A 109,219-nucleotide genomic window follows, 5' to 3' on the forward strand; every position below is an offset into this window, starting at 1 on the left:
ACTTGTCTTGTTAGTTTTTAGCTCAAATTTACATTTGGGGAAATTTTATTTTTTTATTTTTAAATATTTTTCATCTAGCTTAAAAATCAGATATTATAATTTCTTCAGAATAATTTGAAAAACTTACAAACTTTAAGTAGAATTTTACTAGTGTTAAAATTCACTAAAATTTTATTTATAAGACTTTTATTAACAAATTTGGTTTTAATTAATTTCACTTAAAAAATTGTAATACTGTTACCATAAAATAATATTTAGTATTTGTTTTTAAAACATGCAATATAAGAAACTTGATTTGTTTAAAGTGTTTTTTAATGCGTATACTTTTCAATGATGGTTTGTTTTCATGTTAACATCTGGGAGACTTACTAAACATTTACGAACATATAACAAAACAATAAAACAATCAATTTCGTTTAAATATAGTTTTTGTTGTGTATATTCTCTGCAAAAGAAGCAAATAATAAATTAAAAAAATAGAACTTCATTAAAATGGTATGAAACTCTTGTCATCATTGTACAATATATAAAATAAAATAGAATAATGGAGTACCCTTCACTTTTATTAAACTTTTCTACAACTACGATCAATCAACATTTGCTGGCGATGTCTCAAAATTTAAGCTTCTCTAATTTGTTCTTTGATTTTGTACCCTAAAAACATCAATAATACTTTTTTTTTATGCTACTCACAACAATGGTATAATTTCTACGCCCACTAACCTAGCTACAAAACCTGGTTTTTACACCACATCACGCTCTCCCCAACTAAAGTATACGACAAAGACATACCCCTACCAATTCTAAACTTGGAATTTGACTATTGTAATGTATGTACATACAGATAGTAATAGTACAATCGATCTTCTGGGTAAGAAAAAAATCGATGTGTCACCATTAAAATCATTTAAACATTTAATTAGTTTAAACAATTCAATAATAAGGTTTAAAAACATTGAATAGCAACGAGAGTGACTCTAATAAAAATTTATAAAAAAAATTATAAATATAAGTTAAAATTATGGTTATTAAGATTTTTATTACAATATTAAATATTCTATTGATTGAATACGAGTCCATTTATTACAATATTAAATATTGTTTTAGGAAAATAAGTTTTTTTAACATGTTTATATATATATATATATATATATATATATATATATATATATATATATATATATTTCAGTTGGTACATTTTAGTAATGTGTACCGAGTTTTAGTAGATAAAAATATCCTTATATAACATGAATTCTAAGTTTTAAGGTTAAGGGTATTTTAATAATTTTTATTCTCAAACCTAAAAGAAATAAGAAACTCCCAAACCTTGTTCACCTCCTCGTTTCTTTCAACCCTTTCTCTTTCATCTCTCTCTGGCTGTTAAAAATCTTACAAAAAATGATTTTATAATGAGTTTTCATTTTATAATTTTTGTATTATCTAATTTTATCCAATTTCACAAGCATAAAGGAATTGGTAGTTGACCTGGAAAAAAAATCAAAAATACTTGCTCTTAAACAATTTTTTACAAAAAAATGATTTTATAATGAGTTTTCATTTTATAATTTTTTTCTTATCTAATTTTATCTAATTTTCACAAGCATAATAACATCAAAAGAAATTAATAATTGGCCTAGAAAAAATCAGAAACACTCGTTGTTAAACAATTTCTTACAAAAAATGATTTTATAATGAATTTTCATTTTATAATTTTCATAAGCATAATTGCATCCGAAAGAATTGATAATTGGCTTGGAGGGTTTTTTTAGAGATGAAACATATGCAGATGATGAAATTAGAGAGGTTAGTGAAGATGGTGAAATTGAAGAGATCTTGAATAAATCTTTGTCTGAAGGTGAATATGTCAATGACTCAACTCTTTACAAAGGCAAATTGTCTAACAGCAAATGTTTCTGCTTTTTCAAGTGGGACTAAGAGAGAGTTGGAGTGTGAGAGATGAAAGAGAAAGGGTTGAGAGGAATGAGAGAGGTGAGCAAAAGTTTTGGGTTTTTTTTAGTTTTGAGAATGAAAATTATTAAAATATCCTTAACCTTAAATCTTAGAATTCATGATATATAAGGGTATTTTTGTATACTAAAATCCGGTACACATTGCTAATATATATATATATATATATATATACACACACTTAATTAGTATTTCTTTTTCTATAAGTATATTTATGATTCGCTTGATCTTTATATTATTTTTCATTCAATTAAATATTAATTATTTAAATAGAATTTTAATTTGATTTTTTGTTAAATTGGTGTTAAAATAGTTTTAAAATGTCAACTTATATTATTTTCTGCCTTCTCCACCTCTTAGCATTCCCCCTCTACCTTCTTTTTTCATTTCCCACCACATTGAAGAATTTACTTCAAAAAAATTGCAAACTTTTTAATGTATGAATGAAGAAAGTGGTGGGAGGAAGGAAGAGGAAATTGAAAAAAAAAGGAAGGAAAAGAAAATTGAAAAAAGGTGGAAGGGAAAAAAAAATTAAAAGCTATAAACTACAAAATGATTAAGATTTATGACACTCCTAATATATTTATATCAATTTAAAGTAAATATCAAATTAATTATATTTAAAGAATGTTGAATCTCAAATATATATATATTTTGCGTGAAGCTTATGAAAGGGTAAAATCCGATGTTAATCAAATAGTTGAAAGCTTATGAACAAATTTAAAAATAAAACTATTTTCTTTTTACTTATTTTAACAGGATCAATTATTGACAATCTTTAAAAGAATGTAATTTATAATAGATAAAAATTAAGAAAAATATTCTATTACTAAATAAATTCACTTAAAATCTAAAGCAATAGTTATACAATAGGAACAATAAACCCAAAGCAGGATATGTAGCTTGAACTTCAAATTGAAGGCTTTCATCTTCGTACTCACTCTTCCAAATGGTTCCATTAGAAACCGTTAGCTGTGCTAGGAATTTCGCAGTCATGGTCAGAGTTCGCGGTCCCGTGAGTTTCTCTTTTCCTATCTTCTCAAACGCGCCGCCCTTTACTCTATTATCACCGCTCACTCAGCTTGCAATTAACTTTTCAGGACCCAAAAGGGTTGAAGATGAGAAAACACGCTTTTCATCAATACCGGTTTCTAACCCCACCCGTGATCTTGTTTTTGTTTTTGTTTATTAGAAGTTTCGTTTTTTTGTGAACTTATGGTGGCGGGTTTTGGTTTTCTCCTTCTGGGTATGCGCAGTTCTGGTGAAACAACTCTTTCAGCTTCGGGGATGCTTGTACCAGATACCCTCTATGATGCTCAAGTAGCTACCCGTCTCTATGGTGGTAACTGCGAGGACAGGGTTTTTGTTGTGACAGTTGCCTCGGTTGTTGAACCTTTTCTGTCCCCTCAACATAGAGAAAATATTCCTCAGGTTGGTGTCCGTAGATATTATAATTAATTAAGATGAAAAGGTTAACGCAACATCAATTTTAGCCGCAACGTCGAAGTGTTTGGGTTGTTAATATGGTCGTCATAGTCTACAATTTCTTGCATTATCTGTGAAAACTGCCACTGCAACATCAAATTAAAATCATTTATTTGTTTTTTTATATTTTCTAAAGTTGCTTTGTGCGTGTGTATTTTAAATTGTGTAAGTTGTGCTTTTCAGGGCAGGCCAGACTTGATTTCTGGTGTTCGGATTGATGTTATGACCGAGAACACAAATGGACATTCCAATCAGGGAACACCTTGCTGGCTTATAGCGCAGCTTTTGTCATTAGTAAGCATTTTGAACAATTTAGTTCCTTATTGTGCTATATTCTAAATAGTCAATGATCTGTTGCCCCGTGTGTTTTTTGAGAAACAACAATGTTAGGATTCATGTGGTGTGACTTCTATACCATCGTTTATTTAAATTTAAATTTAAATTTGTATTATTTGTTTCTCAATAAGCTACGATTTTTTTCTTTTATAATTAACCGCTATTTTCTAGTTCAATGCTCATTAGATTTCTGCACCATGCAGGTTGATATTCCTACTTCATCTGATTGTCTCCAATCACTTATCGAAGCATCTTTGGGTTTACCAGAGTTTGAATGGGAAGTTGGTTGGTCTTTGGCATCTTACAATAATGATTCTCAACGTTCTAGAGATGTTTTTCAAACTCAGGTTAGTTTGTTCTTAAAAAGTTTCCTTTTACCTGTTGTGATGAATTACTTTACCTTAAAAAGTTTGTACTTGTACACGAAGAGATGTCACTGTTGAGTACTGAAACTGGAAGTATCTTACCAATTTGAAATGCCTTAAGTGCATTTCTGCATTCATCAATTACATATGATGTGACTTGTATGTCACAGTTTGTATTATATTTGCTTAAAAAAGGCAGTTAAACTCAGGATTGGATTATTGTAGTGCATGTATGTATGTTGCTTCTGGGAGCAAACAATCAATTTAAAAAACCCTGGAAATTTTTTCTTGCTGGTCTGTATGCCTGAAGGTACTGTAATTTGAATTTTTATTCTAGGCATGAGATCAAAGAATGTAATAATATAGTAATAAAATGAGAGTTGACTGAATTTTATTGAATCCATGCCAAGACTTTGGGTATTTACTGAATTTCATTGACATTTATCTTCTGAGTTTTGTAATGTCATTTAAAGTGTCTAACAAACACTATTTCCCCTTTATCTTTGTATGGTCAAATTTTAGCTTTTTTTCAAAAGATAAAACAGGAAAAGAAGGAGCCCATGTACATTTGAATCCAATCACTACTCAAGCTCTCTAACTTCTATAGTTTTGGCATGCATGCAATTTTTTCCTCTGTTTTCCTCCTTCATATCTCCTTTAAATACCTGCTAGTCTGCTACGTTGTGTGGAACTAAATGTTATGTGGAGAAAGTCACCAAGAGAATTCACTCAATATGACGAAGGAGAATGATGCATTGGGTGAGCGAACATAGTAGCCAAGACAGGATTAGGAATAAACGGATAAATACATTATGGAGAACGTTGGGGTAGCACTTACTGTAAAAAAGATGGTAGAAACTGGTCTTCTCAGGTTTGTGGATGTGTGGAGACGGGAGCCTTGTAGAGAGAGTAAATCAGTTGAACGGAAACTCAATTGCTGGAGGAAAATTAAAAGCAGATAGTAAGAAAAATTTAGAGGCCAGTGATTTCTTTATATACTTAATTTGTGATAGAATATTCATGTAGTTGGTATCATATAACAGAAAAAGACTCTGGGTAAAGGTTAGAAAGCTATGCATTGATAAATATGTTTAATATCCATTATATGTTTATGGTTGAATATAAGCATTACCTCTGTATTAGATACACTTGTATTTTGGATTTACCTTTGACAAAAGTATGTATTATTATGTAAATGTCTTGGTTCATTGTTTGTAAATAGTAGAAAAATTGTCTTGTATTTATTACATTTATAAATTAAACAGTTTTATGGTATATGTGTAGTCGAAACACATTTTCAGCATATGCTTATCTTTTCTATCTATATGTTTTTCTCAACACATTATCATTCCTTCTATGACGTAGTAGTCTACTGGAGGGATCCCTTTTGGCTTCATTCTAAGTGAGAGTTGAATAGACTGCACAAGGTAAAATGAGGCTTTGCTTTGGGGTAAAAGAAACTAAAGCATGCAAAGAGCAGTGATTAGCGCTCTAGTTTTTATATTCAATTTCTTTTAGTATGCTGTAGTTTTTATATTCAGTACTTTAGTTTATGTTAAAACAGTTTCATGTGGTGGTTTAATTTGATCTTTCTTTGTCAGCCTTGTTTTTGGATGCCTTTCTTTTTTCTTTTGGGAATTTAGAGCTTTGATTTCCTTGCATGATAACTTGTGTGATCTTGAGAAAATCCCTACAAATTTAATTGTTGAGATGTATGGATGTGGTTGCAATATGATTAATTCTTGATCCTGTTTAATTATGACCCAGAGGATTGAATATTTGAGTGCGATGAGAATGCATAGAGATCAAGTGAGAAAGTTGTTGTTGCTATGAATTTGATTTTTGCATGATTCTTATAAATGCGTACACACACTTGGTTGGATATGAGAAAGGCGTTTGTTGTTTTGTGAAATAAAGCTACTTGACCAAATGACCACCCCTCCCCTAATGCACAACATTGAATCCTTTGTGAACCCTTTGAGCCTTGTAAATTATCTTGACCCCTAAGTTTTGTGAAAGAAAACTTTACCTTGTCTCACACCCTAGAAGATGAGATCAAGAAATATGTTGAGAAGGGTACGAGTTGGCATTTAGTTTGTAGGAAAACACAAATGTTTGAGAGAATAAGAGTGATTTAAATGAGAATAATACATACATACATATATATATATACATACATACATACATATATATATATACATACATACATACATACATACATATATATATATATATATACATACATACATACATATATATATATACATACATACATACATATATATATATATATATATATATATATATATATATATATATATATATACATACATATAATATATATGTATGTATAGATATAGAGAAAGAGAGATTGTAAACTTGTTAACTCTTTGACAAGCGTACCAAATCAAGTAATATAGATTGTAAGTTCAAGTATTGTTTTACAAGGGATTTGTGTTTGTTTAGATAATTATGATTACTTACTAATTTAGACAATGAATATAAACATTGATTGATTCAAATAAGTTGCAAACATATAAAGTTACTAAATATAAAAGTTATAAAATGTACAGGTAAAGACTCATCGGGGTTGAACATCATGACCCAAACTCTATGCACTCATCCACACAGTATATCTCTAACATATTCAAGCATTCACATCACAAGTATACAAGCCCTAATCTCTTAGAGACAAGTTCTAAATCTTTATGTGAAAATACTAATCCCTTAAATGTTCAAACACAAGATTTGTATTAAGAAAAGACGTCTAGAATGACCAAGAGCTTTGGTCTATGTCTAGAACCAAGCGTCTTGGTTGTTCTATCCATGTCTAGGTTCCAACGCATTTTCCAATGATTAGACACCATCAAAATAGCATAGATATTTCATCATGCAAGTGAATAAAAAGGATATAACACAAGAAATATGAAAGATATTCTATTACATAGAAAGAACTACAAAGAGTTTAGGTACATTACATCCAATCCCAATTAAATGAAATTTAGCTACTCCTATACATCTAGAACTACAAAGTTGTTGAGCCCTAGAAATGCCTTAACTCGTGTCTTGAGCTTCTGGTTCGTTTCCACGTCAAAAACTAAACTTTTCTTTCACTCTTGACACTTTAAATCATTCACCAAAAGGTGTTTTCTCGGTGGACCAGAATATCCTCTCGCTGGGAGAGAGGTAGCTTTTCTGACATGTTAGCTTGTCAACTTGCCGGGCTTCTTGGCTGGGCTAGTGCTGCCAAGATCTTGTTGGGAGAGTGTTGGTGACTCGCTAGGCGGGTTGCTTCTGACATCATCTCTTTAATCTTCTCCAATCCTCCATTTTCCTGCAAAATAAACCAAAAATAGGTAATTATCTCTATCTATGAAAACTATATACAAGTCTTGCATCTTTTCATAGAATTCAACATAAAATAAAGAACAACAAGACAAATAAGGAGTTCTAATAAGTGTGAATAATAAGTAATTATTACACTTATCATAGCTATGTTTGTAATAAAATTTATTGGTACAACTGCAAAATATCAAATTGTTCATTTGTAAAAGGATGTACAACTCATCTTAAATTGATCCTTGTAAACTTTTAACCTGCTACTTTTTAGAGTATCATTCTTCTTCTTGACTGTGTAAATCGCCTTTGGAATAACATCTCCGGGATCATGAAATGTAGAAGCAAACATAATATTTTCAGATGAAGAATGACGAATTTTTAATGATATTACAGGAGAGATTGGTCACGGGAGGATCTGGCAGTGCAAGTCTTGTATACAAATCACTTACTAGAATGGCAATTTTGAGTGTTTCTTTATCTTTCAGGGTATCTTTCACTTTTATTTATCTTTTTTTTTTCTCTAGTTGAAATCGTTATACTAACTATTATTGTAACATACTAATTACATCTGAAATTATTTTTCTGTTTGTATTCTTTGTTGGTGATTTTATCAGGATTTGCTGGATACAAAGTTATCTGCCATGAATAAAAGGGGTGATTTTCTTCTGGCAGTTGGGTCTCCTTTTGGAGTCCTGTCACCTATGCACTTTTTTAACAGGTATATGTGTGTGTGTATTTGTTTCAATAAAAGAAAAAAAAATCTGGATGTTACTTCAAAAATGGTTAAACTTTTCTTGCTTGTTCGTTGTCACTTTATGTTGTGCTGTTTTTTATTTTTTGAGCTGTTGGGATTGCCTATGCGTTGATTTGTATAAGCAGTTATTGGGCCTGTTACTGTAGTCACTGCAGTGAATTGGATGGCAATGTTTGGGAATTTGGTGTCATTCAATCCTTTGACATGGTATGGTTAATTGCTTGAATCAGCATCTCTGTAGGATGCATTGCAAACAGCTATCCTTCCCATTCATCTGATGGATCATTGCTGATGGCTGACATACGGTGTCTTCCTGGTGTGAGCCATTTCTCTGTTGCATAATCCATTGGTCATTTATGGAAGTGGTTCTGGCTCAATTTTGATACTCTATCTACCAGGAATGGAAGGCGGTCCAGTTTTCAGTAAGCATGCATGTCTTACTGGTATCCTGCTCAGACCATTGAGACAGAAGACATATGGGGCGGAAATCCAGGTACCTTGATTACATTCTCCTTATTTGACATTATTTTAGCCCATTCCAATTTAACACATCATGCAAAACTCTAGTATTCGGTAACAGCTGGTGGTTCCATGGGAGGCCATTGTGAGTGCTTCTAGTGGTTTGCTGCGCAATAGGCCTGAGAATACAGAGAAAGCGTTATGTAATCAGGGGGGTGACCTTTATGCTGCGGGAACTGGGTCTTTTTCTGACACTGACAAATTGGATGTATGCTCTAGGATTAAACGTGAGCATTTATATTTTGGTAGTTCCTCACCATTACCAATTGAGAAGGCAATGCCTTCTGTCTGTCTTGTTACTATTGGGGATGGAGTATGGGCATCTGGTGTTTTACTTAACTCTCAAGGTCTCATACTTACAAATGCTCATCTATTGGAACCATGGAGATTTGGGAAAGAACATGTAAGCGGTAGAGGATATGGGACCAATTCAGAAAAATCTTCTTCCACGTCCGAGGGAACTGCCTATCTTGGTAACAGAGTTGAAAGCAATCAAGTTAGTCAAACTTCACAGTTAAAGATGCCAATTATTTATCCTTTCACTGCCAATGAGCAGGGGGGATATAAGTTGTTGAATCCAACTTATGACAACCGTAGAAACATACGTGTACGCCTTGATCATATCAAACCTTGGATTTGGTGTGATGCAAAAGTAGTGTATGTTTGTAAAGGACCATGGGATGTTGCCTTATTGCAGCTTGAATCTGTTCTAGATGATCTTTTGCCTATAACAATGGAATTTTCTAGGCCATCCACTGGATCAAAGGCATTTGTCATTGGCCATGGACTATTTGGCCCAAAGCGTGGTATGACCTTGCTGACCCAATCGATCTGTTTCTTTCTTGGTTAGATGCCCTGCTATAAAATGAAAGTTAATGTTGCTTATGATTACATTTCTGCAACGCTGGAGTTCCTTTAAACTTTTATTATTTTTCATGTTTTTGTCATTTTATGTTCTTGCTTCAGCAGCTCCAACTATATTTAGTTGGAACTTCAACAAAGTTGTGCAAAAAAGGGTAAATAAATAGTTGGTTCAATACAAGTATTGATATATTCCGGTTTGAGTACAGCAAGAACAAAAAAGTTATAGTCATAGTACAAAAACTTTAATTCCTTTAATTTTATTTTAATTCTGTTAATGCAAAAAATGAACTAGTGCTATGTCGGCCTGCCTCTGGTTGATACCGGTTCCCTCTTGTATGTCATTGAGTAGATCTACCAAAAAACAAACCTTGTTACTGAATGAACCATAAAATTGATCGAGTAATGGAGAAGAATCATTAATCCTCTCTCGCTCACCTTAAGCTTTGTTAGGGATAAAACCATTTTGAAAATCATAAGCTTTTAGGATTGTTGGTCCTTGACAAACTTGTCTGTAGAATATTGGGTAATGAATTCATAAGGATTCCTAGTTCCTAGTATTAACAAACCCATCAATAATACTTAGATGATAATTTAAAAGATTAGGTACAACCCAAGACCTGGGGCTGCGATTTAATTATAAAAATTACTATGGTATACAGGGATTAACCACATATAGTTAACTGCAATAGTATGGCGGTAAACCTAATAAGCTACCTTATATCTAAGGTATGTTCTGAGAATATTACAATCAACTCCAATACTTGGGTATTTTAATCTTTAGGCCTGTGCTTATTTTTTATGTCTTTTAATACAAGCTTGTTTGTGAAAATCATCAAGGGTAATATGCATTAATGCAAATGATACATTGGATGTTATCCTTGAATTTTTATTTTTTTTTGCTATGCTTTATGTTTCTATTGTGATAATTCTTCATTCGGGTGATTAGTCTGACGTGTTGTATCCAATTTTATAAACAACCAATTCAATTGCGGTGGTTTTTTTTTTCTATTTCTTGTCTAACCTCAGAAGTCATATATTTTCATTAGGATTCTTCCCATCTGTTTGCTCTGGTGTGGTAGCAAAAGTGGTTGAGGCAAAGACTCCTCAATCTTATCTGCCCATTCAACCTGAGCATCTGCACAATCGTGAGTACTTCCCGGCAATGCTTGAAACAACTGCTGCTATTCATCCTGGTGCTAGTGGCGGTGCTGTTATCAATTCAGATGGTCACATGATTGGCCTGGTTACAAGGTATTGCCACCAACTTTCAATACCACCATACCACCTTCTCCTATTCCTGTTGGTCATTGTGTGCCGAACCACTAGATTTGAGTTTGTTTAATTGCTAGTCATTTGTCACATTGATTCTATTGGCATTGTAGCTCAGGATCGTAGTTTTAAAATAAGAATATATACACGAATAGGTGGTTCTATTGTTTGTTTTGGATTGTCGGCAGGATTTTTCTCTCAGGAAACCAATAATCTGCAAATCAAAATTGCCTTTCCCTTTTACTGAAGCTATGTTTTTAAGGCAATATGATTCTTTTCGATGAAATTCTTTAGCTTAGAGACTTCCTGTCTCTACAGCATGACTGCACAATATTGTCATTTCTTGATCCTATTTTTACTCACAGGTGCTCTGTCTGGTCCAGTTGTTTCTCTGTATAGTATAAGCTTTTATGACATTAATTTTCTTTACTGATTGTTCCTGAATGGTCGTATATTATTAAACTTCCATCTTTAATTATATAATGTTTTTGACACAGCAATGCAAGGCATGGTGGAGGAACAGTAATACCTCATCTTAATTTTAGCATTCCATCTGCTGCTTTGGCACCCATCTCCAAATTCTCAAAAGGTATGTTTTTTAACTAATTGTTTGGTCCGACAATGAATGTTACTCATGGTGTTCCCACTTCATCTCTCCTTGTCTAACTAGTACCAAAAGGAACACAATCTAAATGACAACAATTAGAATTCAGAAATTAAGGAAATCAAACAAATATGGTCATAACCGTTGGCAAAAATACTAAATATTTTGTACTTTGTACCCATAGTATGTTGACATCTGATGATGTTACTTTTCCCACTGCAGGCATGGAGGATTTATCACTTCTAAAGATTCTAGACGAGTCAAATGAATACCTTTCATCTATATGGGCATTGATGCGGCCATCATATCCTAATCCTCACTCTGTGCATGATCCACCTCAGTCTGCTACAGACAATAAAAGTAAAGAGAAGGGTTCTCGGTTTGCAAAGTTTATAGCTGAAAGAAAGGACGTTTTCAATGTTGGAAAGAGTGGAGTGCTTCCGAAGGAAGTTGTTCCTAGCAAGTTATAGTCTCTGATAAAGTCACAGTTTACCTGAATGGCCATGGCAAAGGATTGCCAGCAAACGACTTGTCAATGTATACATTCCTATGATTACATTTCTTGTAAAGAAAGTTTATGCCTTGAATTGTTAGCAGAAAGAAAATCAAGAAAATAAATTTTAAAAGTCTCTAAACGATTATACTTGTACTGTATTGAAATTTAAAACTGATTTTACTCAAACCAGTTGTTTCTGTTTTGTTCTTTGGGACAGATCAAGTAATTATAGGAGAAACTATTGATAGACCTTTTTGTTCAATTTATATATACTCTTTCCCTTCTCTAATCTTTAAATTCTTGTTAAGCGAATTGATTAAGTCTTTGTTTCTTTTGGTTTTTGCATTTTAATCAAGATTTAAAATCTGCAGTTATTGTCAATACATGTAAGTAATATAGTTTCGCTGTGATTTCTGATTTAATGCATTAAACTGAATTGTAAAGTTGAATCTTATTTTTTTTATTCAAATCTAATTCAAGATTCTTTCATTATAAGTTTCAAAGATTTTTGAAAATGCAATCAAAATTTAAGTAACATCTATTTTGGATTAAGGAAAAAATTGTATAATTTAAATGAATTTAAAATATATTTTCTTGAAAGTTTATGTATAATGTGATAGGTATGATAAGTTTTTAAAAATGTTTTAATAGATAAAATTAAATAATAATTATTATTTTTCCTTTAGAAAAAATGCGATAAATTTAAATATTATTATTGTTGTTGTACAATTTGATAATTTCTTACATGAATTTTAAAATTTATCAAATATTTAACCATTTCATTTGTTCTTCCATAGCTCATGGATCTAATTTTATTGAAGTTTAGTAATTGGATTTTTTAGCTTGATTATGAAATACTTGAATTAAACATAATAACCTCTCCTAGAAACACAATAATATCATTTTATTCTTCATTTTCTTCTAATTCATTTTCTTTTCTCTTATCTCCTTGAGGATCATTTATCTGCTCTTTCTTGCAAATTTACACTTGTAGATCACCTTGAATCCGTTGAATTAAACGAGTGGAACACTAATTTTTTTTTCTTCAGGATTAGTTAATCCGCAAAAACAAACACAACGTTAAACTTGACATTTTTAACTATATAATTGACGACAACCTTGTATAGTCATTTAACAACACTTTGTTGGTAGGTTTAGAACAAACTCATCCTCGCTATATTTTTGAATGAGTAAGAACTTATTTTATTAAGAAATTTGGCTTATTCAGACAAAATATTAAAACAATATCATGGTACCCTCCTAATACGGAGGTTAATAATAAAAAAAAACCTTAATGATTACTTGATTGTATAAACTTTATGCAAAAAGATATTTTCGTAAAAGACGTTAAAGAGGAAACATACATGGTAGTAGATGTTAAGAACATAATTAATTTATCAAAAGTATGATAAGTAAATCTTAAATTATAAAAGTTGTTGTCCATGAACATAATAGAAAAACTTTATAACATAAATATGTTTTTATACAAACAAAAATAATTATATATTGTTGAAATAATTCAAGTGTGTGAATTTAAGTTTCTGCTGGTTAGATAGAAATGATAAAGTTAAACCATATGAGAAAAAAGCCCAATAAATAAGGTTTGAGTTAAAAGTGTTATTAATTGCTTATGTGAATTAAACCCAATATTTATTTTTAATAAACTTCTCCTCACGAAGATTTATTAATAATACCAGAGTTAATAATTTAATGATTAAAAGATAATTAGAAATAATCAAAATGTGTGAATTTAAATCTCATATTAAATAAAAAAATATAAAATTAAACTATATATATATATATATATATATATATATATATATAAGACATAAATACAATGTTGGGAGGTTTCAAATTAAAAATTATATTAATCCTTACATGAATTTGACTTATATCATATTTATAAAATCTCTTCCCAATAATTTTTTTTGAAAAAAACCCATCATATATAATATTATTTTTTTTATCAATAATGATGTTTAATTAGCTATTACTCACTTATGATAAAAAAATTAATGGAATTATTTGTAGTATATAAATTCCAATAAAAAATAATTATACTAAAAATAAAATATATTATACTTATTATATGAAGAAAAAAAAAGTGTTTTCTCCTTTATTGATTTAAACCAAATCAACGTAACAGATTCGATTCAGTGTTGGGTTGGAAGTGGTTGAGTTTAGATTCAGGGCTATCGTAGGGCCGATAGTTGTCTCAAAGTGAATTGAAAATGGGTCTCTTTATGATAAGAAATAGCGTTCAATGGAAGCCAGTTGAAGCCTACTTGTGTTTTGTGGTGACCAAAATCATGTTCACTGACACCTTCATACCTTTTGCTCTTTAATGCAATATATTATGATATACTTCAATATATATTTAATTTCTTAAAAAAAACTACATATTTATTCCAAATATTCGAAGATTCTTATCTTTAATTTTTTTCTTTTAATTTAATTCTTATTTATTTTTAAAAAATAATATAGTTTCTTTCATTAAATTAATGTTGGTAACTTTTGAAAAATATCATGTCAGTAACAGAATAACACCAAGATTGAAAGGTAGAAAAAAAATATAAAATCATTAACACGAAATCTCGTCTCAAACAGTGTCAACACGAATTTAACTAAAAGAAACACATTCACTCTTTTTAAATAAAAAGAAAATTAAATTAAATACAGTTTTTTTAAGAATCACACTAAAGAAATCCATTAAATATTGAAAAAAAGCTATTAGTTTTAAGTAAGAGTTAATCTGTAAAAGTTATTTTTTTTTGTTATAATTTCTCTTAAATCAAATTTTTAATTCGTATACAAACAAATTTTAGTCTATGAAAAAGTTAAATTTATTTTAACTTAAATATTTTTATCCTATAGTCTTGCAATTGTGTATCTTTTTTTCTCAAAAAAAAAATTAATTGCACGTTTAAGTCTCCAATTTCTAAAATTAAGCAATCTTGGTTCAATATTAACCTATAACAAACTCATAACATTTTATATTAATAATAATGATATATTAATAAAATTTAAAATAATTTAATTTTAGAAAACTAGAAGAGCAAATGCACAATTAAACTCTACAAAAACTTAATTACAAATACATAAAATTGTAAAGACCAAAGATAAATTTAATATTTTTAATTTTCTCTCTTTTCAAAATGATATTTACAGCATTCAATACTTGTGGCAAAAAAATGGGTATAGACCCGAATGGGCCCGATTAGCCAAGTGAAGCAAAATTAGTTAATTATCATAAATAAAAAGCATCTTCTTATAGATATTTAAAACAACTATGCAATTAAAGTTAAAATTTTAAACCGTTAATTAAATTTAAACAAAAAAAATCATATCAATCTAATCATATGATACCCATACTTTGAACTCAATAAAGTTAAAGTGACCATTTGAAAGTTAAATTGATGCAAATAATTGAATAGAATCGGGTGATCAGAGCTATTGGTTCAAGTTTTTATCTTACCATAAATTTAATATGATTTTCGTTAGATATAAAAACACATTGTCATGTTAAGGTAGATTTTTTTTAACAGGCAACTAACTTCAAAACATATAGAAGCTTATTTTGCTTAACATTCTGTGTGAAATTAATTAAAATTACACATATTTTAAATTGATTTGTGTCATTAATTATTTTAAACTATGATTTTCAAACACAAAATTGATTTTACTTATTTAGTAGAGGGCATATGCACAATTCAAATGTTATCCACTCAAATTTTCATGGGTTCAAGAAATTATTTGATATTAATTCCTTCATTATGTTTTTATTATTTTCTGACCATTTTGTTGATTTGTAGCACTTAAAGTGGGTGGTGTTAAAAGTTTTGTGATGAGTGATTGAGAATACAGTGATATTTTCAAGTAGATTCTGTGGAGTTGTGAAAGGAATTGGAGGAATTTGTCAGTATTAATAAACAAGCTTCATCACAAAGTGAAGTCATTTTCAGAATAAGCAAGTGCCAGGTTTTATATTTACTTACAAAAAATGTGCAACATAGTTTACATATCTTTCGAATAGTATAGTTTTATGTTCCAATTTGCTTGTTTCTTTCACGATGCCACTCTACAATAGCTTCTCTAAATATTCGATGTGACAACGAATAACATAATTAAAAATTCAAAAAAAAATTAATTAATTTATGAGGAGGAAGAAAAAAAAATCTTATTTTTTCACAAGAAATGATCTCATATATCTAGTTCCTTTTATTCACTTGCAGATTTCTTCTATCTTTGCATGCAAATCCCTTAACAAGAAATGATCTCATATATATATATATGATAAAAAAAACCTTATTAATCAAATAACTTTCAATTATTAATTTGAGACATTTGTTGATATTTTTATTTCATATCTTCCTTGTAGGATAATAAAAACAACATAACCATTAACAAGGACACAACAAGATGGACATCAAGTTTGCTTGAACTGAATTCTTTTTATAACTATTGATATGTTTGGATTTGCTGTTGAACTGGTTGAATATTAGATTTAAAATTTATTAAACTTCATGGTGTATTTTTTGTTTTTAACTTTTCTTTATTTAGTAGGTCTAATGATAGCAAAGAAAATGTATAATAGATTTAATTATTTGAAATACAGTTTGCAACTTTCAAAAGAAAAATTCTTAGGCAATGTGAATTTGAAACAACTCATCTAAAAAAACCCATGGAAAATGAAATTGAGCGAAATATTTGTAAGGAGCACTAGTGAAAAGTCATAGTTACCTAATCCCTGGAAAACTATAGTATTCAAATTCGTGGAAACATCAGTAAAAAGTTATAGTAGTGAAATAGGTAATATTTGCTGTTATTTTCTACATACACATTTGTGGATATTTCCCACAAAAAATACAAGTTGATAATTACTTACTATAAAAAAATTTGCTGGATTTTTCCCCCTAAGATTTTATAAATGAAAATTATTTGCGGTACAAATTTTGTTTTAAAATATATATTTTTGAAGAATGGTGAGCATGACAAATTGGATTACAAAATAAAATTCATTTTAAATTATTCAACTAGATAATAAAATTATAAATTCAATTTAATGCATTATTTTTATTGAAAAATATCTCACCCTTCCACAATAATAGCATTTTTAAAGAAATTAAATTAAATTAAATTTAAAATTATATTTTGGAAAATAAAAAAATTGTAAGCAAAATTCAAAATTGTTTTTTCAAAATTATTTAAAAATTAAAAGAAAATTAGTTTTGAAATTTTGACTACTTAATTTTCCCCAGTTGAGTATTAATGGGAAGATCAATTTGAATCTTAAAAAGAAAAATAAATCACTAATTATACATAAAATTATATTAATGAAAGTGATCTCATCTATATTTTTTATGTTTTTGTACAGATTAATTAAATAATTTCTTTTTTTTGGATGAATCATACTAAGAATATAAATAATAAATAAATAATTTGATTCATCACCCTAATTAACACATATGTTTATATAAGATTTTGCCTTAACTTTTATTTAACTTTTTTGTTATATTAAAATGTTGTGATTAAACAAAAGTGATTTGATGTTAAAGATTTTCCTAATACCTTTAATGATTAATTTGCCCTGACATGGTCAACATTTGCCTCAAACATTTATGATGGAATAAGCACTGAATTCACTCTGAATCTTTATTTTCAATAAAACTAAGTACTTTATTTTCTTGTTAACCAAAGTAGAGAATTTTCACACCTTTAGTTTGTGTTTTTTATTTTACCTTTCTATTAAAAGTTTGGGTATTTACATGTTTCCTTTCTTAGATTAGTTATCGTTTAATCATTTAACCATCACCTTTAACTAGTCTCAAGAAAAATAAATCCATATATTGTCGAACTCAACAAAATTTGAAATTGATTTGATTACATACAAGGAAAGTGGATAATATTAAATAAATTAAATTTCAATAACATAAGTATGAATAACTAATATTAAAATTTTATAGATATTTCATATGATGGGAATTCATTATTTAAATTTATAGATATATTTTAAATTTTGTTGTTGGTATAATACTTTTTGTTAAAAATTAATAATTAACTATAGAAAATCATAATCTTATGAAAATCACAATTTAAATTACACATGCTATTTTATTGAGTTGAAGATTCATTATATTTATTTCGTTTATTCAAGATAGAAATATTAAATCACACATATTATTGTTTATTTTACAAAAATTATTATCATTTCAATTTTTATTCTCTCTTTAAGTTTTGAGACCATACTTTATTTTTCTTTATCATGTTATCAATTAAGAGTTCAAAGATCATAATTTTGATTTGAATTTTTTTTTTAATATTTATTTTTATATTTTAATTTGGGTTATACGTGAAGTTTTCTTTATGAAAAATGAATTATTGTTTATATTGATTTAGAGTGATAAAGGAAAGTTATATTCATTTAATAATAAAAAAAAATAACACAAATAATATATTGGTAAATATGAGGCTTTAATGAATATTAATTTGAGAATCACCATTAGCATAGTATTAGGAGTGGGAGAGAAATCATAATAATTCACTCTTGTTTAAGACCTTCTTTGTTCAAGTGATTATTGTCACTTAAAATCTAACATTAGCATTTTCTCTTTTTTAATAGTCTGATTACTTACAAAGTTAATTTGGACATTGAAATAAGAGATCATTCTTTACCCTTTTTATTCTAAAGTAAGATTGTTCTAGTGAAATGATATTTAATTTAATAAAGATGTTTCATTGTTCAAATGTTAGTTTATAACTCGAGCAAGAAAGAGTTAGTTTATAACTTGAGTAAAGTAGAGTCAGTTTTAATTTTATCTTTTACGAAAGAACTACTCAAATTATATTCTTTTTTGTAGTTATATGTTTAATTTTTTTTTAAAATGATGCATCATGTATATGCATTCTTGGATAATTATATGTTTTTTTTACAAATGGTAAATGAAAATAATTTAGTAATTTGTGACATTGTGTATGATTTGATGAGATGTTAACTTTTTATTAATAACTCAAGTCAAAATCATAAAGATACGATATGGTGAGAACTTATAATAACTTTTTACCGTCTAATTAGATGGAGAGTTATCTATTCGATAAGATCACCTTATTGTATAAGATTACAAAAAGTTACACTAAATAAATGTTATCGTGAGACATATATATAAGATATATACTACACCTTTTATATTCTCAACAAAACTTAATCCTTAATTATTCAGAAAGTAGATAAGTTTATATATTTCAATTAAAATGTGATTAAATTTCATTTGTTAATTGAGTAATACAGATACATATCTTGGGTACAAACAAATTTCGACATCGCATAAAATATGAAATCATGTAGCATAACTAGAAAATGTCTATATATTTTTTTAAGTTGTAATGCATACATATTTACTTAGAGTTAGTGATCAAGTGACAAATAACTGCTTTTTTTTTTCTCAAAAGAGCATCTGGTTGAATTCTTAAATTCATCTTTTGGGCAATATTTTTGTTCTAGTTTTGGATACCGAGTGTTACTGTTTAAAGTACAAGACAGTAGAGAAAGACGTATGGTAAAAAGATTGAGCAAACATATACATATTTCAAAAAGATATTTTATAATATTCTCATGGACATAACAAGCACAGCAATTTTAGCATATGATATACATATAGGAAAAAAATTGATAGAAGATAGAGAGCTTTCTCAGAGCCAACAACATGGGAGACATTATTTAAATTATTTGTTCTTGCTTGCTTTGCCTTCTCTTGCACACCTAATGGCAAACGGCACTTTTGTTGTTGTTATTGTTATACTATCTTGCATCAATACTCTTTCTTCTCCAATTCATCAATGCCCATATTCAGATGCATTTTTGCGACGCCTCTCGTTATGTCCGGCCAAACGCCTTCTACAACTCCTTTTTGATTCATCAAATTCTGATAGCTCATGAAACCTGGGAAATCAAAATATTTCTTACTCAACTCATAGGAAATTTTAACAACATCAAAGGACACATTATAAAAGGACACATTATAAAAGGACACCTTCAAATATCTAAGTTATTTGGTCTTGATATTATTTAAAAGATAAAGTAAAATTAGCGGCTTTTGTGAAAGTATGATGGGACAATTTTATTACAAAATTCAAAATTGTATAAGGTGATTTCATCTGTGATTTTTTTTTTCTTTAGTAAACACTTGTATAGAAAATTATTTAAACGTACCTTATAGAATGACATGTTTGAACCTATATTTTCCCAGAAGAAAAAAGAAATAATATTTTATATGAAATCGTTTTGAGAATTCAAGTAGCTTGAAATTTCAAAAATAGGTGGTTCTTGATCAACATATTTGCAGTTTTCTTTAGAAATGGATGTATGTGTCATTTATTGATGGGTTTGTATTACCCTAAATCAAAATGATTGATAATCAGATTGTGTTGAAATCAACCCAATTTTCCCTCTTCATGGAAGATAGTCCAATCTGATGGATTGAAACAAGATCGGCACTTTTTGTCTTGTCAACTTCATGGATTAAAAACAATGGCACCAAAATATAAGCGAAACCTTGAGTCAAAATGCTATTCATTCTATACACGGAATGGTAAGTGCCATTTAGGATGATTCTATGTTCTTCTTGAAGGCAGACAACGTCCCTGTTTTAGCACAAAGAGTTTGCCATCAAGAATGTCTCATACCTTTGCACAAAATGTTGGGGTTAATCGATTTTCGATTTGAACACATTCCATAAAAATGCACTTAATGCATAATAATGTACACAGCGACAAGACTATGTTAAGGAGGAGTTAATCCTTTTTCTTAGAACTAAGGCAATACAGTTAGACACTGTCAGTTAACGTTCTCCAAAAGCTCTATGCTAGGAAGGAAATGAAAACAGAAAAGAACCTCAGACACATTTCATATACTGTTTGTTTTGACACTTGAACCAAGTATAACCTAAGAGTTTTGTCTCTGGCTAGGGTTGATTGGAAAGAGCAAAGGGTATACACATAAGCAGTTCTAAAGAAACCACATATAGCTGGATCCGCAGACAAAACATAAAGGAACAGTTAAATTGCATAGAAAAGACTGATTAAGGTTGTCAACCTACCTACTGCATTGTTGGCAAAACCGTTGATGCTGCTCTGCAATGAGAACTGCAGGAGCCTTGGCATGGTACTCACAAACCTTGTGACGCCTGTGGTAGGGCTTGGCATCACTGAGATCAGCATTACAACCATCAACTTGACATGAAGGTGGCATTGAGCCTCCAGCTTTGGAGCCTCTCTTGTTAGTGACCACCCTCTTCTTCCTACCGTCCTCTCCGTACTCACTTCCCTCCTCCTCTTCCTCCTCCTCATAATCATCATCTTCTTCCTCCTTATAATTCATTCTCCTTTTCCCCTCACTCCAGCTTTCATCCATAAGTTCAGGGAAATTTTGGAAAGTAGGAGAGATTGATGATGATGATGATCTGGCTGGAAAAGGTTACGGAGAAGTCAAGGACTAGTCCACAACTGCTTGATATAAATAGAAAAACTAGAAAGGTAAATAGAATGAGAGAACGAGTGTGGACCACTTAGGGTCTTCATTAATTGATTGCCACCTCACACTTCCAGGGTAATAGTGAAACAACATTGAATATTTTCTAATCTTCCTTCTATTTTACATACATCTTTGTCTCTCATCCATCACATCTAATACTTTTACCATGTCGGTTTTTTTTTTCTCTTTTTTGTAATTTTTAATTTTTACTTTCAAAAAATATATATTTTAAAAACAGCATAACTTGTATTATTTTTGTTGAATATTAAATATTTTTATAGTTTATTTGTTTTCGTTTTTGTTTTCATTGATCTAAACCAGCGAAGAAATTTTTTGTCATAAACTTTTCTTCTTATTTACATGCATCTATTATTTTGACTTTATTTTCTTTATTTTTATTGTTTATAGTTCTCTTATTAAATCAAATACAAACAAACCAGTGACCACTACAATGATGCTAACGAAGTTTTTCGGTATGGGACAAGCTAGGAAAATAAGAGAGAATTGATGTATGAAAAAAAAAAGGTAACAATTAAGATGAGTGAATATATAGGAAAAATAAATGAGAAGTTAAGCAAAAAAAATGTATGTATATAAATAACAAAATACAATATATGTGATTGTTGTAGGAGAAAAAAAAGTGTTTTTGCATAACTACAAACGCAATCAATGAAACCAATAGATTGTGATCACTCAATTATTAGGATCTTTTAAAATTTTGATTTTTACTTTTTATCAGTAAACAAGATTTAAATGAAATTGTTCTTTCCAGTCACTGTTTTCATTAAAAGCAAATAATTTTTTTTCCGGTTATTTCTTCTATTCTTTTTTATCTTGTGTTCTTTTCTTTTTCTTCTGAATTAAACGGAGATAAAGTGAACTAGGGTGCAAGAAGACCAGGTGAAGACTGGGGTGTTTGTGTTGTTTGAAAAGAATTTTATCTAGATAATACATGCTGATAGCCTAGTTAGAGAATCTACATGGACTACAATGATTCCTTTTTATTTGATAAAAAAACTCTGTTTCCATTTTAAGTGGCTCTCAATCATCCAACCAGATTCTTTTGAGATGTGTTTGGTTAAATATAAAGAAAAATAAAAGACAGGATGAAATTAATTAGATGGTGTGGTGTGCCACAAAGATAACATACTTGATTTTAAAAATAGTCAGATTTATTATTTTTTCACCTATTTTATTTTTTATTTTATTTTTTCAACCAAACACATAATTTTAACTTTACTTTTACCCATCTTTACTATTTTTTTTTCTATTTACTTTATTTCTCTTCTGAGTACTAGAAGAATAATGATTATCTTCCCTGACAGCAGAGAAATAATTATAGTCAACAATCAAGAGAAGTGGGAAACTCGATGTTTACTCTTGTTTTCCATAATTTTAAAGTAAATAAATATAAAAGTAAAATAAAGTAGAGAGCATAACGGATAGGGGTAGAAAAATAATTTATGAAAAATATGATGTAAATAAAATAAGTAAAATGTATTTACTATAATTTTGAATAATAGTTTGCTAGAAAATACTATTATTACAAACTGAAAAGTTTTTGCCTTTTATGGCGGCTGTGCCAGGTCAAGTTGGAAAAAAACAGATTTATTTTTACTAAAACTAAGTCTGATACAGCGTCATCCAATCGTGTTCTTTTCTACGTGTACGAATCATCCAATCACATTGAAGAAATAAAATCCAACAGGAATATAATAACAATGAAAAAAAAAACAGCAATACCAATGCATGGTGTAAGTAGCTTGTCGTCTGTGTCGACAAAAATATTTCTGTCATCTAGCCACAAAGCAGTGGTAATTATTAGAAGACAACAGAAGACCATGCTCAAATTTTTGAAGAAAAGAAAGTGGGGTCCCCTCCTTCACACACCCCTCTCTCTGTGCCCAGATATAAAATATATATTCCATAATAATGTTTTTACTCAAGTACGTTGTCTCCATATTTATACTATTTTGAGTAGTAAAAAAAAAAGATTTTTAAAAATTTTGATAATAAAAAAAGAAATAAATAAATTTTTGTTGTATTTGTGAGATGAAGAGATAGGGGTGGGGGAGACGAAGAAAGCATGCATGTGAATTATTGAAAGGAAATGAGAAAAGAAGTTTTGGCGTATGTGGGCACGTACGAATAGGAAGAATTGCATGGTGTTGGATGTGTTTGGTTTATGGCCCTGTTGGTGAGTTTGCATTTTGGTGCAGAAGAGGGAAGTAGAGTGCAACAAATTGGCCATTACCGTCCTTATTGGTTCCATTATCTCCTCCTAGCTAGCTAGGACCACTTTTATTCATTATTATCGTTTATTGTATCTGCGCATTAATTGGTCCCCATTGGTACTAGGGAAACATCTTTGAAAGTGAACTATTTTGTTTCTTCTATAGAATATTCAATGCTTTCAATTTTCTATTCATTCCCACACTCCACTTTTCTATTTCAACTCAAATTCAAGGAGGAGGGAGATAATTAGTGGAAACCACTCTCTCTATAAGCTGGTTTTCCTCTCTACTGCTCTAACTTTTTCTTTACTCCTTTGTCTCAATTCAGATGCAAGTTAAAGTTCCGATCTTTTTATGGACTATGGAATACCCAATTCAGCCCATTCCTCCACATATATACACTTTACTAAACTCAAATATTTTTCTCTCCTTTTTTTAAATTTTGAAATCTCTCGTTAAAATATTATTATAATTTTATTCTTATACTTTCACATGAATGTATTTTTTGAGAGCTAATACCACCTTCCTTCTGAGAAATAAAGATATGGAAATGCATTCAGTTTTGTAGGAAATTCAAACTAAGTTTAAAGATATATTGAGATATTAAATTTATACTGTATTCATATATTTATATGTATGCGTCGGTCCGTTCATTGTTAAATAAATAAATTTATATTCTAAGTTAATGGGTTACACTCAGCAACTTTATGTATTCAGAAATTAACACATATTTAATCAAAAACTCCAACCAAAATAGGGTTTTCTAATTTTTCTTTTATCAAATTTACATCTTTGTTATCTCTCTCTCTCTCATATATATATATATATATATATATATATATATATATATATATATATATATATATATATATATATATATATATATATATATATATATATATATATATATATATATATATATGAGGTTTGCTAAATTACATACACTCTTTTTTTTAGTTGATATATTTTAGTAATGTGTACCAATTTTTAGTAGACAAAAATACCCTCATATATTATAGATTCTAAGTTTTAAGGTCAAGGGTATTTGAATAATTTTCATTCTCAAAACTAAAAAAAATCAAAAAACCCTCAAATCCTTACTCACCTCTCTCATTTCTCTCAACCATTTCTCTTTCATACTCCCTCTCACCCACACACAGCAACGTGTCTGTTCCTTCATTTGTTTTCCACTTCAATAACAAATCGCGACTTGTTTTTAATTAACTATTATAATCTAAGAAAAAGATGAAAACAACTAACATAAAAAAGAAGAATTCGAAAAATGATGAAAGATTTCGTTCCAATTTAATTGAATCTAGTACAAAAAGAATACATGGATCTAAAACTATATTTCGTTTCAAATTGCCAGTATTTTAGGTTTTTAAAGTATTTTTATAATATTGTTGCCCTAACCTATTTATGAATCTAAGAAATACCAAGAATTCCTGATTTCTCTCAATATCTCTCTCAATTCGAAAATACAGGATTTGAATTGATGTCCTTTCATCGAATCCTCCTAATTGCATTGATTTATCCAAAAGATTTCACTTCAATTGGAATTGTGTGGGTGAGAGAGTATGAAGATGAGAGAGAAACAAATTGGATAAGTGAGGTAACTGGATTAGGGTTAAACGAGTGTTTCTGATTTTTTTCAGTTGAGACTACAGTAAAGATGACAGAGAAAAGGTTGGAGTGAGAGAAATGAAAGAGAAATGGTTGAGAAGAATGAGGGAGGTGAGTAAGGGTTTGGGGTTTCTTATTTTTTTTTTTTTTAGTTTTGAGAATGAAACCTTTAACCTTAAAATATAGAATTCATGATATATGAGGATATTTTTGTCTACTAAAATCCAGTACACATTGTTAAAATGTACCGACTGAAAAACAGACGTACACAAGTTAACAAATCATATATATATATATATATATATATATATATATATATATATATATATATATATATATATATATATATCAACAAGTTAGGCTATATAACAAAATAATAATCAATGTCTTTGGTTTAACTAAATTTATATTAAAATATGAAATAATTAATTCTACTAATTAAAATAAGACATATTTAAGGTATAACTAATGATAATTGATCATTTATGTTGGAATATAGAATAATTAACTTCATTAATTAAAATAATATAAATTGATATAATAAACTTTCTTTGTTCCTACAATTTTTTTCTAAATACATATAAGTATTTTAGCATTTTTAATGTCTCCACCAAGAAGCAATTAAATATATATCTCCTCACCTTTGGAGACTCTCTCTCTCAGTGAAAATTTAGTGAAAACTTAAAATTAAATGTGAAGGCTTGAATGTAAAATTTTTAATTTTTGAAAACAAAAAAGTCTCTTTAAAATTTACTGCCTTTTTCAAATTCTTTTATCATGGACAAATTGTATTTTTTTATAGAAAATTTTCTTTTATCTTCATATTGTTTTCTGTGAATCTTTTAAATTAATATTTTTTATTTATTTTGAATATGTGTGAATGATAAAAAATTATAAATTTTGGTGTGCATAAAATAAATTATCTATTATAACTTTATAACACTTATAAAAGTATTTTTTTTTCTCTAAATAAAACAAAACTGTTTTAATAATTATTGATATCAGAATTCATCTTACTGTCAGAATTAATTATAAAAATCTGGAAAATGTAAAATTATATTATTGAGATGACCCATAAAACAAATATATAAATAGTTTTATAAGTAAAATCCTATTCAATTGCATCTTTTATGTTAACTTGGATCATTGAGTTATTTTGAATTTCATTTAATACACCCAGTTAAAATCAGATTGGGTAACATGTTAATGGGTTTCAAACTCAATTACCACAACCTAATTACATAACAAAAATATCTAACAATTGTATACATAATATTGTTTTATAGTTGATTACGTGAATGTTATAGTAAATATCTCATATTTGTTATCAGAGTAAACATTTCATTGTTATCTTGGAATCACATTAAATGGGCTGTAAAGCAAGTTATAATTATTATTTTCAAACTGGCGTATTAAGAATTACTATTTTTATTTATGTTAATTATAAGAATTATTGTTTCTTCATGAATATTAAAAAATATTGATCTAATTTTTTTATAATTAAGTTTTAAAATTATTTTGCTAAATAATGTAATGAAAATTTACAATTAAGTCAACTTGAGTTAAGTTGCTAGTAAAAAAAGTGACATAAAATTGTCAAAAGAATCAATGTAAACAAAAACAATCCTGTATTAATATAATTTATACATAAATTATGTAACTTATACAAAAAAAAATAAACTTATTTTCCTTGTAAGATGGAACTTCTGGGAAAACCTAGATTCATACCATATGGATACAGGCCACCTTATTTCAACATTACAACATGGTAGTTCCTTTAAACTACATTTTGAAGAAGTGAAAGCAACTCCTCCAATTATAACCACTGGATTTTCTAATCTACTCATCACACATCACTCATTCCCTCATTAAATGTAGCTTTCTTTTTGAACAATGTATTCTTTTCTTACTACAAAGTAGAATCTTTTACACTTAAAAAACAGTTGGTTTATCTCTTTTTATGTCTTTTGTGCATAACAACTCTTGACATTGTCATTTAAATTCAAATATTGTTTTTTTTATATCAATAGCATGCATAATGTTAAATGAAAAATGAGTTACAGTGTACGGTTTTAAAAATGGCAAGTTGCTTAATTATTAGATCAAATTTTCTATGAAAAATGTTATATACATGAATTATGTTACCATCGAATTTTCCTATTTGTACTCTTCTAAATAAATAAATAAATAAATAAATCCTACTAATATTTTTAGCTAACGGATTAACGGTTCTATAGATGACAAAAATATAATATAGGACCATGATATTTTAATAATTTTTTGACAACAGACTATGTGTTACTATTTTATTGGTCCATATATTTGAAATAGACCAATCACAAGCTACCATATAGGTTATTGTAAAACAAAAAAAATTATTAAAAAGACATTTTTCTATAACATAAGTGTCAATGAGTATTACATATAAAATTGGTCACGGATGTTAATATCTAAAGATATTTATTATTTGTAAGTAATAGATAGTAAATATTTTAATATTTGTATCTACAAATATTTATTATTTATAAAAAATTAAAAAATAATAATTTATATTTTATTAAATTAAATTTAATTAAATTTAAAATTAATTTATAATTTATTAGATTAAATTTAATTAAAATTAAAATTAAATTTATATTATATTTTATATTTTTTGTTTTATTTTAAAAATTTATAAATTTTAAATATTCACAAGCCACTAGTGATAAGTTTTAAAATATCCATAAATATTTTTTAAACGATTATCTAATAAATAATAAATAAATTCTTTTATTGCTCAAATAGCAAGTAAACATCATTCGTGCATGACCTAATCGTTGTCATTTCTAGCCTCATAACAAAGTGAATAAACAAAATCATAATCAAATCATCAAATTTTACCTTTTTTAGTTTTAAAATTGAAACAAATATATTTCATCTATTAACTATAATTTTTATTCTAAAAATAGTCATTAAATATAATATAATATCAGCATTATATATATATATATATATATATATATATATATATATATATTAAATCAAATAATAAAAGTAATAAGTTTTTCAAATACATATATTTTTATATCTATTTAGTCATTGTGTATAATGGTATCTTATTTTATGTTTGTATTTTTTTTAATTTAAATATCGAAAGTAAATCATATACAATATTTCTAGAATTTGAGTTTATGAAAAAATATGTAATTTATTTGAAGATGTTGTGATATTGGATATTTGTAGGATCTTTCTATTCACAATGAGAAGTGAATAGGAGAAAAGATATAATTCGATTGGTCAAGTGGTGAACTAAACATGCTAACCACCAATGACAACAAATGGAAAAGTAAGAAATATTCTTGTGACGAGCTTCTTTCGAATCGAGCTTTTTTCGAATAAACTCGTAAGTTCACCAGAGACAATCTTTTAAATTAATTTTTCATTTATATTTTGAAAGTTATATAATAAATTTATTTATAAAGACACAAACTAACAAAATCTTGTAGTTCTAAGATAATCTAAAATTAAAATATTTAAATAAATAATTTTATATATCATAACTAAAAAGATAAATTATATATATATATATATATATATATATATATATATATATATATATATATATATATATATATATATATATATATATGAGGTTTGCTAACTAGCGTACGCTCTTTTTTAATTGGTACATTTTAACAATGTGTACCATATTTTAGTATAAAAAAATATCCTTATATATTATGGATTATAAGCTTTAAGGTCAAGAGTATTTGAATAATTTTTATTATCAAAACTAAAAAAAACAAGAAACTTTTAAACTCTTAGTCACATCTCTCATTCTGTCAATCCTTTCTTTTTCATCTCTCTCACTCTAACATTTTCTCCGTCATCTTTACTATAGCTCCAACTGAAAAAATCAGAAACACTCATGTTAAATAATTTTCCTTTGTAAAGAGTTGAGTCATTGACATATTTGCCTTCAGACAAAGGTTCATTCAAGATCTCTTCAATTACCAATTCCTTTCGATGAAAATTAGATAAAGGGTTAAATATGTTTTTAGTCCCTAAACTATTGACCGTTTCTGGTTTTCGTCCCTCTTCCAAAGTAAGGTACAATTTAGTCCTCAATCTTTAAAAAACGTTCGTTTTAGTCGAAAAAACGAACGTTTTGAGGACTAAAACGAGGACTAAAAACAAAATTTTGAGGACTAAAACGAACGTTTTTCTAAAGAATGAGGACCAAATTGTACCTTACTTTGGAAGAGGGACGAAAACCAGAAATGGCCAATAGTTTAGGGACTAAAAACATATTTAACCCTTAGATAAAATTAGATAAGACAAAAATTATAAAATGAAAACTCATTACAAAATCATTTTTTTGTAAGAAATTGTTTAATAGTGAGTGTTTCTGATTTTTTTCATGCGAGTTACTAATTCTTTTGGATGTTATTATGCTTGTGAAAATTAGATAAGACAAAATTTATAAAATGAAACTTATTATAAAATCATTTTTGTAAGAAATTGTTTAACAACGAGTATTTAGGGTTACGAGAAATAAGGAGGTGAGTAAGGATTTAAGAGTTTCTTGTATTTTTTTTAGTTTTGAGAATGAAAATTATTCAAATACCTTGACTTTAAAACTTAGAATCCATAATATATAAGGGTATTTTTGTCTACTACCAACTGAAAAAAGAGTGTATACAAATTAGCAAACTCATATATATATATATATATATATATATATATATATATATATATATATATATATATATATATATATATATATATATATATATATATATATATATATATATATATATATTAATAATAATAATATAATTATGATACATTTTTCTTCCTTGATTATGTTGCTTTATTTTTGGAGGTCATAATATATCACTTAAATTATATTAAACTTAAGATCAAGTACAACGTAATGTTATGTTATCTCCATAAAGTTTATGGATTATATAGTAATGCATTCACTATGAAAGAAAGGGTATTTTGATATAACTTTTCTATATTTAGTGCATAGTTAAAATACATGCAAAAAATATATTTGTTTGCATTGTATAATTATATATATTTTTAAATTATTTTAATGTTATTAACTAAAACATTACTTTGTTAAAATTAACTGTAAATATTATTTAAAAACTATCGAAATATATTGACAAAATGACATTTTAGGCAAGTACAACTACCCAATTAGCATCGTCGAATTAGTCTTATAATTTTAGAAAAAAAAATGAAAAAGTGTATTATTACTGGCTTTACTTTTTATAATAGCTAATATTTACACATTATATTGGATAGTTAACTGAGTCGACTCGAATATAATATTATGGATGAATTCTTTATAAGAATTCAGTTATATATAATAGAAATTGATGAATAGAAAGTTTTCTTTATGATGAAAATAAATGTGAATTTAAAATGATTTGATATTATTTCTTGTATATTAAAAAATGAAGATGTTATATATATCTTAAAACTATAGCAAAATATAAATGATTTGTGTGGTATTGTATCGTTGTTAGAATATAAACGTAAAATGAATCGAACATATAGATGAAAGAGATTGCTGACATAAACATGCATAGTTCATGTATTTGCATCCAATGTTAAGGATGTAATGGAATCAAATTCTGAAACTTTGAATTGGATGAGAGGAAGCCATAAGCATTTGATGAGCACATTATTGTTTCTTTTGCTGTTTTGTGGTATCATCAATGGAATTGACACAGAATATGTTCCCCACCAAAGATAGCAGCATGGATTCAAAAGCTAGTGGAATCCTCACATGTGATCGACCACTCAAACCTCATGGCTATTATACTTTTCTCACCTCTTTAGATTAATACCATTTAATATACTTTTTTTAATGTTTCACTTATTTAAAATAGATAAACATTAACTAAACTTGTGCTAAAAAGATAAATATATTTTTATGCAAAGTGAACAAATTAATGGTCAGTTTATAAATATTTCAACTAAGAGTACCTTGTCATGTTTTAATAATAAAAAATAATGTTTGCTATCTCACTTTATTTGTTTACTCATATAAGTGAAATCCTTATATATCCTCCATATGATTTTATTCCTATTTTTAGCATCTCACATCACAAAGAGTGAAAACTACAACTTTATAGAATCTTATCCCTCCCTGGCTAGTTACATATAAGTTAAAAGTTTCTTGTCTTTCCTTTTATCACGTTTTCCAATTTTCTATTCTAGACTTTGTAATTATCTACCAATTATCAATTATTTATGTAATATCCTATTTTAATATTATACAACTTGTAAAAAAGACGTTACACACACAAAAGAATCAGAAGACAAAAAAATTCTTAAAAAAGAATATGTATATAAAGCTATTAGCGTTATTTTATACATGACTATAAAATCAAATATATATTTATACTATGATCTTATACCTTTAAGGATTATATTACATTGAATACTAAAAGTGAAAAACTGATTTCTAATACTAATAAAACATAAAACAGAATTATCTACTTCTAAGCTTTAACATCACTCCTGCCTACACTGGACCAACTGGAACACCTTTATCAGTTCACATTATTAAGATGATCATCATTGCAAACAAGAAAAAACAAATAGACACACAAACAGATAAATAAAGGTTAAGTAATGTACCAAAAGAGGTTTTATAACATTTATATAGGTTTTAATACACGTAAACAACCATATCAATGAATCCCAACACATGCACTCATATATACTAGACTTGATAATCCGGATATGTGTATTGACATCAGACTATGACAACTTTTGCACTTGTAGCGGTGAAACAGTGTGCCCACCCAAGCTACCACACAAGGTGAGTTCGTCTACCACCTATGACCAATGAATCAAACCATAGACTAGGACCTCCAGCTACTCCTCACCACATAACTCCCTTTCTCTACTTGAGATGAAATGATATCAAAGTGTTAGAATAGCTTTCAAGACTGAGTCACTACATTAATACACCACACTACTGAGCACCACCATAGAATCTACTAATGAGATCCATTGAATTATGCCAAACACGTAACTATTGAACATCATCATGAAGTCTCACCACGAGGTCCATGGAATTACACCAAACTATACCAACAACCATAATTCATTATCACTCTCATATCATACTTGAAGTAGAATCATACACATCATCATATTCATAACCATTAGCATATATAATATCCACACCAATACAATGAATTTGTATAAAACATTCTAAACCAAATCAACTTTTGAAAGTACATAAAAGTTAAAGAAAAACCCAAAATAGAGGCCTAATACAGGAACTCCTATCTATTCTCTATCTGAGAAACTGATCGGATGAACTTGAAGATCTCGCCTCAAGGATCACTCATACAGTCTCAGATATTTAAATAGATGAACGGAAAGTCAGAACTCCTAGAAAGAAGTTAAAAAACTCTTTAGAAATATGGTATGTTTTAAAATAATGAAATGCATTCCGAAACTATTTGTTTTAAAATATTTTAATATTAAAATAATTGAGTCTCACTATTTTTAAATCACTGTCACTTTTAAAATATAATAATTTTCTAAGTATTTATTGGTTATTATTTTCTAAAAACAATAACTATCATACTTATTTTATTTTAAACAATTTAGTCTACCACTTATTTTTGGGTAATATATCACCTTAACCTCGTCATTTAATTTTTAAAAACAATATATTCACCTGTCTACCTTTTTTTTATTAAACTCCTTACTTCCACTTTAAAAATAAGTCAGGAAATCACTTTTCTATATCCGTGTTTACAATATCAATATTAATTTCAACTACTTTAGGAATAATTTTTATCTGTCAATGAAGTTTTTTTCTTAAAAATATTACAATTACATTGCATCCACGCCACATTCAATATGCCAATTTTTTTTTTTTTAAAAAAATGTAAACATATAAAAAATAACTTACAGTACTTTTCATTTCATAATGCATACTTAACTATAATGCAAACGTGCAAATTTTCATCAGCAAAGAAAAAATATAAAACATAATGTTTAAAGGTATAAAAACAATATTGTCAAAAAAGATCGTGTTTTTTTTATTATATATGGTCTAAATGTGTGAAAGGTTTATATCTATTTTGTTAAATCTATTTCTCGTTATAATTTTTTTTTCTTTACTTGTTTTCTAGATTTTGCTGTAATTGTTTTGCAATTTCGTAAGTTTTATGAGTTTGGATTTTTCGTCAATATTAACTTTTTGTTTTTGTTGTCTAGGCGTTTTAATGTTTTGAAGATGAGAGAGTTGCTCCCTCCACCACCGCCAACCGCTCCCTGTACCTCCCCATACCTTATTTGTCCTTCTATAAAACGGATGTCAACATCCGTTTCACCTTCAACGGATGTTGACATCCGTAACATCCATTTACATATTTTATATTTTAGTTTATTATTTTTATTTAAAAAAAATAAATTCAACGTTTAATATACTTTTATAAAGTTTTTTATTTATTATTTTAATAATAATATATAAATTAAAATAATTATTATTATTTTACTAAATAAAATAAAATTAATTTATAAATAATTAAATAATAATTTTTAAAAAATTAAATAATATTTATATATTAATTTAAAATATAAAAAATTAAAAACTAAAAACTAAAAAACAAAAAAAGTAACGGATGTCGCCACATCCGTTTTAATATGTTTATAACAAATTTTTTAATTATTATTTAAATAATAATACATAAATTAAAAGTAATAATAATTATTTTATTAAATAAAATAAAATTAATTTATAAATAATTAAGTAATAATTTTAAAATAATTAAATTATATTTATATATTAATTTAAAACAAAAAAAATAAAAAAACTAAACTAGAAAACAAAAGAAGCAACGGATGTCGCCACATCCGTGGATGTGGCACATCCGTTTTAATATATTTATAATAAATTTTTTAATTATTATTTAAATAATAATACATAAATTAAAATTAATAATAATTATTTTATTAAATAAAATAAAATTAATTTATAAATAATTAAGTTATAATTTTAAAATAATTAAATAATATTTATATATTAATTTAAAACAAAAAAAATAAAAAAACTAAAAACTAAAAAACAAAAAAGGCAACGGATGTCGCCACATCCGTTAACGGATGTAGCACGTCCGTGGAAGAATTTTTTCTTCAACGGATGTTGACATCCGTTGAAGAAAAGGAGTGGGGGTGTAGGATATTTTAAAATATAAAGGATAATTTTGGAATTTTAAAAAAATGTGGTGGTGCAGGGAGCAAAATGGGGTGGTGTAGGGAGTAAAACCCTGAAGATGATCGAAGTTGTTAGAAACAATTCCATCTTGTGACCTGAAAAACATTTTTTTTTACATAAAAGGCCCATAAATTAACTTTGTCTAATGGCATATGGGCTGAGGTTCAGTCCGACCAATGTTGATAACAATGTTGTCATTGTTCCACACGTCGTGCATAAAAACACATGCAAATGAATGAGACCAAACTTGTTTCCATTCATCCAACATTATAGGCAGGTTTATATTCTGCATTATGTATTTCAGAATAAAAAATTATATTTTTCATTGTAAATTTCAAACTATAAAATAAAAAATATCTTTTATATTACATTCTGAATTATAGAATTTTTATATAATCTGAAATACAATAATATGGGGTGCAGAAAGAAATTTGTGGAAATAAAGGGAGAAACTACCATTTGAAGGTACAACATTGCAGTGGCCCAAATTTTATGAAAATGGTGAAGTAGCCCAATTAAGTTGGTTAAACTACAAACTACCGACTCACCCACCCACAAAACACATGTGATGGCCAAAAAAAAAAAAATCTGAGAACTTGTTTTTGTGCTACATAATGCATATTTTATTTTATTTACTTCCCTTCCGTTTGTTATTGTATATCTTGTAAGGTTTATTTTCAAAATTAAATAAATACAAGTTTTATTGATTTCAATAAAATAGTTATTCAATTTTATATATTTTATTTTTTTATTTCTTCACCCACACAATAAATACATGTATAAATTATTTAAAACATTCCCTCAATAGTACTTTTTTAATATATAAATTTGAAAATAAAATCTTACTTCCGGAATTCAATCCACAAGAACTAACAATTTGATGATTAAGTCTGAGCACATTTGTTTCTGTGGTGGAAGCTATCGGTTGGAGTCTGATTATCTTGAAAATCAATGCAACTTTCTTTTTAATATAATTGAATGCCATAATAAAGTAACACTTGATCGAAAGTATGATTGGAGGAAAGGTAAGGGGACTTTGTTTCTGAAAATAAAATCCAATCAAATATGAATTACTGGATGCAAATTATGTGTTGGAAATATAAAATCAGATTTGTTAAATGAAAAAAAAGACTTTAAGCAAAGGAACTAGATGTCTGGATAGTTCATCAAGGATTCTCAAAACTAAAAAAATAATAAGAAAAGATAATTTTGTATTTGTTGTGGCCATTGATGAAGGTGTTGGCTTGCGGACCCCTTTAGTGATAATATAGTATTATTATGTTTCAAATAGCTAGCTAACACTGCTTGATTAATGGCTTTCTCTTGATCAAATGGCGTTCTATATTTGGTTCACAATAATCAGACACCTATATGTAAATCATGAATAATATAATATTTGCCCAACATTCTCTGATTTCTTAAAACCCAAGCATGGAAAATTGGTTCTTCCAGCATTGCTTATTTTATTTAGTGCATAATTGTCACTTTGCCGTTACCCTATTTTTCAAACTGTGGAAGGGCTACCTGCTATATATCAAGTGGGACTTATTTGAATAGGGCAACTATGGAGGGAAAAGATATATACAATATTTTCACTATCATTATCATGATGAGACAATTGTCAATTTGTGTACTTATTAAATGAAGAAGTTGGTGGATGATTGAGAACCCCATTCAAAAACTGTCCGAAACCACCAATTATATATGCTAATTAATGTAACGTAATTATCAGAGAATAGGTTTATATATGACTCAGTTCGTAGAAAAGTCAAAACTAATTAACAGACACATCAGGTAATGAACATATAAATGAATCGAAATGTTGAATTGATCATATGTATAACTTTGAAATAAGTTGGATGAAGGAATAAGTAAGAATGCAGTAGAAGGTACAAGAAAAATTGGTGGTGAAACAGTAGCAGTGGTAGTGAGGAATAGCTGTAACGATTACACAGTAGGAGGGAAAGGTGGTGTGATTTATCGTGTTTAATCATTCCTCTACAGATGCTTTTTGTAAGATATTAATCATAGTCCTACATTATGATCCGAAAATGATTCTCTGGCACAGAAAGTAAATAAATAAATAATTAATTCGAAGACGAAAAGGAGGTGGTAGCTTATAATATGTGACGCATAATGTTATGCTAAATCTCATTGGAATTATTCATTTCTATACTAATAGGTAAACAGGACTGAGTTAATTGTTGAAGCAGTGTGAGATGTTGAAAACATATACGCAGAGATGCTGAGGACAAAGAACTTCAACTTGTTTTCCTTTAGTTGTTATGTAAAACATATCTCACTCACCATTTCGGTGATCCTAAGCTTAATCAGAAACATGATGACTATGAAGTTATTTGATGATGGGAGATTGTACAGTTCAAACTAAGGATATAATTATTATGTGAATGATAAAGAAAGAGGATGCAATGTGTTTGCATAATGTTAAATGGAAAGTAGGGAGCATGTGAATCTAGGATCTGGATTTTCTTAAAGGGTACGAAACCAATCATAGTAACTCTTGGGTTTATGTCAGATATAATAATGTATAAACCAATTTTAAGGTTTGTGCAAGATGTGTTTATAAAAACTCCAAATTGTGCATTGTAACGTGTAATACATATATTCATAGAAGTTAAACAAATTCCAAAATATTATAATTCACTCAGTCTTAGTTCTCCAGTTAATTATTATAGCTTTTACCTTCGTGTCTGTACTATAAAATTCTCCTTAACCAGCGCCATCAACAGATTAGAACATCATATTTTCCGTTAATTAAAACAAGTTTACTATTCTGTCCCTGTAGTTATCAGTTGTTACAAATTTTGGCTTTTAGCACCCGAAGTTTTCAGCCGATTCACGTAATCTAAGCGCACTCTTGCTGGTTCATTATTATATTTTTGGACCAAATATATTTTTTATTTTATGATTTAATTAGTTTGGTTCTTATTTGTTTCTATATTCTAGAAGATTAGCTAAATTGGATTCTTGTAGAAATTCCATTTTGATTTTAGTCCTTATAATTTATTCAACATCAGTTTTGATGTTTTTCTGTTCTAGAGTACATATGTGGCTTATTGCAGGTGGCAGAAGAACCAGAACTTAAACGGAATGAAAGTATAATAGCTAAAGTCCAAACTACTAAGTACAGATACTAAAATCAGGTCAATGATAATCACAAAATAAAATAATATATATATATTAACTACTGGTTTAGAAAGGATTACATTACAGCTTGCATTGGAGTTTTCTAGGAAACGTTGTAGTGTAAGGTTTGTGACCTAACTTGAATAGAATTTCTATGAAAATCATAGTCAGGACCCATTGACACTAAATTTTATCACACACTGAATTACTTTCTCTCCATATATCGTGCCTCACAGTAACTGTGTATAACAGACAAGAAGAAGAATACAAAAGAAGGGAATTTGAGTAAACACATAATTACAAAGGGGTGATCATTTAAATAGTCATTAATCATATAATAATGCTGATACAGAAATTTTATATTGCAAATAAGACCTGTTGACAGGTTTCATGCGATCATTAGCCTTTCGATTTTCTTAGTATTATTTTCACCCTTTCAATAATACCAATTAGTCTCTTAATATTGTGAAAGTGGAAGAATATTCAAACAAATGAATTCCGAGGAAAAGATTAAAATAGTTATGTAGGACATAACAGTATAATAATAGTGTAAAATAATCCCTGGCCAACATTCTGAAACAGCACGGGATTGAAGGGAGTTGAAACTTTGTTAAGGAAACAATCGAGGACAAAGTGACTTGATATTAGTGATAGAATCTGTATCAAAAGACCGTATACAGGAATTGTATATGCTTGATGCATGCCTGTGGTCCATTTTCTGGTGTCACTATTCACTTTTCTCTATTAATTTACAGTCCACCATTATCAAGTGGCTCATTTTATATTGCCACACCTTGTTTTAGAAGCAATTAACAGTACAAAAAGCAGGATCCACGTAACACGACTTTGCCAACAAAACTACTAGCTACCACTGGGAAATACCATTTCATCGGTTAAAAAAATCATGTTTCAAAAAGTATAATATCATAATTTTCAAACCAAAAGTTAAAATCTCTTATTTTCTCTCTCACTATCTAACAGTCAAATTCTCCTCCTTTACATTCTCTCCTATCATCGATTGTCTTTCTCAAGTTGAAATCGTGTTCAATGATTCATCTTACTCTTTCTTGGAGTCGATTCATCTTCCTCTCTCTTCGTTCAAAGTGTTGCTGTTACAGTGATTCCTTTTATCACCAATTTCTTGTCTATGAAAAAACATGTATTAAGAGGGTATTGAATCCCTTAAATACTTATTAATTAGCCATCAGCGATACCCTAATGCAATAAATAAAAATGGATGCAATGCAAGAGGTAAGTGGTTAATTTTCAACCAGTTTTGTTTTCTGTTATTGATTGCAATATCAAAGTGGACATCGTTGATATTTTAACATTATTGTATCTTGAATAGGCCAGGACACTGTGTTTAACTATGGTTCATTGGAATTGGGTCTGGGGCGTGACGTGCATGGCAAAATGCTGGTTTATCATCCTAAATCATACACTAACTTCGTGGCATCCATTATTTTCTACGAAGCTCCAACATTAAAGGCGTACAAAGCAATCATATGATTTATGAATTATACCCCTCATTTAGAAGCTAAGCGGGTTGTCAACTTATTCGTGTATGTGTAAATAGATTGTAATATCTAAGTATCACTATATATATATATAACATGATTATAGCAGGCGCTTCCCACTAGTGACCTAACATGGTTGTCTGAATTAAACTATCCATTCAAGACTTTTGATATATTTCACATTTATTAAAGTTTGTAGAATGTATAGAATAGCGTAAAGATATTGATTGGTTGCAGAGAAATATGTGAGTGGGAGAAAATGCATTCGTTTTTATCCATTTTAGAGTAAACATTATGCAGAGAGAAAATGAAGAATTATTGGGGGCAGGGTGGGACAAAAGCGTAACTGTAAGATGGAGAGTAGCAGAACGAGTGTTGGAAGGAGAGGACAAAAGAGAAGGAGGGCAGAAGGGTAATTAGAGGAGATAATAATAATAAAAAATAAATGAATATGAAATGAAGGAGAGTGAGATCTTTGTCTGGACGTTGTTTAGGGTGCATTGGTGTCAGGTTTTGATGGGTTGGGTTTGGTCCCCTTAGCTTTTTACTATGTTGTTTCTCTCTCTATCTGTTTGCAGAATTAGAGGGTTGGCTTTAACGTGCGCGTTCGGTTTCTTTCATCCTTGCTTGTCAAATTGGAATCTCTTCATGGGATGGGGTCCCCATAGTGAGTAGTGAGTAGCTAGGTCCCACTTTAGTATACATTTCAAAATCGATTAACTTGAAAAACAAAATAAGAATAAAGTGAATATTTAATAATAAAATAGAATTGAGAAGAGTAGGAGATCCCTTGGGAGACTACAAAATCCATTTGTTCCCCATCTCTGCTTTGCTTTATTTCACTTTAATTCCTTTTCCTTAGAAGCTGAGCTGCCACCACATGATTCTGCACCTTCTCAACTTCTCTCTCTCTCTCTGACAACCCCATTAACCCTTTCATTCTAAATTTTAATTACAACAATTTCTCTTCTCTCTCGTAGATAACCTCACATTTTAAACCATTTTAATTTTCTATACTCATGTGGGAGAGAAGAAAGAAGGATCTTAGAGGCTCTTGAGGCCAAAGCGTGGCCTTCTTATGTTCTTTAACGTCATGGCTTTTTGTCCCTTTCATTTGGAACCTTTTACTCCATCATAATGCAAGTATTTACTTCTCACTTTTCCTTTTTTTTTCTTTGAAATCACCTGTGCTGCATATTATATTAATCATCCCATTAATTCAAACTGAGTTACATGAACCACTACAGACAATAATTTGTTTAGTTTATTTTACTGGTGTGAAAATTAAAACCACAATCTCAATCCTATAGTTTAAAAGAGAAAGTTTTTCCTCCAATTAACTCACTATGATTTGGCTAATACAAATTGCATGTTTTCTCACATTTAGGTGAAGTTGAGATTTGACATTAATGTTGTCGACCAATAAATAATAAAAATATTTAACACGTGGAAATGTACTAAGAAAGTGAGATTCTTTCTTATTGGGATTCCTTTTTGGAATCGATTTATGAGATTGTGTTGTGTGTAATGTGTAGATGTAGTAGGGTGTGTGGTAGAGGCTAAAGATTTATTATTTCACGAGTGATTAGGTTTTAATACTTATCCTTATGTTATTATTTGTCAGCTTACATTTAAAAGTTATACCTAGAAAATATTCCGATTTTTAAAGATTTAATTATTTAAGTAATATGTATTGAATGTAATAATTTGTTTTTTAATCTAAAACTTATATTTATATGTTTTAAAATGTGTTTTAAATTAATGAGACTTAAATATGACCTAATTGGTAATAATTATAATTTTTTTGTAAGTTAATCAATATTAAATATAATTGTTACATAGGATGACCGTTCAATTTGTAGATCAGAACCATTGAGTCTCAAGAGTAGTATGTGATTGTAGTTATTATTTATCTATTTGAATTGTTCGATTTAATGATGACCAGAGTAATATGGTACAGTAACTTTTATGGTAGTTAATTGATTTTTTTTAACAATTTTTCTTTTATACTTTTCAAGTTTATCTTCTTGTTGTGGGTTAAGTTTTCTAATCATCTCTCTACCTTGTCATTTTGTACTCAAATATTAGATGGATGAGATGTTTCGTTTGTTTATTTTAGGATAATCATGGAATAGAATGTACAAAATTTAAATACTTATTTATTTTACAGTCGAACTAATGATTATAATTAATACTATACATTTTCCACTATTTCATTTAATAGTTTAATAAAATATACGATCGCAAAATTTGTTCATATATGCATCTAAGCCCCATATTGAGGTTTGATGGAATATCAATCAAGGACGTAATTACATGAGCACATATTATTATTAAGAATATATATATAGTTATTACTTTATGACTTATATATTTATTCTGGTTATAACACGTGTTATTTCAATTTTTAACAACATTTTATCTTTATATCTTTATAAAAAATGAAAATAATTCGAAGTGTTTGGAAAAAAAACTAGCAATAAATTTACCTTCAAAGATATTTATTTCTAATAAAAATATATTGTATTTATAAATAGATAAATATACCCTTTTATATCTTTTTTGCAAATTTCTGATTATTCAACAAAATATTTATAATGAAAAATAAACTATCATGCTGTTTTTCAACTTTCGACTTTAATTATAGCATTTAAATAACTAATATGCTAATCATTCATTAAATTTAATTTTGTTCAAGTAGATAAAGTTTACATGAGGATGAAATTAATTAGATTTTTCTGAAAAAAAAATTCTGATGAAACTAGATTCAAAAGTCAAACAAACATCGATTGAAATCAATCATTTGTTAAATTTTGTTGTCTTGGATTTTGAATTTCCTTCTCAAACTTAATCTTAATTTTTATATTCATAAGATTTTTCCCTCGGTATCTTATTTTTTTAATTGTTGTCTAAAAATAGCTATTCACATCCATAGTAACAGAAGAGAAGAAAAGAAAAACATGTAGATAAAGAATAAAAAGAAACGAAACGAGGACAAGATGATACAAAAATTAAAAAAATACAAAAATAAAAAAATGTTAAAAAAAAAAACTATAAGAATTTAACTGCAGTAATAATCCTATTTGAACTCTAATATAAATCAAACTCGTCGCGTGAAATTAGGTCGTGACATGCAACTATACAAATTTTCTTTTTACATCAAAGCCATTAATAAAATTCTAGTACCTCAATTTTGCAACCTGAGCATTATCCTTTACGGTCACGATTGAAAATGAAAAAATGAAACGATTATTAAAAGTATAGTATTTAATATTATTAATGCGTTGCATGCGGTGGTTTTTAATAAAGAAAAAAATCCTGGATTATTATTTTTTATAAAATTTTTAGTAAAAGTGCAAAAGTAATTTAATTCATATATATTAGTAGATAAATAATTAGGTTGAAGTTGGCATGTGGTGATCGACAACTTAAAATTTTGAGCTTCGGAGTCCCTTCTAAAACTCGCACTACATTACTATTTGAAAGCTTGAAGCGAGTCTCATATCTGTTCTTTGTCTGTTTACTCTTTGTTTTCAAGGATTCCTTGGAACCAGCAAAATGTCGGGTAACTGTGAGAAAATGGTAGTCATCCCTCCAACGACCAACCAATGGCCACAGGTTCATTTCTCTCTCTTCTTCCCACACACACAAAAACGCTTGGTAGACGAATACATGACCAGTGCAATTTTGTTGCTTAGCTTTTGGAATAGAATATCACACTGTGCTGTATCATACATACCCTAGAACGCCACCTTAAACTGGATCTCCCTTTTCTTTTTTCATATTTTATTTTATCAATTTTCCTTACCCTCTAGTAATATGTTATCAGGTGGATGATCGCAAGGTCTTGATGGGTTCCTTCGGTGGAAGTAACAATAGTAAGGTAATGGAAAAACCAGATCAAGAGCTTGTGCAGCAGCAGCTGCAACAACAAACCCTCAAGTGCCCTCGTTGTGACTCATCAAACACTAAATTCTGCTACTACAACAATTACAGTTTGTCTCAGCCACGACACTTCTGCAAAGCCTGCAAGCGCTACTGGACAAGAGGTGGAACCCTCAGGAACGTTCCTGTTGGTGGTGGGTGCAGAAAAAACAAGCGTGTTAAGCGTCCAATGACAAACTCTTGTTCTGCTGCCATTGACACTGCTTCTTCTTCTAATTCTTCTTCTGCTCTCACCGCCGCTTCGCAACCACAGATCGACACTGCTTCAACCTCGAATCACATCAACCCTTTGTTTTATGGGTTGCCTAGTTGCTCCAGCGATGTGAATCTTCCGCTGTTCCCTAGGTTTGGCTCCAGAATCTCCAGTTCCGGGTTTGATCTTCAGCTGAATAATGCCCTTGGATTAGGTTTTTCATCCGGGGTTGTGTCCAATGAACCCAGTGAGAATAATAGCTTTAGAAACGGGTTTGGTTCTAATAACGCGCTTCTTTCAAGTTATAATTCCATCTTTGGTTCTTCTTCAAGTTCTACATCCACTGCTCCAGCTTTGTCTTCACTGTTGAGCTCTACTTTGCTTCAACAGAAGTTTATCGGCAGTGGGTTGAAAGATGGTGCTGATAGCAACACTTTCCAGCATGGCTTAGGCTTAACCCCACTAGAGCAGTTGCAAATGCCGAGTGATAACAGTGAGGCAGGGATGGTGTCTTTAAAAGATGTGAAAGTAGAATTAGGACAAAACAGCAGGTTGGAGTGGAATGGTGCTTGTCAAAACCAGATCCAGCATGTGGGCATGTACGATCCTTCGCTTTATTGGAATAATTCAGCAACAGCTTTGGGTGTTTGGAACGATCAAGCTGCGAATATCGGTTCTTAAGTCACTTCTCTGATCTAGAAAATACCACCCAATCAAATGAAGAAACATGTTTTTCAATGTTTGTCTCCCCCTACATGTGTTGTTACTGCTACTTTTTTCTTCTTTTCTTTTTTCTTCTCTTGGGGCAAATGGGTCTGGTTTACTTAATTACATAAAAAGTTACTGAACAAGGAGGGAAAGCGATACTCATAAGAAAACGGGAAAGCTAAAGGTGAGAGGAGTTTGGATCGGAGCGATCATGTCAGCTGCATCCTGCAAATATATATAATTACTCTTCAGCCAGTTAGTTTTACATGTCAAGGTTGGGAAGAAAAATTGCACAAATTGCTCTGAGAGGAACCTCGGATCCTCTTCTCTCATCATCTCACAGTTGCTGCCACCTCGTCAAGCAGTGTTCTCCATAGTCGAGCAATGCAAGTTGGTCTTTCATTTTGTTATATGTATATACGCAATGACATCTATTTTTTCTTATTTTGTATTGTATTAATTAGCTGTTGTAGTTAGGTTGGGTAGGGGATTTACTGCGTGATGCTGTCCTTGAAGAGAGGAAGTAGTATTGGTTTCAATTTTGTTAACTTTGAGATGATTTTTGTTTTGGATAGGGAGAATGGGAATATATTGGATACATTTGGTATAATGTGGTATAGAAGAGAGGGGGATTATTTACTTGGTTTTAGGTGATTAATGATTTAATGTATGTGGGTGGTTTGGTGCTTATATTGTTCAACCTTTTTCTATGTGTTGGTTCTTCCGAGAAACTTTGGTCAATGCACAGAATATTGCTGCTTTGAGTTATGCATGTATATATCTTTTCAGATACTTGACATTGGAAACCATAAGCACCGTATATTTCACACTGAAAACAAATGAGCATGCTGAAATGGTATGTGTGCGCAAGATGGCCTAGGGAATCTAGCTAATCTCTTGCACACGATAGCAACTTAAGCAGGTTTGGACTCATGCTGTCTTATGGTGAGTATTGAATCCTAGAGAGATACATAACAACGGTCTCGAAATTCTCACACCTTTACTTTTACCGTATTTTTCTTAACTAGTTAAAAATCAGGACAGTTTTATCGGTAAAAGGTCCATTCTTTCTTAAGGATTTAAAACCACTAGGAAGATAATTTAATTAATCCGAAGTTTGGCAGCCTCTTATGTTGTCTAGAATGGGTAACCATAGATCTGGACTCAGGTGATACGCATGAGATACCATTATTATCTTAGGTCATGTACCGTCTGGTCTTATTATATTTGGTCGGAATCTTACTACACAAAATAAGAAATAAATTGAAGGGCGAGCTACTGCGTGTTGGAGGAGAATCACAGTCTGAATCACAAATACTATCACTAACAGAAACAAAATCACTAACTAATTATATGCTATGAAAATAACCATCTAATATTTGGTTTCTATCAAAACCTTTGGAACATTCAATTCTAGGAACAAAAGGATGTAGTACGTGAATTAGACCTAGTCATACATCAAACATAAAAGACGACCGTACGCAAAATAGAAACAACCACAATGAAAAAATTTGAACATGCAAAATATGTAATATTTAACATATAAAGGTTTGATAAATATCAATTTAATATAAGGAAAAATCATAAGAATTTTTAGAATTTTCTAATGAATATGTAAACTAATAGGATAAACTCTACAAAATGCATCGAAACACTAAAAAGTTAAAAAATGTTTAGTAAATGGGAGTTTGTTTGGAAATTTTCGTCTTCCAATTCCCTTTAATTATTGACTAGCATCTTCACCTCATTTCAAGCAACATTGTTTAGAATGCATCTTAATCCAACATATTTATCAAAAGTGACAAGCGTCTTAAGTTTTTCTTTCAAAAGCTATAACTATTTTATCAAATGTAAGAATTCTACTAACAAAAATATACACGAAAAGGAAGTTGTAAAGAAAAAGTTTAAAACTCAATTTTTAGTTATTTTTAATGATTTTTACAAAACGGTGCCAATATATATATACATGTATTAAAAGTTACACCAACAAATAAATTAAATGAAAATATTTATGCATTGTTATGATTAAGATCCTGAAAAAACAACAACCATTTCAATTTCAGCAATACATTGAATATACAAAGAGTATTATATCGATTATATAGTTGAATAAAAGAACTCCAACCTAATTGGAAAAAACATTCATTACTATGAAATACCTACAACCATCAATTCAAACCACAAAAATGACATTCAAAACTCACCAACACATGCAACTACTCTAGGAGAAAGAAAACGTAAAGGTATAGGAAGAAATCGCTAAGAAAAAAAAGTTAATTACGAGTCATACCTTAAACAAGTTTATGTCGAACGGTTTGAGGTTTAGCGTAAAACTTAACATTTACACAATTTTATGTTGAATTTATGTAAAACTTGACATTTACATTGAATTCACACAATTTGATGTAAATGTTAAGTTTTTTTGTCCGATCTTGAATAATTTGATGTAACGAGTTTTACTTATTTTAAAAAATGACATGCATTCTTTTCATAAAAATTTGTTGAGTTTAACGTAAATAATGAAACATAAAAGGCCAACTTTATGCTAGTATAAGTCTGTACATGTTAAAAATGTATATACAAAAATTCTATTATATTTTTTAATTATTTGTGTTTAAACACTTCAATATTTATAATGAACAATATTTTTAAGATTTACAGTACAATTGATAAAAAAAAAACACAAATGAAAACAACAATTCACAGGAGAAAAAACACGGTGAAGGCTAGAAAAAAATGTCAAACTCAATCTACATACAATCGAAATTCTCTATCTATCTTCTTCAAGTTTATTAAAAACCAATTATTCTCATTATCTTATTCCACGACCATGGAAGAAGGATTCAAATAGATTTTTTACTACTAAATCAACGGTTACCTGTCCACAAAACCAACCATTCTTAAGCACGATACATTCTTCTCTCAAATGTTTTCCAAAGTGTTTGTGTTATCTTCACGAGTTAATATGAATAGGTTACTAGATTGAGTTAAATTGTGCAAAGAAGTGTTTTATTTAGGTGCACAATATATCTTGTGCGTTTTTGCTTCTTCTTGATGAAAATAGTAAGAGTATTAATGGTTTGGTTTAGTTTGTTTCTTCTATTAAAAAATTACTCAAACTAAATATAAAAAATTAATGAAGTTTAATTGGTTTGATTTTGGTTTAATATGAAATTCGAATCAAATTAACCAAATCTTTTGTGGCTTGGTTTCAATAGATTTGTATGTTTTTTGTAACATCCCAAGATACAGTAATCACCATAATTTAGAATTAATTACAATAACAGTTAAAACATGCAGTCTTACACTAATAATATAAAATTCCCAAAACGAACGCGCTTAAATACAAAGATAAAATACCATACAGCACTATTTCAAATTCTAAAGACAAACGCTTTTACAAACTTCAACCGAACGTCCAACAGCTAAACAGAAACACTAAAGCCTACAACTAAACGAGCGCTCTAGGGCTCGGCTTTAACCTCTACCTCGACCAGATTGGCGTCCTCCAAAGTTTCTTCTTCCAGAGTTTCTTCAAGCAACGCCTCTCCGTCTGCTCACATCCACACGGATGATCATTGCATAGACAAGACGGACGTACACGGACGAACGACAACACAAGGAAAATAACACAGGGTAAGCTTATTGAATTTAATTCACAAGTAATTCATACAAATAGCATATTAACATTCATAAAATATCACAAATATAATTAGCTCGAACTCTCATAAGACAGACCGTCCGGACTGTATGAATCCATGTATCTACAGGCGTTCGTGCACCCTGGTGATGTGATAACTGAAAACACTCAACAGCTGCCACCCGAGGTTAGTCCTATCAGTCCAAAGTACTCATTAGGACTAGGACCTCCTACCGTTCCCACACATGACCTACTCCCCTCTACTTGAGGATGAGCACTCACGGAACATCAGGATGAACTGCCATCAGCAGATTTACCATGGTCATACTACACAAATTCTCATATTCCAAACATAGAGACGTTCCTCCTTGGAACGCTCGTTCAAATTCCATAATCATAGATTCATCCCTTATACTGTTCGCACATTATAACATTTCCTCTAAATCACATTCTCATTCTTAGTTCCACTTTCATAAAAAAACGAGCGTTCAGCCCCCTTCATAATGAGGACGAACGTTATCATGATACCGAGAGATACTCATTTCTGAAAGAAAGCAAACGAACGTCTTTCCAAGGACGGACGTCATGACCACTTGAATCAGTTAAATGAACTGATTCTAGAACGATTCAACTGATACTTAGAAGAATTTAAATTCAAGGGCTTTAGATCGAATCCAAATGAATAAAGACATCGCAAGGCGTTTAGATATTGATAACGGATACGAATTTATAAAAGATGTTAACCGCCAGTCAATGACCGAACGCGGTAATAGATATTTATTTACTGTTTGGACGAACGCTATTTTCATACATTTGGTAAGCAAGTGTAAGGACGAGCGTTCGGTATAAGACCGAGCACTACTAATGACGAACGCTTTGGGTCGAGACCCATCGCTGAGGCGGGATATTAATAGAAAGGGAAATTTATAAGGTAATCATAGTGAAGAGAATTATTTAGGAATGACTATGTATATAAGATCGTATTTTTCTAAGTTTCTCATTTTCTCGCGTAACACTCAGAGCACCTACGTTTGGCCGAATGCTCAAACGTAAGACTAATATAAGAGAACGTTCGTCCTAACTTAGTATTCTTTTCAAATGAAAGAATCCTGTTTTCCAAGGAAAGTACAAAATACCGAACGGTCAAAGACCGTTCAATAACGGACGTTCATTTTCATAGCATTTCATATTTCAAATTTCACTTACAGTAAACTCATTTTTCAGTATAAACCTTCATGCATTTAATTACTCATATCATAGCACATTTCATAAATTTCACATATCATCTCATCATCCAAATCATACATCAAAGATTAATCATACAGATTTCATACTTCATAATTTCACATACTTTATACAGCACAACACATACACATGAATTAAACTTAATAAGCTTCCCTTACCTGGATCGGTAGTGAACGAACGTCCTAACGCAAAATCCTGAATTCGTCCAACTATCACTTCTATCCTCAGACCACTCAACTCTTGCAAACTAAAACAAATTCCAGAATCAAAATTTTGATTCAGATAAAGAGAATGCATGTAACCAGATTTGGTTTTGCATGAACCCTAATAACGAACAGCTAAGGGACGAACTTACAAGATTCAAAACTTGAACTTGTTCGGTTTGATGAAAAGCTTATGACGTCTGGATTGCTTCTACGGTCTCTGAAATTGGATCGGAGAAGAAGAAAGTAAGTTATGGTAGAGAGAAGATGGAGGTTCTAGAGAGAAGGTAGAGAATTTGGAAATCAAGAGTTTGAGGAAGAAGATGAAGCATGCAGAAGAGTGGGAAGAGTGTTTTTCAGAAAATTAATTTCTCTCCCCACGTAGGACGAACGTCCATTCACCTGCTGCCACTTGGATTCCACCAACGTTTTCGAATGTTCCAAAGTGACACTTGGCAGTTGCATGCAGAGTGAGTGTGAGTGCGTTTTAATGGCACTGCACGCGTGGCGAGGGTGCATTAAATGGTGCTCAGAACAAGAGGGTGTGGGTGCGTTTCTTAATAAAATTTCCAAACTGGATTTTAGAGCAATAATGACGTGATTTGACAGGTGGAGGTTGTTTAAATTTTCGAGATCTTACATTTTTTATTATAATTATTGAATTTTATCAAAATTGTATATATGTTAAATAAAGAGATATGTTGGTTTTTTTTATAATTATTATCATATTTATAATTTCAATTTCTTATATTCATAAACAAATTACAAAATTTTACAACTAGAATAGCTGCAATAAAAAAATTATCATATTTTGATAATTATAATATATTGTAAGGATACTATAATCAAACCTTAAACTGATTTTAATAAACAATCTTATGTGTATTTGTTAGCTATTAACTTTAAATAAATAAAAATAATAATATTAATTAATTTCAATTTTTTCGATCGATTTTTAGTTATTTGAATTGTTTCGGTTTTAAACACCCTTAGAAAATATTAATCGCTTTTTTAATATGATAATCATCATTTGATTTCTTTTTTAATGATTAAACGAGTTGGCCAATTGTTGCTAGGAACCTAGGAGAGCACGTTCTTTAATTCTCATACTAAAAAGGAGAGTAATATATATACTTTTTAAAGTGGTTGCAACATTTTAACGAGTTATTCAAAATAAGTTCTTAACTCAAGTCAACAAGATTTGGAATGCAAACATGCTAAACTTTAACTTTAGAAGGTTTAGGTTAATGATATAACATATGTTAGAAGGAAAAAACTGATTCGTTTCTGCCATCTAATGTAAAGTATTTGGAACTATAATATTTTTTTTTTCAAAGTTCCTTTTTACTTTAATGGTATATATATGGTGGACTTGATATAGGTCAAATCATAGACATAATTTAAGACCTCTATTGATGATGCTTTTTTTTTTATCTTTTTGATATATTCATAATGTCATTGATCCTTTTTTTTAACTAAGAATTAATTTAGTAACATTTTTATGTAATATATTGTACTTTGTTTTTTAATAAATAATTTCAAAAGAAGTTAGAATTAGTTGAAATTACATTTGTATTACTATTGTAGATGGCAATACTGTTGTATCTTCTCAGTAATTTTTTTCTTGAACCATAATTAAAATGGTACATCTATGTGTTATTAACCTAGTAGAGAATTTAAGGTTAAGTATCAAAAGAAAATAATGAACAGGAGAATTATATTTTCTAAATTCCTTTTCTGTTACAAGGGTTTTTACCCTAGTATTAATTTATTAATATACTTACTATTTTCTTTGTTAAAAAAAATATATAATTCTCACTGATTTATGTAAAAGAGTTTGGATATGCTTATGTACAAAACCAAATAGAAATTCTTTGACTATATAAGAAATTAATAACAAGATAATTTTTTTTTCATATATGGTATTAAATTCAGACTTAAATTCTAGTCTAATCATCCATAAATTACCCCAACCTAACTCAATAATTGAAATAAATGACCAATCTAATTAGATTAGGCAATTCTATACACGTTACCAAAATTATCGTGGTCCATATTCATTATTGAATGGAATTGGTTTAAGAAAATACATGGCAACTCGTACCTCACATTTAATATTCAAATTAAGCCAAACATGTTCATAACCTCACATTTAAATTAACCTACAAAAATGTTTATTCATGGTTACCTAAACAATTAAGAGTTTAAAAGAGTTTATCACGATTCAACTTAAACAATTTTTGTCATTTAAAATAACTTCTTATGTGTGGAGTCCTTGAGACATTATAATACCTATAAGTAACTCTTAAGGATATTATACTATATAACACATATTAAAATGATTTATTCGAGCTTATTAAATACAAATTAAAAATAAGTAAATTTGATCCTTTTTTTATTATTTTTAATTTTTTTTTTACAATTATACTTAATTCATCACAGAGTAATGAATTATGTGAATTCCTTCACTTAATTACGTGTTTTTCCAACTTATTTCACCTATTGTATAAACTAATTATTGAATTTTTGTACAAATAACTACTTATTTCAATTTAAATAAAAAATAAATTATAATAAATCTAGGGATTCATATAGAAAAATAATATATCCATCTCTTTCTTTCTCTCTCTCTCTCTCTCCATATATGTATATTCCAATGACGTAATTTTTATTTTTGTATTTTAATTCATTTTATTTATATTTTTAACAAAATTTTATTAGGTATTTTTTAATTTCAAGAATATTAAGATGAAAAAAATTATTAGTTTTCCTAATACCGTTTTAATTTTTTGGTTAAATAAAAGAGAAATAGGTTTTCTTCGAAATTATATCAATTATACAAACTGTTAATAGTATTTTATAACCAATATATATGTATTTTAAACAAAATGATAATGTTATGGCCGGGTTTAATATTTATAATTAATTCAGTTTCTTTTGTTAAAACTTATTTTAGTAGATTCAATTACAAAAATTAACTGAAATCAATATTATGCTGGAGAAATAAACATACGTTGTAAATAAAATGCGTTATAAAAAAAGATAAAGAAAAAAAGAAGAAGATGAAAATAAAAAAGAAATAAAGATAATTATATAAGAAATCTGTCTGAGAGATATATTCATTAACGAGATCTAACAACAAGAAAATTTGAGTCAAAATCACTTAAGACAATAACATCATTTCTAATTCAAAAATTAAAAATAATAAGTTTATATGGTTTTTTTGTAAGTGTTCAATTTTTTAATATTATCTAATAGGAGACTTAATTAATTAAGAAAATTTACTAATTGATAATGATGATGTTATTTGAAAATAACGTAAAAAGACATCGTTAGTATCTGAGTAAAACTGTTATTTAACCATTTAAAGTAATAATAAAATTTTAGTAAACAATTAAAATTAGTAAAAGCTCTATAAAGCTTGATTTGTCTAGAAGCAGCCCCAACCTTAATATATAAAAGTCAAGTAATTAATACTTAGGGACTTTAAAGTGTCATTAATTTGAATGGGCAATGCATTCATTTAGTTTAACGACAATTGTACAGCTATAAGATTATGTAAAAGAAGTACTCATTTGTCTACCACATATGTCTATAGTCAAACGCTTATCTTGATTAGCAGATTAGGAAGGATTAGGTGAGAATTATCACATTAATTACTTGGTAATATTAGTGGTAGTAACTTTTCAACCAAACACGCTAATAATTAGACCCACAAATTTATACATTAGTCTTCTCTTTTTCTATGTATGGGCTTTGAGTTTTAAGACCTATGGCCTATTCCAGGCCCAAATGGGCTTCCAGCCTGATATACAAAAAATTATTTAAACTATTAATCTCTTCAAATTTATTAAACTATTTTAAAATAGTAAAAAACACGTGATATCTGCAAATCATGCATGTGCACCCTTGTTACGCTGGTAATATAATTTTCACCTTATTATTTCAAGTTAAATCAACAATTTGTTTGTATGTAAAATATTTCAATATATATTTATATTTACTCAAATAACCTGTTCAAGTGAAAAAAAAATGCTAAATTTAGTTGCTTTGCTAAAATGGGATTTTTTTTATTCATATATAAGTAGAAAGCGTGTGTGTGTGTGTCCAAATTCGAAAGCAACTATGTAACTAAACTTACAGCGTATTTTCAACAACAAAGATTCAAACGTAATTGCTAGTATTCTTATTAAACTAATGTTCGTTAATTAAATTTAGTTGGAAATTACTTTTCTCTCATAAAAGAATATATAGTACTCTCGAATAGGGTGATCTGGTCCAATCCGGCTCGGCTCATCACGGATTGGTTACTTAGTGAATCAATCTAATCCGACTCATTTATTAGCAAGTTAGAAAAAATTGAATCTGGTTCGACCCATAACGGATTGGTAGATTAAACGGGTTGACTTACTAATTCACTTAATTATAATTTTTTAAAATAAAAAAATAAAATTACAAATTTTTTGCAATCCAACATTAAGCAACAATAGATTCTTCTATTTAGATCTCACCAGTAATATATATTTTTTCAATTCCAATTTCACTTTTGATTCTTTCAATTTTTGAAGTAAGAAGTTTCACTAGGGTTTTTGACGAAAACGTGTTTGCCTGCTATGTGGTTGATTATGGGATAAATTCTCTGCGCGACATGTCTGATGAACTAGCAGTGCATCCCGATTGCCGGAATGTTAGTAACCCTTTTCATGAATGCAATGATTACTATTTTAGAGTAAATATTGATAAAATGATAGTAGTTGAAATTATTAAGATTGTATAACGAGTTTTTCAATACAATCTGAGACAATTAACAACAACTAACCTGGGTTGGGGATGATCAACAGTGAAGTGAGACCACAGTGAAAACAGAGCAAATTCGCGAGAACAAAGTGAAGAGAGTATATTTTAGGATTTCATAAAATAATAAATTAATAAAATAAAATTAGGTGGATTGGTGAGCCAACTCATTTTACTACGGGTTTAACCCGGATAAGCCGAGTTAAAAATTGACCTACGTAAAAATAATAATTTTTTTAAAACCCAATCCGATCTGAACCCATATCAGATCGGGTTAATTCGTGGGTTGTAACCCATTTTTGACACCTATATAATATATAAAGATCCAACAAAATTAGTTTCAGTAATAATTTTAACAAATAGATTATGCAAATTCTGTAAAACCAGAGTGAGTGAATGGGTAATATTAAATAAATAAATTTGATAAATAAATAATAAAGATCGGTAGTGAATTACAATTTTGTATATATTCGATCCTGTCTGAAAGTTATTTTAATATTTATAAATGTCTGAATATTTTAAAATTTATTTCTGGTAAGATATTTTTTAAATTAATATATAAAATTATAGTCACTATAAAAATAATTATTAGAATCAAACATATATTTTTAAATATCTGGTATGTTCATTTTATTTAATTAAAACTAAATTCAATTTTTTTTTTTGGTTTTTTAAACTTAACTAAAAAAAATGAACCTCTAACCTACTTTAATTAATCACAACTTGAACAACTTGTATTTGACTAATATGAGTTCATATATAAAATTTAAAATACTAAATTTAAATTATACTATATTAGTCAAGTTTGATTCATAACTGAACTCAACTTAATAGGAGTATTACAAGTAATATCTTAATTACTTTCTTAAAGAGGAGATATATTAAAACATTCGTTATATTCTACGACATGAAAAATAAAAAATAGATTTGTCATAGTTTTTAATGAACTTAATATTTAAAAATTATATATATATATATATATAGGGGTTTGCTAACGCGCGTACGCCTGTTTTTCAGTTGGTACATTTTAGCAATGTGTACCGGATTTTAGTAGACAAAAATACCCTTATATATCATGGATTCTAAGTTTTAAGGTTAAGGAAAAAAAAAAAAGAAACCCCCAAACCCTTACTCACCTCTCTCATTCCTTTCAATCCTTTCTCTTTCATCTCTCTCACTCCAACCTTTTCTCTGTCATCCCTACTGTAGCCCCAATTGAAAAAAATCAGAAACACATGCCTTTAAAAAAATTTCATTTGTAAAGAGTTGAGTCATTGACATATTCACCTTCAAGGCAAAGGTTCATTCAAGATCTCTTCAATTTCACCATCTTCAGTAACCTCTCTAATTTCATCATCTGTATTTGTTGAATCATCATCTCTAAAAAAAACCCTTCAGGCCAATTACCAATTCTTTAGGACGTCATTATGCTTGTGAAAATTAGATAAAATTATATACGACAAAAATTATAAAATGAAAACTCATTATAAAGTCATTTTTTGTAAGAAATTGTTTAACAACTGAGTGTTTCTAATTTTTTTCCAGGCCAATTACCAATTCCTTTGATGTCATTATGCTTGTGAAAATTAGATAAAATTAGATTAGACAAAAATTATAAAATAAAAACTCATTATAAAATCATTTTTTGTAAGAAATTGTTTAACAACGAGTATTTCTGATTTTTTTCAGGTCAATTATCAATCCCTTTATGCTTGTGAAAATTGGATAAAATTAGATAAGACAAAAATTATAAGATGAAAACTCGTTATAAAATCATTTTTTTGTAAGATTGTTTAACAGCAAGTGTTTCTGATTTTTTCAATTGGGGCTACAGTAGGGATGACAGAGAAAAGATTGGAGTGAGAAAGAAGAAAGAGAAAGAGTTGAGAGGAATGAGAGAGGTGAGTAAGGGTTTGGGGGATTTCTTTTTTTCCTTTTTTAGTTTTGAGAATGGAAATTATTAAAATACCCTTAACCTTAAAACTTAGAATCCATGATATATAAGAATATTTTTGTCTACTAAAACCTGGTACACATTGCTAAAATGTACCAACTGAAAAACAGGCGTACGCGCGTTAGCAAGCCCCATATATATATATATATATATATATATATATATATATATATATATATATATATATATATATATATATATATATATATATAAAGATATTTTTTCAATAAATGATGACATACAAGTTTTATATTATCAATAAAACACATCTTTCACATAAACTTTAAAATAATAAAACGACCAACTTTATCATATAATAGTTTGCCTATGGATAAATATTGAAGTATATTTTTCATTTTTTGTGTTAGTATGAAGTGATATTCTCTTGATATTTTTTAACTGTTGATTTTTAAAAAAAAAAATGAAAAGATGGTTTTATTAATCTATTATTATTTTAAATTGTAAATAGCATTATAACTATTTCTTAATTATAATACTTTTTACTTAAAATCTAATTAATTTATACATGATACTATGATACAAAGAGATTAACTATTCTGTAATACATATTTTGTTTCTAATGTTACCTTTTAAGTGTTTTTTTAAAAATCAAAATATTTATTTTATCAATTTTATCTTTAAGTGATTATTTTGATTTAACTATTTTTTTGTTTTATCCCTTTTTTCTTCTAAAATTTAGCTATTCTTTTAAACTAAAATAATTATTTATAATTATAATCTATATTTTAGAATTATTTCTATAAATATAATAACAATCTTATTATTTTTTGTTATTACAAAAAAAATACTAGTCTATCATAATGAAAATAAAAATTAGTTATTATGCATTTATTGTAGAGTATATATAAAAAAAATAAAATTAGAAAATTTATTTAAGTTTAAGTATTCTAAATAAAGTTAATTATTATGAAGAGAGAATTTAACTTTAAGTGGTTTTTATCAAAAATTATATTAATAAATGAGTATAAATTTCATTTTATATGATTTTGTGATGTTAAGTTTGCTTTAAATTCGTTTTTTTAATATGATATAAAAACTTATTTTATAAATACGATAACTTTGTCATATCATTTATTATTAAATCATTTAGAAATATCAGTCTCATACAGTTGATTAGGTTCATGTTTTAGTATTAAAAAATATATTAGAGATCTCGTATTATACTAAATATGAAATCAATTTATAATATGTAATTGAATCATAGTTTCTTTATACAAATCATTATTTTTTAGAGAAAGTTACAGTTAAGTGTATTTCCTAATATCTATATCATCTTGTACTGATAGTATTTAAACTTTTGCACTCAAAATTGAATCCGAAATAATTATTTTTGTTATTTATTTTTTATAAAAATATTAAACAACACTTATGAATAAGTGATCGTATTTGACCCAAACCCTGAGTTGACTTATTATAGACCCAAAACTTATTTTCCATTGTTTTCAACCAATAAAATCTAACGTAATAAGACTATTAATATATTGTATTTTATTAGCATTGAAAACCAGAGTATAAAATAATAATATTTTGATGAGCATAATCTTTGCCGTTTTCTTACATCCCACCAAATTCATTTTGGTTAAATATTATTTTAGAGAAAGAGAGCCTCCACCAAAATCATTCTCGATGGAAGCCAAGTAAAAACACGACAAATGGTCACAAACCAGACACGAGCAGTTGTATGGCATGAGTGCACACATGTCGTCACCCACAACCTTTTTCTGTGAAACACAACAACAAAATATGCGTCTGATGTCAAGCCTTCAATTTGTTCCTCTGATAGCGTCAAACTCTCAAAACTTTAGTCACACGGAACCCCCAAATAAAAAAGAGAAAAAAAAAACTAAAGTTAGAGAAATGTTCGAAAATGTTCTGGTGGAACGAAGTCAAAACTAGGTTGAAATGCGTGTTAGGGAATAATGTGCCTTCTTCTTCGGACTAAAGAAAAGAATCGAATAAATTCCATCACCACCACCACTTAGCTTTTTTCTTCTCTGCTGCTACTTTTTTATGCCTTCACTTTTCTAAGTCAATGCTTACTATTGTTAATTTCCACTTGGGTGGAGTATGATCATGCTCTCTACAGATAAACTAATTAAAATATATCATATATAAAAATCTGGTGCACAAAATGCTCATCGATAAAGTATTTAATATTCTTCTTTGAGTTATTGTTATTATCCGTGTATGGTTATGATTATCGAAAAGATCACACAGACATTGAGTTTAATTTGGGTGAGTCTCAAACTTTCTATCTTACATATTTTTGTTGTTTTTTTTATTACCAAATATTAAACTTATTATTTTGTTAATAAGAAAAGTTGAACTTATTATTCTATTTCACCTATTGTCGGACCACTATCGGACCATCCATTAATTATACTCTCACGTTCGAAATGTCTATACCTCAGCATGAAGGGAGTGTGTTGGAAGTCCTATATGAACTAGAGATAAAGCCAAATTATAATATATAAGTGAGTATAAATCTCATCTTACAAGCCGATTTTGTGGGGTTGAGTTAGGCTTAAAACTCACTTCTAATATATATTGTTGTTATTATAACTTTGTAACAGAGATGTCAATTAAATATACCCTTGTAATTGTTAATGTCATTTGAAATTATATTTTAGATAAAAGTATTTTGATGAAGAAATGATGTGTTTGTCCATACTAATCAGTAATTTTTAACCATGGGTTATTTAACTAAAATAACATAAAAATTATTGAGGAATGTTAAAAATTGGTTAAAGCACCGGATATTCCAATGATAAGATGAACTATTAAAGTTTATAGTGAAAAGATTTGTTAGCGTCAAGAACTTATTTTCGTTATTTTAATTAACATTTTTAGAGTGATAATAATTTAAAAATAGTGAGATTTGATTATTTTAAAATTAAAAGGTTTTAATATAAATAGGTTTGTTAGGGTGAAACTCATTGACAATTATTTTTGCAAAACAATAGAGGTCACTACAAGTTCAAGATCTCATAGATTTCACATCAATGTTTTATCTAGATAATTGAATCTAAAATGAGTCTTTATGAGTGATCTAGTTACTTCTATGAATGAGTAGTGTAATAATATTTTTATGCTTGTTTTATAAAAACTCTTTTTTGCACACTAATTTATCTTATTGTTTCTTTTGATGTTTCTTATGTGTTTGTTTATTTTTTTATGATAATTTTGTGTGAGCAGACGAGAGGTAGGTATTGAAACATACATATTTGATAAATGACAATGATGTTAGGAGTATTGTTTTTTATCGTCTAGTAATTTTTCTTAATTGTCTTAGATATATTTTATTTTTATTGTTATTTTGTTTAATAATTATATTTATATGTGTAATATAAGACAAATATGTTTTATTTTATCAATTTTGTAACGTTTTATTTTATCAGTTGTTGTTAAAAATGAAATGTTACAATTTTTATGTAACAATAGGACTAAATCCTATTACAATAATAAAAAAATAAATTCATAGTTAATCGAATATTGATTAAGATAACAAGTATTTTCAAACGGTGAGTAAACTTGACTTATGGAATTTTTTAAGGTTATATTGAGAATAGGGAGACCTTCTATAACTAAAATCATTAAATAATTTGAATTTTTCCAAAAGTAATTTTGTTTTATCCTAAAATTAAAAAGTGATAAAAAGGGGAGGAAGGGTGAGAAGAAACTTTTTGTGCTGTTTAAAGGTTTTAAAACTCATACAAGTGTATATTCCAGTACTATTTCTTTGCTCATTAGCCTCTATAAAAGTAAAAGTGAGTTTCAGTAAAAATCATCATTTTCAGTGTTTTCTCAAAAATATTAAATGCAATGGTACTTACTAGCCATAAAATTAATGATTTTAAGTTAATTTTTTAATTATTTAATTTTTAATAAATTTCATTTACAATTACTGATAAATTCCTCTCGGATCAAGTAGATATTTAACATGGTCAATACAAATATTTAGGAGGGATTAGATGGGGTAAATTCATAATTATCAGACAAAATTGAAAACAACGACATGTTTGTTGGTTTAATAGGGAAGGAACTTCGCTCTTATATACTCGAGTTTTATAACGTTCAAATAATAGGCTTTTTGTTCAAGCTTCTTTCAATAATATATTTTAGAAGATAAATGCTTACTATGACAGGTTGTTTTGCTAGCAAGTTTTTCAACCATAACAAGTTGAAAATGAAAACTATATTGTTAAAATAGAAAACATATTTAGACTTTGTTTCTTTTGAAAAAATTATTTGAGAAAAAAATAGATGATAAAGTTATGTTTCTTTTAAGGAATTTAAATGTGAGAGTCGATATATTTAAAAATACAATCTATAAAAGTTTAAAGTAAAATCTATAAAAGTTTGTGTTGAAAGAATAAAAATGTTTTAAAAAATTAAGAAGTAAGGTTACATATATGTTCTTATAATTAAAATTAATAAAATTTAAACGTAATTAATTAAAATTGATTTAAAATAAAACCTGGAAGATATTTTCATAAAAAAAATTAATTGGTGTAACTAATTCAAAATAAAATGTGATTGATTAAAAATAATTTTAATTAAGTATTAAATTATAAAAAAATTAATATTGTTGTAAATTAATTATTTTTGTTATTATAAACTTTTATTAGTATTTTACATAAATATTGTATATTTTTTCCATTAATATTGTTTTTAAATATATTATATTTTATTATTATAATTATTATTTGTTTGAGTTGAAAGTGTTCGAGAGTCGGTCGTCCTTTTTTGCTTTACTCTTTTTCTATCATCCAATCCTCTTCACGCAATCCACTCCGATGGGTTGTTGACCTGCAAAAGACACTCTCACGCTCAAGTCAGATATCTTTTTTAAAGAGGTCTTTATTTTATTATAATAGATCAAAGTTATTTTACCTAGATGTCAATCGTATATTTATAGGACTTGTGACAACCAAACATATTTATTAATCATTAACGTAATATATCTTTAGGCAATCAAATAATCAATCATTACTCTGATCGATATATTTCATATAGTACATAAGTCCCCCAAGCTCAAGAAAGCTCTTTATTGAAAGAGGTGCGCAGGGATTATTATGAGCTTAAGAGAGGTCGTTTAGCAGTAGACGCTAGGAGTTCTCTTTGGAACTTTTTCCTAGGTTGAGTAGTAGACTGATAGGAGTTCATTTTTTTAGAACTTTTTCCTAGGTTGAGCAGTAGACGCTAGGAGTTCTCTTTGAAACTTTTTCATGTGCAAGATACTTTCACTCACAAAAATATGCGTTAAACAAAATAAAGTAAATGTTTCAATATTTTATAATTTATTTTTATAATAAAGAATTATTAGAACCTGACAAGGTTTCCTAGGTTGAGCAGTAGGCGATGGGAGTTTTCTTTGACACTTTCTCCTGTCCTAAGCAGTAGATGGTAGGAGTTCTCTTTGAAACTTTTTTCTAGGTTGAGTGGCGACTGATAAGAGTTCTTTTTAGAACTTTGTCCTATGTCGATAGGAGTTCTTTTTAGAACTTTTTCCCATGTTGAGCAGAGGCACTAGATGTTCAATTTGGAACTTTTTTCTAGGCCGAGCGATGGTTGATGAGAGTTCTTTTTAGAACTTTGTCCTATGTTGAAAGGAGTTCATTTTATAACTTTTTCCCATGTTGAGCAGAGGCACTAGACGTTCCACTTGGAACTTTTTTCTAGGCCGAGCGGCGATTGGTAAGAGTTCTTTTTAGAACTTTTTCCTATGCTGATAGGAGTTCTTTTTGGAACTTTTTCCAATGTTGAGCGGAGTCACTAGACGTTCCATTTGCAGCTTTTTTCTAGGCCGAACGGCGGTTGATGAGAATTCTTTTTAGAACTTTTTCCTATGTTGATAGGAATTCTTTTTAGAACTTTTTCATGTTGAGCGGAGACACTAGACGTTCCATTTGGAGCTTTTTTCTAGGCCAAGCGGCGATTGATGGAAGTTCTTTCTATAACATTTTCCTATGTTGATAGGAGTTCTTTTTAGAACTTTTTCCCATGTTGAGCAGTAGACGCTAGGAGTTATCTTTTGGAACTTTTTCCTGTGCAAGATATTTCAGGCACAAAAGTATGTGTTAAATAAAATATTCAATATTTTATTTTTATAGTGGGAAGCCATTAGAACCTAACAATGTTGAACGTTGGTGTTTCCAACTGACCAAGCGGTAAGGGATTAAACCTTCCTATGCAAGATATTTTTACTTACAAAAATATGGGTTCAAAATATTTTATTTTTATAATGAGAAGCCATTAGAACCTGACAAAGTTGAACGTTGGTGGTCTAACTGACCAAGCGATAAGGGATTGAACTTTTCATATGCAGGATATTTTTACTCACAAAAATATGCATTAAATAAAATGTTCAATATTTTATTTTAATAATGAGAAGCCATTAGAACCTTACAAGGTTTAACATTGGTGGTCCAACTGACCAAGCGGTAAGGGATTGAACCTTCTTGTGCAGGATATTTTTACTCAAAAAAATACGTCTTAAATAAAATATTCAATATTTTATTTTTATAATGAGAAGGTATTAGAACCTGACAAGGTTGAACGTTGGTGGTCCAATTGACCAAGCAGTAAGGGATTGAACTCTTCCTGTGTAGGATATTTTTACTCACAAAAATATGCGTTAAATAAAATATTTAATATTTTATTTTTATAATGAGAAGCCATTATTTTTATAATGAGAAGCCGTTGGAACCTAACAAAGTTGAACGTTGGTGGTCCAACTGACCAAACGGTAAGGGATTGAACCTTCTTGTGTAGGATATTTTTACTCACAAAAATATTCGTTAAATAAAATATTCAATATTTTATTTTTATAATGAGAAGCCATTAGAACCTAAACGTTGGTGGTCCAACTAACCAAGCGGTAAAGGATTGAACCTTCCTGTGCAGGATATTTTTACTCACAGAGATATGCGTTAAATAAAATTTATAATCTTCTTCTTTGTGGAGGCATTTAATTTTTGCCTCGTAAACCTAATAGTTCTCAAAACAAAAGACATGCCTTTAAAAATTATTATGGAATTTTTTTCTCTTGGTGTAAAACCTGGTATTGATATGAAGTAGTGATGTCAAGACTGAGCGCTCATCTGGTTTCTTGTGATTTCATGGGGATGCCGCTCGGTCCCAAGGTGGACGCCAAATGTTTTGATTGAAAGTGTTCAAGGTCGATCGTCTTTCTTTGCTCTGCTCTCTTTCTATCATTCAATCCTCTCTGAGAACGCAATCAACTTTGATGGGTTGTTAACCTGCAGAATACACTATGCGTTCAAGTGAGATATCTTTTTCAAAGAGATCTCTTTATTTTATTATGATAGATCAAAGTTATTTTACCTGGATGTCGTATATTTAAAGGTGGCAGTCAAACATATTGATTAATCATTAACGCAATATATATTTAGACAATCAAATAATCAATTATTAGTACCGCATATTTGTAAGCGTAAAACAATATGACCCATTAGTATTTGTTAATATACTACAAATGATCATTAACTCTGATCGGTATATTTCATATATTATATTATTAATATATTGTAAATTTTAGAAAAAGTCAAGAGTCATTTACTAATTGTATTCTTTATTTCCTCAAATCATCTCTCATCTTAAGAAATATAGAATATCACATCTCATTTTCACTTACTTCTCATAAATAGTAAAAATGAAGTAAAGATATTTAAAATAAACGAAGTTATTGAAAAAGTATATTTTGAAGAGAATTTTAATAAATCTAAATCATGCTAGCATTTAGTTTTAGTAAAAGTTTATATAAAGAAAAAAAATTAGAACAACATATATTACATTTCATTTACTAAACAAATTAAATTATAAAAACACATATCTTATTTAATAATTTTATAATTTTCAAAAAATCTAACAAACAATTATGTATACATCAACGAGAACTTGGGATATCTGATCCTCGGGAATGGCAAAGATGAAAATTTTGTGACATGGAAGCATTCATTATAAGAAAGAAAAGAAGACCTTTAAATTTGTATATGTAATAATGGAAAGGTAGTACTGAAAGATGTATAAAATTAGTTTTGTGGGCACATAAAGTGAGATTTATTTTGGTTTGGTGAAAAGCAGTGAAAATTAGCAGCGAAACTGGGAAATGGTGTGGGTGTGAAGAGAGACAGAAGTATGAGTTAGAAAAATAATGGTGTTTAAGCTGGAAAACTAAAGGAGTGTTGATGTGAGTAAAGCAATAGGATTATTAGAGATGTAGATGGAGAAGGGTAAGGAGTCCCATCATATATATATATATATATATATATATATATATATAATAATGATACTTTCACAATATTTTAAAATCATCCACGTGTCATTTTGTAATTGGTTCAAAACTACTTCACAATCAATAATAATAATCATAAACACCAATATGGACCAATCATAAAATAACACATAAATGATGTTAAAATATTGTCAAAAAATATTATCAAAATATCGTTATTCATATACATTTGATGATGGGATAGGGTCCACCACTACTACCTCATCATACATTCTCTCGAAGAGCACGAGAACATCAAAATCATAATGGATCAGTGGTGATAAAGCCAGACACTGGATTCTTCCTCCATGCATCTGTCACTAACACCTTTAACCAAACACTGCTACGCTACACCACCATTTCTACACTTCAAGGACTCTCAACCCCTGTCATTAAAAAACACAATCCAACTATTATGTCCACTACAATACCATGTCATATTGTCCATGAAAAAACAAAATATGAATAGAAATGTTGGATAAGGAAAAAAACTTCTATATTAAAATTACATTTAGATCTTTATTATAAATAAATGACAGTAAAAAGAATTTTAAATATTACATTATAATTAAAAAAAATCTTTTAAAAGGACACCGAGGTAATTATGATTAAAGTTGTAATAACAAAAGTATCATGGTTACGCTATTAGGGTCAAACTTGTACTCTTGAACTTCTTTGGTAATTACTTCAAATGCTTTTGGTTAAGTACAATGAACGAGGTTGTGATGGTTGTAAAGATTCACGTATTCAAGTTTGAATGTAATTCATACGTAAGATAAACTATATTTATAAGGATGACCAAAAAGTAATTCATCTCAGCATAAAATGTGATTTAAATGTCACTATAGTTTCGCCTTTTCGATCTAGAAAAAAATAAAATCTGAACTGTCTATTAACTTTGGTCTCCAATTTAAGGTTTTAGTTTTGTTACTTTCTAAAACACGCGATAAAATTTTAGAGAAAGATATTGTATGTGAAATATACTATGATAATTCTAAAGGTACATATATGGATATGGATTATTAGACTAATCTTAAAATTTGTGTTTACCTGAACGTGAAGATATGATGAACTTACACAAAAATAATATTTAGATAGATTTAAAACTTCTATGTTCCCCTTTCACGTTAACAACAATAAATAAAAACATATTGGTCTAATGCAAACCGGATTTATTATTGACTCCTTCGAGATAGTGAATTATTGGGTCACTAATCTAATCAATAATTGAATAGCGTGAAATGATAAATCCAAAATAACACAAATAATTAAAAGAATGCATTAATATGTTTGCACATGTATTACAATAAAATACAATAATATTGCGATAATTTTCCATTCCTTTTATAGAGTTTTTGTTTTGAATCGAATTTCACCAAATTTAATTTCTTTTACTAACCAGCAATATATTTTAATTTTTAAACTTTTTTAATTCTTAAATATATAAAAAATAATGAATATAATTCTTTTAATTAAATAATATTATTTTGGCATGTTCACATATCAATCTAAAATACCATTTAACATTTAAACATAAATTAATTTCATTACATTAAAAGAAGAAAATGTATCAAAGACAAATAAATTTTAATTTTACATCTAAATTTAAAAACTAAAAATATATTTAATCTTTATTAAAATTATTATAATATTTTTATCTAACTATAAAAGAATATATAATAGTTAATTTTTAACTAGTCAACTTTAATTTTATTTATTCATTCCTTTTGAAATAAACTATCTTCCAAAACTTATTTTCTTTCTTATTTATTGCTCTCTCTGTTTTATTTCATTTTTTATATATTTTTAAATCGTTGTATAATTATCCATGACAAGATTGTGTTTGTATCATTACAAGAAACACAAATAATAGAGTACAATATTGCATCAGGCATGACAATAACATTATAACCTCAACACATATGTAACCTTGTGAATACTATTTATTTATTTACTTAATATGTTAAATTAGAGAATACCGTCATTTATACTAAAAAGTATATTTAAAAAAAATTCCGTAAGAATAATTTTTAATGTTAGAGGAAAAAAAAAGAGTTAGTTTTGAACTGGCGTTAACTATGGTTTGCGCTAATTATGATGTTTGAAATTGACAGGACTCTCCTTATGAAATATTCTGTTTAATTATAAATTTTTAGGAATAAATACCCAATTTTATTTTATTTTTAAATATTGGCGTGTTGATTTTTAGATAATCATCATGCATTTGGGTTTTTGAGTTTCTTTTCTTTTTTTTTTTCATTTTTCTTCTAACTTTAATTAACATTTGTTAGTGAAATTGTTAATAGAAATCCACGTCAACCACTAAATAGGACATTGACTGGTTTCATAGTACATACCTCATATATCCCTGATAAAAGATGGTAATGGGACTTAAATCTATATATTTGAATAATTCACTGTGTTGCATCTAAGTTTTTTAGTTTTGAAATATTTTTACAAATAAATTTAAATCTTTACCATTTCTTTACTTCGCTTGACACAACTCATGAGGCCTCAATTCTGAATTTAAGATACTTTGTTTTTTTCAAAAATATTTTTATTTTGATAAATTGGCTCATTATAGACCGAATTAAAAATAAACGAACTCAACTTTTTTTTTCTTTTGGGTTAAAAATTTGATAACTCAAGTTTTGTTCTTTTTATTTATTGTCTAATATTTACTGTAGTATATTGAAAATATAATCAAAATAGATTGATTCAATCATTATTTTATAAAAATATTTTTTTTATCAAACATTATTATAAAGTTAATAGTTAAAAAATAAAGTATAAATTTATATAATTTTACAAATAAATAATTAAATCTCCAAACTATTCAAACATTAATATTGAAAAACACTTTAATATTTAAAAAATGAAATTGTCAACCTAAAATAAAAAATAATTATTGTAAAATACACTTAAATAATAATAATTTAAATTAAGTTAACCCACGGTATGAAACCAACTTTTACATCTTCACCTTTCCAACATTTTCTTTATTATCTGAAGCCACAAACAATTTTTCTTAGCCATACTATTAACCAAAATTCATGTAAAATTGGCAAGAAATTCTATTATATAAGGATCAACAAAAACATCATTAAACTTCTTCCATCTATTCGTAACATATAACAGAAATGATAGTACCAATCACACACATGTCACGTTAATAGTCATTTCACTATTACTGTAACATCCCACTATCAAAAATACTCATAGGCTAGCCAAATCAACATTAAATAATCCAAATCCATTTTTTTCAAGAAAATTAGTTCTAAATTTGTACACTTAATAAAAAGTCATTATTTTTGTTTTATTAATCTCCTAATCTCTCTTCCCCTGTTAACTTTCTTCACTTTCTTATACATAAAGTTTGTACTCATAAGTTATTCAAATTTTTGATAAGACGCCTTATAAAAATTTGAATCACTGATGAATACAAATTTCATATATAAAAAAAGTTAACAAGGGAAAGAGAGATCATGATCAAGAAAAAAAAACAACAACTTTCTATTGAACTCAAACTCAACTTAATTGAAATACAACAAATAGGAGACAAGATTGGGACAACAGAACTTATTTCCATGAAACATGACTTTCTACCTTGTCTTTAATGCACTCAAGCTCCTTTGACTAAAGATTTCGGGCTTGCACTTTGGAAGCATCTGATGTGAGTTTTCTCCCAACTTTGGATGCATAGCAATGTGATGAAGCCTCTCAGTGGTAATATTTTCCAATCCAAACGAGTCCTCCCTTAACATGGCTCTTCAACACCTATCACTGATACTAGATAAATTTTTACAATAGCACTAGTATAATACCGAGGAAATTTGTTACATTGGGAGCCCTAATGAAATGCTAAAACTGATTTTGGTGAGCACAGGAGGGTGGCGGTGTTTTCGATTTTACATAGTGATTGCTGATGCATTCTATGGTGTCAGAAGTTGCACATTCGTGTGACAAACGATGCGGCAGAGTGGGGAGTTATCTCGAGATGTTTCACTGCTTTTATATTCTCTGTGCTTGGAGATCTCCTTATGGCAGACCAAAGATATGCTTTAATCGAAAGCCACGACTCACACACCCCACCAACCCCGCCATTTCGTACACATTTTGGTCACTTCCTTCCTAGGCCACTTTTCCACAACACCAGTTTAGCTCCTGTACAATAATACTAATGTTATGGACATTGCTTTTGCTATTGCCTTGCCAGCCTCAACATATCATCATTTCACGTGCTATTTCATCCCAATTACGTATCAATTTTCTTTTGAATTCATGTACGATTACTTATGTTTAAAAGCATGCACTTGTACGCATAATAATTAACAATTGACGATATCATTTGCATCTAACATATAATTTAATTTCTATAGTTTTGGTGAGCCTGCTTCTGTTTATCTTATGGAACAGTTAAACGAACATGGAGCATTGTTTAAACGATGTATAGTTCGGACAAAAGAAAAAGCAAAATGTGGAGAGTGGGTTAGTTAATGATCAGATGATCAGGGAAACCCATGCAGCTCACATGTGCCTTTTGATTTGCACTTGGCAACGTCGAAATACAAGGACAAGTAACAGTTTGCATGCATTATTAGCTAGGCGAGTTAGTAAGATTGACTGACATTCCCTAATACATGGTACGGAAAGAGAAGCTTTTTTAAGACACGTAGTATTAGATAATGTAACGTTGTTTTCTACGTTTCAAAGTATTTCTAAGACAATGTTAATTATACCAGAAAAAAGGACCAAAATGAAAAATTATGAACATTGTCTTTTTTTTAATGATCGAACAGCGAATCTGATTCTAATAAGCCAGGACGAAGTTAAAGCGTAACAGCAAAGCGCACAAAGCATAGTTGCAAATAAAACAAACGGGACTCTTTAAAGCGAAAGAGAATTTGGATCTTCAGTCACCCACATGCCCAATATGGAACCGTTCCATCAACTTTTTCACCAAAGACATCATTCCCTTTGTGCATGTATTTAGCAAAGTTGCCTCGTTAATTTGGAATTTTACATTCCTTTCAGACTTTGGCTTAAACTAACAAATCATACTTTGCTTTGAGCAAGACAATGACTTAAAAGGGCAGAGGATAATCGATGGTAATGGTAACAAAAACAAAAAAGACTTCGCCTGATATAACTGTGTGTAATTAGAAATATATTATATGTAAAAGTTCCGAAACAACCTGACCCAACCCAGAAATTCTCTATTCAACTATCTATGACAAAGGAAGAAATAAAATGTTACGGTTGATCACCGTTTACAGCAACTACACCAACAGCACAAAATTCTCTAGAGTCCAATGTTTGCACAATCAACTAAGACAAATTCACCTGCTATGAACCTATGCTACAAGATCATATACCTAAAAAAAGTCATCAAACAGATTAAGCTGATGAAAAGACAAATCAATTGCTCAGAACCGTGCCTTAGCTTTCAGGATTTCAAGGTGAAACAGGCGAATGAAATCACGGTGGAGGGCCATACCCTGGAATATCAGGCCATTGATTTTGAACCAAAGACGACCCAGAAACAGTACCAGCACCAGCACCAGTCCTCTCGGAGTTACCACCAATAGTGGTACTGATGGTGCTCCACAAAGACGCATCAGAGGCTCTGTTGCCGGCATTAGTATTATTACCGATGAAGATCTGAGGCCAATCATGGTGAGAAACACCACTGCTATTGGTATTGGTATTAGCCATGCTGGAGGATGGATTAACCAAACCTTGATCATAGAGAGACGCCACCTCCCTCTGACCACTGCCCATTTGATACAATTGCGCCGGACGAATTGTACCAATCGATCCAATTGGCCGCTGAACATTGAAACCAGATAGAAGGCCCAAATTGGAAGAACGCAAGGCGTCACTGTTCAGAGACTGATCAAAAGGATGTGATGATGGATTGAGCGAATGCATAGCAGCCAGAGAAGACAAGTACCCACCACTTTGGTACAAAGGTGAAGCCAAAACCGAAGAAGGGTCTTTAGCCCTCACCACCGTTGTTAAAGGTGGTGGTTGGGTTTGAACCACCACGTCTTGTGATTGTTGTTGTTGCGGCAGCGACCGAGAAGAGGAATTCTCCGACGATGATGGATTGGAACTCTTGGCGCGCTTCCCCTTGCGGCAACCACCACCGACGGGAACGTTCCTTAAGGTTCCACCTTGAGTCCAGTACCTCCTGCATGTTTTGCAGAAGTAACGAGGCTGTGACAAGCTATAGTTGTTGTAATAGCAAAATTTGGTGTTGAGAGAGTCGCATCGAGGACACTTTTGGGGTTGTTGAGGGGCCTGAACCTGAGGCTGTGCATCCCCTTGTTGCATCTCCTTCATACTCGAATCCTGAGGTAGTTTATTCATGTCACCTCCTTCTCCACCTCCTTGCTCCATCTCTTGTATCTTTTTCTCGACCCTTTTGACTTTGGAGTATGTGTGTGTGTTTGAGATGTGTTGTTTTGTATTTATATTCTAGAAACTATAGTAGTAGTAGTAGTTGGTGGCGGCTTGGAGGAGCATGCAGTTAATATGGGGACGTACGATTGAAAAGTGTGCGAGGGGTTTGAGATTTGAGAGGTTGTATTTGAATGGTACGTGTCTGCAAAATGTATCTGAGAATCTAGAATGGAAAAACTGTGGCAACTTACCTTGTGCATGAGTTCCCACCTACCCGCAATTAAAAAAGAGAAGAACCGGGAATCTCAAAGTTCCATAAAAAACTTTGAAGAATAGGTAACGAGTGTGTAAATGGTATTAATTGAATAGGATCGATTCTGGGAAATCTAAGGATCTTGAAAGAGAAGAAAATTTGATGTTTTGAAGTGGTGAGTATAAGGAAAAAGAGTAGGAGAGGTGTGGAAAATTGGGAGATTCGTGTATTGATGTACAACGTGTAGAAAGTCCAAAAGGAAGGGTCTCAATCGGATGAGTGGAGAAGCCTTGAGAAGTGCAGTGAGATTTTTGAAGCAACTTAAAAGGAAAGAGAGAGAAAAAGAAATAGGAGTAGAATAGGGTTAGAGTAAGGACCAAGAAGAAGGTTGAAGGATGAGGCGGCTGAAGAGGAAAGTTAAGAGCAAGACCAAGAAGAAGAAGAAGAAGAAAGAGAGTAATTGGAGTGAGTGGTTTATGAAATGCTGGCTCTCTCTTCTCTCTCTCTCTTTCCTTTCATTGCACTTCCACCCCACTCCCACAGCTTTTTACTCTTCCATTCATTTTTAATTCTAAATTAATATATCATAAATTTCATCAATATCTTCAACTTTCTACGATCTTTATTTTTATTTTTATCATCTCAATATAATGTATTATTATTATTATTATTAAAAACTTAGTTTAATAATTGTTTAGAAAAAAGAGGTCAAATACTCATTTTATTAAATAACATTCTTGTATAATCATAATATAATATAACATAATAAATACTGTACGGTAACAGTTAGAAAAACATGTTTGCGTTGTATCACTCTCTTGAAATTAAAAGTCAAAAGTAAGAAATACAAAATGTAATTGATATGATAAACATAAAATAATATACAAGTTTTTAAATTTATGTAACTCGATATTATAAAAAAAAAACCATTTATAAAGAGCATTCATCTATATATAGTTTAACTATATGTCTAATATATCTATATTCTTTATTATTTGAATATAATAAAAATTGGTTTAATATTAAGGGTTTGTTTGAATAAAATTTTCTGTAAGTTTTAAAAAATAAAATAAAAGTATTTTCTTTATAACTTAATTTAATTTATACATAAATTAAATTTTTAAAATTATTTTCAATCAAATTGTACTTAATGTAATAATTAACTCATGCATAAAATTTTTAATTCAATTTTATTTTATCTATCTCTTCTACATTTAGAAAGAAATTTTCCCAACCAAATCCTGAATATGTTTAAAGTTATCACATAGGGACTTTTTTACTTTTTAAATTTTAATATCTAATTATATGTTTTGGTTTAAAAAATTTAAAAAAAAAACAAATCTCTTACACATTTATTTGGATTAGTCTTGATTATAAATAAAATTAATTTATATTATATAAGACGAGACAATTGTAACTAATTAAACTAGATTAATAAGGTTGAGTTAAGTCTAAATTATATCAAATCATTCAAATATATTCTGTTATTTTGTGATTGTGTTAAAACCTATTTAAAATAAAATAATTTATAAATATACTTCTTATTTAATAATTATTAATCTTGATTTCATAATTCAGATAAATTGTAATCGTTAAAAATAATCTATTTAAAATCATATTTTAGAAAAGAAAACGTTACTAAGTCGTATCTTCGTTTTCCTCTTCAATGCAACTGAAGATTAAGACTATAAACTCAAGTTCTATCTTTTTAAAAAGATTTTTTTTTTTATCAAGCAAAAAAATCATATATAGTTTCCTCATTTGAGTCACACTGAAAAGTGACTTCATCAGATTTAATAAAAGTTTTAAACATGCCATCAACAATAAATATTTATACTTTTATAAACATTATAAGTTTGGGTTCATATATATAGTGTTTTTTATTTTAACTTTTACAAATATAGAATAGCTTATATTTATAATAGCTACATAATAACGAAGATAAATAATGAAAAACCCTTGCAGAAATTGGAAGAAAAATTACCAATAAATTCTATATTTATATAAGGGTTAATCAAATATATGGTCTGTAGAGTTTCGATTCAAGTAAAACATGCGAAATTTACATAAAACGTAATTAATATTATTGAAATAATAAGCCTGATATTAATGTAAAAAAAAAACTGAGATTTCAATAGTAAAATACCGTACTGTTTTGATTTACATATCATTTCGTGTTCCGTAGGCAAACCTTTGACACCATATATTTGACTATTTCCTAGGAACATGTCCTACAACAATTTTTAGGTCTTTTTATGTGTTCTCTCCACTTCAACTTGACGATTGTGATATTCTTCCTTCTCAACATTATCAGTTTCATAATTCAAACAAAATCAATGAACTTTTTAATTTTTTTATTAATTCATTTCTTTTTTCAAAATCAATTCAATTATGTTTATTTTATTTTTTTTACTTTAACATGAACAAGTTTAATGAATCAATCAACTATATCTTTAGCCTTTTTACTATTCATTGTTTTCCTGTGTTTTAATTTTATGTTATTAATTAAGAACATTAATTTGATCATGTTATTTATACATTTTTTATGTTCATATCTTGTTGGAAGTCTTACATCGACTACAAATAAAACCAAATTATAATATATAAGTGGGGTGCAAACCTCACCATACAAATCGATTTTGTGGAGTTAAATTAGGCTTAAAATTCATTTCTTAACATAACATCAGAGAGTCATTGTTGAAGTCTTTCCTAGTGAGATCTATATAGGTATTTTGTTCAACCCTTTGTCAGGTCACTATCAGATCACCCATTAATTTTACTCTCACGTTCGAGATATCTATACTAAGGAAATATGTTAGAAGTCTCACATCGATTAAAGATAAGATCAAATTATAATATATATATATATATATATATATATATATATATATATATGAAGGCTACAAACCTCACCATATAAGCTGGTTTCGTGGACTTGAGTTAGACTTAAAAACTATTTTCTAACATAAAAAAATTAAAAAAAGAGGTAAAATATATTATATAAAAAACTAAATATTGAAAAAGTAAATTTATTTCATTTTACAATAAAGGTTTGGGACATCACGATTTCTGCATTTCTTATCTGAAAATGTTAATATTATATTAGAGAAAACTAAGAGGGACCATATGATTGAACAACAAAAGGCGTAGTGTGGTGACATGAGATGGGTGGGCAGTGGGAAGATGTTGTTACTTCTTACCTTATAAATAATTAATTTATGATTTCACTCAGCTTCATGGTGGCATGAGTCACGTGATGATGCAATGAAGGAAGATGGTGGTGACGATGCATGATAGAGGGGTTACAACTGCTCCTACACCCTACTACTTCACTTTCTTCTATTTTTCCTTCTCATAAAATAATAAATCATTTCTGCCAAAAAAATCCCTATACATACACTCTGTAAATTCTTAGATCTTGAATTGGTGGTCCCAGATAACCTACCGTATACTACGCCATCAAAACTCACAATTCATTCTTGTTATGATGAGAGTAGTTAAAACCATTCTCAGCTTATTTAAAAATTTGAGTTTCGTACAACTATTTGTTTTCAGATGTTGTAATAGTCACAAGTCAGTGAACCAAAACTGGGCCTTACGGAAAAGGTGAAGTTTTTGGTCCTTGGTAAGGACTCCTTACCAAGTTTTGCAGTGTGATGTCCTTCAAACGAAGGACCATGTGGGCCATGGAGTTATAATTTGGCCCAAGTCATTGCTAGGTGTTGGTACAGCTTACAGATGCTCAAGTGTCTGCCACTTTCAATGGGCCTAAAAGAACATACTCGTTTCTTACACACACACACACACATATATATATATATATATTTTGACCCAAAAGGATAAAAAATTGTGCTGAGTAAATTGGGTGGGATTGTGATTTTAACCACCTTGGAGCTTTGTACTAGAAAAAAATCACCGCAAAAGTATAACCTTAAGAAGTCAAGTTCTCACTTTTAATCTCCGTGCTTTTATTAAAAGCATAAACACTTTTGCTTTTTCATGATTCGATCTTACGTTTTCTATATACAGTTAGTTAACTTTTCGTTTTTAAAGTCTGATAACGTATAAACACGGATTAGATAAGGAATTATGGAATCAATTGGCTTCGTGGGCCGCCAAAAAGAAGTTCTTCCCCAAAAATTTCCTTCGAAACACACACTTAAGATTGAGAAGTGAAGACTATAAACTGAGACATTGATTCTGTAGCATCTTTTGTTGCTCTCGGACATTTCGTCTGCCATGCGTGTCTTGTCTCTGCAGAATCATGTGTTCTAACAGCTCTTCTGTCTCCTATTCCTTCTTCGCATGCATTTCTCGGCTGCAAAAACTTGGATTAATTCTTACAAATTGATTTTAAACTTACTACATCCCAAAAGTTTACACACAGATGGAGTGCGAGGTTTCTAAGATTCAATATTTGTCTCTGGCTCTCTTTTATTTTTTTCCTTGTGATATACAGTTGCATAATTAGGAATCACGTTTGAAACGCTGTTAGTAGCAAAATTCATCTTTAATTATTTGAGACAGTGGTATACTTAACCAAGTTTGAATCGATATTTCTCTCAAAAGAAAATAAAATTTACTTGTATTCAATTATAAAATTTTAAAAGACTAGAAAACTTGGTTCTTATTCAAAAACATGTAAATTTTAATAGATCATTTGGTTCATTAGATTATATGGGCTTAGTCTTACTTGTTTATTTTTAGGAATAAATATTCTTATAGGATAATCTCACTCAAGTATGTGAGACTTTTCTACTTCGATTTATACTTTTTCTCGATACTTGTTCAAGATCAAAGTTAATTGGGTTTCAATCATGGTGGTTTGTCACTGTCAACTCTTCTTTCTCACTCTGTTTTCGATACCTTTCCTTCGTCAATACTTTTTCGTCAATGATTCTTAAAACTTGAGACTCAATTTCTATTGGTTGTATTTTATTATATAAAAACAATCATATTTCTATAATTCGATCTATATCTAACACACTTTATGCTAGTATACATGTTATTTTTGAACAAAGGAAGGTGTGTAAGAATGCATAGAAGGACTGAATGGCTGATCTGATATAGTTTCTGTGTGACTTGGACATTGACAACCTGTAGCGAAAAAATGAACTGAATGACAAATCCTTAAGAGTTCTTAGAACTTAGAAGTTTAGTGTGCATAGTTTTTGTGAAGTTTAGAATTGATCATAGCAATAGAAAGTGGAATGCGTGTGAAGTTTTATTCCAAGAGGATATATCAGCACTACGAACAAACATACTAATATTGATAAACATATACAGTACCGGACTTAAAGTAAGCCATTCATTCTCTAATAATAGCCCTTTTCACCGTAACTCTTCCCAACTCTTCTCTTCAACCCTGCAACATCATCGTCATCATCCTTCAGAACACCATCACCATGACCATGACCATCATTATCATCATCATCCTTCCCAACCAAGGTTTCCTTAATCTTGTGTGTGGTGTCCTTCGCCGCGTCCCACGCCCCTTGCACGCCCTGCTTCGCCTTCTCCCCCACGTTCTTAAGCGTCTCTCCGGTCGATTCCGCCACCTCCTCCGTCTTCTGCTTCGTCCTCTCCACCCCCTCCTTACCCTTCTCCGCCACTGTTCCCGCTGCGTCCTTTGCACTTTCTTTGGTCTCGTACGCATACTCTTTCGCCTTCTCTTTCGCGCTCTCCGCACTATCCCTCACTGACCCCGCTGCGTACTTCGTCTTCTCCTTCGCGTCTTGTGCGTATTCTTTGGCTCTGTCTTTCGCTTCTTGCGCTTGATCATCTGTCTTGCGCTTTGGCTCCGCAGAATCATATGCCCAATTGCGTCTTGCGTCTTTCGTTCCATCTGCCGCATTTCTCCACTGCGAATGCACAAATTCGAGTTTTAAGAAAATGTCTGTACAACTCAATTATATGTTATAAGATAACACCTTGGTTATATATGAAAGTAAAGTTTATAACATAAATAGCATAGTGGAAAGAAGAAACATTTGCGATTGCGATGGACTTACCTCTGAGGAGTTGGGAGAGGAAGCGAAGGTGACCCTAGAGGGTTTGAGGGAGAGGTAAGGGGCGTGAGGGAGAGACTTTGAGAAGCGAAAGAGGGTACTTCTGGTTATGAACAAGGCTGCCATATCTTTTTTTCTTTGTTTTTCTCAGAAAGTTTTGTTACTTGCTTCGGTTTCATTTCCACTAGAATTTGATCCGCTTAAAAATGGAATGGTTTGACACTTTTTGGGAAACCTGCATGTTGGAAAGAAAAGGTGGCAAAGAATAGGGTTGCCACGTGTGTTCTTTCCTGCCACGGTTATTGGAAACTTGCCACGTTTTTAGTTTCTGGTTTGAAAAGTGACGAGAAGAAAGTAAGTAGTTCAGTGAGTAACTCCTATGAGCCAATGTTTTGTTGACCAAAGTAGCACCACCGTTTACAATGGGAATCAAACCTATTGGCCGACATCATATGTCTACATAAATTTAGGATCACTCAAAGCCACTATACTGATGTTGACAAAACCAATTCTAGGGTCACAACAAAGACGGATAGGAACTCTCTCACTCATGCTTGATCCTATCGTCTTATCCAGTATAATCACAACCTGTAAATTATATTGAGATTTGGCAAATTGTTTAGGTTGACGAGTTCAGTCTATAAGTAAAAAAAGCTAAATTTAAATTGTAAGTGATCTTCGTACGTAGATGGACCCGATTTTAGTTAAATATAATTTAATTTGTTTTATTCTTGAATTAAGTAGATAAACACACATACAATATATAAATGCTGTTTATACATAAAAATATGTAGGTATGAATTGCGATATTGATGACTTGTGATTCAATTTATTCAATTTAGAAAGCTAAATCAAAATGTTACCTAGTTACGAACTACTTCAGCACTAATTCAGTGCCAAATGTCTTACCGAAGAAAAATCTTTTAGTTAAATAATTTCATTTTAGCATTTTTTATAATTTTAAATTTTTTATAAGATATATCAAATTTGAATCATACAAACATATATCGTAGATTCATTACATCAAAATGAAGATGGTGATCAAGACTATAAAGTTTGATGATATTCGTATAGGTTGCGTGTTGGGAATACCAATCATTTTTTAAAAAAATTGAGATGATGAGATTAAACCTCGAAATAAGTTTAGAAAATCGCTATTTTGTTTGGGGAATAAGGAATATAAATCAGTTATCACTATTCTGCTCCCCGAAATCATGCTTAATGCTGGCCTCCACGAACGGTAATGTCAAATATTTACAATGCCAAAGTTTATCAACCCGCTTCAAGTTGGGCTAACAAAAAATGTGGGACGAGTTTATTCATTTCTCGACAGTGGAATAAAAATGTTAACTTGTCTAAAAACAGGTTGGTTGATTAATAGATATTAAAAAATATATAAAAAATAAAAAGTAACTGTTTATTTCAATTTCTTGAGAGCTACCGTACAATCAAAGAGTTCACTTCTCGAATTTTGAACTACTTTTAAGAAAGATAAAATGATCAAAAATTAAAAAATACCAATTCAATACAGTCACACCGTTCATCAATTGAAATCTAACGAGTTCACTCGAATTCACTCCGATTGAAAGATAATCTTTATCTACATAATCTGCTTTCCTACATAATCTCTTTTACAAGTTGACATGATTAAAACGGTTTTTCTAGACTACCTTTCTCAGCAATATAGCAGAATCACCACGACTTCCTAAAAAAAAATCATAAGATCCATTAGACTTGCTATTGTCACTAAACTAACATGCTCGAGCTAACAAAGTGCTTGCATGACAATATCACAAGAAAACTAATATCTGCACGATAGAGTCTAATGTTTTGAGAGAAACTTTCAAACTCTATAGTCCTTTTGCAGCTACTTATCTTTATTAAGGCAATACACCATAATGACAAACATTTGGTTGGGAGGGTAAAAATGACAGTATAAATATCAACTACAAAAGGTTACTAATTCCACCGGAACAAAAAATCAACTCCATTAAACTGTCGAACAAAGCATAAAAGAAAAGTATTTAAATAGCAAAATAGCAACATACCAAAAAAAGGGATCATGAAATGACACTATCAAAAAGCTAGAGCGAAGGTTAAACTTCATCTGTCTCAAAGAAGCTTATGCTGTGGCAGCTTGCTTAGTAGCACTGGAAAGTCTTGATCTTCTCTTAGCCAAGCTCTCACTCCGGCGTTCTCTCTGCTCCTTCAATCTGGAGGCGAGAAGTTTCTGGTACTCCGCTGCCTCTGATTTTGCTTTGGCAATTCTCTTCTTCTTATCTGCGATCCTTGCTCTCTTTCTTTGGAGGGTCAGGGGAGTGACCAGTCGTTGGATTTTTGGAGCCTTGCTCACCTTTTTCCCTGTAACCAAATTATGTAAGCCGATTACAACCACAAGTTCTATATATTTTCAAAAAATAATCTCCTATATAAATCGGCCCTCTGTCCAAAATTAATCTCTCAAAATATGCAAAAGCCAAAGGTTTACATTTTTATCAAAAAGAATGAGAAGTGACAACTCACAGCAGTTAATCTCTTAAGTTCACGTTAACTTTTAGATTTCTCAAAAAGAATGATGTCAAGAAAACACTTCTATAAACAGCTTCATGAATAGGTAACTTAGATAAATTCTTGCACCAAACAAAAATACAAACAACATACAGGTACCAATTGAATAATAATACAACCAGAATAGCTCTGTTAATGTAGTAACCATCAAGCCAACAAATTTGATAAATTCAAACTTAGATGGACAAAAATGGCAGCAGTAAAGATTACAGGTTATAAATGGTTTAAGCTTGAAATTTATTCGCAAGAACATAAAGCTAAGGAGAACAGTTGCAGAGAGAATACACATTACCAGCTTTAGTTGTAAAAGTTCTCCTATATGTGTTGACATACTTCCTCACATCATCATCCTTAGACAGGTTGAACAGTTTGCGAATTTTGGAAGCTCTCTTTGGGCCCCTCATCCTTGGCTTTTCAACATCGGTCAGGCCTGGTAAATCACTTTCACCCTTCTTTACAATTACCAAATTCAGAACAGAGAGGTCTGGGCTGACAATGCACCCACGAACAGACTTCCTCCTGCGCTCTCCATTGCGCCTTCCATATCCACGGAAACAAGGAGTTCCTGCTCATGTAAGCAATGAAATGAAATTTGACATAAGAACACAGATGAATGTTGCAAAGATATCAGTATCTCCGAAACAATTATATAGGATCTTACTTGAAACATAATCAAACAACACTGTGAAATCTTAAACAGAGAGACTCTAAGATTTAGAAGAAGAACTGGAAATGTTCACTCTCATTTATTAGCAAAGTTTATACGACTATATATAGTCGTTACAGTAAAATAAAACTGACATAAACCACATTTACATGCCTAGATGTGATCCCTAAAATCAAGGAACTAATTGACTTATTCTTCCTAAATAATAGGAGTTGAGAAACTAAACAGAAACAAATAAGAATAACCGTTGCAGACTTAACAAACACAGGTTATTAAACAAAAATGTATGATGTCACACACAAAGGAGTCACTTACAAAATATTCAAGACCAAATCCATATCCAAATATAGAACATGGGAGGAAAGAATGCTTCAGACTAATAGTTCTGACATATTTATAATCAAACAAAACAAAAGAATTTTTGAATGGTCAGACCTCTGTGCAGCAGGAGACGAACACGGCCAGGGGTCAACACTCCTTGCTTCATTGGAAATCCTTGTTTGTCACAACCTCCAGTGATTTTGAACACATAGCCTTTGAATTCCTAAAAGTAGCAAAACAAAAAAGAAGAATAGGTCAATAATTGATCAATGTTCATCAGGAAATTTCAGCAGACAGCCAATCGTTGGATGGATTTCAGTCAAAAACCATACCTCTCCCAAAGCATCACCAAGAACCTCTTGAGAGATCCTCTTGTCCCAAAATGCTCGTCTGCGATTAAAAACCAAATTACCATAACATTAACTAAAATTATGACATCTATAGTTTCTTTCTTCCTAATATCGCAATCGATGGAAAATAAAAAACGATAAAGAATGAATTACAGCTTCTGGTCGTCATCGATCTCCAGCTTCTTCTGACAACCGGTGGTGGGATTCGCAATGTTGAACTGCAAAAACAGTTTTGAGCTTAAAAATTTAGTCTCAATAGAGAAATCAAATCAGCAAGCAAATTAGGGTTTCAGACACAAACCTTCATCTTGAAATCTGGCTCCGAGTCTCCCTGTTAGCGTCTCGGCAACTAAGTGAAAGAATAGAAGAAACTAGGGTTTTTGGCTTATGAGCGGGGTGACTTTGGTTTTCTTCATCAAATAGTTGGGCCTGACCAGCCCATGACCCGAAATCTAACATTTATTCTTTTTTTTTAATTTCACAAAATTTGTCTTTATATTGTTTTGTAGATTATAATTTTTTTACAATTTTAATATTATAATTTTGTCTAATAATTAAAACATTGTTTCAAATATTTCTCTCTATCACATCTGGACTTAGGGTGTATTCCGTTGAAGTGATTTGTAGGAGATTAATTAAATGGATTTCAAGTGATTTTGAGGGTAATTTTTTGTTGTGTGTTTGAGTGAATTTGTGGGTAATTGAGAGTGAATTTGGAACTAAAGTTTGTGAGAATTAGATTTGATTGATGTGACAGATTTAAAAAATTTGTTTAATTGATATTGTCAACACTCAATTTTGTCCGGATTTGTAAAAATTGTGTTTTTAGTGTTTCTTTTATTATTTTTCTTTTATTTTACCTTTTGGTTTTATTCTATTTTATTATATTTTTAGATCTTTGCTTTTAATTCAATTTCTATTTTATTTCTTATTTTCAATTTGTTTTAATAGAATTAATTAATTAAAAAAAAATTAATTAAAAAAAAATTGAAAAATAAAATTAAAACTGAAAATAATAAAAAATAATAATAATAAAATTGAAAAAAAATGGGAAACATGTCTGGAAGGAGGGGGACAAGGTGGTTACAAAGAATTTTTTTCGAAGATTTTAGAGCAGGATTTTGGTTGGGATCGGGAGGAAGAGAAAGGAGATTTTGGACACAGCTCCGGGCCATCATCTTGGATCATCCATTGCTGAGGAGTTTTTCACCATTTTTTTTGGCATCTGAAAGAGAGACACAGGTCAGCCACTCAAGGAAGAAGAGTATTCATTGGAAGCTCAAGGAAGAAGAGTATTCATTGGAAGCAGGAGATTGACCATAGCGGGTGGATCTTCGAAAGGTAAGTAATGTTGCTTAGAGAGTTGTTTGTTTGCCCTTACATATATCTCTCTTGAAATTGCTATTTGCGTATGGTTTGAATACATTCCACTGTACATGTTCATGGTTGCATCACCCTCCCCACGTCCACTTCTATGGTCTTATTTTTCAATGTCAAGCAAGCTCAAAACGAGGTAGGTTCCATAAGATGTGCCCCCAAGCCTCTGTTCATCTCCAATCATCAATACTGAAATTGAAATAAAAAACACAAAACACACAACAGAAAAATCATGTAACAGAAACAATGGAACAGTGTCTTCATCCTCATTGAACCATTCCATTCTCCACTGGAACCGCTATCCCAACCACATCATCAATTTGCGTTTCCGACACCCTCCACCGAGAACTTCCTCAGTGTGTCACCCCCCACCTGCAGTCAACCAAATTCAGAAACAGAAACAAAAACAAAACCATTCTTCTCTTCCCCTTTCATGGAACCCTTCAACGCTTATGTTCATCTCCAATCCCCAGCAAAATTGAATCCTCAAGCACCAAATACCACCTCTCCAAACACACGCATAAAGTCGAGCTTCTAACTGTTTTTTTACCATCTCCACGCCTTCGTCTTCTTCCTCACCAAACAACACTCCCGCACATAACAACCCATCATACAATCAAGGAAATAAATGACAGAAAGAGGGAGATATCGGAGGGTGGCGCACGCCGGCAACGGTGGTAGGGGAGTCACAGCGGCACCGGCGCGAGTAGGGGCAAATCGCGGAGGCATCGGTGGCGGTTGGCTCTGCTCGTAGTGGTGAGGTTTCGTCGTAGAGCAGCAACGTTTCTTCCCTCTCGCGCGAAGAAGAAGAAGAGAGGCGAGAACCTGAAGTTGTGGTTGGCGGCGACGGGTATCATTTGCGGCGGCGAGGGCGAGTCCAAACTCGCGCGCGACAAGCGGTGGAAGAGGGAGGGCTTTCACCTCGACCAGGGACGGTTCCGGTGACGAACGCCGTCACGGGCGACACCATGGACCGTGGCTGGCGGCTACCGGTGGTGTGAAGGTTGAGTGGTGATCGTCGTGTGGCGGAGGTGAAGGTCCACGGTTTCTGTTTGTTGAGAGGAGGAGGAAAGGGGACCTCTCGGATGCTGATGGGGTGTGGCGAAATGGGGGAATTCAACCAAACCCCTAATGGGATTAGGGTTTCTGGATAGAGAGGCTTTGGGCCCAGCAGGACTGATTCTTCTTCATGTCGACGCGCATTTCTCATTCACACCCCCTCCTGTTTGGGTTGAAGCCCATTCCGTTTCTGCAAACCAAAGGAGCCTCGATTCCGTTCTGCAGACCCTGTTTTCTCACCCGCGCACCCCATACCATCCTCGGGCCAGTGCTGGGCTTGGCCCAAGTAAACAAAAAAATTCCTTTCTACTTCGCGCAGCTCCTGTTCTCACTTCCACACCCCTTTTAGCTTGGGTTTAGGCCCAATCTTTTTATAAAAGAAAAATGGTTTGGGCACCCCATTTTCTCATTTAGACACTCCCATCTTTTATTTAAACACCATTTTTTTATTTATTTTATTTCATCATTAAGCTTTCCATATTATCTTTATTTTTACCCTTTATTTATATTTAGTAACTCCCCTACTTTCTATTTTTCTATCATTATCTACTTTTAATTAATTAAAAATGAAATAAAAATATTTTGAAAAGGTTTAAGCACACGTGCGACCGCTCGCGTAGGCCTTGTGCTGAAAATCTTTTCCCTTTCTTTTACAAAAGTTAAAAATCAAATAAAAATATTTTGAAAAGGTTTAAGCACACGTGCGACCGCTCGCGTAGGCCTTGTGCTGAAAATCTTTTTCCTTTCTTTTACAAAAGTTAAAAATCAAATAAAAATATTTTGAAAAAGGTTTTAAGCACACGTGCGACCGCTCGCGTAGGCCTTGTGCTAAAAACCTCTTCTTCTTCCTTAAATAAATTTACAAAAATATGTTTTAAAGGTTTAAGCACACGTGTGACCGCTCGCGTCGTCCTTGTGCTAAAAACCTTTTCTTCTTTTCTTAAATAAAATTTCAAAAATACATTTTAAAGGTTTAAGCACACGTGTGACCGCTCGCGTCGTCCTTGTGCTAAAAACCTTTTTCTTCTTTTCTTAAATAAAATTTCAAAAATACATTTTAAAGGTTTAAGCACACGTGTGACCGCTCGCGTCGTCCTTGTGCTAAAAACCTTTTTCTTCTTTTCTTAAATAAAATTTCAAAAATACATTTTAAAGGTTTAAGCACACGTGTGACCGCTCGCGTCGTCCTTGTGCTAAAAACCTTTTTCTTCTTTTCTTAAATAAAATTTCAAAAATACGTTTAAAGGTTGAACACTCGTGTGATCGTTCGCATCGTCCTAGTGTTCAATACTTTTCTCTCTTATTTACGTAATATTAAACGAGGGTATGAGTGCTCGTGCGATCGTCCGCATCAGCCTAGCACTCATTGCTCTCAAGTCTTCCTAAATAAGCAGATAACAGTATGAGTGCTCGTGTGATCGTTCGCATCGTCCTAGTGCTTAATATCGTTATCTCTCTTTTCAAAAATAATTAAAAATATTTAAATATCATTTTAAAGGTATGAGTACTCGTGCGACCGTTCGCGTCGGCCTAGTACTCATTACCTTCTTTTTCTCGAAAATATTAAAAACATAAAAATCTCCAAAAATTAAAAACATCTGTTTTTCAAACAAACAAACAGTCTTTCAAGCTAGAACTACGTAACCCTGATTTCTCATTTTGAATGAGAATACGTAGGAGCAAGGTCAATCCTTGTCGGGCCCAAAAAACTAAAAAATATATTTTGTTTATTTTTATTTTTATTTTAGGGATAGTTAAACATTTTAAAAAAACCACATCATATTCGTGCATTTAGTTAAAGGTACTGCCTTAGGGCAGGCGTTGTGGGGTGCTAACACCTTCCCCACGCGTAACCGACTCCCGAACCCAATCTTTGGTTTTTGTGGACCGTGCTTTATCGTTTTGAGGTTTTTCCATAGTTTTCCATAATAAACTATGGTGGCGACTCCAAATCTCTTTTCGAAACCCGTTTCTTTTTTGGATCGTCGTCCCGTCGCGATTCCGGTTGCGACAGATATAAATTAAATATTACCAAAATGTCCCTAGTTATTAAAGTAATATTAAATGTTATATTTAATTGTAAAAATGTTTATAAAGTGAACAAAATGAAAAATAATTATTCAAATGTAAAAAATGATAAAAATTAATTAACAAACCAGCAAATCTAAAACTGGTCTTGTATATTTGTTTAAAAAAAATGTTTTATTCAACTTTAAAATAATTTGATTTTAGAACAGAGTTAGAAAACAAAATTGTGAAAAAAGAAGACAATAACAGGAACTATTTTTGACATTTTTATTTATCCATGTATTTAAGAAACAAACTATTCCATTGAATGCTCCACCACACACAAATGTTCCACCACAGTATACCGTTTCTTGCAATTGGTATTCAATTTTCATCTCCAACCTCAAGAATTGGAAAATGATACGAGGTTAAATATGTCATTTCACTATGTTTCCCTTCAAATCTTTGTATGAGAGGGTGATGAAAAGAGCTTGCATCCTGCAAATCTCTACAATTCATTGCTTTCAAATCATCAAAAACGAACAACAATTTCGTTTAGAATCCGCGCTCGCAATTCTGCATGAACAGTAAATCTATTCAAACAAACAGAGCCTCAGTACTTCAATTGAATACATGATTGGCCCAGTTTTCAAAATATTATTTTAAATATTTCTATCCTTATTTATTATATTTTTTTTCTTCTACTTTTCCTTCATTATCAAACTGTTGTTTTGGACTATTTTTATCAAAATATCTCAGTGGTTGTTCTTTTTTCACTCTTTATCTTTGGTTCAAGTTGTGACATCCCTAAAATATACGTCATGCATATATAATAAAGACGTCATTGACTTATAATAATAGAAAGCAGTTGGAAACATAAAATAGAGTATAGGGAAAATTACAGTCATCCTTAAAATGCTATGAAGCAAACTTGAGGTACTAAAGTCTTCCAAAACACCATAGGTTCTACAGATAACAGTTTTTCGAAATGCATAATTCAAAGTACGAATATCCTAATGAAACTAAGATTCAGCGTCCTCTTCTTCCAAGGCTTGCTGCAGGGGTACCTCATCGACATCTGCTACCATCCAAGTGGATGATCATCGCAAGAAGAAACATACACAAACAACACAAACATGCAAGGGTGAGCTAATTATATATATATATATATATATATATATATATATATATATATATATAAAAGCATACAATATGACAAGATATGCATGCCAGAATTAAATTGAATCAAACAAGATAAACACACATCCTAACATGTTACGTTCTAGACTTGACTCGTCCGAACTTTAGAATGATAGTCGAGCTATGGCGGATCTTGCACTCGTGGTGGCTTGTGAAACCTGGGCTCCCCCACCCTACCACACTCACGAGGTTAGCCTGTTCCGGGTCTTGAGGCATACTGGAAGCCCCTAAGACTAAGACCTCCTACTACTCCTCACCACATGGTTCAATCCTCTCTACATGAGAAGAAAGACCATTGGAGTTTCAGGATGACCCCAAGACTGAGCTCCTACTCTCATTCTAAACACTAAGAATCTCACCAAGAGATCCTACACAGATGGAACTTGGTTTACAACTTGGATCATCTTTCCACCACTTCATAACCATACACCTTTTGCTACCATCCACATACTTGTTGAATATCACAATACAATAATATAGATGCAAGGAAATACTTCACAAATCAACCAAAGGGCACCCTAATCAAACGCAGCACAAGATGTAATTAGAGAACTAGACCCAGCACTCTTCGCACAGCGCACCACCCTCGCAGGGCGAGACTGACGCTATTCGCATAGCGCACCCACCCAGGTCGCCTTGCAAATTAAGTGTGAATAAGTATTAGACTTTGGGTCTCTCTCATAGCGCATCCAGGTCGCTATGCGAGAGTCCAGACAGAGACCAACCTCCCTAAAGCTCTCGCTATGCGCCCCACTCGCCCTTCGAATTAAATGGGCAGAGATCCCAAACCACCACCAATCGCATAGCGACAGGATTCGCTAGGCGAATCCACAGACAGAGGGCAACACCCTCTGGTAATTCGCACAGCGCACCAGCTCGCATAGCGAATTACCCATACAGTGAGCACTCTCTATAGGGTCTCGCTATGCGAGACAACTCGCATAGCGAGTCTGCATAATTTGCAGAATGCGAATTCTGCAAAGTCATGCAAACTCATACCTCTCCAACCAATTCCAACCCTCTTTCTCAACTTCTACAACCTTTAATTCATGATATGAACCTAGTTAAACTCGTCTAGATGAATTCTAACAACCATGCAATAATTCCAAAGTGGTTTAGGCTTGGATTCAACTCAAAAACAACCAATCTCATGACTTAGGGCTCCAATTTGATTATACCATTTATAATGTGTTTTAGTTTTGTTTTATATGCCTAACAAGTCACAATTTCATTGTCTAGACTACCCAAACAAACCAAATGCCCCCAATGCCCCAAATGCTCAAAATCAGCCTCTCACTTCCCCTCAACAAATTTCCTATTTGCTAAATGTACTGCAGCTAATTCCACACCAGCCACATTCATAAATTCCACATTTCCATTTCACCAATTGCACATTTCAGTTTATGCCATTCAATCAACTTCAAATCTAGTAATACAGTCCAAAGTAGTACAGTAGTCCAGAATACAACATATATACATTTATCAAACAATTTCAAGCAATTCATTCAAATAGAAATAACCAGCTCCCCTTACCTTGGTGGTTATAAGCACAACACTACTCATAACAGTAGCAATCCCAACAATGCCTTATACAGCCAGCACACAATAAGACCTTACAATCCACTAAAGTGGAGACAAACACAGCTCTTAGAGCTAGAATAAGCAGAGAATCAAAAAGGGAATACCATTAGCTGCATGCAATCAGTTAAGTTGCATGCCCTAGGTTCAAGAAGAGAGTAGAAACTGACTTACCCGTCCAAATCGAAAACTAATCGAATGGGTAGGAAGCCCTCAACTCCATGAGCGAAAGAACACCACCTATTCGAAAATGCAACGATTCAAATGTGTGTAAGGGTAGAGAGAAGACAGAGCAAGAAGAAGAAGGAAATTAAGTTTAGAGAGAGAGAGATTGGCTACTGAAATCTGAGTTGGAAAATGAGACCTTTTCTAACGTCATGGTGCCCTTAGCTTTTTTGGCCTGGTTGTCTCAATCATAAAGGCCAAACAGCCCTATATTTTCCAAGCTCTTACACAAGTCTCCTTTTTAAGGATCTTCTTTTTAATTTGTTATATTTATTTTTTAAATTAAAATTATAGAAATAAATATTTTCATATAATATTTTAGTCAAAAATATATATTTTTATATTATATATTTACTATTAATCTTAAATCATATCTTAATGTTTTAAAATAATTTAAGAAATCTAATCCAATGAAAATACAAAATATTATTATATTCATCCTAAAATATGATCTTAAATTCAACTATAAAACTATTATCTTTTAGGTGATGTTTTTAAATTTGTATATAACTATATGTTAAACACAATTCCTTGCAGAAATGAAAAAAATTGAATATGAACAACATCTATTCGATATTACTCAAAAATAAAAATAATAAATTATTTCCTGTATTAAGCAAACTTTGTGAGTCAAGAAAAAAAAACATAGATTCAAATAAAGAGTAATTACAATTATTTAAATCAGTTTCTTAAACGAAATTTGTCTCTCAATATGTTAATACAAAAAGATATATTAGTAATACACAATATATAAATATAATTTATATACATATATGTTATATATTGATTCTCACTTGAATAATCTCATATATATCAGCAAACAGGGCTAGTAAACTTGTTTTCAGAAATCATGGGTCCCACTTCTGAGAATGAGAAATTCCTCTTCTAACCCTACAAGTATGAATTTCCACGAGATAAAAGCTGGAATGTTGGATATTTCATCCACTGTATAAGATTCCTCAATTCGTTCAGCAAATGACCTAAACATCTCTATGCATGAATGATATACTTACATATGCTTGGTAAAGAAACAAACTACACAAAAAGTTTTTCACCTCTGAAATGGTTCCTGGAACAAAAGTTTCAGATAGAAGTTCCAATTTCCCATGAATGTAGCCCTCTGACATTAGCTGGAGTCACCATTCCTTCTCCTTCAGACACTCTAGCAGAGACTGGCTCATTCCTCAGGTTTGCCACTGCACCACATCCATACTGGCTTGGTCTTTGAAAATTGTTGTAGACACTAGTTTTGTCAACACCAAAAACAGATAAAAAAACCAGGCTGCAATAGTGGGGGCCTTGGGGGCTACATTTAAGTCACTGGTTAGAAGACAAAGGGTTGTTGTTGTTCCAACTATCAAATTGATCAAACCTGTAAGTATCATGATAAAGGAAGTTTACAGGAACAGGAGTATTCAAATGAGTAGGTAGCATGTAATTGTTGGTCGTTTCAGGTTTGTAGTTCTCTCTATACCAACGCAGCCATTCTGAAGAAGTCATTCTTCCAAGTGATGGGTATCCATTAGAAAGAACAGAAAATCTAGGATCATATCCACGTGGTCCATAAGTAGAACTCCAATCTGAGTTGTCTGGAAACAATGGAGGAGATAAACAAGACTGTGCATCCGTATACCATGTAGCATTATCAGGAAGTAATGGAGCAGATGGCACTGGAAGGGAATATGTAGCCGAAGGGGAATAATGATAGATTGAAGACTCATCCACTGAACTTGCGACCGAATTTTCAGTTTTATGGATGGAAAGACTGACCAAAGATGAAGAGGCTATTTCCTCAATTGGCTGCAGCCTTTGCCCACCAAGGTCATTTGTTCCATTATTTTTGTAATCGCTCAAGCTTCCTCTACCAAGCACCCAAGCATTGAGAGAAGGAGGGCCTGCAGAGATTAGGGCCTCAGGAGAAGTGTGTGCATTTGATTCCTTTGTTGAAGATTCTTGTTGTTTGAATGATCTGTCACTCCTTAAATCCAAAAATCTGTCATGGAATTCCCATGGATCACTGTGAGTTTGAGCTGGGTTTTGAGCCATAAGCAGAGAACTAGCACGGCGCAAACAATCATTAGACTGAACGCTTTGGTTGTCCTTGTGTTTTGGTGACATCTGATCAACAGTGGACTTAGAGGGGTGTGATGGTGCTGAATTATATCTTGTGAGAGGCCTGAAGAGAATAACTTCTTCCTCTTCCACTACGTAAGATTTTCCAATGGTGCTGGATCTACTTGGATTATCCTCTCTCATCCATTTACCATACCCTCCTGTGTCTTCTTCAGATTGTCGATAATACTCTTCCAATTTTGTGTTATTGCTATTGGACTCCACATATTTTGTTTCTTCCTTGTCATGATCTTCATTTGGTCTAGCCACATGAAATTTATTTCCTAATTTATCATATGTAATCCACTTCTGCCAAGTATTTGATCTGCTAGCCATCTTTATCGCTGCTTCTCTGATGCGCTCAGTGCGCAAATCAATTCCACTTTCAAAGTTGTCTAAGTGTTCCCAATTACCACAGAAATCCAATGAGACATGTGAACGAGCTATAGGTATAAAGCCCCTCAGCTCATAATCCTCCCACAGAGGAAATCTATCAAGATGCTTTTTGGTTTCCTTTCTATCATCCTTTAGTTGATTCAGAAGTTCAATAAACACATAAAAAAAATAGGAAATAGCTCTTGTACTATTTTGATCGGTTGCACTTATGTCATGTATGCTTGAACACCACTCCACAAAGACAAGCACTGAAGGCAACAGGGGGCAATGATTCAAAGAACTCGCCTTTAGGCATCTTTCAGTGAAACGTCCCATCAAGCTAAATGCAGCAGCTAATGCCCGTTGCATCAACTGCCTTTCATTTGTGTCTTCAGATTCATTTTTTCCAAGTAGATTTGTGAGGGAGAATATGATAATAGAAACTGCTTGTATGGCTCGGAAAGGACCTCTTCTGGCTAAGTCCATTTGACTATAGGATTCCAACGTGGTCTTTAGTTCCCTGTCTTCTAGCTCCATCATTTGATCCAATCCTCCAATTGTGGATGCCAATGCAATAGAGAATTCCTCCAAACTGATTAAGTAAATAACGGTAAACAACAGAAAAACACACACAAAAGGAACTAAATGTCGACATGAATCTATATTAAACCTCTGACCCAATACATATTTCAGAAGAGCATCTAGATTTCTAGATATTTTCTACAGCAAACTATGAAATTACTTTTATTTTATTCTCTCCCTTTTAATTATAAGTTTAATGCATGCAGCTATTATCGGTGTATTAGTTATTAACTGTGAACTCAGCAAGAAGAGACACTAGTCAAGGATATGGAAAATATGCACGATTCATTGACAAAAATAGGAAAATTGAAACAGTAAAAGGGTAAGATAACATGCCAAGAAAAGTTGTAAACAAAATAAAATGAATCCAAGATATACCTTGACGATATGAAGAAGAAACTCATTGTTCTAACGATAAGTGACCATAATTTTGTAAAATGATTATTTTTGCCTTCAGACTTGTTGCAGTTTGAGCTATCGTCTTTGCCTTGCACCTTAGTCTCTTCAATTCTGCAAAAAGGTTTCATGAAATCTACAGAGACTTCGCTGGAAACAAACTCCAGAGGAGATGATCTGTTCTGCAATATCAATAGAGACACTTGAGATGAAAGTATAAGATGCTTAGAAACATTAAGCATACGGATAAAATAAATAGCAATGCATTAAAGAGCCCAAATGTCGTCTTACCTTTTCAAACAACAAGATAAGGTTGTTCCAGGCATCGGGAAAAGGTTGTTTAACTGCTAAACTTCTTATACAGTGGTAGAGAGCAAGAAATTCATCACCAATATATGTTGCCAGTACAGCCAACTGCAAATGAAAAAGATTACCACCATTTGATAAAAAAGACTAACAAATAGAAGGTAAAGTTTCTCATGCAACACTGCAATAGGTAACAATCATTACCTGATTTTGTGGGTTACCACTGTCTGGCCAAATCCTTGTCGCTTCCAAATAATGTGTGGCAGCAACCGACCAATTATGATGTTGAATATCTGAGTTTTCACATTGTTGCTTATACCTGGAGAGATCCCCCATACAAACTAGGCAGCGATGACACAAATACTGGCATTTCTGCATGACATCTGGTTCGACAGAAGCATAATTCCAACCCTTTTTATAAAACAAAGACTCCACGGGAACTCCAAAATTTTTTCTAATTTTGACAGTCAGAGTTTGGTAAAATTCAATAGCTTCTGTCAGAAATATCTTAAATAGCTTTAAATGGCTGTCATTGTCTCTATGCACAACATGATTTTGAGGCCTTCCTGATATTTTGCTTTCCACGCTACCAGAGCTTTTCTTTATTAGTTTTCGAAACTCATCGATATGCTTATAGTGCAGCTTCCATAAAGAATATTCAACATCCTGAAGTTCTGAAAGCATGAGATCACTCAAGATTTTTATCTCATAACCAGACCGAACCTTGCGGTACAAGTCTTGAGTATCAGAGTGCAAAAGTCCTTTAGAATGCATGAATGCCCATAACTGCTTTTCATAATTCCCAATCTGAACAAAAGTTAACTGATATCAATTAAATCACATTTCCCAAGCCCAAAACATAACTAAGAATCCTAGTTTTGGAAAGTCACCTCTGAGAGAACCTTTTCTTCTTCTTTATGAACTCCAGGAGAAAGAGATAGATTGCTTGTCATGGTTCAAACTAAAAAATTCCTTCAAAGTTGATGCATCTGCTTGTAGCACAAACAGGGCCTGTCAGTTGTGTCATTCTTGGTACAAGGATAGGGGAAATTTTAAAAACTAACGAAAAAAATGAGTCTAAAAATCTTAATATTTGATTTCAACATACTAAACAGTTTATACTCTAAATAGAGTGACCACCACTAGAATCACACTATGAAATTTAATTCCAAGACTAAAATTTCAATTTCCTGTTATGTGGTGTCTGCACAGAGAAGAGAGCTTTTGATGCTCTGTTCAACGAATCGAAGGAAACTTTTAATGGATTCTACAACTAACATGAAAGTCAAAACATGGATGAACTTTTGCAGAAGAATGAGTGGTCAATGGAACCAATAAGGGAATGACCGCATAGACACAATTGCTCCCCGTTGTTTAGTGCAATACTATGACCACCATTACATAAAGCATATTTTTGTCATGTAATTTTGATAAAATTCTAATGTCAGTGCATAGCAAGTTCTTTAAATCGTGAAAACAAAGGGCACTTGATTTCAATACCACTAATTAGCAGAAATATCTTTCCTTTATCTTATTTGACAGTCCTTTCAACAGAAAATTGGATTTTGTATTTCTGAACTAATATCTTGTCCCCTAAAATTCCTCTCATTTCAACACCAAGCAAAAATATGCGAGTATTTGAATAAGCAGCCACAACTTTTCCATGACTGAGAAAATGTGTACAAAAACGGCAGTCTCAAGACAGAGGTTGGGTTTGCATCTTTTTATGAGTGAGAGAGAAAAATTCAAGGTTGTGCAATAAGAAGGAAAGGAAAAGAAAAAGGAAAAGGGACCAGCCCTTGAATTTTCGACCCCATAATTTAAGGGATACCAAATCGACAAAAAGAATAGCAGACAATTAAGCACATGATACCAAGAGCCCAAGCACCTTTTCCATTCAAGGAAAACACGCATCCCTAAATACAATATCTAACTCAAAAGTTGTGCTGTGATATATGCAAACGATTTCTTAAGGGAGGAACGACAGTGACCTTATTTGAGAAATATCATCATCATCTTTGTGGATAAGTACATATGAAATAATTCAGGAAGCGATATAACCATGTTTGAGAAAAGAGGACACAGAGAAAACCAAATAACTCAATATGAGCTTTTTTTAGGAGTAAAGTATCAATCAGACTAGCGTAGCAGTTTGCTAACATCTCAATATCCATACAAAGCTTCAACACGCAACACAAGGGGCAAGCAAGCGTTGCCACCACAACCCTAAGTAACGCAAAAAAGAAAGAAAAAAGACCAAGAAATAAAACCCACATCAACAAAAATAGACACAGCATAGACAGGACCAAAACGAAAGAAAAAAAAATACAGATTTTGCTATTCTTTAAGGTGATAAGAAAGTATGAAAATGAAGTATAAGAATTTAGAGAAAAACAGATATTACCAATTGAAGAGGAAAGTCATTAGTGAACATTTGTAACTGGGGTAACCTAGCGGCATGAAATGAAGCAGAAAGCGATTCGAAATCAGCGAAAGCAAGAAAGAGAAAGAGAGGAAGATGTAAGCGGAGAAAGGAAGAAGCAAGAAGCAAGAAGCAAGAAGAATTGGACCACTAGTAGGGGATTCAGTTGTGAAACAGACAAAGTAAAAGGTGGGATTATGATGAGGAGACTGAATACAAGACAGCAATCTTAACCATATTCAGGATTTTGATATAGCTTTTTTCTAATGGTAAAGAAATATGTAAAACGAATAAAATAAAGTGCTTTATCATCATCATCCATCTTTATGACTAAAATATGAAGGATCACTGTCTGAACGAGGACAAATCATCTGCGTGTGTGCCTAGGGACACATCACAATGACTTGTCCAGGGTTAATTACAGAAATAAAACCCATCACACTTTCTTACATACAGAGTTTAATCAGAACACCAATTCAGCGCCTCTACAGTCTAATAGTAAATTAAATAAAAAAGATTCGTTTTTATTTTTAAATTTTGTGATTTTTAGGAATAATTTAATTAAAATAACGTAATATTTTTGCAGGAATTCAAAAAATCAATTAGAAAAAAATTAAGTCTGGGAGGAGACAGTGATAATTACTTTAAAATCTCGATATCTTCTCTGACAAACTATCTACCGAAGCTGAAACCAAGTGACAGAGAAGGCTCTGGAACTATAACACATCACTATTTGAATTTATATCTAAAAGCGACAGATGTCGCATGAAAACGTTAAAAAACTACGGTACAATCATCCTGATTCGTTTAATCAATTTTACTTTTTCGAGATTTTAATTTCCTAAACCCTATACATGAATAATTACTTCACTGCAAAACGTTTGCAAAATTTGGTATTAATATTTCATGTTGGAATATTTCAGCAATTGTTTTGTTAATTACTCAATCATTTTGAAAGTTTTATATTTTATTGTGAGAGTTTGAATGATCTGATTTGAGTAGTTTGATTTTGACTGCACAGGTGTGCATGATGGATTGGGTGTGGTGAAGGGTAGTTGGGAGGTCATGCATTCAATTAAATTTTCAGAACCTCTCAAAAACTGAACAATGTCTTTATGCCACTGGCTCAATCCCAAGTCTCACGTCACAACTAAGTTTTGGTCAATTTCATATCTTACTTATTGGTGGATATTTATTAAATCTCATAATTTTTAATAAGTATTGAAATATGTTTTATGTTAGAGTAATGAGAATGAACTGCAGTCTTAGAGTAATGAGATTTATTAAATCTCATGCAGTGTGAATACTCTCTGTTGAAAGTGTGATATTATAACTCTTCTAGTGTATTTTTTTTAAAATAATTTATGAAAAATACATTGTGGGAGTTGCATATGCGCAATATTTTTAAGTGAATATTTGATTAAAGTATATTGATAATAATTTTTTTAATAATAATGTATACAGGTGATATATTCGTAGACTTCGAAATAATTAATTACAAGGTATATTTTTAATTGAGAGTTTCTTATATATTTAAACTTTTTTAAAGTCTTCCACCTCATTGACTGGTTCATTTGATATTGTAGTTTTGCCTGTTGCTTCTCATTTCTTTGTAACAAAAACGAAAGCTACTCTCTGTGTGCTTAATTAAATGTTTACTCGTATATTATAGTATCTTTTAATTTCAATATTTATATTTTGTTTTCCATTATTAGTTTTCTTTTTTTTTAGTAACCTTTTGATGGAATGTAAAGGTGATAACGTCATATAACATAACAAGTAAAATTGTCAATATAGCGATTTTGACATAATAAGAAGGGTCACGTTAGTATATTATATATATATATATATATATGGGGTTTGCTAACGCGCGTACGCCTGTTTTTCAGTTGGTACATTTTAGCAATGTGTACCAGGTTTTAGTAGACAAAAATATCCTTATATATCATGGATTCTATGTTTTAAGGTTAAGGGTATTTTAATAATTTTCATTCTCAAAACTAAAAAAAAAAAAAAGAAACCCCCTAAACCCTTACTCACCTCTGTCATTCCTCTCAATCCTTTCTCTTTGATCTCTCTCACTTCAACATTTTCTCTGTCATCCCTACTGTAGCTCCAATTGAAAAAATCAGAAACACTTGCCTTTAAACAATTTACCTTTGTAAAGAGTTGAGTCATTGACATATTCACCTTCAGGCAAAGGTTCATCCAAGATCTCTTCAATTTCACCATTTTTACTAATCTCTCTAATTTCATCATCTGCATATGTTGAATCAACTTCTCTAAAAAAAACTCTCGAGGCCAATTACCAATTCTTTTGGATGTCATTATGCTTGTGAAAATTAGATAAAATTATATACGACAAAAATTATAAAATGAAAACTCATTATAAAGTCATTTTTTATAAGAAATTGTTTAACAACGAGTGTTTCTGATTTTTTTCCAGGCCAATTACCAATTCCTTTGATGTCATTATGCTTGTGAAAATTAGATAAAATTAGATAAAGACAAAAATTATAAAATAAAAACTCATTATAAAATCATTTTTTTTGTAAGAAATTGTTTACCAGCGAGTATTTCTGATTTTTTTCACGTCAATTACCAATTCATTTATGCTTGTGAAAATTGGATAAAATTATATAAGACAAAAATTATAAGATGAAAACTCATTATAAAAATCATTTTTTTTGTAAGATTGTTTAACGGCAAGTGTTTTTGATTTTTCCAATTGGGGCTACAGTAGGAATGACAGAGAGGTGAGTAAGAGTTTGGGGGTTTCTTTTTTTTCTTTTAGTTTTGAGAATGAAAATTATTAAAATACCCTTAACCTTAAAACTTAGAATCCATGGTATATAAGGGTATTTTTGTCTACTAAAACCCGGTACACATGTACCAACTGAAAAACAGGCGTACGCGCGTTAGCAAACCCATATATATATATATATATATATATATATATATATATATATATATATATATATATATATATAATAAACTGACGTGTTTATAAGGATTGAGATAAAAAATAAATATTATTTAACGAGACTAAAAAATATCATAAAGTTTGTTCAATTTTCAAATTTGAATGTGCAAATGATCATCGGTGGTACATAACATAAATTTGTAAACTATAAGTAACTCTGTAATGAAAAGTTTTAAAATAAATACTCCATTTAATATAATTAATATTTAATTATTGACATAAACATGTGTTTGATACAATTCTTGTATTCAAATGATGTTTTCTTTTTAAAAGAAACACGTCATACTTATTAAATATAAAACACCTGTTTAGTTGTATATTAAAATAAAACTAAGTTCATATTTTTGTAAACATGTATAAGTAATTGCATAGATACTTGGTAAATGTGGTCTACAATCATTTTCTCCTTAACCATTGTTTTTGTTTGAAAATTGATTTCATAATTTTAACTATCAGTAAATCAAAAATTGTAACTGACGGTTAAAACATTTCTATTTCTATTTAAGAGTGTGATCTCCGAACTACTCATACATGTCACCAAATAATAATTAATATAATTGAAAACTATCATATTTAAATAAAACGAGAGATTAATAAACCATGTAAATATTAAAAATAATTTATGTAACTAGTATTTATAATAATTAAAGGAATTAACATAAGTATGGTTAAGATATTAAACATGCTTAAATATATTTTATTAACAGCACTTTTTATTTTACTTGTGAAATTTATAGTATTTTATAAATATAAAAACTGGATATATACTCATTCTTATAAATATCCCGTTTTATTTTAGTTATTAACCACATCATATATTAACATAAATTTTTATAATTTTTTTGAAAATCTTACTCTTCTGTGACGATATTTTCATAACTTATAATAATACCGTCGTTATTAAATTAAGCTAAAAAATTCTTATGTCAAGAAAAAAAAAAGGTTAATTAAAGCTTATCATTATCCAAAAGGAGAATTATAAATGCCAATATTTCCTCACGGGATTTTAATTAAGATCTCGGATAGACATAATCTTTTGACTAGTATACATTTTTTTAGTATCGAAAAAAAAAACACGCGAAGTGAAAACTTGCACGCTTTGTCTTACTTAACTGTGTCAATAAATCCAAGAAAACTGCCAAACTCAAATGTTAAACACACACATTACAAGTTTATATGTTCTCCCTTCATTCATATTAGTTATTTAAGATTTTTTTCCTCATAAATTAAGAAAATTATTTACTTTTTATTCTATTTAATATAACTCAAAGTAATTTTATAATCATTATTTTTCTCTTTATTATAATAGCTAATTTTTTCTCTTCAGTGTTAATTAAATTAAATATGATTATAAAAAATATGTATTATCTTAAAAAATTAAAAATTGACAGATAAAAAGAAAAATTATTAAAAATTTGACAAATTAAAACTGTTACTATAGGATTAGACTCGACCGTACATACATGATTGCATGCTGAGTCGAATGGACCGAAGGCTGGGTTACGTATAAGGACTTCACAGTCATTTGGTCACGACAACAGTTGGGCAGAGTTAAAGCGCAATCAATATAGTAACGACTGTTGTGACTGGTTAAGACTGATATTAATAATCATTAAGAAGTAAATTAATTGGTGAGATCATTGTAAATTCTATAAATAGAAGTTTAATTTCGAGGTAATTTTACTTTTTCATAATTATTTTAGATCTCCAAAGAAAAATTATGACTTGAGCATGAGAATGTATTTTGCAGGTCATCCCCTCAAACCGATCGATCACCAGAAGTAGAGGAAACATACGTTCATCCAAGACATAAGTATTGTACGAGAAATATCTTCATCCCATTTGAGCATAAACAAAAACTATTTTTAAAACAAATTTCACAGTATTTAAAACTTTGGAAACTCTCCATTTTTAGAAGTTTGTTATAGAGACATGAGATTTTTTGCACGATGAATGAGGAGAATCATCTCACCAATTTGGAGTCAGTTAACATCCCAATGCGAATTCTACAGTCACGAGTTGGGTTAGGATGATAGAGACAGAAATTTATCCAAGATTAGCAACTTATATTATAAAACATTTTACATAAATAAAAATATTGGTTGTTAGAAGTGGGGGTTGGCGTGGGGCTAACGTAGTTGTTGTTTGGTCATGATTTGGTATTTGTTTTAGAGCAAAATTCAAAGTTGATATTATTCATTAAACATGTTACAGGTCCCACTTCTGTCGTCTCCATCCTACAGTAACGGCTTATAATTGAGGTCATCGTCTCTGCTGAAGAAGCTGGAAACAACGACACTTTTAACTCTGAATTCGCACAAAAACACGAATTCAATTCTTGTTTTCAACAATTACAAAAGTTGCTGCAGTCTAAGTACCCGTTTCATAATTATAAAGAAAATAATGTCAACACAATAATCTACGTTGGAGAATTATTATTAACAGTTGCATAGCGTTGTGAGTTATGAATTGTATTAAACGGTATTGGGACCTAGCTATTATTAATTAGCAGTGAAATGATGTAATGATGTAACGGAATACACTTTTTCACTTGCATCGTTAGGTTTTCTACCATTACCGGGGAATCCTAAGTCATCTTAACTATGTTTCTGTCTGTCGGGTGATTTTGAGTGGATGCAAGAATAAGTGTTGACGAACAGACAAAACTACGACACACTATAAAAAGTAGGAATAACCCATTGATTTGCTTTTCAAAGTAAATAAGTTATATAAATAATTTTATAAGTCTTGAAAAATCATCCTAAATTTGATACGTAAAGATATTAATAGAATATATTAATCCTGATTAAATTGACAGATTGTCTAGTTCGGCAACTTGAAGTTTCTACTAAAGAAATTTGTGGTGACTCACTTTATAACTAATCCTCACGAGATGCTGTGGGTAAAACATTTCTTTTCAATTTCTACGTTTCATTCATCTTCACCTATAAAAACACTTAATACATTTGTAAAAAAAAATATATCCAACTTAACCAACAAATCATAATATTAAGTAATTCATATGTCTTTGCTTTTATAATATTTAAGATTAATTAATAATTTGATTTTTATAGTTCGACCTTTAAAGTTAATATCAATTTAACAATAGAGATCACATTCACTTTATTTAACTAAGAGACTTAATTAAATAACAAATAACTGATTAGATTATTTTCAAATTATAAGACCTTCATATAGTTTATATTATATATTAATGCTATTTTAAGGTTGAAGATGAATAAAATAAGTATTTTGAATAAAAGTGCTATTTGATTTCTATATAATTAAATGATGAAAAAGTATGTAATTTTTATTTATTTACAGTATTATATAAGTACCACACACACATATATTCGTACATTCTATTGATAGCAAAGTTCACAATGATTCATAGAATTTTTTCTTTTAGCAAACATTTGGAATGTATAGAAAACAAAGATTGGAGTTATGTAAAAAAAATATTAATTATTAATTTTGTTGATATATTTAAGTCTATTATTTATTTTGGTTATTATTGGTTCTTACTCAATTAATTTTAATATTTTGTGTGTTTTCAATTTTTTTACATAAAATCAACTGTGATTCATTCCGTTAAATTGAATGTATTACATCCAATTTTTTTTGTACGTAATACATTTCAAACAAGGTTAACTCTAAATTTAATAAGATGAACCACGTGAAGTTTTTTTTGAAAAAAATAAAGATACAATTGAATCATTTTTAAAAAACAGAAACTCAATTGAGTTTTTTTTTAAATAAAAAGTAAAAACTTAAATAAATAAAAAACAAATATAAAAACTAAATTGAATAAATGACCAAAATAGATAATCAAATTACTAACTAAATCAAAAAGTTTAATACAAAAATTTATTTAATTACCCAAATCAAAATTGCATAATTATATCATAACACCAAATCAACATTAGTACTAGATCTATATAAAATGTTAACACCAAAGATGATATAACAACCTTCACAAAGTCAATGCCAAATAATTGAATATGATTTATGATATGTTAACAACTTTTTTTAACGACTTTTTATAATAGATTACGTACCACTATTTTATTGGTTTGTATATTTAAAACGGACCAATCACGAGTTATAAGTAGACTTTTATAAAAAAGTTGTTAAAAAAGATTTTTCATTAAGTATATAATATAAATTATCAGGACGATGGATATAGACTCGGAGACTCGGTAGCATTTCAAACTAGCCATCACCTCATATTTTCGTACCTTTCAGCAATAAACGAAAGATTGCGACAAAACTCTGTTTAGAAACAACAAGGCCAAATCCTAATAATATGAGATTAAAGACATAGTTAACAAATAAACACATCACTGTAGCACAAAAACATGATTAAAAGGAGATTGGGCCTTCACCAAAACCAAGAAGTCAAGGTTCACCGAAAACTTATTTGATCGTATAACCTTGTAAGACCGGAAACTTATTTAAACGTAAAGTGTTTTTGCAGGTAACTGGCTCGCAAAGAAAACCAAAAACACAAAGAAAGTTGAAAGTATCGAGAATATGTGGATTGAGAAGACCGATAACTTAAAAAAAAAAAAAAAAAACTAGTTCAGTAGTAAGAGCTAAGTGTGTGCCAAGACCAATTTGCTCTTGTAAAAACAGTTACGTACAGTAGAAAACAAAAATATAGTCCCATATTCAATTCAATTAGAGTGTGTTAGATTTATACTATTTCTAGAACATTCTTCTTGAGTATATACAGTAAGCCCTTTTTTTCTTCTCAACTTCGAATACAAAAATAGAGTTTTTTTTACCTTTCTTCTTTAAATAATTTTATGAGAAATATAAGTAAAACAAAACTTAAAAAAATGTAGGAATTCAATTTTTTTAAAAAAATATACATTGCAAATAAACATTTCTTAATTAAATTTAAAATTCTAGGAAAAACATGTTAGAAATATTATATCTTTTATCTTTCAGTTTATCTTTCAGTTAGTTTGTTATTATTTATTATTTGTATTTTGGGCTTAGTCCATATTTTTTCTATTATAAATAGAGAACCCTATGTGTGTTTAACACAAGGAAGATTAATTCCATATATAATTTTCATTGTGTTTAACATGGTATCAGAGCAGGTTTTTTGATCTATTCCGGTGGTCTTTGCTGTCTGCCGGCGGTTGGCCGTCATGGCCGCCGGCAGCCCCTAAAAATATCCAGAATCAGAGACAAGTCTCCTAGAAACTACTGCCTCCTCTGAATGATCGGACCGAAACCACTGCCTCCTCTGAATGACCGGACCTCCCTCTCTTTGTTTAGACCTTCCAGAGCAGTCATTGCTGGCATCGAAATCTGTCCTCTTCTTGCCGCATGCTTCTGCATCTTCGGACCTCCTTCTTCTTTCTGCGTAATTTGCTGTAGAGGGTTTCGCCTCTGTATTGCTGTAGAGGGTTTCGCCTCTGTATTGCTGTAGAGGGTTTCGCCTCTGTATTGCTGTTCTTCCTTTCTTATTGTATTTGCCGCACAGATCTGCTGCGTCTCCTTCATCCACTTCTGAAGTTGAAGTGTTTATTGCCTCCTTCTCCGCTGCTCTCCTTCATCCACTTCTGAAGTTGAAGTGTTTATTGTCTCCTTCTCCGCTGCTCTCCTTCATCACTTCTGAAGTTGAAGTGTTTATTGCCTCCTTCTCCACTGCTCTCCTTCATACACTTTTGAAGTTGAAGTTTCACAAGCTTGGTTCACACTTTTGAAGTTAAAGTTGAAGTGTTTATTGTCTCACTCTTGAAGAAAAATCATCTAGTTCAAAACCTAGTTTAGTTATTTCAAGCTTGGTTCATACAATTTGTATGCTCCAGCTTGAGGGGGAGTGTTAGAAATATTATATCTTTTATCTTTCAGTTTATCTTTCAGTTAGTTTGTTATTATTTATTATTTGTATTTTGGGCTTAGCCCATATTTTTTCTATTATAAATAGAGAATCCTATGTGTGTTTAACACAAGGAAGATTAATTCCATATATAATTTTCATTGTGTTTAACAAAACACAATGAAAAGACTTCTGATATGTTTGAATTTGTGAAGATAAGATGCAAATTTATTGCATAAGAAGAAAAGAAAAAACGAGAGAAACAAAAAGAGTAAATATGGGATTCAGGAATCAAATAACGCCGTCTTTCTTTTCAGATTAAAAATTGGAGTGGAAGAAGACATAATAGTTAATTATTTATTAGTATTTATGTTTTCTATTTTTTTATAATAAAATAAATGTTCAATAAAATATTATTAAAGAAAAAATAATGTTTTTAAACACATAAATTATCTCCACTGCAATTTTTCCACTCAAATTTACTTTGATTCTTCTTAATCAAAACAACATCACTAATAAAAATATTTGATTCTCTCAAATTGGGAGTTTTGATTAACTCAATTTAATAATGTGCATTACTATCGAGATCATAAACTCACTAATATTGAGATGATAACCAATACCCCTTTGCTTAATAAGACCTGGACAGCATGACTCCTGAAGGGCCCGATATCAAGGTTCAGATACCCATATAAACTTTCTTCCACACCAAATAACATATTATAATCTAATCATACTTATCATGGATTCCAAGAAGGCTTTTCAACATCATAGATATTTAACACAAGATATTATGATTTAAGTACTATGCATACTTTTTCAAACCTTTTTACAATGACACATGCTTTGGAAAATAATTACCACTATACGTGCAAATCACATACTAAAATTGTCGATTAATTAAAAATTCCACTTGCTCATAAAACAATACATCTTATGATCCAAACGTCATTTTGAATGTTTAAGCGTAACGTTAAGACAACGAACACGTATTACTTAAATAATAAATTCGCTGTATATTTTTTTATACATTTTTATTATAAATACGAAGCGTATGTATTGTGAACATTTTTAATTATTACCTTAAATATATTAAGAAAATCATTAAACATATTCGTGGTTATTTTTAAAATATTTATTTGGAAAAAAGGTAGTAGTAGTGCTTTAAAAATGATCGAAAGTTGGTAAATAGAAAGATGCTAACTAAAATGTTATATTTGAAGTGAGTGTGTAGCTAAGATTAAAGAGGAGAGGAGGTGGACCAAAGGAAGCGGAGATATAGTCAAAGATGTCATGGTTGAAGTTTTGTGATGGATGGATTTTTGAAGGATGACGATGAATAATACGTCAAATCAAAACGTGGCACATGTGAGTTGTTTTATATTTTTTGCCCCAAATTGATTGCGAGAGGGAAATAGAAACGGAAGATGACATTATAAATTGGTGGCAGTGCACATGTGAAGTTTGAAACATTGAATAAATGCAGCACCAACCATGGGTTCAAATCATATCCATAGTGAAAGAGCTTCTTCTCTTCTTCCCATGACATGATCACAACCTCCACTTTCCCATGTCCCCATTCACTTCAATTCTGGTCTTCTTTCAGTCAAAAACCTTAATTAAAATATTCAACCTGAGAAACCCACACTCTCTTCTCATCATTGCTTTTACGCCTCTCCAACGCTTTACGTTCAAACCAATGGGGTCCCTACCCTTCTTTCAACACTACTGCACAAACCAAACAATTAATTAATGCCTTAAACTCCGTCTGATTATCTTCAAGCATGTTTGGATTTATTATATTTTTCTGTTGAAAGTTGAAACCAACGTCATGGCAGTGATGTTTGGGGGCACAGAAGCACATAGTATGTGAAAACCACCAACAGAAGCACCACATACAAAACCTATCTTCAAAACTATTGGGATCTTTTCCCTCATTCAGAAACACATCACACTGCTCCAGATTCCTTCCCCATTCTTCCACGCTTTCTGTGACAGCTAACCCAAAGCTGCCTTTGCGATTACACACTTTCAAACCAACACCTCTCCTTTTCTCATTCTACTTTCTTCCCTACCATCTCTATCAACACCCTACTTAGTACACACTGCATTATTAATTTTGCTAATTATGAATATCACCTCACCTCTAATTATAAATGCATCTCTCCTTCAACACACTGTCTGTCACACCTTCTTTCAATAAACATCCAATTTGGTGTAGCTAAAATTAATTTCACCCACATTTCAATTCAAATCAATAATTTCAAAATTAATTTCATTAATTACGGTTTTACTCACCTTTAACAGGCATTAAAGTTTAACTGTGCCAACAATAATTAAAGGATTTGACTCTGGGGAAAAAATGCAGCAAAAGTAAACGAGAAGAAGCTTGACAGTACATGAATTACATCCCAGAACCGTAGCTCATTACTCCAACGGATAAAAGTATAACCCCTTTAAAGTCAACCAAAATTCACATTCTTGAATTGGAAGAAATAAATCGAGCTTGTTGCAAACGAAGGAGAAACGGTGGAGATTGGGGGAAAACGGCATAATTTATACATACAATTAAAGCAGGATTATTCCCTTCTCTCAATAAGCATTACAAATTCTGAACGGATCTCTCTAACCGGCATGAATGGCAATAATAAAACAGAAATTATATAAGAATCTTACAGAAAATCCGAAAAGGGGCAATAATAAAGAAAAGAAAGAGAAGCGATTCAAGAAGCGGCGGTAGAAGAAGGAGAAGGACCTGAGGCTCTGGGAGAGGTGGTGGGGAAGAGAGGGAGCAAGCGAGGTTCGGCGTCTCTGGGAGTAGAAGCGGGAGAAGGGTGCAAGAAGAAACCCTTCTCTTTTATGGCTTTATCTTCGGCCTCGGAGTCCAGGGAAGGGGGCGCGTTGGATCGGTCGAACGGGTCGGGTATAAGGGGTGTGACGGGGCTCAGGACGAGTGCGGGGAAGTCGAGGATGCTGGGGGAGAGCATGTCGGGTTTGCGAGGCGAGAAAAACGAGGTGAGGGGGTTGATGTTGAGGTTGTTCTTCAGGGAGTTCGTCCTCCGCTCGTACAGCTTGAACTGCTGCTTCTTGTTCGGAACGGATTTCATGGGCGGGATGCTGTGGGTCGGGTTCGCCGCGGGTTTCGAGGACGCTTGTTTCGCTGTCTCCGAGGAGCCTGTCAGCATTTGGACTACTTGCTTGAACGACGACGTGTCCGCTTGGACGAACGTTGTCGGGTACGGGCTCCCGGGTTCGGATCTAGCGACGGCTTTGGGAGATTGCAGTCCCTGCCATGGTTTCTGATTGTCTTGCTGTCTCGGGGATATGGAATGATTGGAATCCATGGCTGAAATGAGAGAAAAACAAAAGGAAGACGGAAAAGAAAGAGATGAGTGAGTAGACAAAAGTGAAGACTAGATGAGACTTTTTCAAGTTTGTTTTATTTCGTTTAAGAAAAAATATGAAATGTGTCGTAGAGACCTTAGATTCTTGAACTTCGGTCCCTACGCGCTATCTACTTCTTGTGTGCTACACTGCTCTGACAGTGATTACTCATAATACATTGTCTGCACTTTGTACTCTACTAAATATGTGACATGCAATATTGGAAACTCTTTCTTTTCCTTCACAATAATTAATACATCTGTGTATTCTTTTGCATATTATCATCCCCTTTTTCTTCTAAATTTCAATTCACCAAACAAAACTATTTTATTTTATATTCATTAACACTATTATTAAATTCATTTACTGCTTTTTTTTATTGCACCCATCAAAAATTATATTTCATAAACTTCTTTCCTTCTATCCTATAGTTTTTTTATTGAAGCTTCTATCCTATAGTTTTACTGAAGCTCCTGTTTAAACTTCAGTTTATAGTATTTTTTAAAATGATAATGTTAAATTGATTGAAATTCATTAAACATTAACATATTTTATTACATTTGACTATAAAGGAACATTTAATAGTAGAAATGGTAAATTATACATTTATATTAAATCATGATTAATGTTTTATCTACGTTAAAACAAATTTTCAGAGTTAATTTGTCTGGTTATAGCACAATTTATTGTAGAAACTGAAACTATTTTTTATCATATATCAACTATATTTGATAAGTTGAAATTGAATTTACTTAAATTTCAAAACAAATTTGTGAGACTTTGTATTTTACTTCAATTTAATAAAATTTAAATAAAAGTATTCTTGTCGTGTCTTTGTTTTTGGTAAAGAAAATATTTATGATGCATGAGTAGTTTGTGTTTTTACTTTTATATATTTATTATTAAAATACACCTTTCATTGTTTGGTATAAAGAGGACACCGAAAAGAAAGGAAATAAATGGAGGAAAAAATATGTTCTCTCTCATTTTTCTTTTTATTCTTATCGGATAGAATAAGTTTTTTTTGTCATTTAATGGAATCAAATAAATAATAGATACCAAATAAATTAAATATAAATTTCTTTACTTTTCTGATCTTTTTATACCAGACACTGACATGAATCCTCTCCGACCAATGTTTCTTCGGGTTGTCATCTTACAATGCCCTTTTAAAATAAATTTTAAATGTTAATATATGTTTTTAATTTAATTTATAAATTTTAAATGGTTTATATTTTTCATTATTGGAAATTTTTTCTGAAAATAATGGAAAAATTTCAAACTTGCAAGACTTAGAATATATCAAACCCTCTTATGTTACAAAAGGAAAATAAATACATTACAGTGAAGTTAGATTTGCTACTGACTTTAGAAAGAAATTTATAATAATTTATTTCTTCTTATAGTACGACTAATTAGTTAATAGAATTATAGTTTTGCATGAAAATCCAATTTTTCCAGTTAAAATGTTAATAATACTTTCCCAAAATAACAAATTTTAGAACGAGTAATTGACCATTTTTCTTTTCTTTTCTTTTCAACAACAATCACAGTTGGCTAGTGCCTAAAAGAAACTTTTCTTGAATATCAAAATATCAGTTTCAAATTTTTATATTATTATATTGAAAATGATATATTTATATTTGAATTGCTTTCAATTAAAGTGGTTTATTTTCTCATTAGTGACAAAATATCCAACATGAAAAAGCAACTTAAATATAAATAATTAATACACTTTTTTTTATGTTTGAAAGAGATATCTAAAAATACACTCGATAAATTACTTTAAGAATTTATTGAAATGATATAAATTTTCTCGTAGAAATATATCTTTTCAACAATAGAATGAATTAGTATATTATAAGGAATGTGAGTGTAATAATACTGTAAAAGTTAACTTAGTATTAAAAAGGGCAGACAAATGTATATAACTAGTATTTTGATTATTTTTAAGAACATCGAATTTTGTTTTTATTATAATTAAAATTAAATTAAGAAGTTAAAAATATATATTATATTTTAAATATATTTGGTCTAAAAACTTATATAAGTTAGTTAATAGGAATTAAAAATACAATAATAAATATAGAAAGATATCATTAACATTTTAAATTACTTTGAAATATATATATTTATATATGTACGGTGGACGTGTTAGAAAAATATTTTTACATAATCATATTTTCATTTTAGTTTTATAATTCTAATATTAAGATGCTTGAAAATTATCACTTCAAAACTTGATAAGCCTTTTAAAAAACAAATTTCTCATTTAAAGTTTTAAATTCGAAGAATTCATTTCCATCTTTCTTAGTATAATTTAGGTTTAATGTCTTTTTTTTTTCCACATTTGTTGGATAATGTTAATTCAATCCCATTTTTAAAAGTGTTTGAAATATGTCAACAGTTATTAAAATTTGCGTCTAATTTGTCCCTTCCGTTAGGTATAATCAAACAGAGTTAATGGGGTGATGATCTGGCAACAGTTAATGGTAACATGTCATTATTTAGTTGTGTGC

At 30.4% G+C, this 109,219-nt stretch overlaps 8 protein-coding genes and 1 long non-coding RNA gene across 9 annotated transcripts; 2 read left to right on the forward strand and 7 right to left on the reverse strand.

Annotated features, from left to right (window-relative positions):
* The first annotated feature begins 2,837 nt into the window (after positions 1–2,837).
* On the forward strand, positions 2,838–12,288 carry DEG15 (protease-like protein). The gene is made up of 13 exons (XM_047307606.2): positions 2,838–2,983; positions 3,069–3,115; positions 3,225–3,399; positions 3,637–3,747; positions 3,993–4,136; positions 7,887–7,979; positions 8,108–8,211; positions 8,478–8,563; positions 8,646–8,740; positions 8,828–9,572; positions 10,677–10,881; positions 11,397–11,488; positions 11,726–12,288. Exons 1-13 carry the CDS (start codon positions 2,918–2,920, stop codon positions 11,971–11,973), a joined length of 2,211 nt encoding a protein of 736 aa, XP_047163562.1. The 5' UTR covers positions 2,838–2,917; the 3' UTR covers positions 11,974–12,288.
* Positions 12,289–19,574: 7,286 nt separating this feature from the next.
* On the reverse strand, positions 19,575–21,483 carry LOC124833209 (squamosa promoter-binding protein 1-like). The gene is made up of 2 exons (XM_047307628.2): positions 21,092–21,483; positions 19,575–19,935 (listed from the first exon to the last, which is right to left on the reverse strand). Exons 1-2 carry the CDS (start codon positions 21,403–21,405, stop codon positions 19,830–19,832), a joined length of 420 nt encoding a protein of 139 aa, XP_047163584.1. The 5' UTR covers positions 21,406–21,483; the 3' UTR covers positions 19,575–19,829.
* Positions 21,484–42,706: 21,223 nt separating this feature from the next.
* On the forward strand, positions 42,707–44,911 carry LOC124825001 (Dof-type zinc finger DNA-binding family protein). The gene is made up of 2 exons (XM_047297534.2): positions 42,707–42,905; positions 43,117–44,911. The coding sequence occupies exons 1-2, from the start codon at positions 42,846–42,848 to the stop codon at positions 44,104–44,106; spliced, it is 1,050 nt and encodes a 349-aa protein (XP_047153490.1). The 5' UTR covers positions 42,707–42,845; the 3' UTR covers positions 44,107–44,911.
* Positions 44,912–69,432: 24,521 nt separating this feature from the next.
* On the reverse strand, positions 69,433–71,507 carry LOC124824999 (uncharacterized). The gene has a single exon (XM_047297533.2). It carries the CDS (start codon positions 70,686–70,688, stop codon positions 69,765–69,767), a length of 924 nt encoding a protein of 307 aa, XP_047153489.1. The 5' UTR covers positions 70,689–71,507; the 3' UTR covers positions 69,433–69,764.
* Positions 71,508–76,143: 4,636 nt separating this feature from the next.
* LOC124824998 (uncharacterized) lies at positions 76,144–77,140 on the reverse strand. Its single transcript, XM_047297532.2, has 2 exons — positions 76,956–77,140; positions 76,144–76,805 (listed from the first exon to the last, which is right to left on the reverse strand). Exons 1-2 carry the CDS (start codon positions 77,076–77,078, stop codon positions 76,260–76,262), a joined length of 669 nt encoding a protein of 222 aa, XP_047153488.1. The 5' UTR covers positions 77,079–77,140; the 3' UTR covers positions 76,144–76,259.
* Positions 77,141–78,888: 1,748 nt separating this feature from the next.
* LOC124824997 (small ribosomal subunit protein eS6-like) lies at positions 78,889–81,295 on the reverse strand. Its single transcript, XM_047297531.2, has 6 exons — positions 81,160–81,295; positions 81,012–81,076; positions 80,841–80,898; positions 80,623–80,731; positions 79,813–80,085; positions 78,889–79,313 (listed from the first exon to the last, which is right to left on the reverse strand). The coding sequence occupies exons 1-6, from the start codon at positions 81,163–81,165 to the stop codon at positions 79,075–79,077; spliced, it is 750 nt and encodes a 249-aa protein (XP_047153487.1). The 5' UTR covers positions 81,166–81,295; the 3' UTR covers positions 78,889–79,074.
* A 576-nt stretch (positions 81,296–81,871) lies between these two features.
* Positions 81,872–83,441, reverse strand: LOC148198843 (uncharacterized). Its single transcript, XR_015786493.1, has 2 exons — positions 82,177–83,441; positions 81,872–82,083 (listed from the first exon to the last, which is right to left on the reverse strand). It is a non-coding gene; the product is annotated as an uncharacterized LOC148198843 (long non-coding RNA).
* A 5,778-nt stretch (positions 83,442–89,219) lies between these two features.
* On the reverse strand, positions 89,220–94,780 carry LOC124846685 (Telomerase activating protein Est1). Its single transcript, XM_047324003.2, has 6 exons — positions 94,480–94,780; positions 92,966–93,064; positions 92,280–92,882; positions 92,061–92,183; positions 91,752–91,951; positions 89,220–91,383 (listed from the first exon to the last, which is right to left on the reverse strand). The coding sequence occupies exons 2-6, from the start codon at positions 93,026–93,028 to the stop codon at positions 89,622–89,624; spliced, it is 2,751 nt and encodes a 916-aa protein (XP_047179959.1). The 5' UTR covers positions 93,029–93,064; positions 94,480–94,780; the 3' UTR covers positions 89,220–89,621.
* An 11,072-nt stretch (positions 94,781–105,852) lies between these two features.
* LOC124846684 (VQ motif-containing protein 4-like) lies at positions 105,853–106,751 on the reverse strand. Its single transcript, XM_047324002.2, has one exon. The coding sequence runs from the start codon at positions 106,658–106,660 to the stop codon at positions 106,040–106,042; it is 621 nt and encodes a 206-aa protein (XP_047179958.1). The 5' UTR covers positions 106,661–106,751; the 3' UTR covers positions 105,853–106,039.
* Positions 106,752–109,219: the final 2,468 nt, after the last annotated feature.

The sequence above is a fragment of the Vigna umbellata genome, chromosome 5, assembly GCF_029865625.1.
Source record: "Vigna umbellata cultivar VRB3 chromosome 5, Vumbellata_1.0, whole genome shotgun sequence".
In the NCBI taxonomy this organism is placed as follows: domain Eukaryota; kingdom Viridiplantae; phylum Streptophyta; class Magnoliopsida; order Fabales; family Fabaceae; genus Vigna; species Vigna umbellata.

Coding starts and splice junctions, on each gene's coding strand:
- LOC124824999 (XM_047297533.2), bottom strand. CDS start 70,688: ATGGAGCAAGGAGGTGGAGAAGGAGGTGACATGAATAAACTACCTCAG.
- LOC124824997 (XM_047297531.2), bottom strand. Junction 80,732..80,840: donor TTGGTGATGCTTTGGGAGAG/GTATGGTTTTTG, acceptor TGCTACTTTTAG/GAATTCAAAGGCTATGTGTT. Junction 79,314..79,812: donor AACTTTTACAACTAAAGCTG/GTAATGTGTATT, acceptor ATTTGGTTACAG/GGAAAAAGGTGAGCAAGGCT.
- LOC124833209 (XM_047307628.2), bottom strand. CDS start 21,405: ATGGATGAAAGCTGGAGTGAGGGGAAAAGGAGAATGAATTATAAGGAG. Junction 19,936..21,091: donor TTTTGCCAACAATGCAGTAG/GTAGGTTGACAA, acceptor TTGATTTCCCAG/GTTTCATGAGCTATCAGAAT.
- LOC124846684 (XM_047324002.2), bottom strand. CDS start 106,660: ATGGATTCCAATCATTCCATATCCCCGAGACAGCAAGACAATCAGAAA.
- DEG15 (XM_047307606.2), top strand. CDS start 2,918: ATGGTTCCATTAGAAACCGTTAGCTGTGCTAGGAATTTCGCAGTCATG. Junction 2,984..3,068: donor TGGTCAGAGTTCGCGGTCCC/GTGAGTTTCTCT, acceptor TTAACTTTTCAG/GACCCAAAAGGGTTGAAGAT. Junction 11,489..11,725: donor CATCTCCAAATTCTCAAAAG/GTATGTTTTTTA, acceptor TTCCCACTGCAG/GCATGGAGGATTTATCACTT.
- LOC124825001 (XM_047297534.2), top strand. CDS start 42,846: ATGTCGGGTAACTGTGAGAAAATGGTAGTCATCCCTCCAACGACCAAC. Junction 42,906..43,116: donor CGACCAACCAATGGCCACAG/GTTCATTTCTCT, acceptor ATATGTTATCAG/GTGGATGATCGCAAGGTCTT.
- LOC124846685 (XM_047324003.2), bottom strand. CDS start 93,028: ATGACAAGCAATCTATCTCTTTCTCCTGGAGTTCATAAAGAAGAAGAA. Junction 91,952..92,060: donor TTATCTTGTTGTTTGAAAAG/GTAAGACGACAT, acceptor TTGATATTGCAG/AACAGATCATCTCCTCTGGA. Junction 91,384..91,751: donor TTCTTCTTCATATCGTCAAG/GTATATCTTGGA, acceptor TTACTTAATCAG/TTTGGAGGAATTCTCTATTG.
- LOC124824998 (XM_047297532.2), bottom strand. CDS start 77,078: ATGGCAGCCTTGTTCATAACCAGAAGTACCCTCTTTCGCTTCTCAAAG. Junction 76,806..76,955: donor CCTCTCCCAACTCCTCAGAG/GTAAGTCCATCG, acceptor GTGCATTCGCAG/TGGAGAAATGCGGCAGATGG.